Source organism: Aplidium turbinatum, chromosome 1 (assembly GCF_918807975.1).
Source record: "Aplidium turbinatum chromosome 1, kaAplTurb1.1, whole genome shotgun sequence".
Classification (NCBI taxonomy): Eukaryota; Metazoa; Chordata; class Ascidiacea; order Aplousobranchia; family Polyclinidae; genus Aplidium; species Aplidium turbinatum.
In genome coordinates, this window is record NC_137472.1 from 33,866,231 (window position 1) to 34,010,409 (window position 144,179).

At 37.7% G+C, this 144,179-nt stretch overlaps 7 protein-coding genes across 9 annotated transcripts; 3 read left to right on the plus strand and 4 right to left on the minus strand.

Moving 5' to 3' along the window:
• Nucleotides 1–26,700: 26,700 nt before the first annotated feature.
• Nucleotides 26,701–28,999, plus strand: LOC145781077 (coiled-coil domain-containing protein 172-like). The gene has a single exon (XM_082592830.1). The coding sequence runs from the start codon at nt 26,806–26,808 to the stop codon at nt 27,565–27,567; it is 762 nt and encodes a 253-aa protein (XP_082448956.1). The 5' UTR covers nt 26,701–26,805; the 3' UTR covers nt 27,568–28,999.
• LOC145765079 (adhesion G protein-coupled receptor L4-like) lies at nt 28,297–48,895 on the minus strand. The gene is made up of 7 exons (XM_082576824.1): nt 48,718–48,895; nt 46,786–46,983; nt 38,086–38,795; nt 37,727–37,958; nt 35,803–35,978; nt 34,009–34,339; nt 28,297–28,523 (listed from the first exon to the last, which is right to left on the minus strand). Exons 1-7 carry the CDS (start codon nt 48,893–48,895, stop codon nt 28,321–28,323), a joined length of 2,028 nt encoding a protein of 675 aa, XP_082432950.1. The 3' UTR covers nt 28,297–28,320.
• Nucleotides 48,896–56,252: 7,357 nt separating this feature from the next.
• On the plus strand, nt 56,253–59,622 carry LOC145765088 (uncharacterized). The gene is made up of 2 exons (XM_082576836.1): nt 56,253–59,175; nt 59,364–59,622. The coding sequence occupies exons 1-2, from the start codon at nt 56,253–56,255 to the stop codon at nt 59,486–59,488; spliced, it is 3,048 nt and encodes a 1,015-aa protein (XP_082432962.1). The 3' UTR covers nt 59,489–59,622.
• Nucleotides 59,623–60,062: 440 nt separating this feature from the next.
• On the plus strand, nt 60,063–61,850 carry LOC145765095 (uncharacterized). Its single transcript, XM_082576848.1, has one exon. It carries the CDS (start codon nt 60,063–60,065, stop codon nt 61,848–61,850), a length of 1,788 nt encoding a protein of 595 aa, XP_082432974.1.
• A 698-nt stretch (nt 61,851–62,548) lies between these two features.
• LOC145765103 (zinc finger MYM-type protein 1-like) lies at nt 62,549–68,710 on the minus strand. Its single transcript, XM_082576859.1, has 3 exons — nt 68,474–68,710; nt 63,188–64,547; nt 62,549–62,670 (listed from the first exon to the last, which is right to left on the minus strand). Exons 1-3 carry the CDS (start codon nt 68,708–68,710, stop codon nt 62,549–62,551), a joined length of 1,719 nt encoding a protein of 572 aa, XP_082432985.1.
• Nucleotides 63,351–99,342, minus strand: LOC145775758 (lactosylceramide 1,3-N-acetyl-beta-D-glucosaminyltransferase B-like). 3 transcript variants are annotated; one of them, XR_014290175.1, is made up of 6 exons: nt 98,981–99,342; nt 95,957–96,918; nt 79,876–80,069; nt 79,556–79,710; nt 69,516–70,335; nt 63,351–63,535 (listed from the first exon to the last, which is right to left on the minus strand). XR_014290175.1 is itself a non-coding variant. In XM_082587135.1 (5 exons), the coding sequence occupies exons 2-5, from the start codon at nt 96,542–96,544 to the stop codon at nt 70,037–70,039; spliced, it is 1,236 nt and encodes a 411-aa protein (XP_082443261.1). In that variant the 5' UTR covers nt 96,545–96,679; nt 98,981–99,342; the 3' UTR covers nt 69,347–70,036. The 3 variants fall into 3 exon arrangements, 2 of the variants coding, with proteins under 2 accessions (XP_082443261.1, XP_082443250.1); XM_082587135.1 differs by lacking the exon at nt 63,351–63,535 and having other exon boundaries at nt 69,347–70,335; nt 95,957–96,679; XM_082587124.1 differs by lacking the exon at nt 63,351–63,535 and having other exon boundaries at nt 69,347–70,335.
• Nucleotides 99,343–117,251: 17,909 nt separating this feature from the next.
• Nucleotides 117,252–137,324, minus strand: LOC145765114 (beta-1,3-galactosyltransferase 1-like). The gene is made up of 4 exons (XM_082576870.1): nt 137,097–137,324; nt 135,959–136,152; nt 135,601–135,755; nt 117,252–117,601 (listed from the first exon to the last, which is right to left on the minus strand). The coding sequence occupies exons 1-4, from the start codon at nt 137,322–137,324 to the stop codon at nt 117,252–117,254; spliced, it is 927 nt and encodes a 308-aa protein (XP_082432996.1).
• Between the last annotated feature and the right edge of the window lie 6,855 nt (nt 137,325–144,179).

The window sequence follows — 144,179 nt, forward strand, 5'->3', positions numbered from 1 at the left end:
AGAAAGCATGCTCCCTCTTATGTGACGGGTTCAAAGATGTTTTTAAGCCTGAACTCGGGTGCTTACGAGATTATGAACTAGACAGATTTTAAGTCTGATGCTAAACCTGTTTTTCTCAAACCTAGGACTGTATCTTTCGCGATAAAGGAAGACTTAGCACAAGCATATGACTCGGGCATTGCACGTGGTGTATGAACACCAGTTCACTTTTGCGATTGGGGCACACCGGTTGTTCCAGTCCGTAGGCCTTCAAACTTTTCAGAAGCGAAGGCCAAGTTACGCATAGGCCTATGTGGCGATTATTCAGTCACAGTGAACCCTTCCTTGGAGACTCATCGTCACCCGTTACCAGGGCACCGGAAAGATTTTTCACTGGGGGGGGGGCAGGATTATGAAAAAAGGACACTTTTCAGGCGAAAAGGCTAATTTTTTTAAAAGTTTTAGGATAAGATATAGCCTAGCGATAATGTTCATCTATCAGCTCATTATTGAGTAGCCTAATGATATAAGTGTCCTGTATATGAAGAACAATGGCACTAAAAGGCATCATGCTATGATGTACCGTAATCTGTAACCTACTAGTAGCCTACTTAGCCTACCTACTGTGATACAGAATTTTGTGTCGTGAATAGTATTTTGAGGCAAAAATGAAAATTGTAATTAGGCTAAAAGCGAATAGCAGAAATTGTTATATTGCAAAATGTGCAGTAGCTTACATGACCTCAAAAGGGCACCATTGCTTCCCCTGCCCCCCATCCACAGAAAAGTTGAGGGCAGGGGGGCATCCGCCCCCCCCCCCATTCCCCCACGCATCCGGCGCCCCTGCCCGTTACCCTTAGGCTACCAGAAGACTTACAGTAATGCAAAAGTTGGGTGGTGATTATGATTTCAGCAAGATAGACTTGGCTGATGCCTACAATCAGATTCGACTTGGTCCTGACAATCGAAAACGACTCGCATTAAGCACTCACCGTGGCGTACTTTTACAAAATATTTTACCATTTGGCATATCTTTTTTTCCAGGTTATTTTCAGAAGATCATGGACAACCTTACAGCCGACCTTCCAGGGGTCGCAGTCTACTTAGACGACATTCTTGTCAGTGGCACTACTGCTGAAGAGCATCTCCAGAATCTTAGACGGCTCCTCGATCGACTTCACTCAATGGCCCTGAGGTGTAGAAAAGACAAGTGTAAGTTTGAACAACCTCAGGTAGAGTATCTCGGACACATTTTGTTCAGGCAGGGCATCTCCAAAGGTCCGAAGGTAAACGCCATACTGGAGATGTCTGCTCCCACTGACGAATCTTCTCTTCGTTCGTTTTTAGGTTCCTTACAATTTTATTCGAAGTTTCTACCGTTAAACGCTTCCACAGTAGCAGAACTACTATACCATCTCACGAAGAAGGACATTCCTTGGAGATGGGAAAAACAATAGGAAAGCGCTTTTGTTAAGCTTATAAGCATTATCTTTCTACTGATGAAGTTATTCTTACACATTTCAATGCGTCACGTCTAGTAGGTATCGCATGTGATGCTTCTAGTGTGGGCATCGGTGCTCAGGCTCGCAACCAGCAAATATTTTAGGGGAGGGCATTTAATTTTTATCAAAGAACAAACATTAAAATGATGCATTGTGACATTGTTATGTTAATGTCCACGCCCATTGATAGAGTGTGTGGCACTACCATGTTACGGTTCAGTGGTCATAACTTATGTCAATCACGTTTTTGTTTAGTAGGCTACAGCATTAAAGGAAACTAGCCTTTGTAACCCTTTCTCATTTAGCTATGATTACCCAAGGAAGAAAATTAGGATAATACAGTAGGCCTAATGTGTTCAGTCGATTACAAATAAAATACAACATCTGTAGGCTACGAACTGCATTGGCACGACTGGAGTCATAAATTAATCAATAACATATATTTACATCAACATAAACAAACAGATAGGCCTACATATGAATAAACTCAACACGGTAATTACAAATTACAATCCTGAAACATTTTGTTGGCTCAACAAGTTTTTATGTTTGTAGGCCTAAAGAAGTTGACTTTGCAAATGCAAAATGACATTTTAATTTAGAGCATAATGTCTAACTTTCTACTTGATTTGGCAAGTTCGTTTAACACCAATTCCGCGCTTGGAATTTAAGTAGGCTACGATGGATTTGCATGAGAGCTAGTCCAGAAAGCCTGCCCTGCCCCATAGTGCTTCTAAGGTAACTTTTCAAGCGTCGTAGACAGCTAAACGTTCTTTCTGCAGAAGCAGTTGTGACTGGAAGTGTAGCCAAAATTATCAAGAGTTTGTAAATGTTTGGATAAAACTCTTTTTGGGATTCTATTGCTGACACCGCATCAATCGCACTTGCTGGCCTTTCACTTTCAAGAATTCGTTCCCACTTAATTTTCCACCTGGCAAGTTCATCTATCATGGCTTCGCAGTCAATGTCTCCTTTGTAAAATTGTACTGTATTGTCAATGTCACTATAGGCTACCTCGTTGAAGCGACGTTTCTAGGCACAATGAGTTGAATTTGGGCAGTTGTTTTAAAATGCTCATGAAATCTTCCTTGCAATTCTTGTATAAGGCCATCTACATACGGTATGTATACAGAATGACGATAGAAATCTTCGGATCATTTGTCTCGTAGTTTTCTCTCATTGGTTGGCGACCAGCTTTCCTAGGTATTGTTATTGCATCTAGAAGCAGCTCTTGGGCCTTAGAATACATTGTTTTGAAATCAGCAACTGCATTTTCTCTGCAATCAAATACAACTGCTTGAACTCCGCTAATTTCCTTTGCACACTGTGTGAGGTCCATATTTGGAGATTGAAGAATTTTAGAAATCGGCAAAAGTAATCTTGAAAATCTGGCGCACACACAAAGAGATACAACAAATTTTGGAGAGAGCATAGCACATAAATATTGCGGTGCCTTGGGAGCAGCAGTTGTATCTGACCACTCTGTCATTCCTTCAAGTGTGTCAAGCACGACAGGAAACATTTCCACAAATTTTGTGACATTCTTGTGACGATCCACCCACCTGGTTTGGTTTCACACAGGCGTGTGAGTGACTTACTCCTACATGCACCCGAAATGGATTCACTGCTCTGTTGCAATGCTTTCATGCACTTTGCTGAACCTCTAACAAATGTGGTGATGTCCTTAATTGTGCTCACGTAATTAGATATGGCAGCTACACTGGAAGCCTTACAAACAACCAGATTCAATACGTGTGAAGCACAGTGCATATATAGTAGGCTACACAGCAGTAGGGTACTGTCTTTTTACATGTGCCTGCACACCATTAACCCTTTGCTTTTCAACGTTTTTTTGGAAGTTAACTGCTCAAGGGGGGGCCGTTTTTGGATCAAATTCAATCAGCTGTTACGTGTTATCCGCTGATGCTTCTTCAACAGAAGTTGCACTGGTGTGAAAGCAAATCATTTGTCTATAAGTTTGAAAAGTCATTATTTTAAAATTTTATATGTTAAACTTGATATTTCAATTTTTGCAAAGGTACCCAAAAACGACAATTTTGATTTAACTTGCCGCTATTTAATTACCGTGCTAATCCGATTTCATGCAAACTTCTAAATAACAAAGAGCTCGATCGAACGCACGAAGTGTGTGTGCGGTGTGCCGAATCATTGCATTGATTAGAATTTACGACTTGCGACCAAATCTTATTGTAAGCTACTCACTGATTCTAAAATAGTTACAATCAGAGTAACATTGTTACACGAATTTGAAAAAAAATCAAAACTGCGTTTGTTGTCTTACATTTTTATCCTAAACTAATGCATTCCGAAACTCATGGCTAGCTTCTAGTTTTATGGAACCAAATTTTTCATAAGTAACAGCTTAGCCTGCTTGAATAGCTGTTTACATCTTCGTTTGTGTATTTTAGGTCTACAATTGAGTTTGTAGTATGAATATTTTTAGTAGAGAGAAGACAATTGAACATGTTGTTGAAATTATCTGAAATTTCTAAGTTCAAATTAGGTGCTTTTGAAATTGTGGATTTGTGTCAAGTCGCATCACAAATATCATGCAGGCCACATCATAAGTCATTTCGCTTACGGGTGTTTATAAACATGACTCATAAATTACATCAACAAAAAATACAGCATTTACATCAACAAAGCTAAGTTCGAAGCTCACTTTTTATTGAAGATTGTGTCAATCAATTTGAAAATACATTTTTAGTCCGCCAGCGTCGAAATAATGCAACAGCGAATTGAGGAACATGCGTAAACAAAGGAAATGTGAAATTACCCACAGTCAGCAAATCTACATAAATTTAACGTTTACAAATGTTGAATCAATGTAAAAGGACTGGATTGCTGACTGGGTCCTTATTGTTTGAAGCACTAAAAATACGCGTAAAAGCGACAACATCAGCAAGGCAGTGATTATGTTTCTGGCCAAAAAAAAAAAAATAACTTTTGACTTCAAAGATAAAAATGATTATAATGAAGCTTCAAAGTTTGTCGTAAAAAATTTTACAGAGATACAATAAACATAATCATTTTGTGCCAGATTGTGAGAAAATTTCCTAGATTCTTTCCAACCATTTGCAGGATTGCAAATTATTTTCCATAACTTTATATTACTAAAAAATGGCTTCTTTGTTGAAACGACCGGCTACAATTCTATAAAAAATTCTTAGGCCTACTACATTGAAGTAATGAAATTTTTTTTGTGATTTTGCTGATGACGTTTTACAATATCCGAGAAGTAAAAAATAATAATGATGAATTATTTTACAAAACCGTGGTTTGCAAGTGCTTCACAAAAAATTGTTGGGGGAAAATTTACTATTAGACGTAAAACGTTTGTAAAAGAAAATTGTCGATTTACGTATTTATAATGTTTATTGCGCTGTTATCGAATTATAAACTGCCTGTAGGCTATTGTCTACCTTTGTAGTTGCCGGCCAGCTTAGAGCAGCATGCAAACTAAGCGTTTATGGTATTTGCATCGTGTTATGATTCTCGAAAATTTCCCACAAGGTCTTTATTTTTATCGTGATATTTTCTGCCTCTTCTGTCCTAAACTTGAAGTTATTGTGCAGCACAATCCACATCGGTTTTTAGACTCAGTCTTCATTGAAAATCTTTTGTGTGGTGCATCATTTCAAGTAGTGTCTTCCCCTAAACTGTTACACAAATTGCCCAGAACCAGGTTGATTATTATGTATCTTACAGCAGTTGAGAGCCCGTTTATTGTATGTGTGGAATTATTACTGTAGATGTCTGACTAAATTCATGCCAAAGTCGAGCAAATTCTGCTTTCGGGATCCTTGCCGTTATTTACGGTATTTTTTGTTGATAAGTTTAGGCAGCATTTTTCCAAGATAAATGAAGACATCGGTATTGTTCGTCACTTAGATTTAGTTTTCTCAGCATTGTTTATTCATTCTTTGATCCACTAGTTTCTCCCACTTTTGGTATAATTGGATCGTTTATAAATGGCGGGTCTTCACAATAGCCGGCCTCTTATATATTGGCGCAACGTATTCAGATGTTGAATCAATGATGAAAAAAGCTGATTTGTTGTTTGTCTTATGTGACGCCTAACTTTATGCCTCGTCTACAGTACAAAATATTTTGTAATGTACGTTGTGTACATTGTACATTTTGTTTGTAGGCCTACATTACAAAATATTTTGTAATGTAGATGAGGCATTATCATCTTTATTTTGCGCTTTTTGGAACAAAACACAGTGCACTGTGAAACAAAAATACAGGACATAACAACAAGTAGGCGACATAAAGCATTGAAGGGACGCCAACGAGTTAGCTGATATGTGTAAATGGAGCCTATCTCATACTTTTGAGTGTATCTCACAATTACTGTTTGCAAAAACGCCATTTCTCCGGCTTCTCCCAAAAGCATTTGCAGTGATACATTTCCTCAATTGCAAGTTTTGTCAATGAGAGCATTTCCATAGAACGTTTATTTCGAAACCAGGTTTTCGTGTCTTTATCCAAGAGAAGATTTCTTATTGTAACGTTTTTTATTCGTCAATGAATATTATCTGCTTGAAACAACTGTTTTGAATAGTTTGTGGCCTCCATAGCCTACTATTTTGATCGTGGATTGCTATTCTTCTTTGTAGAGCTGATAACGCAAAAAACGTTTGCTATTATTGTTTCTAATTAACAGCTTTGCGATCACTGGCTTTTCTTTGTAGCATAAGAAATAACGCGCTTTGTATTATTGAGGTCAAACCAAACAAAAGAAAGCAAGAGGATGCTTCTCTCTGCTCGCGCATATCGATGCACGAAGCAATTATGAGCTTATGGCTTGTCATCGCAATGTAATCCATTTCACGCTTTGCTGGAAGTGAGCTAGAAATAGCAAAAATTCACCAAAATCTTGAATTTACAAGAAAACTACACAACTTTTAGCATCAAATTTAATATCATCAGATCCGCCTGGCAATTTTAGGAAAAGTCAAGAAAAACCAAGTGCATGGCGTTACTGTGCTTCAAATAATTAAAGGAAATATGAGGGGGGGGGCCAAATCTGGCCTCCCTTTGAGGAGCAAAGTGTTAACGTACCCTTTCATCGATGCAGATAATGAGGATGCCAGCTTAATTTATCGAACAAAGTCGTTAGCATGGCTTCCAACCAGCGTAGCCTACTTTCGGTTTCGATAGTCTACACTCTACACTACAGAATGGCTGTAAGTGTACGACGTACGTCTATTCATAGTACATTTCATACTGCATAGAACGCTTAAAATTTTTTAAAAAAATTTCGGGGGGCAAATGCCTCCAATGCCCCCCCCTGGTTGCGGGCTTGTCGGTGCTACTTTGTTTCACCGTTACCCAGATGGCATAGAACGGCCTATAGCAAACGTTTCAAATATATTAACAGCCTCTCAGAGAAACTATAGTCAAATTCAAAAAAGAGGCTTTGTCGATAATTTTTGCGCTAAAGAAATTCTATCAATATCTTTTTGGTAGATCATTCACTTGGTCACTGATCATAAACCATTGCTTAGTCTTTTTGGCCCGACCAAATCGACACCTTCTTTGGCAGCAAATCGTTTGGCTCGTTGGGCACTCTTTTTGTTGCAATTTATATACAGTACACTATTGAGTACAGGAAGACGGAGGATCGTCAAAACGCTGATGCTTTGAGTCGCTTACCAGCAGGAGGGGATAAAGTCTTCGATGAAGAGGAAAGTGCGGATGGCATTGACATCGTCTGCGCTATCGATGCTTTGGATTTGCAGGTCCAGACCCCAAATGCTGCCTCACTACGTAAAGAATCTTCTAAAGATCCTATCATTTCCACGGTAATGCGTTTCATTCATAAAGGATGGCCGCTGGCCGGTCAAGTCTTCTCCACAAGACCCGGTCGAACCATTTCGTAAGTACGCAGACTCTCTTTCTACTTGTTACGGATGTCTACTTTACGGTTCCAGAGTGGTCATCCCGTCCAAACTTTGTCATTCCTTCCTTCAGTTGCTTCATGAGGGACGTTTAGGCATTGAGAGAATGAAGAAGTTGGCAAGAACGTCCGTTTACTGGCCAAACATCGATCGAGACATAACGGAACTTTGTCACAAGTGTAGTACCTGTGGCGAATACCAACCGCAATATAAAACATGTCCAATCATGAACGGTTCCAGAAGCACCGTGGAGTCGTCTACACATAGATCATGCGGTAGAATTCATGGGTTACCATTGGTTACTCAGCATTGATGCTTTTTCTAAATAGCCTACCCATGTATTCATGCTACTACTTTCTTATGGTACACATCACGAGAGGGGTATGGTACACATCACGGGTGCCCCTTACTATCCGGAAACCAATGGAGCGGCGGAGCGCCTTGTACGTACGTTCAAGCAAGCACTTCGCAAATCTTCCCTACCCCCGAAACAAGCCGTCTTGTAGTTCCTACAGCAGTATCGACGCACGCCCACTCTGAGTGGCTAGGCTACTCTCCAAGCCAATTAGCCTACTCAACAATCGTCAGATTCGAACTAAGATCGACACGCTTCTCCTCACATCGTCTCAAGTGGTACCAAGACAAAACACACGCAACACGGACGCCTCTGAAGGTACAAAATGACATTTTTAGCGACAGGGCAGAATGACATCAAGCGACAGGGCAGCCGGATCTTCCTGGTACGTCTACTACCACACGGTCCGACGTGGAGGCGCCATATGGATCAACTTCAACCTCGCTATGCATCATCGGAAGACCAGGAGCCGGAGAAACTCCTACACCAACGGTTGACTCTTCCGCTGTTTTCTCCTCAGCTCGACCGGATTCGGACGAGACACCTGTAGTACCGGAATTCGGGCCACACAATCCACGAAGGTCGAGCTGTCGCTGCAGACCTCAGGCTCGTTTCCGACTTTGAGTTTTAATTGTTTAATCCGGTGTCTTGTTCATTTTTTATCTTTGTGTATAAAAATTATCGGGAGGTGTTATAGTCGTTATTTTATTTACGTTGATAACTTGATATTATGTAACTTGTGACCTGCCTCACTACATAATTACATTCAGCGTTTTCTGGTACAGACGCTGGAATTGATTATCACCTCATTGCGCGTGTAATCAATCTTAAAAGCGTTCTGTACCACGTTCCTCAGTTGATTGTTTTGCGTTTCTTTCTTACTATATATTGCGTTGCTTTTATACACTGGATCAGTAAGAACAAGAACCAGCTCAGTGGCCGAGTGGTTTCGCCTTCGGCTCTGGTAGATCTGAGATCGATTCCAGGTCGGGTCAAACCGAAGACTTTAAAAACGGTACCGATTGTGTTCTATCCTGCATAGCGCAGTGAGAATGAATCGGGTGATAATGTGATAACATCGTAAACCTGAAATAAATTAAAAATGAGCCCTGTCGCTGAAAGACCTTAGCTGTTGTAGAGCGACAATAAATAAAACCATAACATTATTATTATTAGTAAGAACAAGAACCAGCTCAGTGGCCGAATGGTTTCGCCTTCGCCTCTGGTAGATCTAAGATCGATTCCAGGTCGGGTCAAACCGAAGACTTGAAAAACAGTACCGATTGTATTCTATCTTGCATAACGCAGTGAAAATAAATTGGGTAAATAATAATAATGTCACTTTTTATATAGCGCTGTATCCATCGCAGAATGCGTTGTTCCTCAGCGCTTTACAAAGCAGACAGGGTCAATGCAGCCGTATAGAGGCGCAACTGAGTACATTATCACCCGAATCCACTCCATTGCTCAGTGCCAAGCAGGAATTAGATTCAGCACCATTTTTAAAAAGTCTTTGGTATGACCCGACAAGGTATCGAACCCATGCCTACCGATTCAGAGGCGGGCGCACTAACCACTAAGCTCACCGATTACATCGTAAACCTGATATAAAAAATTAAAACATGAGCCCTGTCGCTAAAAGACCTTAGCTGTTGTAGAGCGACAATAATAAAACCATAACATTATTATTAGTAAGTACAAGAGGTAAATGGATTTTTATGTTGCTTTAACGATTGATGACATGGAATCAGCGCAACAAAGGTGAATTTTTAGCTAAGAATGGATGGGAGTACCTACTTCTACACAAATCAGCGCAATTTACTACAAGTCTTACGTCACAATGTCTGGCTTTGATCTCCGAGTGATATTGATAAGACGAGGTTGATTTACAAAATTAAATTATACGAGTAGGCCAAGTTTTAGTATCAGCCTACAGTAAGAAAGAAAAGGCCCAGGGAAAATTCTGTCAAGTGAGAATGAATATGATGAACCTACTTGCTCTTCATCACTTTCGCTCACATGACACACAAACGCTAAGCCCGAAGGCGTGTTGCCGAATGCAATACTTTCAATGGGGGGTCTGGGGGGCCTCCCCCAGAATTTTTTGAAAAACACTTCCAATTTGGTGCGCTCTGAGAGCATTTCCAAAACAAATCAAAAATAAAAATCTGTCAAATTGTGCTTCGCCTATGTCGTGATCATACATCCATTTAATGTTTAGAAGTCATGAACAATCTTAATTTTAACGTTGCAGGACCAAAATCCTGTGCTAGACATGGAATAATAGTTGTCTAAATATTTAATTCGTCATGAATGTTCATTCTCAGATATTCAGTTAGGCTTACACTACAAAAACTAACACTTAGGCCTAAACATTACAACCGCAAGCAATTTGTACAAAAAGCTGGATAAGTTTGCCTCCTGCGTATAGAAGTTTAACAAACTAAATATTGCATCCGCAGTCTGCACCTGAACGTTCATTGGCGAAATAACGTTATATCAACGTAAAAACTGTAACAACTGTAAAAAGTAAAACGCAACTGTAAAAAGGGCAAATGCATGACTATGAAAGCTAGTAGGCTAAAGTAGGGGAGATTGGGGTTAGGTGGAAAGTTTTTTTTTTAAAGTGGAATTTAAAACAATTGGTACATAACCTGACAACTTGAAGTGGCATAAATTATCACCTATGTTGTCCACCATTAGAGCATTTTCCAACTAGCCCCATTGGCATATGACAAACTATTTTCCTAAAATATTCAAACATGGTTCATTTGACTAAAATTTGTTTATTTCTTGGTGTTGTAGAACACCTACAGCTGACACACACCAAAAAACTTTTGCCTATTTTTAACGACATCGACGCAAAAGATGTTTCTTAAAGCGCCAAAAATTTTACTTCGAAAATAAGAAAATACAAAATTGTCTGCCAAACAGGCATAACTTGACTCAACAAATCGAAACTAACATGGATTATGTGTTTTTATAAACTACATCACATGGTGGCAGTAAATATTTAAAAAATTTATCGAGATTTTAAAAAATGATAATTTTTCAACTAACCCCGCCTTCCAACTAACCCCACTCTCCCCTACATGGCGAGGAGACATCAAAAAACAGCAACAATCTTTCGCCTTTATGATGCTGTGCTGTGTACCGTGACGAGAGGCCATTCTGTGCGTATGACGAGTTAGTCTAGCGGTTGTACGCATTGACGTCACTGGGAAAGCAACTCTAACCATAACACATCTGATTGGCTAAGCAGCTGGTGACGTTTTGTTAAACGAGTGTGGATTGGATAAAACGAAGGCGTTTTTTGACGTTTTTGAACGTGCTGCGTTTTTGAACCTGGAGCCTCAGTGGTTGTTTCTGACAGGAGCGTTTGCGTTAATTGGCATTTATAGGCAAGACATGCGGTTTGGTGAGGACTTAGACTACTCACAAGCGTTACGAGTAATTCTAGTCACGAACACAGTAATTTTCAAGTTAAAATAGACGTGATAAAAATAATAAGAAGTTAAACCTAGAATTCAGTCATTATATTTTGCATAGTTTTCGCTCAGGTAAGCACTGCTTTCCTTGCTTTCCCTCACCGATCGTCACTGCCTATTTCCACAAATGTTTTGAATATTCGTTTTAAACTTATATTATACTAAGATATTGTCATTGAAGATATATTTTGGACTGCTAACTTTAGGCCTACCATATTTTCATCGCTTAAAAAGAGGACTCGTTTCGCCAACGGGTAAAATACAAGTAGAACGTTAAGTATGAAGAATGTTTTACATCCTTTTGGATAATTATAGGCGTATGCAAGAAAAGTTACAGCAAAAAACAGACACAAATAACCCAGACAAATTTGTTTATCGCAAGCCGATTTGTTGCGATAAAATAAAAATGTGATGTGATAATGTATAATAAAAATGTAATAAATTAGGCAGTATCTGCAGGTAGCCATGCCTTAACTTTTTTCAGAAAAAAAGATCAGCTTTAACAAAATCATAAAATTACTTGCTTGAAATATAATTGTAGTTGTACTGTATAGGCCTACAGCTGTTAATGAGATGCTATAAAAGACAGACTCAACTAAAAGGAGCCTACTATTGTGACTGCATCATAGATTAAATTCATTCTACATTTACACCCACATAAGTTGTAAGCATACACGCCACAATTTATTTAAAAAATAATATTTTTGAAATATTTATGTTAGGCTATGCACAGTGCACATTGGATATTTTTTCGATTTGTTTCATTTAACAAATTAGCCAAACTATTAGCCTATATCCGTAATCAGCAACGTCTACAGGCGCTAAACAATACAAAATAGATCTGAGTAAATTAAACAATGATTTATTGTAAAAGTGTGAGAAGCTTAAAATGTAAATATGTCCAACTCTTTTGCAAGTTTTTGCGTTTTTTAATGATTTATTTCTTTGTGATTTAGCCTACTCCATTTTTTTTTAAATCCCAATTTTTTATTTTCATAAAGTTGTTGATCAGATCTCATCAAATGAGGAAATTCTCTCGCAACTGTTGCATTGGATTTGCAGTTTCACTCGCACTCATCGCTGACCACTATTTGGCTACTTAAGACAATCGCAAAGAAATGTAGTAGGCTATATGTTTCAATGAACGTCTAAGATTGTTTAGAAGCGCAGATCAAATAGTAGCCTACGTCAATGTTTTTATGAAAATCTGTTTTAAAAATCAACCATGTTGCATTGGTACAGAAATGGTTGGAAATTGCGAAAAAGTCACATAACAATCAAATCCTGTAGAAAATATGAGCAAGAAAACTGAAAACGTAAAAAAAGAGGACATTTGAGCATTTTTGGCTGTCCTCGAAGGACAATTTATTTTTCTTCAAAAAAGAGAACAAATCCTCTTAAAAGAGGACATATGGTAGAGAGAGAAACCTTGTCTGTTGCGACAATAGTACGGTACAATTATACACAATACGAATAAAATAGTAAGTACCATAGCTATCTAAATACCACAACAGACAGGAAGCAGCGAAAGACTATATCACTATATCAGTCATCGAGTCAGCTGTTTCCCAGTTCTTAATGTGACAAATGTCAAGCATCGGCAAATTACGTTGAAACAAGATAGGCTGATGTTCAGTAATATTAATGAAAGAAAAGAAATCATGTGCTGCTGCGATCCTCAAGTGAAGTCCTGAGGTTTTATTCAAATATAAAACTTTATTCCAAGTGATTAAAAATAGGAAAAACTTTTGAAATCAATAAACTCTTGTAGCAAGGGCGTTTAAACTTCAGTGCAACCAAGAAAAGTTCAAGCCAATAAATAGTACAAGGCTACAAGTAAAAACATTACAATACAAAATAATCACAGTTTAAAAAAAGGTAGGCCGTATAATTTGACAAACAAATTGAATAGAATGTAAATGAGAAATAATTGAGTGTAACCGAATAACACAATAGGTCAATAATGTTTTCTTCAGATGAAATTTAACAAATCAAATCCAGGAGACGTATTATTACAAAGTTTGAGCCGGGACTACAGAGAAGGGGACTTCCGACTGAAAAAATTTTGCTTCTGTCATTGGGCTTTAAGAGGGTCGTTGTGCGCATGCGCGAACCTCTTAGTGGCATGTTCGCTTGTTCAGTATTGGTTTGTCAGTTGAAGACTGGAGGTTAACTTATGAAGTGATGTAGTAGTCTAAGTTTGCTTTGCTTTAAAGTTAAGACAGGTGTGCAGAGTAATGGTGAGAAAGACTTGAACAAAAAGCAATACAGCAAGCAACGTTATAAAATGGTGATTTAGGCTAGGCTAAGCTTTTTGATTTTTTTTAGACAGTTCAACTGCAATTGCTGTGAGGCTATTGACAGAACATGTTTTTAACAATTTTGGCTGATGTATTCTATAAATTACCTGCAAACATATATGTTTTTCAGTGTTTATTGTATATTTGTACATTTTTTGTCACAATTATCAGCAATTTAGTTGGTTACCGTAATACATTTGTGTAGCCTACGGTACCTCAATGCCAGTCAGGTCACAAATCTAACCGACAGATGCCAAAATTTCAATGTTTGTCTTTCCAAAGAATGAAGAGTTGAAAAGAAAATGGTTTATAGCAATTCTGCGTAAAGATTGGACATTAACTAACTCGCACAGAGTGTGCATAGAGCATTTTCGGGAAGAATACATACCGGTAAAGAGAGTCGGCATGAAGGGGTGCAACCTAATTCGTACCATGACCAATTCGTAAAGAGAAAAAAAGCACAAAGCCTTGATCGCTACAAAGCCGAAGTCGCTAATTGGAGTTTCCGCAAACATTTTAAAGTTAGGGTTAAGCGGAAACTCCGATCCGTGTGTTATTTTGGCTTTTTTAATTTTTTTTAATCCTAACCTACCCTAATTTCTTTTAACACTAACTCTAACCCTAACTTTAAAATGTTTGTGGAAACTCCGATTAGCGACTTCGGCTTTGTGCTATTTTTTCTCTTGATCTTTTCATGGTATGAATTAGGTTGCATCCGGCGTGAAGCACTTGGGCGCCAAGGGTATCAACGTTGCGACTAAAGGAAAATGCTGTTCCAGATCTATTTTTCCTCACCTGCCAAGGCATTTGTCAAAAAACACTCTCTATGTCTCGACCAACAACATCTGGTACCGGTACTGCTTCTTGATGTGACAAAGAAAACGAACGAATAGAAAAGCAAAAACTTGCATTGTTTCAACTTGATGCTCTGTGTGATTTTAATTCTTTTTTGCTTTAGCTGCAAGACGCAATCTTGCCTGAAGGATACTTAAAAGTTGTTGAAGATGAAAGTGTTCACTTTCATTACATTCAAAATAGGCTACTGCATGTGAATTTGACAACCATGTATGCAACAGGTAGGCTTTCTTACTCATCCAACTAAGAACCATTACAGTGAAATGACTTTATAAATAGGCTGGGGCTATATTTACACTATATAGTGTAATAATAGCCTCAATAGTGTTGCCAGATAAGGAACTCTGCCCTAATTTGAGAAAAGTTTAAAGCTGTTGAAAACAAAAAGTTGCATTTTGGAAAGCAATGGATATATTTATGAAGTGGAAAAAGTCCAGCAATAATGGACTTACCACTAAAACGGTTACGGCTTGTATTCAGAGCATGTGTGCAGTTCCGAAACTTGCTGAATACCTCCAGGAGAAGCATGGATTTGATTATGTCCTGAGTAGAAAATTTATGTCTGATCCTATTGAATCGCGCTTTGGTTGGTATCGTCAAACCAATGGAGGTATCTTCTTCATGTCAGTAAAGCAGCTGCTCGAGTCAGAAAAAAAGTTCGTTGTTTAAGTTTGTTACAACAGCAAGCTTTGGTATCAGCATCTTGCCTGGTATCCTCTGACCAATCTCCCCCGGAAATTTCAGACGCTTCCTCTTTCAAATGGCTTGATGATTTCTTTGTTGTAGTTAGCATAGATGATTTATCTGATGTTGAATTGTTGATGCTAATGTTACGTGCTTTGTTAGTGGATACATTGGACTTAGTGTATCTCACCGAAGAAAGTGCTCTGCTTGCAAAGAATTGCTTGTGCAAGATTATAAATGTACATAAAATCCAAGACTGTGTACCAGAAGAATATTCCCAGTTGTTTGAGTTAGCTGATCGATCGTGGAGGTTTGTTTGCTCCTACAGATGCTCGACTGCACTACATTATTTTCTATCTGTTTGTGTAGAGCAGTGGTTCTTAACCTATGGGTAATTACCCACATGTGGGTAATTTCAGGATAGCAGGTGGGTAATCAGCTGAACCAGAATATTTAGAATTATAGATGTAACAAACAATGTCACAGCTGTAAGTGGTAAAGTTGCTTTATTACTTATGCTTTTTTTTATGTTTTGAGTCCGTTCAAAACAACCAAACAAGCACAGTGATATATTATCATTTTTAGAATTGTTTCGTCATAGTGATTTATTTTTCGCATCTTTAAGATTTTTCTTGTATAATCAGTTCAGTTACAGTTGTTTCATGAGCAAGCTTGATGGCTGCATTGCTGTTAGCAGTTGTTTGAAGTAGTTTATATAGCTAAGTGTACATTTAGAGTTAGTGTTGAGACGAGCGAGCTATATTCTTTTGCAGATGAAAGCTTCGGAAAATGATGGGGAAAGCATATCCAAAAGTTGTGCAAAACCACTAACATTGTTGACTATGTTCCCTTCCACTTATCTCTGTGAATCAGTATTTTCAAGTGCTGTTGCTTTGAAGTCAAAATTTCGAAACAAACTGTTAGATCTGAAGTCAGATTTGCTTTGTGCAGTATCCAAAATCGCACCCAATATTGCATCGATTGTACACAAAAAAAGCGCAAATGTCTCACTGAAACTATTGATGCCGTTCTTTACGTTAAATGTTGTTTTTGTTGAATAACGCTGTTTTATATTTTTAATATGGTAAAATAGATAAAATTAGATTTTGGGTAATGGGACTTTGATCTGGACAGAAATGGGTAATAACGGAAAAAAGGTTAAGAACCCCTGGTGTAGAGATCCTACCCCAATCAAGGTACTTCAAACATCCTCCGAAACCAGGCAACAATGAGCGACTTGGCAGTCGTGACACCCCCCTTTCAAGGGTTAATATGCTTGCCCGTGGCAGCAGGGGACCTGGAGCCTCCGGAAACACATAGGCCTAACAATGTTGGCGTTGCGGCAGTATTATAATCATCTTTGTTTAATTTTTCAAAAAAATTAATATAGGCTATACGGTATCATAGTATTGGCGATTCCATGTAGCCTTATGATTTTAAATGTTATAGTGAAATATATAATACTAAAGTTACGTTTTATCAGTGTTTGCATATTTTTTCTCACTATATACTCAATTGGAAGTGGCTATTTTTCCACACTTAATGCCGTGGTTACAATCAGGTGTTGCCAGAGTTGGGATTAAAGTTAGGAAGGGTTAAGGTAAGGGTTAGAGTTAAGAATAAGATTAGCGTTTTCATCGTTGCCCAGGACTAAAAAAACTTACAAAATTCAAGTTTTTGTTTTCAACAGCTTTAAACTTTTCTCAAACTAGGGCAGAATTCCTTATCTGGCAACACTATTGAGGTAATTATTATACTATATAGTGTAAATATAGCCACAGCTTACTCAATTTTGTGCTGAGTACCCTTAAAAGTTGTTACATGAAACAGAAAGACGTTTAGATGTTATCTTTTGTCGATTTTCGTTTGAGCGGTAGTAACCCTCTTAAGGCCCATGCCGTTTTTGAGTCGGAAGTCCCCTTCTCTGTAGTCCCGGAGTTTGAGCCCAAAATAACAATTTATGACACTTTTTGTCACTTTTCCACTGACATAAAGCAACAAAATTTAAATTCAAATAAAAAAAATCAAACACTTCGCATTGAAATAAAAGCAAGAAAAAAAAACAATTTTTGTCGATTTAGACTAAGTGCGATTGATCCAAACTTGTCTGGCAGCTCTGCTTAAAAACTGACTAGGCTTGAGTGCTGGCCAACGTTCGATTTTTATGTCAAAAACTAAGTAATTTATCATTAAAAACTCTTGCGCTGGTTTAGTTAAATTGATTTATACCGATACAACACACGCTAATGCAGAAAAGTTAAAAAAACAACTGAATTTAAAACAAAGAATTTTAGGACAAACTTTGAACCGATTTGACAATGGGCAGCAAACAAGATGTTACACAATAGAATGTAAAACAATTAATCCACATGGCTTACTAATCGTTGTTTGATAAATTTTCTACCGTACTGTACTTCAATTGCTTCACTGGATAATCATTTACTTTCCTCATCTCTATTCTTCCAAAGCTGAGGCTGGCGAGTCAATTGCTTGTTTGCTACATGCGGCAACCGCAGACTTGGATTCTTCACATTGGTTTCTTTGAATTGTTCTAGTGATGCAAGCCGCGCCGCGCCGCGTACGCGGCCGCTTTTGACTTTTTCGCCGCGTGCCGCGCCGCGCCGCGTGGAAGGTTGAAATGACAAAGCCGCGCCGCGCCGCTTGCCGCGTAAACTTTCAAGAAATTAATTTTTCGTAAACGTAAACTTTCAAGAAATTAAACTTTCGTAAACGTAAACTTTCAACTTTTCAAGAATCAGCTATGAAACTTCAAATTTAAATTGGAAACACGGATCAGTTATTTTTCCCTTCGGAAACCCTAAGATGGAAAGCTATGCAAATGCAAATTGCAAATGGCTTGCAGTTGACAGGGTTTTAGGGCTTGCTTGTCAGGGAAGCTGTACGAATGTTTTTGGTTAGTAGCCTAGCTGATAAGCTCAGTTACCAGGCTATAGGCCTAGCGCAACTACCGCATTATTTACTATATCAGTTAGCCCAGTGAGTTCAGGCTATAAGTTTTACTCTTGTGTGTGTAGTTCATATAGCCACTGGCATTATAATTGCATTATTGCTTACAAAAAGTGTTCAAAAGTCCTGATACTGGATCCAGGAACATTCTATTTGTCTTAGTTTGTATTATGTCTTAGAACTTAGATGCATTGCTGATAAGAGAATATGATCTGGTTAGCCTGGCCAATTAGTGCACAACTGTATTGGTACTAGGTTACCAGTTATATGCCATGGATGCTTTTTCCTACAATTGACTTTTTAAACAATAACTCGTTAAAATATTTTTTTTTAATTTTGTAATTTGCGGTGTGCGGTGCGGTGCAGTGTCAAAGTTCCAGATAAATTGCGGTGTGCGGTGCGGTGCGCGGATAGATGAGTCAGTTGCGGTGCGGTGTGCGGATAAAAATTTTGGGTTCGCTGCATCTCTAAATTGTTCTGTCTTTGCGAATTCTTTACCAATTTCAAAAATTTTCGGACTGAAATGACCACAATTAAATTTCTTTCTTAATTTATCTAGAATTAGCTATTCTCCAGGCCTAAGTTTTTCTTTAATCCAATTTATATATTTAGACCTGGAGAGCAAAATCTTTTGACTATTCATACTAAGTAGCCAGTGGCGGATTTAGGGCAGCCAGTGGCAGATTTAGGGCAAAATTTTAGGGGGCGCCAAAGAAGTATGGAACAACCTTTCATATAATTTTTGTTCTTTCATAGGTTCTTTCATATAATTTTTGAATTGAGGAACCTATTATTTTAAATCAGGTGATAAAAGGTCATTGTTACGCACACAATAAAAGGTTATTAGCGGTTATTAGGTCTACTTGCCGAGACTAGAGAGAGAGAGAGAGAAACCTTTTATTTTGTCTGTTGCGAGAAAAGTATACGGTACAAAATATAGACAATGCAAATAAAATAGCACCATAACTAGAATCTACAACAGACAGGAAGCAGCGAAAGACTATATTAGTCATCGAGTCAGCTGCTTCCCGTGTTTTTAATGTGACAAATGTCAAACATCGGCATTACGTTGAAACCAAGATATGCGTTAAAATAGGATAAGCTTAAGTTCCGTAAAAAATGAAAACAAAAAGTTGTTTACTGCTGCGACAGTCAAGTGAATTGCTGTGATTTTATTCAAATATCAAAAAATATCATGCCCTACAAAAGTAGTAAGTTATGAGAAAAAAAACAAACAAAAAACTATGCATAAACAACAACTTCTAACTGCTAGCATAAAAGACGAAACAGAAACACTAAAAGTAGGCCTAATCATAGTATATAACTTTAAACCTTAACAAAATCAGTCAGTTTATAGGCCGACTTGAATACAGTTAATAAGATGACAGCCGTTAATAAATAGTACTTAGCATTAGTTCGTGAGTAGTAGACCTAGGTCTACGTAGTATCAACAATGTTCAATCCGAAAAATTTGCGATAACACTCGTCAATGTTGTGGCAATAAAAACAGTCACAGACAAAGTTTTTTCATATAATAAATTTTACATTTTTTTGTGAAAGTTTTTACACTCGTAGCCCCTACTACTTCAGAAGGTAAATCATTCCATATTTTTGGGCCTAAGAATTTCAAACTGCCTTGGCCTTTTCTTGAGCTGACACTACGTAAGTGAAAGTTATTTTTTTGAGAAGCTCTAGTGCCATGCAGGCCCGGATTTAGGGGGGGGCAGAGGGGGCAGTTGCCCCGGGCCCCCCGACTTTTGAAGGGCCCCCCTATGTGGAAAAAATGTGATTTTGTGTTATTTTTTTCCTTTTGGCCTTTAAAGTTTCTTCAAAATGCTGTGCAGTACTGGACTGATGCTACTGTAGACGCAAAGATGGTTTTTCGCGCCGTAGGCGCGAAAAATTTTTTTGCACGGGGGCCCCCCGATCTAAAAGTGCCCCGGGCCCCCCATCAGCTAAATCCGGCCCTGGTGCCATGGCAATGTACTTCAGTAATTTCCTTAAAGTAAGGTTCAAAATAGCTTGGCAATAGCATATTTTTAAATTTAAAGACAAATTTAGAAATTTCTAATTGATGCAAGTTAGTGATGGGAAGTATGTCGAGATCTTGGTACAGTAGTGAAAGTTTTGCTCTTCTGTTGCTAAAGGTTATTGTGCGAATGATTCGATTTTGCATTGTCGAAATTTTCTTGAGCAGTTTTTGTGTGCTTGAACCCCAACATAAAATGCCATATTGTATTATTGATCGTGCAAGAGCATAGTACAGTGTTAACATGCTTTGTTTGTTTGTGTAGTTTCTAATTTTATAAAATATTCCAGATATTTTTGCCAATCTCCCAGATAGATCTTCAATGTGATAATTCCAACTCAGTTTGTCATCAAGAAATATGCCAAGATATTTGATGTTGTTTGTTTTTAATCTAAACATCACGCATTGTTTTACGTTAGTAAAACGGAAATTTACAAGTTAAAGTAGCCTATAGCATAAAAAGAAAATTTGCATGCAGACATAAAAAAATAAATTGGAATTTGAGGGGGCGCCGCGGCGCCATAAGTAAACCCGCCCCTGATGGTAGCCCTAGCTGACTTGGACTTTGGTGAGGTCCAATCGTTGAAAACATCGGTTTTCTCTTTTTTCCTCACAGCTGATAGTACATGCTTCTCTATTAGTGTTGCCACATGAAATGTTATTAAGTTGTTATCGATTGTCTGTCTATGGTTTTTAAAAAGTACCTCTCTACCAAAGCTATACCACATGAAAGAATTTTTCAAATCTAGAGATTTTGTAATCTGATGCGAAGGAGCGATCTTCCTGGTGTTATAGTCCTACCTGATTGTTGAGTAAATAAAATACGGATTGGGGATTTGGCAAAGTTCGAGAAAGTTTGAAAATTTTGTTATATTTTCTTCTCAAGGAAAAAAAAAACGCTGCCTCAAAACGCATTTTTTTAAATAAAAGGATGATCTTAACCAAACACCATCATTGGAAAATAAATCTTAGAGAGTAGTCAAATTTGAGGAAATTTGAAAGGAAGTGCACAAGAGGTTACGGAATCAGGTTTTCTGGACTCCTACTTAAGTCCAGTTCTGAAGTTTGTGACTCCAACTCTACTCCTGGTCCAATTTTTTTTTAGGAATATTGACTCCAATTTCAATCTGAAAGCAAACCATGAACATATATTATATAGTAACTGGTAAAAATAGATTCCGCTTCTGATCCTGTTTTTGTTTTGCCAATACTTTTAGACTTTGGCTCCGTTCCTACTCCAGCAAAAATCCGAGACAACATCTCTGAAGTACACTCAGCCTTTTGGAAAGGAGCTGGAATAATTTGTATATTTTGATGAAACGCTGGCAGCGCTGGTTTTTGTTGAAACCCTCAACTCTAGTCTAAACCAGGGTTGCCAGATTAGCCTTTTTACGGCCAAATGTCAGAAATTTGGCCTTTTTGAAAAGTGTTTGGCTGGACAATTTTTGTTTGGCCGCTTGGCCTTTTTTTGGCCTTTTTTAGTTTCCCGATTGGCATTTGTTTGGCCTTTTTTTCTTTTGGTTTTCATAGTTCTGTTGGTTATCCCTAGCAACAGTGAAAAGTTTTGGTGTAGCGTTTTACATCATGCTCATTTCAAAGACCTTGCTAGCTATGCTTTAACATGTCTCTGCATCTCTGTCAGTAATGCAGTAGTAGAGAAGATTTTTCATTACTTACTGCAGTGAAAAAAAAACACGAAACAAAATGCAGACTGAGCTTTTGGAAACGATTTTGCAAATACAAATGGACATGCTGCTGAATGAAAAATGTTGCACAAACTTTGATGCCAGTGCCATAATGATAAGACGTTTCACATCTGATATTGTTTATGGTAAAACTAGCAGTAACGAAATGGCAGAGGCGCTAGCATTCCTAGAATAGTAAGGAGTGTTCATTGTGGAAGGATGTTGGACATAAATGTAATTGATTTCTCTGATTTTGCAGTGTTGGGTGTTTAATGTAGCCTACAAGTAATTGTATTGGGTATAGATATTGTAATATATATATATACTATTTCATATTGCATTAAGTGATATGCCAATATTAACTCTTTCTCACTAGTCACCAGGGTCTCACTGGTGGACGTTACTGGCTTTTTAGTCTACAGGATGATGCTTAGCCTAATGTTGTATGCATATTTCAGCTGTATTGTAATTGTTTCCATACCTATCTGTTTGTATTTTATGGATTGCATTTTTTCAGAATTTTACTAAGCGATTCTTCTTTAACAGATAACATGTAGAACAATAGAAACTGGGTAAATATTATCTAATTTGTTGTTGAAAGTAAGTGCAAAAACACCACTGATTTCAACAAAAAGAATAAAACCTCAGGTTTGGCCTTTTTTTCTATAATTTGGCCTTTTTTGGGGATGCATTTGGCCTTTTTTGTTTTATCAATCTGGCAACCCTGGTCTAAACATCTGTAAACTGGCCTAGTTCCAAAAATGTTGCTGTCCTTTTGGAGGTAGCCGAGGTTAAAAACATTGCACAGCATAACTATAAAAGATTAAAGATGCATAATTTAATTTTTGCAAGAATTGTTTAAATTTTCTCTCTTATAAACCGTAGGCTATAGCCTAAATAATTTAATTTATAAGCGCTTATCTATAGCCTAGGCTAAGCAGGACCATTGCAAAGCTATTTATAATCAAAGGCAAGCTTAATTTGTTTCTCTCCTTTTCACCACATCTCACCGAAATAACAGCAAAAGATGACGATTTTTCTGATATTTATACCCGAAATTGCTGTTCCTTAAATTATTAGGCTGCAACAGATAAAAGATAATGTTTATCAAAAATGCAGAGATGTACGTATGCGCCGCAAATTATACGCCGCATACATGCGGCGTAGACTTTTTGTTTGCGCTAACGCTTGCGGCCACATTTTTTTAGATAGTTTGCGCTTGAGGATGCGCCGTAAAGTTTTCGCGGTTTTTTAGCGCATAGCGTCAACGCATACTTTTTAATGTCTTAGTTGTTGTTTGCAATTTTTTTTTTGTCAAACTGCGAAATGTTAACGTCTTGCAATTGCCCATTGTTCTAGTGTTGTGTCACAGTGTCATCTATTGTTCAGTCAGCTGGAGTTTGTTTGTAGGCTATATCGCACTACTGCCTTTGACGCTAGAGTCCCACGTGGAGACTGAAGTCTTGCAGAAAAAAAGAAAGAATTAGTTAAAACAACTTAGGCCTACTGAGAAATTACTTAGCAAATTACGGGTCAGAACAGGAATGTAATGTAAGCAAGCAAGTAGGTAGGCTAGGTTGGTAATGTCGCTCCATGTAAAATGTAAACAATGACTTGGCTTCGTAGTGTGAAGTTTTTTTAGTCAAGCAGTGTTGAAGGCGTTTGTAAGCAATTGTGAGCACTTTAATTTATATTAGTTAAGTCTTGCATTTTGGGGCAAATCAGAAACTTCTCAGGCAATGAGCAGTGCAGCCTATGTATCTAAACAAACTCAAATATTTGGTCTCCGACCGTGATTGCTTGCATGATGTTGTACTCTGTATGTTATATGTAGTACATTACTTTGCCGGTTATTCTTGTTGTAGGCTATTATATATGTAGCGTAGTAATGTGTAGGCCTACATACAGTAGGCTATCAAGCTAAGGTAATTTTTACTTGACAATTTATACATTCTGTTGCGTAAGTATGTAATTATATATGTTTTGTAACTTGATGAGCAGTTTAGCAAAACATGCATCCAGGGGCCAATTGTGAGAGGCTTTTGAGTAGCCTACTGCTAATAACACTAGTAATGCTAACTATCCCTGAATGCTAATAACAAAGAGTTGTGCAGTTCAGAATCTAAACTTGCTTGTGTCTGGCAGTTTTGTCTTCCATTAACCCACTTTTTAAAAATCTTATCAGAAAAAAGCATAGAGCTTACTGAGAGAATTATGGCATTAAAAGCAACATTAGTCTTATTCAAACGGCATTATTTTAAAAATAGTGTTTTTTATATTGGATTTTTAGGGAGCGACAGTTAGTAGGCCTATATTACTAGGAGCGACAGTTAGTATAACACTAGAATTTTCTTGATAGGCATATGCTACAGTTCCTTACACTACACTATTGTATTCAGGGAATAACTTACGGTAATACTAATCTCCAAGTGAAATGGAGAATGATAATACAAATCCATGGCATTGCATGGAAAAGTATTTTAAGCTCTTCTTCGAAAGGCAAAAACTCATATTTTCAATGCCAGCTGTGCCTTCCGGCCAAAAAGATAATTTCTTGTAACGAAAAATCGCGAAGTGGCTTGAAAAGTGTGTTGTTTCGAGTGGTTTATACCGTGTGAATGTTTGGCACCTAGCAAACAAAATGAGTTTGCGCTAGAGTATGCGCTAACGCTGACGCCGCCAACTTTTTTTACAAGTTGCGTTGACGCATGCGGCGTATAGTTTTTCGAACGTTTGCGTTGACGGCGTCAATATTTTTTGTATGCGCGTACATCACTGCAAAAATGTCGACAACACTGGACTGGAGGTCAATATTAATGCAGCATAATTCAAAATCTAACTTTTCGTTTGTTTTTTTGTTTACTTTGTTACAAATTTCGAAATATTGATCGCGGAAGCCCAACCAGTCTCAATAGATAGGCTAGTGCAGTGCAGCTACAGCTATCTAGCTTATCCTGAAGTGTTGCGTGTAGCCTAGCTACAGATATTTTTGATAGTTTTCAGCTTTATAGACAATTTTCGCTTTGCCATCATCACGTATCTTAGTTATTTCTGATCATCACAACGAAAAACAATAGCCTATATGCCAAACATAGCAGAGGTCTAGAAAAAGGTGGACACGGCAAAACGCGGACGTTATAACGTGCAGGATACCAAAGCAAGACAATCAGTTTAAAATATGGCACGGTCGCAACATCTCAATAGAATTTTTAAAATTCTAGAAAATAAAAGCTAGTGAATTTTATTTTAACAATTTATGTGAGTAAAAAAAATAAAGACAGTTGCTACTGTAGGCTAGCCCAGGCCCGGATTTAGGGGGGCAGAGGGTGCAGGCGCCCCGGGCTCCCCTTTGAAGGGCCCCCGACGTGGAAAAAATGTGACTTTGTATTATTATTATTTTTTTTTTCTTTAAGCCTTTGAAGTTACTAAAAATGCTGTGCAGTACTGGATAATGCTACTGTAGACGCAGAAGTGGTTTTTTACACGGGGGGCCCCAATCTAAAAGTGCCCCGGGTCCCCAATCAGCTAACTCTGGCCCTGGGCTAGCCTATATAGGCTACTTGAGCATAGGTCGATCTCCTGTACGTAGCCTATAAGTCGAACCCCTACTTTTGAGCTGAAAATCTGTGATATTTCCTTCTCCCGTGTGTAAGTCGAATAGCTTATTCCCGACACTACCATTCGATGGTTCATCGAAGTGTAGCCTAACGTTTCATGTTGAAATGTCGCATTCTAGTTAAGCTGAACTTAAACAGTGGTTGAAGTCAGAAAGTCGATTTGTATTGTTGCCACGTTAGCCTAAACTTATAAACCACTGTGAGGCTGTGAAAACGCAAGATATAAAACTAACCTAATTCTTAGAAGAAAAAAAATGCTGTGCAGCACCAATAGCTAAGATATTACTTGTGAGAAAATTCGGTAAAAAGTAAAAGTAGCCAAGCTTGCTGTAGCCTAATTTCTAATTACAGTTAGACATGTGTCGTTTTAATACAAAATCATTTGTCTTAATTTAAAATCATTTTGTTGCCAGTGTGAATTCGAAATGGGACAAGTTTTCAATAATAATTAATCGATAGGCTACTTCTTTGTGGGCTATAAAGGCTTCCTTTTTGCCAGTCTAACAAGTTTGAGAAACTCCGTTTTTTATGCTGCCACCCTTGAGACAGAGGAGGTGATGTTTTTAGTCGCTAGATGTCAAACTTCCATAAAAAGTGTTTTGTAGGCTATAATAAAAAAAATAAAAATAAACAATATTTTTAATACTACAAAAATTGCTCAATGCAATGTAAAAAACCCAGCAAGCAATCGAATCAATACAATACAGTAGCTAATCTCACAGCTTGTTGCACCCTTATGGGATACCTGGAAGGTTTTTCAAATATAATATTGGAATATTTCTACTTGAATATGAGCCAACATTCTGTTTTATTTCTTTCTCAATGAAAAAACGTTGCCTCAAAACGCTTTTGTTTTAATAAAAAGTTGATCTTAACCAAACACCATTATTGAAAAAACACCTTGCAGAGTGGTCAAATTTGAGGAAATTTGCAAAGAAATAGCCTACACAAGAGGTGTACGGAATTAGGTTTTCTAGACTCCAGGAGTCCAGAAAGGACTTGCTTAAAGTCCGATTCCGAAGTTTGTGTCTCCAACTCCACTCCTGTTCCAATTTTTTTGGGGAATATTGACTCCAAACTCTTATTTCACTCTGACACCAATCTCACTCTGAAAATCTCAATAGCCTAAGGGTAAAACAATCAGTTGAGGTATTTAGGAAAGTAGGAACTAGGCCTATATTTGCGTTAAAAGAGTGTTTTGCGCGAAATGTTTTATTTCTTGTTGATGCAGAATTAAACTAGGCTATATAGTCTTTAACTTATTTAGAATTAAATTTTTGTAAAAAATTATTCCTAAACAGTTTATGTAGGCTAATGACAAAGTCTACTTTTATTATGTTAAGTAGGTAGGTCTTTTATTTTTTAGTAGTACTGTATAGTGGTTTATCACAAACGTAAGCTAAGAATCAAGTGAAGCATGAGTTTGGACACATTGTTTGAACAAATTTTGAAGTCCGAACAAAATGCTGAACATCGTCATGCCAAAATCATTGAAGTTGACAGACAAATTTTGTCTTATGAAAAACAAGCAGAGGATTTAGAAAACTTCATTGCTGAGGCGAAGTTAAAAATGAGACAGGAAAATCTTTGCCTGCTGTATGAAGAACAAGCTGAGCAAGAAGTTCTCACCAAACAGTACGATAGTTTGTTGTTTCAGCGAGATAAATTAAAAAAGAATATCGAGGAAGCTAACATAACTCTTTGCGAGGCAAGCCAAGACAAAGAAAAAAAGCTTGACAAGTTTATAGGCGACCTTGACAACTTTACAAAAAAATTTGATTTTGTTAGTACAGAAGCAAAAAACTGTCAGAAGAGATGCGTGGAGGAACTTCAAGTTTTGCAAAAAGAGGAAGAAACGATTTTGTTGAAATTGAACGATGCAAAACTTAAAAGAAGTGAATTCAGTTCAATGGTTGAGAACAAAGTTTGTTTAGAAGCAGAATTATCTCACCTTCGAGCTAATATTATCGAACTCGATCAGCAATTAGATAAAAAACGACAATCAGCTGAGCTGAAGAAAAAAGAAATCGAGGCAATTGTTCAGTCTCAACAATGCGAACCAGAATATTGTCGGCTACAAAATGAACTTCAGGCTCTTGCTTGTAAATCGGCAAAAGATGAAATTTTTCGTCTTCAAGTTGAGTTGGCACAATTGCAGCAGATGGAAAACAGAAGATAAAGTCCGAAATAGCGTAAAAAGATTGTAACTAAGATATTTTGGATAAAAGTTATTTCAAATCATTTCGTTTCCTTTCGACTAAAAATCCTCGATTTTATTGCGTTACATGACGGAAAAATGGTGATTTTGTTGTAACAAGCTATCGAAACAAGACAATTTACCATTTACTCAGACCTTGTCTATGGATATTTAGAACAAAAATATGTTCTAAAAATCGTTTGAATTGCCTTAGTTGTTGCTATACTAACTTCTGCAAGGTTGATCTACATTTAAATCACATTCCTGTTCTTAGAGTAGCCTATTTGCAGTAGGTCAAGTCGCCTACAGTAGTTCAACTTTTATTTGACTTCTTTATTATTGATTCTCAGTTCAAGTTCTTTATTTTCAATTGTTTGGAAGCCCAATGATTTCCCATCGATAATTATTTTGTGCTGGTGAACATGTGAGCTTTCGATCAGCTTTTCAATGCAATAGCACACTATAAAGTTTGGTTTTCTGGTAGCCTATGCCTAGGCTTATGACAAGAAGCAAAGATTTTAACCAATACTTTATTTCTAAGGGTATGAAATTAGATCACCACACATAAGCCTACGCCGAAGTAGCCTATGTGTGTAGTTGAAAAGCAGAGTTTATTCAACAGAAACTTTCATTCGTTCCATCGTGAGGTCCGTTGATAAAACAACAAGTTTGATGTAGGCTATCAGCCTACACTTTCACCGCGCAGCTTGTGTTTACAGATTCATTTAGTGTCATTTACTCTTCTATTACGGAAACAGACTTAGTTTCTTTTGGTCTTCCATCAGCATGCGAATATGTTCGTGAATGACTCCATGTCCTCACAGCCGCATTTCGAACTTCGCTTCCTCGAATACAATAAATCACAAATAAAAAAAATCCTTGAAGTCCATTCGCAATGCTGGTCATGTACATCCATACCAGTGAGGACTCTTTGACACCTGTTGCAAAAAAATTAGCGTGTTTATTTGATTGTGGGCATTTTTTCTTGGTTATTAAAAAAGTTTGTTTCGATTGGTAGTTAGAAGCATAGCCGTAGGAGAGTAAAACATTTTGGGGGGGCGAACAAAATTTGCCCAAATTTTCCAAATTTTTCCCAAATTGTGTCTTTGCGTAGCCTATATATTTTCAAAAACACAAAATTACTCACAACCTCTGAGATAGTGCAGTCTAAGAACTCCACAGTCATCAACTTGGCGGTGTACAAAAACACAGGCAGCAAAACGTTTAACTTAGCAAAACAAGGCTAAATTAACTTTAAACTAAATAAACCATCAAATTGAAATAATTTTCTTGTGGCACAAAAATATGAATATATATTAGGCCTACCTGGATTCAACAATAGGGTGGGCCGTTTTTGACTTTTTTTCAAAATTCAAAAACGGCTAGTCATAAAAAGTGGCACATGCATGAAAAAATTACGTGTGCAAAATTTCATCAGTTTGAGGGTGCATCTTCTGCCCCCGCAGGGGGGTCAAACTTTCAATTTTTTGAAAAAAAGGGGGAAATTTCACTTTCCGTTTTAACATAATCTTTTTTATAATTTTTCTACTGGCTAGTTATAAATTGTAAGTGGGATGTAGGCTACCCAGAACTTTCCTATGTCAAGGCATGTTCGAAGCTTAAGGTTTACTGCCCCCGCATCGACGACCAAAATGCTGAATTTTCATCAATTTGAAATGCTATTTTGTCATTGCTCAATAAACAAACTTGTCGCAAAAGGGCGAGATGGTGTGAACGCTGTACGCTCATTTATGTTCTGTCCATTAACTTTGCAGGATAATATGATTGAGGTACGAACATCAGTACATATTTATGATAAAGAGTTACAAAAAAATGAATAACCTTTTGAAGTCAAATTGTAGAGGTGGGCCTAAATTTCAGTAAAATTTGGACCAAATGAAAGAATCTGCAAAGTAAAAATATTTGAAATCGGTTGTTGTAGCCTAAGTGTTCCAATTTTCTGCAATGTATTTGCCCGCAAGAAAATCATGTCCCTGTTACAGAACAACAGTTCCTTCTTGATCAAAGAACAACTCGCATAATGGTGATTGATAAACATGATAAATCGGCCACAAAATCTAATTTTAAATGTTTTTCGAGGAGAGTCGCAAGATCAGAACAATTCCGTTCTTTACGTGAAGACCCAGGAGCAGGCACAAGTAGCGCTTTGGTTAAGACACCTTTAACTTATTCAAGCTCAGAAACTTTGTCATCCAAAGAACGCTGCGAAGATTTTGATTATCAACCCAGTTTTGCCTCGGAAAACCCCAGAAAAAGCAAGGTTACTTCCAGTTTAGTAGTATTTGCTGAATCATGCGATCGTACTGGTATATCAGATAGGTCTGCAGCACTTATTGCTTCATCATTTCTACAAGATGCGGGAGTTGTAACGGATAGCGAATCTCAATGAGTCATAGATAAAAGCAAAGTGAAAAGAGCGAGAAAAAAAATGAGGTTTACAACTCAAATGGAAAGTAGGCCTATGATGTGCATAAATTTGCAAAGCATATATTTTGATGGCAAAAAAGATTAAACCATCAAACAAAATGAAATTGCTGGGCTACTTCGAAAACATTTCGCAGTTGAAGAACACATTACTTTACTTGAGGAGCCAAGTTATCATTTCATTGGTCATTTTACTACAGCCAACTGATCTAATGTGTCAATAGCTACCGGGATTCTTGAATATCTTGGATCCAATAAAATTAGCTACGATAATGTAATGGCAATTGGATGCGATGAAACCGCAATAAACACAGGTCAAAAAGGCGTCGTGATAAAGCTCCTGGAAGATCATTTCCAAAAGCCACTTCAATGGTTAATATGCCTACTCCATAGTAATGAATTGCCTCTTAGGCATCTTATAAAAGATATGGCAATACTAGCAGACCTGATAGCTTGACTGGGCCCATTATAAAGCAGCGAGCCACTGTCACACAACTAGATGTTGTAAAATATAAAGCAGTTCCTGCACCAAAGATTGAAATTGATGAAAATGACCTCAGCACTGACCAGAAATATCTTCTACACATGCACAGAGCAGTAAAAATTGGAGATATATCAACTCATTTCGCATATAGGAGTCCAGGTATGATGAACCACTCAAGATGGTTGACCACAGCCAATATAATCCTACGTTTATATGTTGCATCTAACGAACCGTCAGCTGTATTGGTGGAACGTGTGGACTATATTATGAATGTTTATATTCCTGTATGGTTTGCCATGATAAAGGAAAGCAATTTCACTAATGGCCAAAAACATTTCTTTAAAATTCTACACTCTCCTCAGAAGCTATCGAATAAACCCCCAATATCCTCAACAAAGTAATAAAGAGGAATGCGTTTTATGCCCATCCTGAAAACATTTGTAAATGTTTGTAAATGACAAATTTGTGTAAGCAAAATCATGATAACAATTCACGTGGAACTGTACACTACATTCCATTTAAGGAACCGGCAGATCATATTGCTTTTATTCTGAAGTAAATTATAGGTTGCGTTTTATAGCTGCAACTGATCAAACGTATAGGCTACTATTGCTTTTAGTTTAAGTAAGACTACGTCTTATAGTTTGTCAGTTCGTATCATCCTGCAAAGTTAGTGGACAGAACATAAATGAGCGTACAGCGTTAACACCATCTCGCCCTTTTGCGACAAGTTTGTTTATTGAGCAATGACAAAATAGCATTTCAAATTAGTGAAAATTCAGCATTTTGGTCGTCGATGCGGGGGCAGTAAACCTTAAGCTTCGAACATGCCTTTACATAGGAAAGTTCTGGGTACATCCCACTTACAATATAACTAGCCAGCAGAAAAAATTATAAAAAGAATTATGTTAAAACGAAAAATGAAATTTCCCCTTTTTTTTCAAAAAATTGAAAGTTTGACCCCCCTGCGGGGGCAGAAGATGCACCCCCAAACTGATAAAATTTTGCACACGTAATTTTTTCATGCATGTGCCACTTTTTATGACTAGCTGTTTTTGAATTTCGAAAAAAAGTCAAAAACGGCCCACCCTATTCAACAACAATTTAAACTGAGAATTCAACAATAACTGGACAACAGTGGCTAAATATCCATGTCATCAGATCATTTCAAAATCTCTAGCTCAATTGCAATAAAAAGCCAGACCAAAAGTAGCTGAATCTTTTCATTATAAAGATACTGTAGTTCAAAAAATCAAGAGTCAAGATTCGTAAATTTGCATTGAAAAAATCTCAAATGACAACCTAGTTACTTATCGAACTAGTAACATTACTTAATCCATGCTACTTAAAACCTTACAACCTGAAAAGAATTCTACAGTTTATCATACTATGCACATCAAATTTGCACCTTTGAACAAAACTAAATTGCTATTAATTAGTATGAATATTGATCTCATATTACAGTGAAGTTATAGCCAATGTTTTTCATTAACATCATTACTGTACCAAGATATTCTAAGTTCATATTCATGATGAAGCAACTACTGAAATCACAGGCACTGAACCAAAATAACTCATATAGGTAATAACTTCAAACTCAATCCTTGCCAGAAAATACAGACAACATCATCAATACTGTCTACATTGCCTGATATATTAACTGCATGAATTGGATGCCAAAGCAACATAACACTTTCCTATATATTTGATCATTGATTACTATAATATGTACTGTGTCATTATGGTAAATAGCCGAGCATATCAACCCTAGGACTGGCAAAGACAAACAGCAGTTAATACAAAAAATAATTTTTATAGAAATCATTTCAACTGTAGCCCACAAGTTCAGTTCAGTTCACAAAAACATGAAATCAAACACTGGAAAGTTCACAGATATATACTAAACGAAGCTTGGCATTCTCCACAAATTGCAACATACCAAATACAATAGTTTCCAAAATTGAAGATGGCACAGTTTACATTCATGGGAAAATTTTAATGTACCGTATTTCATACAAAATATTACACTATAACAAAATACAAAGTTTTTAAACTGGTAAGATGTTGAAAACTCATAGTAGCCTAAGATTGATTTGCCCAATAACTGAAAATTTTTGCCTAAATATTTTTACAAATAAATACATCAGTAGAATATAGAAAAAGAAGCAAAAAACCTCATAAGATTACCAGTAGACTACCCAGCAGGGTTTCAAAATTCCACCAATGAAGAAATCTAGTGTATATATATATATCCTAATGATTATAATGTATTAATAGTAATAGCTTACCTCTGCTTGCTAATTGCATTATTTTACATTTTGCAGATATATACTGAATCGAAGCTTAACATTCTGCCCAAATTGCAATATACCAAATACAAAAGTTCCAAAACTGATGACACTACATTTAACATTTAAAGAAAAATGTTAATGTATTTCATACAAAATGCAACACTATAAACAAATTCCTAAACTAGAAAGATTTTGAAAACTCATGGTAAGATTGATTTTCCTAATAACTGGACATTTTTGCCCAAATATAATTTTAGAAATAACTACATTAGTAGGACATAAAGTAAAAATCATTTAAGGTTATTAGTAGGCTGCCTAGCAAGCTTACAAATCTCACCTGTGAAGAAATACAGCCTATGTACAATGTATATACATGCTGGTGAATATCAGTACTAATAAGCTTAACTTTGCTTGCCAATTATGTTCTTTTACACTTTACTTTTTGCAGGTGTTGAATTGAAACTTATCATTCTGCCCAAATTGCAATACGTACCACATGCAACAATTTTCAAAATAGATGAAAATGCATTTTACATAATAATTGATTGGAAAATATTAATGTATCTCATAAATTATAACAATTACGTAAACTTTCTAAACTGGTAAAATGTCGAAACATCACGATAAGATTGATTTGCCCAAATAAGCGCAGTTTTTTGCCCAAATTCGCGGTGTTTTTTTTCAGCGGAGGAGCGACCGCCCCCCCTGCCCCCCCATCTCCTACGGCTATGGTTAGAAGTTACAGCAGTCACAAAAACTGATGAAAAAAAATAAACAACAAAGTTGAATATTTAAACGTTTGACTACTGACTAGGCTTCAGTAGGCCTACTTTTTGACACAATGCCTTTTTTTGCAATACAGTAGCCTAGTCCCCGCTATTTGAGCCGATCTCGGGACAGGATAGTTTTGGGTTTATTCACGGATAGGCCCATTAACCGTGGGCTTAATAAGCGAGGTTATTGCACTAGCCTATAATTTTTATACTTGAAAAAGATATAGATCCGATACAAAATACGCCACTCGGTAGCCTAATAGGCCACCATGTTAAATATCTTTTCGTAAGTGAACACAACATTTTAAATGATGGAAGCAACTATCTAGATTCTAGACTACTTTTGGCCAACAACATTAGTTCAACCAGGATAATTTGAACCATTCTCTGCTTCGTCACAGTTGTAGGTGCCTAAGACTACGCAGTTTACCTGCTAAAAGTCCAACAATTAATGGGAAGCCCAAAACAGGAAGCAATAAGGTGACAGACTTTACTGTTGCTTTTAAATGCCGAGAATGGCGAAAAGTCGACGAGCAATTCTTTTTCGATGGCCTGAAATTATCTGCTGTGGTGTTCATTCGAAAGATTGTGAAACTCATTCGAATCAAAATAATAGTGTTGACAGCTAACATAAGGACAACTGGAATAACAACCGATGCAACAAGCAGAGGCTTTGAACCAATCCAGCATTGATTATATTGACGAATGTCACCTTTAATCGACTGTTTATGACTAAGTGTGTAGGTGTAAGCTGGATTCTCCTGCAACAACATATACGTTACATACAGCAAATAAATAAACATCATTTAGATTACGAAGACTGCGGAATTCATTCTGTTATTTTTCAATCATATGTTTTGCAAAAGTGTAGCTGAAGAAAAAACACAAGAAACCGGCTATATGGCGAGTCAAATGTTTCAAAAGTGTCGCCTTACACCTGCGTTTGACCCTCCTGGTACAAACTTAATAAATTAGAGCCTGCCCAACATAAACCAGACTTTCTGTCTTCCACTAATTTAGTTCTTTGTTTATTACAAATATATTAGGCACGGGGCTGTAACTACGGCCAGTGTAATGCACCGGGGCCCCACATTGTTAAATGTTATTAAAAAATATTGAACTCATGTATTGAAAAAATATTGAACTCATAAAAAATATTGAACTCAAGTAAAGTTGCCATTATTTTGTCATAAGTCTGCACGTAGCTTAGGCTATAATATTTTTCGTGCAGGATTTTATATTGCTTGAGGTTTTTGTCGTAGTTTAGCCTACTTAGGGGCCCATACTCTAGTCACTAGATATTTGTATTTGGTTCCGCTGATTTTTTTTATGAAACTTATAGGCTACCGTTTGATACCGAATCAAATATGATTTTCCGCAATTATCACTTTGTAACGCAATAGTTTCAATTCTTAGCTATAACCACTCAGTGACAGTGAAAGTACTTTTTTAGTTCCAGTTTTATTAACTGCCGTCTAACTTTTATTAAACTTTTTAGGCTTAAAGTTGCTATATTATAAAACTCCATAACATGATACGTTCTTGAGGTTTAGATAACCCTTACAAGAATAGGCTCACCGGTTGCAGTTTTGTGTCGGTATCAAGAAAAAAAAATAGTAGACTACAATTATGATTAAAGGTTACTGAAAAAGTAAGCACCAAAAAAATGGTCACGCAACGCCACTAAAAATAATAGCAAGAATTTAGAATTTAAGTTAAAATAAAAGCAAGTAGCCTATATTTATTGAAAATATGTAGACCACAGCAGAAAAATGGGAAGGCCCACATTGGATGTTAGCACCAGGGCCCCAACTGACGAAGTAACGGCCCTGATTGGGCAACTGATATTTGTATGTGTCTGTCTCAACGCAGGTTATAAAATATTTAATTGGCTAGCCTACTACAATATTTTCTGAAAAAATTCATTTATTGTTGCTAAGTTAGGAACGCACTTAACTTTAAAATGAAAAAGAAAACGTAGGCTAAACATTTTTGTTCTTTCCATAACTTATCGATGTGGTACACCCACACCAATGCTTCATGAAAGCAGGCATGAGGAAAGGGGTCAACAATCGAGTTTGGGAACCACAGGTAAGAAAGCCTGTAGAAACAATGCACGAATGCAGCTAACTGCCTAGGTCTACAGTAATTTGTTGAATCTGTCTTACTGTAGGCTACGTAAAGTAGGTATTGTTGGCAACAGATTAGTACAAAAACACTTCACCTTCATGTATGATTGAGTGGCAAAGCCAATTAACGCAGAAATCAAAACTATGCAAGCCGGCAGAAGCCAACCTATTCCATAACGCATAGCTAAAACTGTTCTTTGCTTTTGCTTCACCATAGCACTTTTCAAAGTCTTTGTTACGAGCGTGATTCCTTCTACAAGCATCCAGCATACTGAAAATAGTCAAATGGTGTTGGTGTCATTTGTAATAGGCCTACACTACATTCAAACTTAATTATAGCTAGGCTATAGCCTATAGCAGTGTTTCTCAAACTTTTTTAGTCCATCGCCCCCTTTTCCTTAATAAGATTTCGCCCCCTAATTCTGTCAAGTAAAATAAACATTGATAATAGAGTGATAAACAAATTTGGTTTTGGGAATTTAATCAACGAAATTGACAGTAACATGATAATGTTCAATGGGATAGATGAGCTTGGCGACTTTCACAAATTTTGAAATGTTTGGCGACATCTTCGTAAGATATAGAGTCGAAGATCATTCCATTTATGAACTAGCAAGCAATTTTTTTGCTTTGAAAGCATCCATATCACAGACGAAAACCCCTTTTCAACCATATATGAAGTAGGAAGCAACAAAATCCACATTCTAGCTTCTTTCCAAAGAAGCTAGAAGCGTATTTACCAGCAACCTGGCAAACCAAAACAAATCGTATCGATCATTTACGATCATTAAGTAACCTTCTCGAAGTTACTAGACCAAACAACCTGCTATAAATAGTGGTGTAATTTGCGAAAATGATTTTTATTATGAGTTGTAGATTGTTGTTGTAGTAGTTGGTAATAGGTGCAGAGATTATTGTTGATTAAGAGTTGAAGTAATTGAATACAAGTAGGTGAGAGTTGGTGCTGATATAAATTGTGATCGAAATTAGAGTTACATGAGAAGCTGTGAGTGAACTTCGTTAAAGTCCTTGAAGAATTTTCATGTATCATTTCACTAGTAGAACTATTCGACATTTAATTGACTGCCTTTCGGTAATATCCCATTAAACTACGTCATTAAACCTTTCCGAGTCTCTTTCCTGGTAAGAGATAGAAAGAAATCGTGACAGTTGGCTAGCACTAACAGCATTTGAAGGTAGGTCTAATCAGTAATTTTCAGTGGACTGGAGTGCAATTGTATTGGAACTGTCTAAGTGTGTAATAAAATATCAACAGCAAATTTTGTTTTCACCAAGTTAGCGTATTTAAAATATTGTGGGGAGTTTTATTCCATGGTTAGCCTATAGCTTAAACTTGAATTACGAAAAAACATCAGGAGGCCTAAAACTGACCGAGGGGAGCAACTCCTTGGGGATTCCTGTCAGTAGAAGCTGTAGAGCCAACGCCAAGTCTCAAGAAATAAAGGAACAAAGCGATCATGATGAAAATTTCAAAACTAGTTTTCTCTTTAAGGTTTTTCACACATCATTCGTAGCATTCTCATTTCTGCAAATTTAATTGAACTTAGAGCTATTGCTGTTTTTTTTTGATCAAAGCTGACCTTATGATCATCATATAAAACTTTTTACGACATTTTGAATAGGCTAACACGGTAAAAACAAAACTTGATTTCGTAATGCTGTTGATATTTTATGTCCAGTACAGTTGTACTCTAGGTCACTGCAACTCACCGATTTACATTCACGGCTATCAGGCCCACCCGCTTATTAAGCCCAAAATCGCCCGGTCCCGAGTTGGGCTAAATAAGTGGGGACTACTTTTTCCTTCAAATACTATAGGCCACCTACCAGTGTATAGATCATTTTTCCTGTAGGCTATGGATGATAGCCTATTGTTCATTCGGAATATTTTCTTTCCTGCATATTTTTCATTAAGGGTTTTTTGCATTGAAGATATTTTTTATCTAGATTTTTTCTTTCTGGATTGTTACCTACATTTGTTTTTTCAATCCTTATTACCTGAAGCGAGCAAAGTAAAATGCGTCAAGACAGCAACAATTTCGCACGATCGGTTATGTAACAACGCTATGTCGTGACATATTGAAATGGAATGCAGTAGCAGCAACGCAAAAGTAAGGTTTATTTGCACTGGTGTGCGATCGCTTCTTATCTTTTCTTTCACCTTTGTTAGGACAACTAGCGTCACTATCAAAAATATTATTGATATGGATTGTGTCACAAAGCTGACAATCTGAAAAAGAAAATAATAAATAATTTACAACCTATCGGTTTAAAAAATTTCAAACCGATTAATAATTTATTTTTATCCATTTTTTGACAGAATACACTAAAATCATACTTATTTTTAAATTTCTTACCTTTACTTGAGAAGGTATCTGGTAAGTTGTTACTGATAACAATACTGAAAAAGCAGTTGTATGAGAACATTTGCAGTGTGCAGACTTGGGATCATTTGAAAACTTGCTTTCACATCCTTGGCTAGAAAAAGCTTTCTTTTTTAAATCTATGAATTTACAGACAAATCCAATGCTTTTTGTTAGAGATTGACTCTCAAATAGACTTGCATTTGATCGAGAGCTTACAGACTCAATTGAAGGGACGTTAGGAGGCACAATAGTAAAAGACACAGCGGAGTTCATTACTTTCCTCTTTGCACGATGGATCGCTGATATTGTCATTAGTCCTGTATCGTTTAAAACAAAGTCTCTCGTTTCATCGTTAGCGTTAACTGTCGTTGAATTGTCATTAAACATTTGTATTGTAGATGAGGGAAGGTGAACATGAGCTACCACAGCTGTCAATTCATCACCTTTCTTTGGATCTGAAGAGGAGATTTTGTCAAGACTGCTTGATGTGAAATGCGTTATAGATGTTAGGTTTGAAAAGCTTTTGGAATCTCCAATTAACCTGGTCGTGATGTGAAGCTCTTGAAACTCATCGTGTAAATCAAATTCTTTGTAATTAAGTGCAAGCTGGATGTAATGATTTTCAAGCTGACGAAGTGCTTGTATCGCTTCCTCTGTTTCAGAATATCTTTCAAAAGTCATCTTTGCCAACAAGACTTGAGCTGCAGTATAATAAATGACGTTATATGAAATAAAGTTTACTTATTGATAGTTTTTCAAAATATTTTGCAACAGTATTGTTGTCAAAATAATAATACTGAACAGGTTGCAAAATTTATTTTCGACCTAACATGCAAACATTGAAGTTATCAAGTTGTGAAAATTTTTTCAAGCCTCCCGCTTTATTGTTACGACTTAGGTAAGCTAGCATACTCAACAAATTAAAAACATAATATTTCGGTAACTTTAAGCTACAACAGTTAAAATACTGTTGCAATCATTTTTTTTTCATACATTGGGACAAATATTCTGTTCTACATTGGTATTTTGTTTTAGAATATTAATAAGATTTGTTTTTTCTTTTTGTGCCTTTGTGCTGAAATTAAAGTTATTTTCACTAATATTAAGCCGTGATCCAATGGTTGCCGACTCCTTGGATATCACAAAAAATTGCTTTTCCCTAATGGAAATATGTTCAAAGAGGCCCTAAAATGTGCAATGAGGTTATTCTTCCAGAAGACCGAGGTTCACCTTCAACACCCAGAAGGTCCGGATTCGGACCGCGGTCCGTCGGTTGAGTAACCCTGTTGTAGAGTATTCACTACATTGCCCTTATTAAAATTTTCTACAATTTCCTCATACACTACGGTAATAAGAAAATTACCATATGAGTCTTTTGAAAGCGATGTTGATTTTTCTGAAGAAAACATTGGTACTTCTGATGTAGCATGAGAATCTCCTTCAGAAGGATTTCTTTCACTAAAGGAATCAATGTCGTTAGCATAAAAATTTGTAACATTTTCGGTTTGAATTGACCTTGTCGATAATTCTGCACTGACAAGAGTTTCTTGAATTCTTAATTCAGACGTCGGATTTAATTTAAAATCATATAGTGGAGTTTTCTCTGCTGACGTAGTCGATGAATTGTTTCTGAATGCGTTGAACGGAGGATTCAAGAAAGTTGATGACGTTACACCCTTATTGAACAATTCTTCATCACCACGCGGGATTCGTAAAGTAGAATCATCCTCTTCTAGAACGAAAGTTTTTGACATCGTCTGTCTCTCATCCAATTTCAAAGTAGAAAGTTGATTATTGAAATAGAAAGTGGCGGATTGTGTCGCAGACATGATCTTGCTGGAGTTTTCAGTTACCGGTTTTGAATCATTTGCTTTCGTGGTATGGTGAAGTGTTTTTTGGCTACTGACAGAACTGAAAGGTAGGCCTATGTCAAAAGCAGGCTCTGTTGGAAGCGGGTGCTTTATGTCTTTTCCTTCCGCGCTTCCGGAATGCACTAAAGTCTTGTTTTCATTGCTTTCTGGTGTGACGAAGTAAACGTGAGTAAATTGGTTTGAATGTGTAGGATTTGGAATGTCCAATCTAGGCGAGTCAAGACTATATGTAATCGACTTGTTCACAGCAAGAAAAAACTGGTTTTTCCATGTTAATAATAAATCATTGGGGATGATTCTTGATTTCTTATTAGCAGATGTTTTCTTTTTATTTAGAGATAAATCCGCCGAATCTGTAAAAAAGTTCTTATTCGATTTAATTTAATTTTTCATGCAGATGCGAACATGTAGAGAACGGCAAAATAAACACACGAATTTGACACCAACAATAGGGAATGATGGCAAAACCAAAAGGTTTAGAACAGAGGTGTTCAAATGATTTCTGCCATGATCCACCACAGCCAAACCTGACAACATGACGAACCATTAAATACAAAGAGTAAACATATTGGACATGCTTTAATTTATATGGTACTTTATTTATGTAAATGTACCCTACAACATAGTAATAACTTTGTAAAAGTCAAAAGTGAAGTGTGATACCGCTGCAAGGTTGTTTCAGTGAGAACAATGATGAGTTGGTTTAGATCTCACAATTGCATCGTATCGGGGCTTTCTGTCACTTGCTGATATCCTCAAAAGTTCATGAAGATGAGCATTTTTGAGCAGGGATGGAGGAACCACGTGGGCCTGGGCCCACCTACTTTATTTTATGGGTGGGCCTGGCTCACTCACTTTTGAAAGCCAAATCTTTTTGAAAAGGTAGCGAAAGATTTGACCAAGATAACCTGCAGTTTTTTGTGATATAGAGAAAGTAATTTTAGCTGCAGCAAGGGCAGAGGATGCAGCAAACTTTGTCTCTAAAAGAAGGCACTAAAAACCAGGCAAGATGGGAATATTGATGTTAATTCTCTTGAAAACGAACTCAAGCTGTTAAAATAGAAAAAATATTTACATAAATCTATCAAAACTGATGCAGTTTTACCTGGAAATCTCTATGTTTAATGCTACTGCAAAAAGGTCTTCTTCGTGCCACAGGCTAGTGAAAAATTACTTAAAAAGCAGATAAACCCAAGAGCAGTTGAAACTATTCACAAAAACTTGATCGATCAGGTTGATCTCAAATAAATTTGCCAATAAATTATTGCTTTCAATGATCGTATTATTAACTTTTTTAGGAAAAAATTTCAAGTGTAATACAGTAGCAGTCACTTATAGGTGTAGCAGTCACGGGGAAGATGAAGACAGCCTCTACGTGGCCTTCCCTACAAGTAACTTCGACCAGAGCTAACAAGCACTAGAAGTGAAACCAATGTCTTCACCACGTCACACGACAACCGTGCCTACTCTAACGCCTAGCCAGCCCTTTTTAGGGCTTGCTCTAACGGTGAGCTCGGCCAATATCGAAGGGTTTTCTTCAGCAAAATCAGCCATCCTTGCTGAACTCTGCAAGCAACATCAATGCAATGTCCTCTGCCTACAGGAAACCCACCGAAGTGCTACACACCACAGGCCAAGAATACCCGGAATGGACCTCGTCAACGAAATCCCTCATAGGAAATATGGCAGTGCTATGTACGTAAGATCTGGATCACGCATTAACTCAGTTTCGTTCGATGATAGCAATAACACCGAATGCCTGACTCTCCACCTCGATGGAATAGACATCTGTCTAATATAACATCGAATAAACATCTGTCTATAAGCCCCCAAATGAACCCTTCATAGCAAACGATCTGATGGTGCAAAATAGCAGTACGCCTGGCTTGTTTAGTGGTGATTTCAACAGCCACAGCTCGAGCTGGGGCTATAGAAACACCACTAAGGATGGAGAAGCTGTTGAAAAATGGGCTGACGATAATAACTTGCAGCTCATACATGACCCCAAGTTGTCCCCTTCCTTTAACAGCGAAAGATGGCAACGAGGCTCAAACCCGGACCTCATCTTTGCAAGTCACTCCATCACTATGGGCTGTGTGAAGCACATATTGGATCAATCCCACATACTCAACATCGCCCAATCCGCCTCCGAATCAAGGCAGTTGTTACTCCAAAGGATGTCCCATATCAACGACGATACAACTTTCCAAAAGCTAACTGGAAGGGATTTACTTTAGATCTGGACTTCCACATCGCCAATTTACACACGTCATCACATAAATACCCTGACTTTATAGAAGCTGTACGAAGAGCGTCAAGACAAAACATTCCTAGAGGCTGTAGGACACGTTACATCCCTGGTCTGAATTCAGACTCAGCAGACCTCTATGAAGACTATAAAGAAAAGTTCCAATCAGATCCTTTCTCTCACTCTACAGTTGAAGCAGGAGAAAACGTGATGGCAGCTATCGCCAGCGAAAAGAGAAGAATGTGGCAAGATATGATCGAATCCACAGATCTGTCTCATAGCAGTAGGAAAGCCTGGAAAACAATTAAATTGCTATTGCTGACGGCCGACTACACTAAACCAGACCACCACTACACTGTATCTGCCAATCAAATTGCCCATCAACTCCTTCTAAATGGCAAAAGCAAGAATAACATAAAAAAGCAGTCTAAACCCCGGCTAATAAGACCTCAAAATGAACGCAACCCTCGTCTAACATCTCCTTTCTCAATTGAAGAACTGAAGGAGGGCATTGAATTTCTGAAACAAGGTAAATCTGCTGGATTAGATGGAATTCGAACTGAACAAATTAAACATTTCGGTTCAATCGCTCTCGGATGGCTGCTAAAGTTTTACAACTGCCTCAGCTCTTACCAAATTCCTAAGCTATGGAGAAAAGCCAAAATTATTGCATTGTTGAAACCAGGAAAAGACCCAACTGACCCTAAAAGCTTTTGTCCTATATCTTTGCTGTGTCATTTGTTCAAGTTGTTTGAAAGGCTGATATTAAACCGATTGCAACCTCTCATAGAAGACCAACTCATTAATGAACAAGCAGGTTTCCGACCTGGTAAATCCTGCACAGGACAACTCTTGAATCTAACACAGCACATAGAGAATGGGTTTGAAGAGGGTTTCGTCACTGGAGCTGTCTTTGTAGATCTATCTGCAGCGTATGACACTGTCAACCATCGTCTCCTTATATCAAAGATCCTCAATATCACCGAGAACTTTCGATTCACTAAGCTGATACAATCATTGCTTAGCAATTGCCGTTTCTATGTTTATTTTTGTGGCAAAAATAGCAGATGGAGACAGCAGAAAAATGGTCTACCACAAGGGAGTGTTTTAGCCTCCATCTTGTACAACATTTATACAAACGACCAACCAATCCATCCTGGTACAAGAAGCTTCATATACGCTGACGATTTGTGTATAACAAAACAACACAAACACTTCACTTCCGCGGAAAGAGTACTCAGCGATGCTCTGGATGGGCTGGCAACATACTACACGGACCACCACCTGCGTGCCAACCCCAATAATACCCAAGTCTGCGCATTCCATCTTAGATCCCGGGATGCATCACGCCAACTAAACATTTCCTGGAATGGAACCAAACTGGCACACTGTATCAATCCCACATACCTCGGTGTCAAATTAGATAGGTCCCTCACATACAAATCCCATATCGAAAAAGTAAGAGCTAAGGTGGCTTCTAGAAATAATATTTTGCAGAAACTCGGAAACTCTGATTGGGATGCCCTCCCTGACATAATACGGTCAACTGCTTTAGCCTTATGCTATTCGGTTGCAGAATATGCTTGCCCAGTGTGGGAAAGCTCAGCACATGCCAAGAAAATTGACCCCATATTGAACCAAAGCTGCCGTCTGATTACAGGTTGTCTCAAACCAACCAAAATCACGTCGCTGCACATTCTGTCTGGAATTGCTCCCCCCAACATCAGAAGAAGCGTGACCAGCAGAAAGGAAAGATCTTGTCAGGACATAGATTTGAGACACCCACTGTATGGCCAAACTCCAGCACACAGGCGTCTGAGGTCAAGAAAAAGTTTCCTTACTTCAGTTGTCCCATTAGGTCAAGACGATGTCGCCGCCAATGTGCGGGTTCAACTATGGCAGGAGGGACTGGCAGCCGGACCGACACTGGCCAATAAGGAGCTCACACCCATGGAGAGCCTTCTTCCCGGAAAACGTGAACCGTGGAAGTATTGGCGATGCCTCAACCGCTTACGAACTGGTATTGGCAGGTGTAAAACCTTGATGAGACACTGGGGGTATTCCATGGGGAGCACAAGTTCCAATTGCGGACAGGAGCAAACGATGCAACATCTACTCGAATGCCCTGACCTAAAAGCAAGGTGCTCTGCACAGGATTTGGCCGAGTTTAACGATAGAGCAAGAGCCTGCGTGATGCTCTGGGCTACGGCCGTGTGACACACGATGAAGAAGACCTATAGGTGACAGTTGAAGGAACCTTGTTGTTGTTTGATACTAGTAGGCCTATTATATTTGTATATTGGTGGTGCAGCTGTTGTGTATGCACACGATATTGCAGGCTGTGACTCCCGGATAACTTTGCTAACTGTTAAATATGTGTATATACCAGTAGCCTACCGGTACTCCTGGTATTGAAACTTTGTGGTAATTAGCTGTGCATTGTTGATGCCAGTATTATATTTGCATATTGGTGCTGCGGCTGTTACATATGCGCACAGCCTACTGTATAATGCTGCAGATTACTTATCCCAGGTGGTATTATAACTGCGTGTGTATTGTTTCTTTTTTATTTGTGTGTTCATCGCCATTTTGTACAGCACTATAAAGCATAGAGAAATAAAACGTAGTAACCTTAGCGGGTTTAACATACTTTATTACACACAAATATATATTATAATTAAAATAAACTCAAACGTTTTCGACACGTAGCCTACGTGTATACATCAGGAATTAAATCTGCAATATACATAAAATGAAAAATCGAAAGATAAATTTGACTTTGCACTGTTACTGCAACGACACTTTGGACTGAAAAGCACAAACTGAACAAATGATACGAGAATGATTACGAGTAAATTATGTGGTGGGAAACAGATCACATGAGGTGTAGACTACAGGCATTGGACAAACAATTAGAACACACACAAGAGGAACGATGAGCCACAGGCGAATAACTGCCGGTTGAGAGATGAATTGTTACGCTTGATTCTTAAGGCTTCCATGATCTTAGTCTGAAAATCAGACCTGCCTAGAAAGATGATTTTAAATTGGCTGATCGAGACATTGTCAGTGCACGTTTCACAAAAGGCGATGTGCTCTTTAATTGCACTTTTAGTTGTTAGATTTAAGTACTCCCCGGCCCTTGTCAACAAATGTCTGGTTGACATACCAATGTATGTGTTGTTTTCTGATGAGGACACACGTACGTGTCGAAAACGTCTGAGTTTATTTTAATTATGTTACGGTATATTTTTTGTGTGTAATAAAGTATGTTAAACGCGCTAAGGTTGCTACGTTTTATTTCTGTATGGTTCAACAAAGCAAACTCTCTACCAAAGCTTTATCACTATAAAGCGATTTAACAATTTTGTAAATGTTTTGGCCAAATTGGGCCCAAAAATGGAAACTTTTCGCTTGCTAGTATGAAAGGCAATCATGAAAAGTCAATGTATAAATGATATGAAGTATTTGTAATCCAGCAATGCCAAAGGGGGTCTGGGGGCTTCGCCCACCGGAAGTTAGATTGATTTTGACTGCTGCGCCTCTGGGCCCACTTACTTTTAAAATGGTTCCTCCATCCCTGTTTGTGAGTCTCGTTCTAGGTTGTCTTTTTTTACAAAATTCATTAATGAAAACAACGACTCACAAATTGCCGAATCGTTTGTCAAAAATGCCAAATAAAATTTTGCTCACAACTTTTCAATTAGCTGGCTTATAAGGTTTTTGTTGTTGAAAGTAAAGAAAATAATTCCCTTTTCACAACCCCATTACCAACCGGTGGCAATAAACATGTAAGGGTATAAATCGACAAGTCTTGTCGATTTCAAAGTCTTTGAATGCATGATGCTGAAGCACACCAAACCAAAATGCTTCACTGTCATCCACTCGCATCCCATATTTTCCGTTGACATTGGAAAAGATCTGGAACCGGATCGAGATCCGCCATTTGAACACCACCGGATTAGAATATGCATCGATAAAAGTTAAAACAATGTTTGTAAAACAATATTTTAAATTTTCACAGCCACCAAACCTAGAAAAGAGCGATAAAACAGCAAAAATTTATGTCGTGGGTTGTAAAAAAATAGTCTTACAGTTAAACTTGCAAGTGCAACAAGGGCGATTTAAACTTTACAATCCACAAAAGAAATTAAAAAGTGCAAACTTTCCCGAATGTTTTACTTTGATGGTCTTGAATTCAAAAATTTGTGGAATCCTACAAAAATAGCATAACAATATCTAATACTGTAAAGACGAGATCTAACGTTGATCGTCATAAACCTTTATTAGTTGTTCCATTACTGTAGCTAGAGCTTCGGTAGAGAGTTTGTCTTGTTGAATCATAGGCATACGAAGCCGAGTAACGTGATCAAGTTTAACATCTTCAAGTTTATTACATATAGAAACACAAAACTACGCAACAAATTAAGTATCGAAAGTTTTCGACATCACGAGATGTCCTCTTCAGGAATAATATACATACAACTTAACTACATCTGAACAAAATACTGTAGCTACCTCACCAAAATCTTTCAAATAACATTGCAATTGTACGTTAATTCATAAAAATACCTATGAAAGATTGACATAGACAAGCATCTATTTTCTTGCTGCAGACAGCTTTCAGGATCCTTCCTGAAGGGACTTCAAGTACCGCGCAATCACCAAACGTGTCATCATGGTAAAGCAAATCGGATTTCTTTTTAATGTATTTTGATGAAGATCCATCCATCCATACAATCATTCCAATCTCTTTGATTCTGAACAGTCCTGTAATATTAAAGTAAAAACCGTTAAAACTTTCTTGGCACCAAAATGTTTCTTGACCAGTGTAGCCTAATCAATAGCTGATTAGACTACATTATGCAAGGCCGTATTTACTATTTTTCAAACCCCGACTGAGGGCTTACCTCTCATTAGGGGCCCATTCATATTTAGTTCTTAGAGAATTTTTTGGCCTTTAATTTTACTTTTTTTTCCATTTTTGTAAAAAATTTCGCAACCTGGCCTCTATCTCGGAAATGCGTAAAGATTTTTTTCTGAAATTTTCTCTACGCAATTTAACTAAAAAAGATAGAGATGTCAGGAAATTTCAGATTGATACGATTTCCAGTAAAACAGTTATCACTAATTAAAAACGTAAAAGTTAGATTTGTATCTATGCGACTGGACAAAGGGTAAGCAGTGTTATTTCCATTCCGTGAAAAATAAAGACAATCGGAATTTTCATTGTGACCGGTTTATGAGCCATAATCCACCTACTTTTAGAATTGTTTACGTTTCAGAAAAATTGAACTATTACCAGATGAAGATTTCCACAACATGTTTTTTAAATATAGTCTACTTGGCACATTTGAAATCTTGAAGCCCCAGGCTTCAGCCTTTCCAGTTTAGTGGTAAACCCGGCACTGTCTGCCTCTATACACACCTATGCGCATTATTGTGTAAATTCGATTTATTGTTATGGAGTGGTGACTGACTAATAGATGACCGCTTATAATTTTTCGCTGCCATCCAGATTGGACCTTATATTAACCTCCAGTTACGCTGTACAACGAATAGTTTTAAGAATTTTATTCACTCTGTTTATTATTTAGCGCTATTGATACAAATAAATTGACTTAACTTCCCCGAACAGGGCACAATGCCAATACTTTGAATCTCCTGTCGCATTCCGCGCTCTTCATCCTGAGCTTAACTCTTTTGGTGTCAAGCCAAAATAAATCATAATGTGAAGAATAATGTTGAACTTCAAAACCGAACGAAAAAAAAGTCACTGATAAAATATTTCTAAACCAAGGAAAGACAATTTAAAAGTTTTTCTTCTACCTTGAAAAATTTTGCGTTGAAAGAATTTTGTTTCTAATAGGTTTGGAAGTAGGTTACATAATACGTTGAATATAGGATGTTTTAATAAAGTTTTTTTTTCTTCACACTTTGCACTCACACTCGATAAATTTGATAAAAAAATTGTTGTTATTCTGATGAAAATGAAACAACATAAGTTTCATGGAGGCTGTGCAAACTTACCGGGATGCTGATATAGTCAACATTTTTGTTTGAGCTTTGGGAGCCGACTGTCTATCAGTTTACTAGCTTACCGAATAAATTGTCGATATTTCCTCGGATTCAACATAGGCTACACGCAGATACAATAATTACGCAATATTATATGATACTGTACTACATGGCTCCCATTGTGACCACAGGCTTAGATGGTCAGGATTGTGGAAAGAATAAGTTATCAAGGTAATATAGTGGTACAACGTCGGCATAAAATTATAGGCCTACCCCAAATCCTGACCCTTGATCTTATATACTAAACATTTAACAAATCACGCTGTCATACCAGTGTATTTTATACAGTTTTGTTTAAGCTTCTTTGATAATGATTATGAGGCTGCAGTCCGTTAGGTCTCAATTGCTATTATGAGAATTAAAGATTAGGCTACGTTTATTCATTATGATAGCAAGCTGCATTTATTAGAGGAAACCTTAGTTTACCTATCCATGCTATGCTGACATTTTTCTTTTTCTGAAAAGTTTCAATGATTGTTTTTTCTTCTTTTGCGTTCTGAATTGAAGCAAGCGTCTTGTTTTTATTCAAGCAGTGCTTCCAGGCCTCAAATGCATTCACTTTTTCTTGTGTGGTGACAAGTTCGTATTCAAGACGAGACTCCATTCCTAAAGTTACAATAGTTCTCTACTAGTAAGATACCACATCAAAGGTCGCTATATTCGAAACACAAACAAACTTGAAACTAAAAACAATGAAATTCTCCCAGCGCTTGGATATGAAAACAGCCTACTTTTCTTCATCCAAAAATTATTTCAAAGATGTACTGTATTTCCTAATAAGCTTGATTATCATAACCAGTAGCGTTGACGGAAGAGTTCAGGGGGTACTTTTAGACTCGGACCCGAGATGATTGTAGTAGGCCTGGATGGGATTGGCAGCCGTCAATCTTCTAAGGGGCCCGGGAACTTGAAGAAACCACCGCGTATTTTTTGATACAACGCGTTTTTTTGGAGAGTTGTGATTTGGGGCCCAAGGATTTCATTGGTACCGGACCAAAATTGTCCTCTCAACGATCCGCGTATTTGTAATCTGCAGGTCGCTGCAGCAGCTTAAGTTTACTTGCCTTTTAAAAGGCAAGATTTAAATCGTCTGAATTGTTGATATAGATAGAAACTAAATCAAGTGAATGTTTCGCCGTCGACAGCGTGGCCAAGCGGTTTAAGGGTTAGGAAAATAGTCAATTGGATGATGTGGGTTTGATTTCTATCTCTGCCATTACTTTTTTTTCTTCTATAATTTCCAAACAAAGTTCAAAGCAAGAATCAACTCTCTGGCTGAGTGTTAAAAGAATCACAATGACTGCAGTCAGCTGATTCTCGGAAAAATTGTCTTATGTTAAAAAGTGTCTATAATAGGCTACCGGTCAAAACACCCTATCTGTTGCAGCGATGTACAGATTACATATACACCAACCCCAACGGTCCTCGTCATAACATGTAGTAGGCCTACTTTAGTATTAGCCTAAAGCTATTACTTACCTGAAACAAAATAGTCCAATAAAGTCACAAACATTAAAGCTTGTAATTTCATTTTCATTTTCTTACTCTGTTAAGTTTATTAAACGTGGTTGCGGAGGCAAACAAGCAAGTTAATCTAAAAATTCCATTTTTATTAAACTCTCCAGACTAGTCTTTGTTAAACTCTCCTGACTAGTCTTAGTTAAACTCGTTTAAAATCACCAGAAAAACTCAAGAATATTTAAATTTATAGACTATAAATTAACAAAGCAAAGTTTTAAACAAGGAAATCAACTATCTGGAAAAAGATCCACAAAGTGTTTTAAGCCACGTTTTGCATCGTGTAGAATGTAAATCTAAGGTGCGATATAGCCTATATTTTAATTCCTAACATTTTGGAGTAGGCTATCTTCCACAGATAAAAATTGGAAAAGCTTACTGTTGCCTACATCCCGCAAAGTTCAGTGGATTTCTATCAAAAAAATGATGGGAAATGCCATTTGTGCGATGTTTGACACGCATGCTATTGGCCTAGCAATCGAAAGAAGAATGGAAAACTAAAAACAAGGAAGTCTCAAACACAGTCAGTAAGATTAGCATCTTCTGCTTGAACATTTCTGAATAAGGAATTTCATCAAGCTTACGATCAGTAGCCTACATTTAACTTTATAAAAATGTTATCATCTTCTTCCTGTCACGCTGAACCTTGGTTTAGTAAAGTGATTATAAATTTGACAGGCAAAGTTGTGCCTGCAAATACCCATCATCGCGTTTGACAACTTCCTCCACGTCACTGCGTAAGTGAAACTGCGAATTGTGATAGAATAAACAATATATTTTATTAATTCAGACCTCTCGTCTTGAAAATATGAACTCTAAGTATGTGACAGTGACGTCATAACTTTGATGAAGCAGCTAATGTTTTCAAACGAAAAGCATAATTATGCTCAATAGCCTACTCTCTGGACACTATGCTTATAAATTGAACACGAAAAACTATATAGCCTATGCTTCTGTGTTTATTATTAAACGTTTTAGTCAAGTCTGCATAATATACAAAGAAAATGAAGGGGTGTACCAGCAAACATCTATAGGATTGGCCCATGATACAAGAGAAGGATCCCCAGAGGATACAAACTGATATGAATTAATCAACAAGTGAATAAAAAAATAACAGTTAACCTCTCGAGTACATGTAGCTTCACACAGAGTGAAATTTACATGCCTTTTGACTCTTTTTTATTTCTTTTAAAGTATTATTGACTCAAAAAGAATGTCTAAAAAGACATTACGAAAAGTAACTACGGACAAAGGCCAGTGTTTCGATCTTCCGATCTCTTCAGCGTAGTAAAGTGAAAGTAGAAAGTTGTCTTGAAGCGTTGGTTGAGATGATGATTTGAAACTTGAGTGATTGTTGTGAGACAATGAGACTGGATTTAAGTTTTAACTTTGGACCTCAGCGAAACGTAGTTTTACAGCCTAACGTAGTTTTACTTCTATTAGGCTGTAAAACTACGTTTCGCTGAGGTCCAAAGTTAAAACTTAAATCCAGTCTCATTGTCTCACAACAATCACTCAAGTTTCAAATCATCATCTCAACCAACGCTTCAAGACAACTTTCTATTTTCACTTTACTACGCTGAAGAGATCGGAAGATCGAAACACTGGCCTTTGTCCGTAGTTACTTTTCGTAATGTCTTTTTAGACATTCTTTTTGAGTCAATAATACTTTAAAAGAAATAAAAAAGAGTCAAAAGGCATGTAAATTTCACTCTGTGTGAAGCTACATGTACTTGAGAGGTTAACTGTTATTTTTTTATTCACCTGCATAATATAGTATGAAAATTCCTTTACTGAAATTAGTATGGTCATAACATAAATTCTGATCAAGATTTCAAGAAAAAAAATACCACTATACTTTAATTCTTTTATGGGATAGAGGAACATGATGCCAATGGTTGAGGTCGTGGTCGTATGAGCCTCTGGGGCCAAGGGTCTATCCTTTCACTTCACAATGTTTTTGGGCTACATCGGGGGGCTACTAGAGGCGCACTCGTGTGAGAGGCGTATCTCAGTAGTGTCAGGGCGAATGAACGGGTGTCGGCGGAGGAGATAAATGAATGGAATCTAGGAGTAGGCCTACTTGGCTTCCAGTCAGATTTTCATTCATGGTTCGCCAGATTAGCCGCAGAGATGTTTTGTTTGTCAGCTTTTTTGAGCAGAAATTAAGCGGCTGGCACGAATGGATGTCTTGATTTCACAGTCGAGGGGTACAGCCTCCGCTGACCAAACCAAGCATGATGTCTTTTTCCATTGATTTGTTTCTCATTATGTGGCCAAAATATGAAAGTTTCTGCCTGATGATTCTAGCTTCTAGGGATATGTCCGGTTTAATTTGTTCGAGAATTTTCTCATTTGTTACTTTGGCTGTCCAAGGAACACGCAGTAACCTTTTCCAACATCACAATTCAAATGCGCCAATCTTTCTTCTGTCTGTTTTGTTCATTGTCCATTAGGGTGGCTCGTTTTTGAACTTTTTTTTAAATTCTCTCGGGGTAGTGGGGAAATGGTGCCAATGAGTTAGAAAACAATCATGACAAAATTTGAGATTCGTAACAAATTGTCTTCAGCCTCCTCATGGGGCCCAAAAATCGAAAAATGGGGTCAAAAACGCAATTTTTTTAAAAATATTTTTAGTTTGGGTAGATACAATATTGTTTAGATATATCTAAATAACCTAAAAAAAAAAAATTGAAGTCATTTGAACTATTCCTTCAGCTTCCTCACAGCTTCTAAAAATTTTCATTTTGCTGAAAATTTTGCATTTTTGTTTGTGGTTACATAACTACAAACTTCGTCAGTGACGTAAATTCAAATAAAAGACGTCACTTTTTCCTACCAAATTAACCCATTTTCCTTAAAAAATGACGCAACAGCTCAGGGCAGGTCTATAAAGAGAAATACAATGACGTTTCATAGCTGGCAAAATGTCTAACGCAATTATGTATCATGTAACCACCCACAAAATGCGAAAATTTCAGCAAAATCGAAATTTTCATAAGCTGTGAGGAAGCTGAAAAAATAGTTGAAATGACTTCAATTTTTTTTCTTAGGCTAATTAGATATATCTAAACAATATTTTATCTACCCAAACTAAAAATATTTTTAAAAAAAATGCGTTTTTGACCCCATTTGTCGATTTTTGGGCCCCATGAGGAGGCTGAAGACAATTTTTTACAAATCTCAAATTTTGTCATGAGCGTTTTCTCACTTATTGGCACCATTTTCACTCTACCCCGAGAGAATTTAAAAAAAAAGTTCAAAAACGAGCCACCCTATTGTCCATGCTTCGCATCCGTAAGTTGCAATTGGGAATATAATAGTTTTGATCAGCTTCTTTTTTGTTTCTAATTTTATATCCTTACTCTTCCAACAAATGCATTTCTTTCCAGCGCTATTCTTCTCCTTATCTCTGGTGAGTTATTAGAGTCCCACATTATTTTTGAGCCTAGAAATATGAATTCCTTCACTGTTTCAATTTTTTGATTATCGATCTTGATATTTAGCCTATGTTATCTACTTTACCAGTTGTTATAATTTTTGTTTTTCAATCCAGCCCTTTCACTTTCCTTTTTCACTTTGATGATTAAGTCTTCAAGATCTTGTGCGTTCTCGGCCAAAAGGGTATCCTACCGTAGTGTCATCTGCATATCTCAAGTTGTTTATAATTCTGCCACCGATTTTTATTCCTATATTGGAATTATTCAACCCTGCTCTCCTCATGACCATTTCTGTGTACATGTTAAATAGAAGGAGATTAAATGCACCCTTGGCGTGTTCCTTTTTTAATTTTAAACCAGGCTGTATTTCCGTATGCTGTTCGAACTGTAGCTTCTTGATTTTCATACAATGACCTTATGAGTTCCAGCAAGTGCATTGGCGTTCCCATGTCTCTCAGACAACTCCAAAGAATGTTATGTTGGATAACATCAAAAGCTTTTGAATAATCAATAAAACACCAGTAGCCCACAGATCTTTTTTGTACTCCCTGCTGGTTTGCATAATCCTAAGGCTACCAGCAACTGATTTTAAATCGGCGATAGCCTCTGATCTAGCAGGCTTCTGTGATATCAGCAACGTTATCTACAGATTGCAGTGACAAAATGAAACACAGTTCTGGGAGAAATCCAGAGACTTACCGGTAGGCCTACTTTAGGTTTGATTTAGGCTTACAAAGTCAACATAGTGCACATGGTCATTGGTCAAAGCCAGTGACGTTCGGTGGCTTAAACCGTTGGGAAAGCAACTTGGAAATATTCTGCAGCAAGGTTAGTAGGCACGAAGGGCGTAACCGTCGGGCGAAGCCCGAAGGCGTGTTGCCGAAGGCAGCACTTCCAGCGGGGGGTCTGGGGGGCCTCCCCCAGAAATTTTTGAAAAACACTTCCAATTTGGTGCGCTCTGAGAGCATTTCCAAAACAAATCAAAAATAAAAATCTGTCAAATTGTGCTTCGCCTATGTGGTGATCATACATCCATTTAATGTTTAGAAGTAATGAACAATCTTAATTTTAACGTTGCAGGACCAAAATCCAGTGTTAGACATGGAATAATAGTTGTCTAAATATTTAATTCGTCATGAATGTTCATTCTCAGATATTCAATTAGGCCTATACTACAAAAACTAACACTTAGGCCTAACATGGCCATCTCCATGGGCCTAAATATTACAACCGCAAGCAATTTGTACAAAAAGCTGGATAAGTTTGCCTCCTGCGTATAGAAGCTTAACGAACTAAATATTGCATCCGCACCTGAACGCTCATTGGCGAAGTAACATTATATCAACGCTGCAAAAAGGGCAAAAGCATGACTATGAAAGCTAGTAGGCTAAAGTACATGGCGAGGAGACATAAAAAAACAGCAAGAAATATAAACTAAACAAACAAAAGTACATAATATAACAGTGAAGCTACCTTTCACACCGCATGAATAGGCACGGGTTTGATATAAAAAGTAGTAATGCGGCGATTTAAACACAGTTTCAATACATCATTCACTTAAAACAGATTTTCTGCAATATTTCAGACTAAAGAAGTTTACTGGCTCATAAAAGTTACCCTTGCTTAAGATCTGCTGCTCATCAACTTGCTTTTTGAAACACACATCTTGAAGGGCACCAAATTGAAAATTTTTACCTGAAAGTAAAATTCATACGTCTTTCTGCTCTGGCGAAATGTGCGATGACTGAATCCTGGAATGATTTTTTTTCTATTACTGAGGTGAGAAGCTCTGATTCTATAGATATAAGAGCCAGATCGGACAGCCTACTCTGACCCATCTTATTGCGAGCGTAGGACTTAATTCGTTTAAGAGAAGAAAACGATCTTTCTACACTTGATGTTGAAGCAGGTATAACGTTTACCAAGCAGCAAAGCAAATACAATTGAGACAAAGCAGATTTTGCTGAGAAACTATTGTTAGAAACGATTCCCCGCCCATTTAATATTATTGTTGTATCTCTGCTCCATTCTATTTTCATGCTTGAGTGACCCGGCCATGCATTAACAATTTTTGCTAGTTGATCTTTCTTTTTACGTTTTGGCATGGACTGGAGTGGTCATTGTTTTATAAATCTGGAGAACTGGAGATTTGGAGTGACTAGGGAATATGTAAGAATTCGGTAAGCAACTGTTTGTTTCGTTTTATTATTGTCGTTTTCAATACACCATTTCTTCTAATAAGTAAGGCCTGCACTTTATCCAGTCTAGGCAAAAAACGTTTTAGACATCATTTATAAAACATACCTTTGCTTGGTGCAAGGTTATGCCTGTCTAGTTAACTCTAGCTAGTTGTGTAATTTGTTTGTTATCCTAGGGTAGTCTTTTCAGGTCTGCCAAGGATTCATTTATGGTATGTGCCTTTGTCTAGCTCACTTTAGCTAGTTGTGTAATTTGTTTTGTTATCCTAGGGTAGTCTTGTCAGGTCTGCCAAGGATTCACTATTGGTTTGTGCCTTTGAGCCTGCCATGCTGTAAAGTTTGTTTGAATTTTGTAATTTGTTTGTTATCCTAGGGTAGTCTTTTCAGGTCTGCCTAGGATTCATTTTGTTGGTGTGTGCCTTTGAGCCTGCCATGCTGTAAAGTTTCTTTGAACTTTGTAACTAGTTGTTTGTTATCCTAGGGTAGTCTTTTCAGGTCTGCCAAGGATTCATTTTTTGGTTTGTGCCTTTGAGCCCGCCACGTTGTAAACTTTGTTTAAATTTTGTAAATAGATCTTCACTTTGGGCAGTCTTGTCAGGTCTGCCAAAGATTGAAGCTTCTAAGCCTGTACTCTGTCAGGCCATTGTTCTAGTCAGGTAGAACTGGTTACCGTTAAACCCTGTAATTTTAGTAGGTTGCTTACTGACATTCTCCGTAATATCGTGAAGGTCAATTGTCACCTCACCTAAGGTAAGTACCATACAGATTTTGTTTTTTGTAGCTGGTATATTGCTGTGTGTTAATTATGGCTCGTAAAAGGCCCAAGCAAACCCCAAGACGGGGTAAGCCAAATGGTTATGCTAGTGGCTCAACAGAGCAGCATGAGGCCGCCTCTAATATTAGTGGTCAACATGACAGTAGCGAAGAGCTGCCAGGTCTCGTTGTGTTAGAACAAGAGCTGGTTGAAATCGAGCTTGGCATAACTTCCATCGACATGGAGCTATGCTCAAGTGATGATTTCCTGAGTTCTTCTGAAGTTTTGGAGGTAAAGAAAAGATGCCTTGAACTTCAAAGGAAGCTCTCCCTTAAACGTTTAGATTTACTCAAATGCAAACCACAGCAATCAGGCTCAATAGAATCTAGGATGAACCGTATGGGGGAAAGCATTTATGGTTTGCTTGAAGCATGCTCTACCCTCATTCGAAGCTGTCGAGAGCAATCCAAGCAAGTGTCACATCAAACATCATCGGTAGTTATGGATGCAGGCAGTGACACAGGCAAAGCTGCTGAGTCTAGCAGTCACGTGACACCCCGTGAGAGTGGTGTAAAGATACCACCTGTAAAAGCAGAACAGGGTATCCTTCAGGGCAGCAGTAGTGCTAGTAATATTCTTAATCCTTACACATCTCCCTTTCGCACTGAAGCTAATAATAGTAGTGAATTTCCCATCGTCGTGCCTCAACCCCAGCTCAGTGCAGGGTTTCAAAATGTTCATGGTCCTCGGTTGTCGCTGGAGAAGTTTGACGGCAATGTGTTAAAGTTCTTTAACTTTAAAAGGCGTTTTGAACGATACATTGAGTCAAACTATCTAAGCTTTGAAGATCGCATCGCCTTTTTGGAGGACAATTGTGTAGGCCAGGCCTTGGAAGTAATTTCTGGCCTGAGTTGCTTGCAAAATAGTGAAAGAGCATATGGAATGGCATGGGATAGATTGAGAAAAAGGTTTGGCAACCCTGGAAAACTCATGGCCAAAGTGAAGGAAGATTTGCTGCAAGGACCCCCTATTTCAGAGTGGGATGCGCCGGGCCTCACAAAGCTTTGCGACAAGATGTATAAGTGTGAAGTCAGTTTCGATGGCTGGGGTAAGTCCCATCTTTTAAACAGTGATGAGGTGCTTCAACGGCTGTTCCTGCGACTTCCTTATAAGTTAAAGGAGCAGTTTGTTAATGTTAATCACTTGGGATCGGACTGTGCCACGTTTGGCGATTTAAGAGTCTTGGTCGAGGATGCAGCCTCTCGAGCCGACAGCCAATATGGCCATCTTATGCAACCAGGCAAAGATGTTAAGAGAGCTCTACAACCAACGATGGCTCGATCTAATCCGCAAGGTGGCTACAAGCGTGCTTCGGTTTGCACAACCCAAGAGCAGATTTCCCAATCTGCTAACCATAAGCAAGAGTCCTGTTGTTTGTGTGCAGAGTCGCATGCCCTATGGAAGTGTGAGATGTTTAAACAAAAGCCTGTTGCAGAAAGAAGAACCCTGGTGCAAAAGCATAGACTGTGTTTTTGTTGCTTGAGAGCAGGCCACAGAGTGGTTGATTGCAGATTTAAGAAATCTTGTGCAACGTGTGGATCGAGGCATAATTCACTTCTGCATGTAAACCGTGTGGAAGAGGAAAGCCCCTCTGCTCTGAAGAAGGGCATCTCAGCAACAACGTCCGCAACTGTGCCAGCAACATCTGGGACAACAATTTTTAAGGTTTTGCCAGTTAAGGTATGGGCTGGGGACCCCTCCAACTATACCTATACTTATGCTTTTATCGATGAAGGTTCTAGCGTCAGTCTATGCTCCTCAAGCCTCGTATCTCGCTTAGGGGTTGCTGCGACAAAAAGCAATGTGGAGTTGCTGACCACCAATGCTGTCTCCTTTCATGACAAGAAAATTGATTTTTTGGCTGTGCAGGGAATGGAAGAGCAGGCTGTGTTTTCCGTTGCAGATGCTCTGGTGATGGACCAGATTGTGGATGTCAGCCACAGTATTCCCACCGAAGCACTTAGTAGTGCATATAGTCATTTGGAGGACTTAAAGTTCCCTGAACTAAAAGATAGGAAGGTTGAGTTGTTATTGGGCAGCGATCTTCACCAGGCTTATCTTTTGCAGGAAGTTCGTACTGGCGCACCAGGAGAACCATGTGGACTGCACACTCTTCTGGGTTGGACCATTTATGGGAAAGATGGTGGCGATAGGCAACTCAACTCACCAGTAATGGTAAACTTTCTTAGCGTAAAGGAGTCTTGCGATAGAATGTTAAATGTATTGTTGCAGGATTTTAATGACATCGATGAGCCACAGGCCCCCTGTCCTTCAATTGAGGATAAACGTGCGCTGCAGATCATGCAGGACACGGTGAAGAAGGTGGATGGACACTATTCTGTAGGGCTGTTGTGGAAGGATGAAGACCCGGACTTGTGCAATAATCGCTCTATGGCACTCAAGCGCCTAGAGGGAATGAAGCGCCGATTTATTACTGACCCGGTGTTATTCAATAAGTATCGTGATAAAATGCAGGAATATGTTAAATGTGGCTATGCTGTGCCACTTGAAACTGGTGTGGTAGACACACCAGGGAAGACGTGCTATGTGCCCCATCACTGCACGACCAATGCGGCCAAGTTTAGAGTCGTTTTCGACTGCAGCGCGAAGTTTAAAGGCGTGTCATTAAATGACAAGCTGCTTCATGGCCCAGATCTCACCAATAACCTTGTAGGAACATTGTTTCGCTTCAGGCAACATCCGATCGCTGTTGTGGGCGATATTAAGGCCATGTTTTCCCAAGTACGCGTAGACGAAGGGGACAGGGATGCCTTTCGATTCTTATGGTATCCGGACGACGATCTCAAGCGGGAACCTATCGACTACCGCATGCAAACACATGTGTTTGGAGCAAAGTCGTCGCCATGCTGTGCTGCCTTCGCGCTTCGGATGACTGCCAAAGACAATGAAACAGGTGCCGATCAAAACACTGTTAACTCAGTTTTAAAAAATGTTTATGTTGACGATATTTGTCATTCATGTGAATCGCCGGATCAGGCTATCGAACTAATACAACAACTGCGTGAACTATTACAAAGTGGCGGCTTCCATTTAACTAAATTCCTGTCTAACAGTGCAGAGGTCTTGAGTTCTGTGTTGCAGGAAGACTTGGCGTCGAAGGTCGATTTGCCTCAGTGCCAGCTTCCAACGCAGAAAACCCTTGGTGTTGTGTGGAATGCTGCGAGCGATTGCATGGAGGTGAGGGTGAGTATCCAACAAAAGCCTAACACCCGGAGAGGCGTTCTCTCCATGATTTCGCAAACATACGACCCACTAGGTCTAATACAACCCTTCATTTTACCTGCTAGGCAACTCCTGCAGCAGGCATGTGACGCTCAACTTGATTGGGATGAACCCCTTAATGGCCTTGGGCCAGTAAACATTAATTGGGAAGCTTGGTTAAAGGCCCTTCCAGAGCTTGAATGTGTTTCCATCGCTAGAAGCCTGACTCTTTTTGGTAAATGTGCTATCCGCTTTGAATTGCATGGTTTTTGTGATGCCAGTACCAGTGGCTATGGGGTCGTGTTTTATGTTAAAGTGTTTTATGATGATTCTGTAGTAATTTGTAATTTTCTATTTGGCAAGGCTCGAGTGGCTCCATTAAAGCCTGTTAGCGTACCTCGCCTGGAGCTCACTGCTGCTGTGCTCGCTGCCAAAGTCTGCAATTTTATCCTGACGGAGTGTGATTTTAAATTCAATTGTGTTGTCTTATGGACAGACTCAACTGTTGTGCTGCGTTACATTAATAATACTTCGACTCGTTTCCACACCTTTGTGGCTAATAGGCTGAGCACTATTCACATGCTTACCAGTGTCAATCAATGGCATTATGTACCGACTACTTTAAACCCCGCTGACCTCGCGTCTCGGGGAGTTTGGCCTGATAAAGTTAATACCGCTAAGCTTTGGTTTAATGGTCCTAAGTTTTTGCATGATGTCACGAGCAATTGGCCAAACCAGCCCGACTTTGTTGGCGGAATTTCGTCAGACGATCCAGAGGTTAAAAGCATTGAACATTGCTCAGCTCAGCAACACGCGATTACGGACTCAGACTCTCTCTGTCGGTTGTTTACCCGCTACTCGCATTTCCACGATCTGCAAAGAACGGTTGCATGGTTGCTTCGCTTCAAATTGTACCTGAAAAGGAAATGCCGAGATGACTCCTTGACTGTTAAGACAGATTCGCTCAGTGTCGAGGAGATGGACGAAGCTGAACTTGCCATTGTCACAGCCGCCCAGCATCAAGCATACCCGACGGTGTTCGCAGTTCTCCATAACCACCCAGGATTTGACGCCCCGGTGGAACTCGTGTCCGACCTGCAGTTGAAGAAGCATGTGGCTTTGAAGGAGCTACAGTCCCTAAACCCCTATGTTGTTAACGAAACGTTAAGAGTTGGTGGGCGATTGCAACAATCTTCTCTGTCAAGCGGAAGAAGGCATCCGATCATTCTCCCATATCAGCACCCAATCACCGATCTAGTGATCATGAGGTATCACGAACGAGAAGGACACATGGGATGCTCACAAGTCCTTACTGCCATTGCTTCCCGTTATTGGATTGTCAAAGGGCGATCAGCTGTCAAAAGGGTCTTGCATTCCTGTATGAACTGTCGTTTTTGGAAAGCTACCGCCGGAAAACAGCAGATGGGCAACTTACCTGCTCCACGCGTAAACAAATCCATTCCTTTTCAAGCTGCTGGCACTGACCTTCTTGGTCCATTGATGGTAAAGAGCGGCCGCAGCAGTGTTAAGCGATATGTTTGTATTTTTAATTGTTTGGCGACCCGTGCTGTGCACTTTGAGGTCGTGCAATCCCTGGAGGCAAGTGCATTCATTCAAGCCTACCGAAGATTCTGCAGCCGTAGAAACGTTTGTCCTACTGATCTGTACAGTGACAACGGAGGAAACTTTGTTGCTGCAGACCGCGAACTTCGGCAAGGACTCAAGAACCTCCATCAAAAGAAAGTCACCGATGCCTTACTTCGGCATGAAACGAACTGGCACTTCAACCCTCCGCGTGCTTCACATCAAGGCGGCTTCTACGAAATATTTTTTCGTTTATTAAGAAAATTGATGCGGTCGCTGGTAGGAAACGCTACGTTGGATGAGTTCGACCTTCTAACGCTGGTAGCAGAGATTGAAAGAATTTTAAACGATCGTCCCATCACTTCGCTCCCATCGTCACCAGATGATCTGCAAGCCCTGACTCCAAGTATGATACTCACCGGATCAGCTTGTGACACCCTACCGCCAGATGTTTTTATGAAGGCTGACGGTTATCGACGCTCTTGGAGAAAGACCCAATACCTCACAAACAAGTTTTGGGAACAATGGCTGTTGCAATATCTCCCTCTGTTGCAGCCCCGACAAAAGTGGTTTGGCACATCTCCAAGCTTGAAACCAGGCGATTTGGTACTGGTAGCGGACGAGGCAACTAAACGTGGGCACTGGCCCAAGGCTATTGTAAAAGAAGTTATGCCGGACACTAATAAACTTGTCAGACGCGTGCGAGTAAAGGTTGCTGACGGTACAGAGTTTGTTCGCGACATCAGAAAGATCTGCCTGCTAGAGGGCAGTATGGACTTTTAAAATGACAATTTTGTTTTCTAGGCTGGCTGGTTGGCACGATTGCACAACTGACATTGCTCATGCTGCTTAGGTTTCATATTTGAATTGTATTGCGTGTTTGTGTTTATTTTACTATTATTATTCTTGTGCTCCTCACTACCGCAGCTAGCGCGGCGTCGTCGATGCATTTGCATCCAGCAGTTCTGCCATAACTGTTATTGACTCCCATTAATAGTGTTGTTTCTATTTGCATCCTGCAGTTATTTACACTGTAGCAGTCTAGCTCTGTTTTTGGTCTGACTATTTCACACACCTGTCTCACTACTAATGCTTTTGCTATGTGCGATATTATTTTTTGTGTTTTGTCAATTCATTGCTTAATTATCACGACTCGACTTAACAGTCGCGTGTTTTTTCTGGTAGCCTACTTTTGCTCTGACGTTAATGTCACTTGCGCTGGTCATAGCATTGTGCAGTATTAGGTTGTACGAATGTACGTGTGCTTTTGTTTATGCCATATCCCCACTTCTGCCACTGGTACCATGTATGCTATCATTTGTTTTTCGTGTATCCGTTTATGCTGACTTCCAGTTGTCGGTAGACTTATGTTTTTGTGCTTAATTTTAGCAATCGCTAAGCATGTTGGTCAAAAGGGTTTTTTAACTCCTCTTGGGCGTGTCTTCGATGTCCTTCTGTAGGCTACTGTTATGCATGTTCTATTAAGTTTGTGTGTAATGCAAGCCAGCCTTTGTGTTGCAATTGTGATCCTTGCTAACCGCGAATATTTTTGATTCTGGTCGATATTTGCATAATTCATGTTCATTGTCGTTTATTTGGCCACCTTGTGGCAATTAGTTGGTTTGTATTTTGCTTCGTTGTAATCGTTTTACAGTGGTAAAACCCTCATTTGTTAAACTCTGGTTTTGGGGGTGGGTATGTTAGAAACGATTCCCCGCCCATTTAATATTATTGTTGTATCTCTGCTCCATTCTATTTTCATGCTTGAGTGACCCGGCCATGCATTAACAATTTTTGCTAGTTGATCTTTCTTTTTACGTTTTGGCATGGACTGGAGTGGTCATTGTTTTATAAATCTGGAGAACTGGAGATTTGGAGTGACTAGGGAATATGTAAGAATTCGGTAAGCAACTGTTTGTTTCGTTTTATTATTGTCGTTTTCAATACACCATTTCTTCTAATAAGTAAGGCCTGCACTTTATCCAGTCTAGGCAAAAAACGTTTTAGACAACTATCATTCAAAAACTTTAACATTTCTGCTGGTGATTTTCTTCGAAACTCCTGTGTCGAATAAAGCATTTTTAGTTGATTTTTTAACGAAACTTTGTCAAAAGCAAAACCGTAGTTGTCCCAAAGAACTTCAAAAGATTCAGCCGGAAAGTCTCGGCAGTAATCATTAAACTTCGAACTGTCCAACAAATCAAGAAACCGAATTTTTGAATAGTCAGCAAAACGGGTGCGCATATGTTGGGTAATATTATCTATGATTTCATAGAATGCAGCACGAAAATTTGATTGAGCATCATTGGTGGGACTTGAGCTTCTCAGTCGTTTCGTTGGAGGGCCCACATCATTGACAGTTGCAGCGTAAATCTCGTCAAAGAAATTGCGAGTTGATTGAATTGTTTGAAGGGTAGCATCGATTTTTTGCCTGCAATCCAGTATATCGAACGAAGACTTTTGTAGAACTGAAAATAAAACGTCCGTGTGAGAAAAAATTCTGTTGAAAACAGACAAATAGAAACAAAACGAAAAGTCTTCCAAGTTAGCCAGATGACCAGAAACTGACTCCAACACAGCAGAAGGCACATCGCCAGCATTATCCAGCAAGGTAGTAAAAACAAGACGTAACTCCGACAGATTTTCGTACACAGTGTTTACGAGACGAGATGCATAATTCCAACGTGTTACGCACACATGTGGAAGACGACGGCGTAAAACATCGACAAGAAGCTTGGTACGCTTTGCAGAATGCGAAAAGAAGGCAGCCAAACCATTCAGAGAAGCGAAAAACACTTTGCAAGAGGGAATTGCTTGGACACTTTGAGACAATACTAAATTTAATACATGTGCGTAGCAGTAAATAAACAAAGCAGTAGGATAAACACATTTAATTTTAGCCTGTACTCCGTTAAGAGAGGATGACATCACAACTGCGCCATCATAAGTTTGTGAGACAAGTTTATTACCACAATCCGCAAAATCTTTGATGTTACTTAATATCAGAGAAGACACTGCACTGGCTGACTTATCTTCACTCACGTCATTCATACAAATGAATCTTTCCACGGGACTTCCGTCACACACGTAGCGATAAACCAAAGAAAACTGACTTTTACAAGAAATATCTGTTGTTTCGTCAGCTAAAATTGACACAAATGGTGATTCTGCAATTTCTTTTTTGATTACTTGCCTTAAGGCGTGGGCAACAGCGTGTATCATGTCATTTTGAACATGATTAGATATCCCTTTAAAAACACTAGAAGAATTCAAGTGTTCTTGTAAATCTGGATCTAATTGGGCAGTGTAAATTAGTAATTCCCGGTAATTACCAGCATTTCGAGACCCGGCACTTTCGTCATTGCCGCGAAATGCGAGTTCCTGCTTTCCAAGCCAACAGACAATTTTGATTAACTTCCAGAGAATGGCTCTGTTTTTCTCCACCATGCGGTTGTGTGCAGAGATATTCACCCGGCACTCCTAGTTGCATGTCAACACGCTGGCTTCCAAAGATTGATCCACTCAGCGTAGCCTTGATATGTAACGTAGATTTTTTATGCTTGTGAGCTTTAACGGCAAGATTGCGCAGACTCCGGATACCTTTTTTTACCCAAGGTCCGTTCCGATCTTCAGAGAATAAAAGACAGGTCCAGCAGAATAAACAATTTTTTTGGTCACTTCCTGTAAGCCATTCAATTTTTTGGTAAGTCGAGACGTGAAAACGACGAACGCATTTTCTGTCTTGTTTACTTAGCTCAGTAAGTTCAGGCAGAGGTCTACCAGCATCTACTATGTTACGCTTTTCTTCAAACGTTCTTGAGGAAAAAGACCTATCAAAAAGTTGATCCACAGTATTCATTTTACTTTTAATTTATGCAGTTCTTGAAACAATTAATTCTTGCACTCATCAGTTATTAACAAATCCCCTAAAATATTTTCTTACTTCAGAAATATACAAGCGCACTTGGAATTTCCGTAGGCCTACAAGCAAGTGAAATTTATATTTACGCTGAAGTTTAGATAGTTGTGTATTTGCAATAGCACTCAGTAGCAATAACAACCAAAGGCATAGCATAACCCATTACAACCAAATCATTCAAGTTTCAGCGTACAATCTATGCTGTTTTCCACCAACTCGAATAAGCTACAATGTGACTAAATTTGGAGCTACCCAGTACTTTTGACAGTCAAGTTTCTTGCCCAAGGAACAACAGGCGGTGGCTGGAGTCGAACCCTCAAGCTCTCAACTGCGAACCCCACGCACTAACAATTACGCCACGACTGTTAGTTCAATGGTATAAGCACTTTCTTTGCATAATATTAATTAGGCTAATTGCTTCTGTTGCATTTTCCGACTTCCAACTGGTTAACACATTATTAGCTACTAACTAGGGCTAGGCTAATTCTACTGCAATAATTAAAAGCAGCTGCTTTACAGCTTTATCCTGTGTAGGCTACCTATTGCACTGAGGAGTTTGGAAGGCCGAAACGGTGTGCCACTGTCTGCACTTACGAATAATAAGCTTATGTAGGCTGATTCTTTCTGTTGATTCTATTACCAACTGCAACACAGTCGGCTACCATCAGGGGTAACTGTTACGGAGACTGACATGAGAATCTATACAAGAAATGCAGTGTCTCTGCGGTCTGAAATATTTCTATGACGAGATAGTCTAGCCATTGTACGCATTGACCTGACGTCACTGGGAAAGCAAAACTACCCATGCCATAACCATAACACATCTGATTGGCTAAGCAGCTGGTGACGTTTTGCAAAACGACTGATGATTGGATAAAACGAAGGCGTTTTTTGACATTTTTGAACTTGGGAAAGCAAGTTTGATAGTTGCTTACCTGGAGCTTCAGTGGTTATTTCTGACAGAAGCGTTTGCGTTAATTGGCATTTATAGGCAAGACATGCGGTTTGGTGAGGACTTAGACTACTCACAAGCGTTACGAGTAATTCTAGTCACGAATACAGTAATTTTCAAGTTAAAATAGACGTGATAAAAATAATAAGAAGTTAAACCAAGAATTCAGTCTTTATATTTTGCATAGTTTTCGCTCAGGTAAGCACTGCTTTCCTTGCTTTCCCTCACCGATCGTCACTGGTCAAAGCCAACATTTACTGTAGCTTAATATAGGCTTTATCATACAAAAGCATAACATTAAATAAGTCCATAAGGCGGTTAAAGTCAACATCGTGAGTATATATTAGGTTTTATCGTATAAACCTAATACATTTTTTATGACTAGTTATCTGGAAAAACCAAATATACGCCATGTTTTAATAAACAAACAAAAACCAGGCTCAAATTTCATTCTTAAAAATTTTGTTTAGTTGTCCGTTCCAGTCTTACAAAAGTCAACTTCGAGTGTTTTACCTTAGTAATTTTACAACTATAAACACAAAAAGTCGTTTATGTAGAAAACTTGAAACTGGCGGATATTAGGTTCTGCCAAATCACGGCAGAGCTGGGCTAGGGGAAAGTAGGGTAATATGGGAAAGTTCGTAATATGGTCCGCCCTTGTTTGGCGTACTTGAAAAGGGCTTGTGGTCACTGTTCCTGAACAATTCGAAAGAAAACTTGACCACAAAGAAACGCAAAGTTTGATGAAACTTTTTTTGTGTGAATGAAGCAACGTGATTATTGGGTTTTGGTGGGAGTTGTTATAATTCTGCTTGAACGCAATAAATGGCAAGATTGGATTCAAAGAGGAAGAAGCGCTGGACAGAAGCCATAGACTCAATCGACTTCACGCACTCCAGCCGCACAGCATGGAGAACACTCAACAACCTCACTAGCAGATCACGTGCCTCTCGTCGCCAATGCCCCATTTCAGCAAATGGCATCGCCTCACAACTTGTGAAAAATGGAGTGCACAGAACGAGAGACCGTGAATCAGACAAGTCCGTCCTCAAGGAAATGACGAACCTCTGGAAGGTCCCAACACCTGTCGAGGGCAACATCTCTGGTGAGTTTACCCCAGAAGAATTTGCCTCCGCCCTCCAGCACCTAAAGCCAGGCAAATCCCCGGGCCTTGACCACCTATGCCCGGAACTAATACTCCAAGCTGCCCCCTCTATGAGGTTGTGGTTAAAAGAATTCCTTTCCTGCTGCTTGCGTCACCTGCGCATCCCAAGAATCTGGAGAAGAGCCCTAGTGGTTGCAGTCCCAAAGCCGAAGAAGCCCCCAGGGGATCCGAAGAGCTACCGCCCCATCTCTCTGCTCTGTATCCCCTTCAAGATACTCGAAAGACTTATCTACGCCCGTGTCGAACCGATAATAGACCCTCAGCTCCCTCGGGAACAAGCCGGCTTTCGCCACGGAAGATCAACTGTAGACCAGGTCACTCTGATGACCCAAGACATCGAGGACAGCTTCTCGGCAAAAAAGAAGGCTGGCGCCGTGTTTGTCGATCTCACGGCTGCCTACGACACTGTATGGCACAGCGGCCTTACCTGCAAACTACTCCGTCTCCTTCCTGACAGGCACATGGTCCATATGATTATGGAACTTGTGCAAAACCGCAGCTTTACCCTTTCCACCGGTAGCGGCCGACGAAGTAGACTACGTCGACTCAGGAACGGCGTCCCACAGGGCTCTGTCCTGGCCCCCCTCCTCTTTAACACTTACATCTATGACCTGCCTGACACCATCTCCAGGAAGTATGCTTACGCAGACGATCTGGCTCTCCTGCATCCAGCCGGAGATTGGCAGTCAATGGAGAGGAACCTAAGCCAGGACATGTCAACTATATCAACATATCTCCAGAAATGGAAGCTACAGCTCAGCAAGGCAAAGACAGTGTCGGCGGCCTTCCACCTAAACAACAAGGAAGCAAAACGTGAGATCAACATTACCACCGATGACGAACACCTCCCCTACTGCGCCGAACCCACCTACCTCGGCGTAACCCTGGACAGGTCACTCACGTACCGACGACACCTGGAGTCACTGCGCAAAAAACTATCTGCGCGCGTTGCACTTTTGAGGCGGCTGGCGGGTTCCGGCTGGGGAGCTGATGCGAAAACCCTTCGCACAGCTACCTTGGCCCTCGTCCATTCTACCGCCGAGTACTGCGCACCAGTGTGGTGCCGCAGCTCTCACACCCGCCACATTGACACCGCCATCAATGACGCACTACGCACTGTGACTGGATGCCTGCGTCCCACTCCAACGGACTGCCTTCCCATCCTTGCAGGCATCCAACCTGCTGAGCTTCGCCGTAAAGGAGCCATGATTTCCCTTGCTCGTCGCGCACTGGACCCCGACCACCTCCTCCACAGTACATTCCAGCGCCTACCTGGAGGACAGCAGCGACTGAAATCAAGACGCCCATTTGTGCCCGCCGCACGACAGCTTCTGAACAACGTTGAAGATCTTGTAATAAGTGCGGCACACTGGACGAACTACAGTTCCATGTTCCATGACTCCATGTTCCATGTTCCATGACTCCATGTTCCATGACTCCAGGTTCCATGACTCCATGTTCCATGACTCCATGTTCCATGACTCCATGTTCCATGACTCCATGTTCCATGACTCCATGTTCCATGACTCCATGTTCCATGACTCCATGTTCCATGACTCCATGTTCCATGACTCCATGTTCCATGACTCCATGTTCCATGACTCCATGTCATGGAACATGGAGTGGCAAAACAACACCTCCCGACTCCGTGATTTCCTACCCGACGTCGATCCCCACCCTCCGGGAATGTCCCTCGCAAGACTTGCGTGGGTCCGGCTTAACCGCCTACGAACCGGCGTCGGTCGCTTTCGTTCAGACATGTGCAAATGGGGCCTGGCTCCCTCACCGGGATGCGAGTGTGGCGCCACAGACCAGACAGTAGCTCATGTCGTCCATGACTGCCCAATCCATCAACCACCACATGGAACGCTTGGACTGAAGGCCCTGGATGACGAGACTGTCGAGTGGCTGATGACATCATGCCCAAACATATAGTCCAGAAGAACAGCTCATACGACGAAGAAGAACGCAATAAGTATAAACGTTCAATTGAAGACAATGACGTATGATCGTAGCCTATTGTAAAACAAAACTTGAATAAATCTTTTGCCGCCAATGCCAACACTTTGAAAGTTTCAATATCACTGTCCGAATCAGAATCGTAATCAATTGGGTCTGAAAGTGATTGTCTGTCATTTGTATAGACGTCGATACGACCACGCTTTGGCATTTGAAAAATTAAATCATAAGTAGGGCGATTTTTTTGTAAGCTGAAAAACTCAAAAAGGTGACTTTAATTTGTGAAAAAAGTAACTTTATTCAACGAAAACAAGAAAGCGAAAGAGCAATTCAACATAAAAAAGCATCTAAATTAGTTTCAATTTGTATTCAGCGAGCTAGCAGCATTAGACTAAAACAGGTCGTTTTTATCTACATTTGTGATCTTAACAATATTCTGACGCAACCACTTACCTTTATTATTGTTGCGAAATAAAATTGCAGCTCCCCAATAAGAGAGAGCTATCGCACCGAGTCTACACTTTGTTATCCAAATGTTTTTTCTCTCATCCCAATCGCTTTCTCATTGCGAAGAAATTAATTCTCTAGATTTACCATTTAATCATTCAACATTTTACAACAACGCTCTGGTCGATGCTGGGTTCGGAAAAAAATTGCCTGCATCGAAAGGAGGTTCACAATAATATTGCTCCCATTTATATCAAATCAGGAGAACTTCGGCTGCATAGTCGAGTGGTGAGAGCCTTGGAACGGCAATCGAAAGGGCGCCAGTTAGACACCGCTCAAAAGCATGCGGCTGTGTCTTTGGCAGGACACTTAAAGGCATGCCTGAAGGTGGACACGAAGATTGGCTTCCTTGCCTTCCCGTCCACTTAATCTAAATCTTCGACCACCGGGTGTAAGCCTGGATACGACAAACAAACAACAGGACGACTTTATAGCTGTCGGAAGGAACAATTTGTTATCGTTTCGGTTTACATTTTCTCTGCGTGTGCAACCTGTTTTTGTTCGAGGTGGATCCATTTTTTAAGTAAAGAATTTGTGTGAAATCCATTTTGTTTTGGGAAGATTGTCATTATCGGTAAGCCTGCAACTGTTGCTTTACTTCCCCATGGCAAAGTATGATTCCACTGATTCCACTGAACCGCCATGTTGACATGAACATTATTGCTTTCATCCCATGGATAATACATGACTTCAATTTCTTTTCCGTTTTGGTCGACGACAGGTTTGATATTTTCATCTTGATTTTCAAGTTTTCGTCTAAGGATACCTACAAAAGAATGCATTGTTTAAAATCAGAAATGCGTCTAAATTGAGTATCAAAACTTACATGTGATAATTCGATATCTGAGTCGCAGAATATACGCTACCATAAGCTTTAGTTGTCTACCTGCATTCAAAACACTACTAAAAAATAGAACAGATCAAGGAACTGCTTTAGGCTACAATTTGTAATTTCTTATCACGAATAACTTTACCCGGGCATACCAGGACTTCTGCAGTGCTATAATATCTGCGCAAAAGCCACAATGCCTCGTGGCCGTCGAGCCAGCTACATACAATGCTGGGACTCTGAGTGCGAGACTCTCTATTGCTCCTACCTAACCGCCACACGTGGTACTGCTTCTAACACCGCTGCCACCAGATTACTTGAGCGGCTGAGCGCCTGGATACAGAGAAGCTTGAGCGATGGAACGAAGCCATTCAACTATCGACTTCTCATATTCAAGCCACAAAGCAGGAAGCATCATCAACAACCTCACTGGGCACTCAGAAAATTCTCTTCCGCCAATGCCCCGTTTAGAACTGTAAATGCCATCGCTTGCCAGCTAGTGCAGAACGGGATCTACAAGATAAAAGACCACAAGGCATCCCGCCTTGCCGCAAAGGAAGGGTCTGCCTAGTGAAACCTCACAAGTCTCCAGGGCCGGATAAGATCTGCCCTGAGCTCGCACTTTATGCCGGCCATGAACTCAAGTCCTACCTACGTAGATTCCTTTCTTCTTGCTAGATCCACCTCACAAGTCCAAACATTTGGAGAATATTTTTAGTAGTTGCAATCCCTCAGCTTTGTAAGTCACCAGAAGAGCCACGGAGATCGTTTAATTCGAATATTGAATCACCCTGTGGGGCGCCATTTTTCTGGCATCTACTTCGCCGTTAGTCGCCAGTGGTGAGGCTGAAGCTTCGATTTCTGACAAGTTCTGTGATCATATGGACCATTTGTCGGTCTGGAATCAGGCGAAGCAGCTTGCAAGTAAGGCCGCGGTGCCACACGGTGTCGCAGGCAGCTGTAGGATCTAAAAAAACAGCACCGGCCTTCTTTTTTGCCTCAAAGCAATCCTCGATATTTTCGGTCAAGAGTGTGACCTGATCTACGGGGGAAGTATCGCGACAGAACCCAGCTTGCTCCTTTGAGAGGAGTGGGTCGATGATTCGATTGATCAGCCTTTCGAGGATTTTGAAAGGAACATAAAGGAATCAAACGATCTACGTGAAACACCACGGGTTGACATTAGACAGATTGCTCACATATCGCCACCATTTGATATCACTGCGCAAGAAACTTTCATCGCGCGCTGTGCCGCGCTCGAAACAGTTGTACGTACATCACGGTTTATCACGAAGCTAAAGAGAAACCCCTCAGAAAATAGACAAACGAAGACCTCGCAAGAGAAATGGCCAAAAAGTGGTTGGCGTCAGTTATGAATGCTTCCCAACTGTTATCGAAACTTGTCAGTCGCAATACCGATGCTAATGGACTGGTGCATTCTGTTAAAACATTTTTCGGTATAAGCGATAGGCAGCAGAAGCATCCGGCAACCACTGTGAAGTTCTGATTACGTGTGACTTCAAGTTTTAAAAATGTAATGACTGTCACTCACAATGTGTTCTGTAAACTGTTGATGCGCCTACACAGCGTTTTTCTAGAGCATTCGAATTAAAAATATCAGCTAGATTTGACGTTCAGTAGTAGAGGACACAGCTTGTTATACTAACCACACGCAAATCAGTAGCTATTACTGCAGTAAATGATTTTATTTTAACTGACCCTTGAGTTAAAATTAAAATTATGACTTATGCCTGTTTAGAAGTCCCACATAGTCTGTGGTGGATCCATTGCCAATAAATCGGTTAACGAGACGCATAATGCGGTTATAGGGTCAGGCCTCGAAATTCACGGCGGACATGTCCACCGTCACAGCATGTGATGTCTGCGGGAAGTACCATCTAGATCGGTCATATTTGTCCGCCGAAAAATAACACAAGAACTAGTGATACAAATCGTCATTGCACCGCACAAACAATTGAAGAGCCCAGTTCCAAAACCGCTTAGGCGCCACTTTTACCAAAATTGAGTTTAGAGTGTCATTAGGTAGAGTATTACCATAGGTACCTACTATCCATTCCTTTTTTTCCAAAACCTTCTCTTTCTGCTTCAAATTCGACACTAAATATTGCGTTTTCTTCCAAAACCGCTTACGCGCCATCACACTTTGTTTCCAAAACCACTTGTATCCACAATTAACCAATCATATTAAGCCATTGTATCACGTGACATATCGCTGATTGTTAAACCGTTTTCGTCATCGTTTCGTGATAAGCAGCAGTGTTACCATTTGGTAAATTTCACTACCAAATTCGAGATTTGGCAGAATTTTACGTTGTTTGGCAGTAAAATTTTGAGTTGGCAGAATTTTGGAAAACATTTTTGGTGAGTTGACAGTCAGTCTCTGGTCAGTTTGGAAAAATTTGAAATGTGTTTGGTAGTTTGAAGCATCTACTATCTGGCAACACTGATAAGCAGTGTTGTAGGCTTGCAGCCTATTGTTGCAGTTACCAACGGTGCTTAGTAGCCTACTTGAGCTTTATAACTGTGTTTTTTTGCTTTGTTTAAAGTGGATTTGGGTTGTGGTGATGAATTAGTGGTGGTCAGCTTGGAAAAATGGTTTCAAAAATTGGTTTCTTTCATTCTGGCAAATTTTATTCTCCAGTTTATTTCCAAAACCGCTTATATCCACATTTCTAATTTTATAAAAAGGCGATTCTAAGCATTCTAATATTCCTTAGATCTGGACAAACGTCATGGCTCAATTCAGTAGGTAGTTATACATCGTCAGAAATCAAAAGCGCATTACATTTACCAAGCGAAACTGTCATAAACGTTTTTCGTGGTTTTCTCGAAATCACCGAAAGTGGATGTAAGCGGTTTTGGAAACAAGCTCTTCAATTGTTGTGAGAATACAATTTCCCGCGCATTCTAGTGCGCATCTAGAAAATGTGACTACTGTATCCCTTAGCCTCCACTCAAGCAGGAAAACTTTTGATTTTTACGTTGCTTCAACGATTGATGACATTAAATCTTCGCAACAAATATCTGGCTTTGATCTCCGCGTAATATTGACAAGGAAAGGTTGGTTACAAAATTAGAAATACGAGTAGGCTATTACAGCAAGATGCAGCAAAATTTGTTAAGTTTTGATATTGCAATAAAAAAGGCAAAGGGAAAATTCACTTTCGCTCACATGACACGCAAAAATAAACCTAAAAAAAGCCTAGTGATGCTTTGCAGAGCAGAAAATAGTAGCGTTAGTGCAGAAGTTTTCCGACTCTTGCCCAGAGCATTGTGACGCAAGAAGCCACACGACCTCGTTTGGTGAAAGTTAATCAGTTATGCGGCATAGCAGCTACACGGCGCTCTGACTCTTCAAGCGCACGTCGTTGGTCTGATGAAAGCTTTTCATAGTGACTTTGCTGAAATTTTAAAAAGCCTGCTAAACCATAGCTATACTTCTCAAATGGCAAAGAATTATCAAGATAAAGTGATTAAGCATGACGATCGACGCTAAAACTGGTGTGTCCGCCGTGAGACTTAATTCGTCCACCGAGATAGCTGCTCAGACCGGACACGTTTTATCCGTCGTCAACAAAAACGAATTTCGAGGCCTGTAGGCTTCTATATGTATTTTCTTCGTTTTGCTGGCGGTTTGTATACAGCAATCATTTGTTCGTAATCCGCATCACAAAACTTCCAGTACAAGCGGCATAGCAATTGCATTTCTTCCAAGACTTCGAATTGTTGAAGAACTTTTGCTATACCGTCGCCCACATGGTCTCGCCCAAGAGGGTTTTTCCCAGATGGGCTCGCCCAGATGTCGTGTACCAAGCAGGAGCTGACAATGTTTGGAATTAAGAAAAAAATCTCAACCCGTTTTTACTAAATCACTGGTTTCCAAATTTTTGATGCATTACTCCCTTTGCTGATTTTGCAAATTTTTATCCCTTTCCTTATTTTATGAATTTGGCAGCAACATATGATTGAAAGTTGAAACATCGTTTCTACGATTACTTAGACGTGTGTTTAAGTGGAACTACGACCCTAGATGTATTGCTGAATTTTTGAGAAAACCATTATAAACATAAACTACAGTGCAAAAGTTTCCTGAACTGCATGCCACAACACACTTGTATAAGGTGGAAGGATGCTCAAAAGCATAATTTGAGGTGGAGCCGTGAGCAGCTTATGAAAAATGTGGTTATGGTTTTCCAAAATACAGTATAATGCAATAAATTTGTTGTACTTTAATGTTGATTAACTAAATTCGGTTGTGCATTTAGTTAATCTGAACAAAAAGGAAAAACAAGCCAACTGAACTAAACAGCAAAGTTAGTGCAGATGGTCAAAAAGTTTTCAATTTGATTTGAGAAAGGTTTCTGGGCCAAGGTCAAACATTTGCTGATTGTTGAAATCTGAAAAGCGGTTTTGGTCTAATATTTAGAGCAGAAATAGGGCATAGCATTACAATTTCTTCTTCTCTGTGCCATTTCAGTTTTTGAGTTTAAACAAACAGTAGTTTGTTTATTTTGAAATTCAAAACAATAATTGACAAATTTTCAAAATAACGGTTTAACCCTATTTCCTGTGGGGGGGGGGGTCGGAGGGGACTTCGTACTTTTCAAAGCAATATCATTAAAGAACTACGCGATCCACAGCTTTGAAATTCTTGACTTTTCCTAAAAATTATTCAAGTATTTATTCGAATTTAAATGACGTTGCTATTGTCTATAGTTTTAAAGGTATATTACATGATTTTCATAGCATACTCTGATATTTTATCTAGCTACTAGCTAGCCCTTTTGTTTTCAAATTATACGGATTAATAGGATTACTGAGCGCCGCCGTGCGTGGTCTGCGACGCAGATATCTCATGAGTTGGCTTTGTTGTAAAGCATTCAACCGTAATGATTCCGCCTTTTGTTTGCAAACTCGAGTTTTGAGTTGCTTTGATTAATCTTTTAATTACATCTGAGTTGCTTTGAAATTATCAGAGAGCATCCGATAAGCTATGCTGAAAAAAATGTAATTTTACGTTGTTTTCTATGGCCAATATATTTTGTTTCTAACTTATTCTTGATTTCTTGTCCGAAAGCAAGGAGTGCGTTCTTGAGCCGCCAATAAACTTTTGCATGTACCTGTACACTTATATTCACATGAATATTTATGGATGTTGTGAAAATGTTTTATGAAAACGAGAGATTGATGGATACTGAAAAAAACTTGACAAAGACTATCTAAACTGCTTGGCTTTTGTGGAAAAACACGCGCAGCTAAATTATTGTGCTTTGACAAATATTGTGCATATTGTATCAGCACTGAATCTTTACCTAAATGGTAATTTTTGCAGTTGCTTGAGAGATTACAAAATTATTTTTTCTCTACGAAGATTTAAAAGTTTTGATATATCTCAGCAGAAACACTATTAGGACCAACTCAATAAATTCATACTTTACATTCAAATGTTGATCTTCAAAAGCTTATTTTCACAAAACGGTGTAGGCCTATATCTTTTTCTCCATAAATTTGGACGTTTGTGTCATTTGGAGCAAAGTTCTCGTTTTTGTAACGTATTGTAACCCAATCTATCAGTCAGCCGCTTTTGTGACTTTTTGTTTTCGAATACATTTCCGTGACAAATAATTGGCTTTTGTAATAACGCCTTCAACCATAAAGTTGCATTCTCTGACTGCATGTCAAACGCTATACCATACTCAGCAATTTTTCTTACACTTTTTCCGTTGGAAAATTCACGACTTAATTTTTTAACACTAATACATAAAACATCACAATCCACTTTTGAACAGACAGTTGTATGCTTGCGGCTCGTCTTTCTTGCTCTCTGTAGTTTAAAATTAGTTTTTTCGCACCTTGTCTTTCTACCACATCATGTGATCTGTTTAAACACTTTTTGATGCAGTTACCTTTGATTCTCGTGGAGCCTATCGTTGAGTTTGAGCTAGTCAGAAGTACTGTGCAGTTTTTTTTTTTTTGTCTTTTCCTGTTTATAGATTTAGTTAACCATTGTATTTTATTCAGATGTAGTTAAGTTGTATGTATATTATTCCTGAAGAGGACATCTTGTGATGTCGAAAACGTTCGATATTTAATTGTTGCGTAGTTTTGTGTTTTTTGTAAATATAATAATCTTTAATATGTTAAACTTGATCACGTTGCTCGGCTTCGTATGCCTATGGTTCAACAAGACAAACTCTCTACCGAAGCTGTATAACACTAATATCTTGTCAAAGCATTGGCTTTAGTTTTGAAATCCACGTTTACAAAGCAGAAAAGAGGATATTAAACTCCTATTCCATATTTCAATAGGCTATATAAATTTAAAAAATACGGGTAGCCTATTGAGTGCACAACTCTTAATAGTTAATAACTTTCACAGCATTTTGCATATAAGTGATAATATGCAGTGCTTTGTGTTAAATTTGTATACTTTCTGCGACCCCCGAAGTTCGTTACGCGACCCCTCTGGGGGTCGCGACCCCCACTTTGGGAAGCCCTGGGCTATCTGACAAAAAAAAGGGAAATATGTTGAATTGAATTATTTTTTATACGGATCGTTTTCCTTGTCTCATAAAACTAATTAGAAAAAACGAAACAAGAACGATTTTTATCGTTTGGTGTAAAAATATGTATATTGAGGTTCACCTTGGTTTGCATAATGAAAATCACCACAAAGAATTGCTCGAAGTGATTTTCGCAGCTATTTGATCCTGCGCGATGATATCAATTATATTTTTTATGAGATGAAACCTGTTCAAACTATTTTTTTTTTAAACTATGGTTCATTCAAGAATATAATACTAGAAATAATATCAAGAATACATTCAAGAATATAATACTTTGTAAATATAACTTACTTCATTTTTGTGTTTTTACTTTGATTTTTTCACAAGCAAGACTTTACACAAAACAACTTCAGTGTGAGCCTACCTAGGAATGTCGACTCGATAAGTTATTTGCAACGTGAGTTGATTGACCAAAGTAGCCTAAATGGACCAAAAAGCCGCGTGGCTAAAACTTAATTACTTTTTATCAAAATGTTTGCACATTGGGAACAGCAATCACTTTGTTTCAAATCAGCAAATCACTTTTTGACATTGGTTCAACCTCTGCAAACGTCAAAACTAATATACAACAAAATTGGTTTTCTGGATCTTTGGTTCGAAAAAACATCGCTATGATGTATTGTGACGTGGTCTATCAGCCAGCAGTAGTTTATGCGCCTTTTGTTTTTGGGTGTGTGTCAATTACAAAAGATGGCTTTTGCAGTAACGCCATCAACCCCAAACTGCATCTAAAATGCTATTTCAAAATTTGAAAGGAAAGAAATCTTCTAATGCGTAATAAATAACGACACTAAATGCATGCCCAACAAATTAAAAAAAAAATGAAGAAAACGTTATCTTGCAAATCTAGTTAACAACATGAAAAAAAAAACATTTCAATCATTTAGACACAAACGTGCATTTTTAAAATATCAATAACCTTCAATTTTGCCCAAGGAAAATGTCAAAACTTTAGTGATTTTTTGTTTTGGTACGACAATAGCACTCAGCCTGAAAAAGTTTTTTTGCAAGATTTGATATCTTGCTAAATGTATTTATTTTTCGTATCGTTATGCCACGACTTTGAGTTTGTCACGCAGAACAGGAGTTCCATTTGGCAATGTGCAAACGACCTCTTCTATAGCGTACCAACACGATTTGACTAAACGATTATTATCACTACATTTTGTCACAACTGTTTGCAAAATTGTTTCATTCAAAGTGATCATTGTTGGTAAGTATTGAAAGATATCACTTTTGTAATGCATCGTGACATAGTTCATCAGTCAGGAGTTTTAGACGCTCTTTGTTTTTGGAGTGCATGATGGTCAAAAATGGCACAAGCTCCTATCGAAGCAAGTCACTACCTTTGGATAGGTTGTTGTTCAAATATCACGTGACACCATTAGGCTACCTTACTTTTCTGTATTCAGCCGCTACCCAGACAGCAAATCAGACACTTTTTACATCGATTCAACGTCTTTAGACGTTGAAACAATGTTAAAAACAAATAACTAGCTCCCTGAGATGTGCTGTGAAATACAAAGTGTGTTTCTTTATCATGCATAACCAAATTCGACAGTGTAAATGTGAAAAAAAATTGCTTGATTTAGTTCTAATATCAAGTAATGACAGTACGTTTGAAAAAGTGTAGACTATAACGTATGGCTCAAAAAGAACTTGAAATAGTTTTTTTTTTGTGATGATTTTGTCTTATTTTCTGCAAATGTTGAAACAAAGCAAAATTTTTTACAATGCCTCCGGCAAAACAACAAGCAAACGTTAGTCGGACGCCAATTACGATTTCATTGAAGCGTGGGCGACGTCTCCGCGTAAAAGATTAAAATCGTACACAATGGAATTAACCCGTCACACTCAATTATAGGTTAATTAAGAAGCGATTTCTCAAGTCAAATAAAAAAATATGACCAACCATCAAATTATTTGATTTCTCAACTTGTGCTGTTGAACAAATTGCGAAGAGTTTCGATGCTGTGTTGTCAGATAAATTATCTGCATCATGTGAAAATTTGATTGATCAATCTTGCGTAGTTTTTGAGTTACACGAGCTCAAAGTGCTAGTGTCGAACCGACCCCCCGTCCGCAAGTCAACTGGCCAAAAAACGTCACAGGAAAAAGGGTTAAAATACTTGTTTGACCACCTGGGTATATATGTTTGACATTACAAATTTTAACTTATGTTTTCATGATTTTCTTAGTATAGATATCTTTTTTAGATGAGGCTTGGGTCCCAATGGTGACGGGAGGCATGATAGGGTAGAAACAACACAAGTAGAAAGAAAGGCTTATGATGATTTCGATAGCAGTTTGTAAAACTAAATCTCTGTTTATGTCATTACTTTGAATGTCAGTGACATGTAGAAAACGCCTGAAGTAGAAAGAATCAAGTTTAAATAAGACAATTGATGTTGCAAAGCAGTCTAAAAGCAAATCAAATCGGCTCTATATTATACCGTATGATACTAATTAATTTCTTGCTGTTATGAAGATATGTTTGTTCAATTTGAGCGAATAATAGTTCAATAATAATAGACTTCAACCACGCTCGCATTATTCAAAAAACAGCTCACCAGTGATATAAACATCTTCTAAATGAAATGATCTTCTTTCAGTAACTTCTGACATGCAATATAAGTGATGCATCATAGCTTTGGATATAGTCCACATCCCACCACGGCAAAATGTCGGAAAATCACTGCTTGAGTATAATTGAGGGCTGATATACCTAGAAAGGTTATTTTTTAAACAACGCTTTGTTTAATTTGAGAGTCAAGTAAAGCAATTTAACCTCAATAACTTCTATCCACACTAAAGGCCACAGTGTTCGGCCACAATATAGGCTATATGGTTTGCAGGAAAGGTTTGTACCAACATTGTTGCAGGTAGCTACCATTTGCTTTCTGGATTTCGATGTGGCTTCCCGCCTTCGTGGTACATGAAACCGCAAAACATAGAATTGTCACTTCCTGTCTCTTGAAAATAGGTGTTCATTTTCAAAAGATTTATGACGCAATCATCGTCTATGACAGTATAATGGGTTGATGTCACGTGATCTTCCAGCAGCCAACGAAATGATGACAAGACCTAAATATAAACTACCTATGTTGTGTTTCGATGTCATGTTTAATATTCAGCATAACTTAAAAACTCAAACAAAATAACTTCTCTAAAAAGAAAGTAAAGCACTCAGCTGCTTACCAGTGGTGGTAGGTAGGCTATATTTACATTCTACCATTATACATTCTTGAGGATAGTCAGTGATGTGCGCGCATACAAAAAATATTGACGCCGTCAGCGTAAACGCAAACGTTCGAAAAAACATACGCCGTATGCGTCAACGCAACTTGTAAAAAAAGTTGGCGGCGTCAACGTCAGTGCATACACTAGCGTCAACTAATTTTGTTTGCTAGGTGCCAAACATTCACACGGCATAAACCACTCGAAGCAAACAAGTTTTATTTTGAATTTCAACGAAGAAACACAAGCATCTGAAAGTGTTCATCTGACATTTTGCTGTGTTTTGGTTCCAATATGTCTTTGCCCATTGAAAACATTCTTTCAACTGCAGCGCTGGAAGGTATTGGCGTGTTGTAGAAAAAAAAATACATTAAAAAGTATGCGTTGACGCTATGCGCTAAAAAACCGCGAAAACTTTACGGCGTAGCCTCAAGCACAAACTATCCAAAAAAATGTGGCCGCAAGCGTTAGCGTAAACAAAAAGTTTACGCCGCAAGTCGGCGGCGTAGAATTTGCTGCGTATACGTACATCACTGAGGATACTATGCAAACATAAAACAATTAGACGTGTCATGCTTTGAATCTGGTACGTGGTAAAACAATTACGAAACAACATCTGAGATAAATAGTAGCGTTATATATTCACTGTGTCATCAAGAAAGCATTTCAGTATCTTTTCATGAGACAAAATGCTTCAATAACTAGCACTATCCTTATAAAAACAGCTTTTGAATATAAAGAGCATTCATTGCGACAAAGGTTTCAATTTCGAGCTATTGTTTTGCAAAAACGCAACTGCTTTTGGATTTTCAATCCAAAACTTCAATATAAAAGAAAAAAGAAAAATCATCATTACTGCTGCAAAGAGACTCACAACAATACTTGTATTTGCCTAATGGAAAAAGTTAAGGGACTGATATTTGCTTAAGGAATTAGGTTATGGGAAAAGCGAAGCAAAACGGACATGTGAGGCAAAACAAACGTGCAAAGCAAAATAGACATTAGCTATTTTAAAAAACTACAAACGAAAATAAAATATTTGTTTATCCTGTAAAACTACTTGAATTTATACATCACAAAAAAAAATTGGAAACCCATGTGCCACACTTGGCACCAAGAGGTTGAAATGGTTTTCTCGACTCTTTGTTATAAAAAATGCTCTACTTAAATGTGATAATAGTGTTTTTTTTTTTAATTTTAGCTTTCTTTTAGTTTGGAACATTGATAGACAGTGGACCACTATTCACTATTCTTCAAAAAATTAGCTTTCTGCATATTTCATTTTTGCTTATAATTAAAGATTTTGTTAGCTAGTTTCTTTGGAACAAAGCAGACAATGTATGATTGGAGTAAAACGAGCATATCGATAACACTTGCAACACAGCCTAAAGGAAACGACATGTTTTAACACTTTGATCCTCAAAGGGAGGCCAGATCTGGCCCCCCCCTCACATTTCTTTTAATTACTTGAAGCACAGTAATGTTATGCACTTGGTTTTTCTTGACTTTTCCCAAAATTGCAAGGCGGATCTGATGATGTAAAGTTTGATAGCAAAAGTTGTGTAGTTTGTTTGTAAATTCAAGATTTTGGTGAATTTTTGCTGTTTTTGGCCAACGTTTGGCAAAGCATGAAATCGATTACTTTCCGCTTACAAGGGATAAGCTCATAATTGCTCCGTGAATCAACATGCGCGAGGAGAGAGACTATCGCGGAGTTTTCCATTGTTTTGTTTGACCTAAATTTGTCCCGAGCGGATGGCTAGAGCAATCCAGTTAGAAAATCACTTCTTTTTTATATTGATTCAACGTCTCAAGACGTGAAACCAAAATAAAACAGAAAAGATTTTCCTATTGAGTGGACAATAGAACATGTTATTCCTTTTTCATAGCATTGCATTGAAAAATCGCACAATGCCCAAACATTTCTTGTGCTATAATATACCAGCCAGTGAGACTGCAGTTGTTCATGAAAAAGAATACGTTCTATCTTGTCTTTTTAGCGACTCGGGAAATAGTTACCCACCACCAAATGCTCACATACAATTTATTGAAAACAGTAGAAGTTCGATCCAACAAATATCCATTGCCGTATACAATACGTCACTGTACGAAAGACATATAAAACCAATACAAATCAAAATTCTATGGAATGAGCAAAAATTGCCGTAAATGTGCTTGATTAGATTTGAAGGCTTGATGTAGCTATAAAAATTACCAGAAACGTGTTCTTTATTCAAGTATTGGTAGATCTATTACGCAGATTGTTGCCATTGATAAAGTTTTTTGTGCTGTCGTTACAGAGAGCCTTGTATCATAATCATATCATTTTATTCGAAATTGCATGCTCATATCAGCAGTGTTGGAAAACTTGTGTTCATGTTTGCGTAAAAAAAGCATTTAGAACATGAGAAAATCCATCATGAAACTTCAATTAGTGTAGCCTAATTAGCGGTATATAGTAAGGGTTTTCAGAAATTCAAGGTTGATGATTTGGACCGTGTTTTTTTAGGTGGTGGACAGATACTAAACTCGATGATCATTTACTTTTTGTCATTGTGACATCACATTTTTACCACTGGATACAGCTATGAATGGATTTTGATATAAAATTATATAAGTTATTTTTGATCAACCTTTGTTTTATGTTTATTTTTTATAGTTTTATGATTTCATGGCATTGATTTTCCTACAGAATTCAATTATTAAAAAATATATATTGCCTAAATGATGTATACACAATGGGATAGCTTTTTTTACTCCACATGTCAGATTGCCAGTAGGCTATTGCCATAAACATTCAACTACGTTTTATTTGTGCAGGATCTATGTTTGAATAATAGAAAACTCGCTCTTTTCGTTTCCATAATCTTGAAATTTTTGTTGATTTGCTAAATCGCGTTAGAGGTTTCAAATTATTACGTGACTTACTGCACAAGTTTCGTTTTCTACATAGCTAATATTATGGACAACGGATCGACAACTCGACAACAAAGTAGGCTATTAGTTTGGACAACTATTAGAGTAGATAGACAACAATATGGGATTGATTAGTGTTTTTCGATCCAATTACTTTGTTGTCTATCAATTGTTTATGGTACAACAAAATAACTTCTCTTCCAAGTAACTAACAAAACGTAATTTTCAGCTTTGTAATAACAGGAGACTACCATAGACAGACATAGATTACACCACACACAGATGATAGACCGAAGGGTAATTGGGTTTCAATAGGGTCATTCAAACCCAATTGATTTGTTTTGCTTCTGTCTAATGTACAGAAAAATTACTTCTTTACAAAATAACTAATAAACGGTGACAATTTTATTTTATCAAAGCCGGATTTATTCCATTCTAAAAAAAATCAGACAACACGTAAGCTTATTAGGTCGATGCAGCAAATGGTGATAATTAATTAGTCGTTCGACTATCCAATGAAAAAAATTCCACATATACGAATCAAAGTAGAAGTAAAAAAGCAACAGAGTCGGAAAGGGTGTGTAGAACAAAGGGTAGCTTAGTACCACAGCAACGTTACTTTAGCTAGCAAATGAATATACGCCATATCTAGCAATCAATATTATTTTGCAATAATGAAAGGAGAATAAAGATCTGATCTACAAAACGGCACCTCATCTAGATAGTGAATAGATTATGCTATTGGTGTATATTACTATGCTGCTACTTATTTAACCAACTGCTACTAATCGGGGTAGCCTACGGTAAAAATGAAAATTTGTTTTGTTTTACGCAGGAGGGGTACGACAAAACAAGAAAAGATTGACGCATAAATTCAATTTGTAATAGAGCTTCGGAAAACTGTTGCATACCGTTAGGATATTTTTTATGTGCTTTATTTAGTTTATTACTGAAAGTGTAGAACGTGTAACATTCATAGAATGGCAAGACAATGCTTCACGGCCGAGGAAGCGATAGAGCAGTTGATTTCTGGCGCAGAAGAAGAAGAATCAATCAACCAATTGTACGCAGACGATGATTTTTCATCAATGGATTCATTGTCAGCATCCGATTTGACTTCTGAAAGTGAAAATGAAGAAGATGGAGTTTCTACAACTCATTGCCCCAGGAAAGCCACATCTCTTCCCTCAAGGCCAGTGCATGACCTTGACTCTGCTCTGAATATTAACAATTATTCTATCCTTCCACTTGCGTCAGAACCGAAATGTTACAGTGCCATTCTGGATAGACCCGCAAGTAAACGTGCTGCACCTACTTTCATAACGTGGAAAAGTGAAAGGCCTCTCAGCAGTGGTCGCCAACCACTGCATAACGTAATCCTTGGCAATCCTGGTCCATCACAAGAATCGCAGCTGAAAACTGATTCCCGTGGTGTATGGGAACTGTTCTTTACTTCGGTAATGCTGGAAATGGTAGTAACCGCAACAAACAATCGTATACGAAATGCTCGTAAGTCTTTCGATGCTTCCACAAGTCGCAGTACATTCACCTTCACGAACGATACTGACAACACTGAAACATCCGCATTTTTGGGGCTAATGTACGTGAGGGGGCTTACAGGAATGAATGATAAAAACGTGCAGGTACTTTATGATCCCATAGTTGGTCCACCAGTGTTTGGTGCCACTATGAGTAAGAACCGGTTTCAATTTCTTAATTCTTGCATTTCTTTTGATAATCAGGAAACAAGAAACGAAAGATGGAAGTCAGATAGGTTTGCTGCAATACGGGAACTCTTTGAAAAGTTCAACTATAATTGCTCCAAGCATGTTGTGCCTGACGATTACCTATCAATTGATGAGACTCTCTATCCGATGCGCACCAAAATAGGATTTAAACAGTTCAACCCGAGCAAGCCGGCGAAATATGGACTTTTATTCAAATCGGTAAATGCTGTTAGATACAGCTATACCTTCATTGCAGCACCTTATTGCGGAAAACCAGTTGAAGATCCAATGCCTTACTATGTTTCAGGCACAGAAAATATTGTGAAATACCTCATCGAAAAGTTGCAAGGCCAAGTCGATCTCCAAGGAAGAAATATTTCTTTTGATAGACTCTACACCAGCATTTCTCTTGCAAACTGGTTGCTATCCCACAACATCACGTGCGTGGGAACTTTGCAAGCTAACAGGAGAGGGTTACCTGTTGAACTGAAAACCTGTGGAAATCGGGAAGTTTACTCCTACGAATGTTTTTGGGAAGAACAAGAAAAAAAAATTGTTTTGCATTCTTACATTGTAAAAACAAAAAGCAAAGGTATGAGAAACGTCCTGCTTCTGTCAACGGTCCAGCCACTGCTAGGAGTCACAAAAGACGATAAGAAAAAACCCGCCATTTACAAGCTTTATGACTTTACGAAAGGTGGTACAGACGTGATGGACCAACGAATGGGAAACAACACAGTAAAAACCAAATCAAAGCGATGGACAATCCCGGCCTTTTCATATATTTTAGATACTTGCCGCATAAATGCATCCACTGTGTTTGCAATGAACAATGGCAAAGATCCTCGAAAACAAAATTCTTTTGAGTTTGGCATGGATTTAGCTATGAGCCTAATTAAGCCCCAGATACAACGGCGGTCACTCAATGGCTTACAAATGGCCGTACGACACAAGATCAACCTGGTTATGGGCATTACATGCGGCATTCAAGCAGATAGTAGTGCCTCCAACGATACACTACTGAAACGATTTCCACTAAAGGCTGAGTCGCGAAAGCGATGTGGAATGTGCTGCACAGAAGCTGCAGGTCCAGGGCAGAAGAAGCGGAAAAACAGCATGTCAAAAATAAAAACTTCATGTGAAAACTGCGGAAAACCGTCTTGTAATAGACATGCCATAAATGCGTGTATTGCATGCTGCTCCAAGCTGGCCGAAAATCAACAGGATAGACAATAAAGGTAATTTGCAACTCGATAATTGCATGATAACCATTATAATTGTGTAGATCAGATAGTGTTCTTTTGCAGATGCTTCATGTCTTGTGATGAATTTGCTGCAACAAATCTTAGAGGAAGAATTATAAAACACGTGTTTTGTTGAATCATTCACCATCATCATTTTTTACGTTTCAGATGCAACTAAACATAGTCAGAACTTATCCCAAGAAGATTTCTTTCATATTTCAAGGTTTCAAACTGTATTTATTTGTATAATAGCAGCCAAATTGTTTCAACAACGCTGTGTTGTTTAGACAATGTGAGGTCATAAAGAAGATTCTCAATCCTGTGGGGTATCTATAGGTTTGGAAAAGTTGAAAAAGTGTTGGAGCAATCGGGTAGCCTACAAATTAACTGTTTTTTATTGTAGCTCTATGTCAACTTTTATCATAAACTTTGAAACTACGTTGAAATCACATCTGTTGTTGAAACCATATGGTAATATTTTTGTTCTTGTTAAAAACTATTCCTAGAAAGAAAATTCTGTCATTTTTACATTGCTTTAACGTCTGAAGACGTTACATCAATGTAGAGAAAGGACAGATTTTGCTGTCTGGGATAATCTCTGCTTAGCTTGTACTCATTGTTTGACCACCTCTTTCACGTATAAATTTCTGTCCAACCATATTTTCTTTTTGTTTTGTCTTTGTTGCTTACCACGACGGCGCAAGTAAACTGTCTGATAAAAATCTACAATAAAAGAGGTACTCAAACCTAGCGTGATTTGTATTTGTGTTTAGTGAGTATCCTACATGATTAGTAATAAACGTGCTAAAGTGAAAATGGAATGGCTTTTGGTTGTTTGTTAGACGCTGTCGTGAAAATCAATAATTTAAAAATCAACAAGTTTACAAGTTAGAAATTTCAGATAATTTCAACAGTAGGTCTATTGCAAGCTGCTCTTCTCAAATCGAAATGTCTACATGCGATTGTTAGCCAAAACCACACAAACAAAAAATTCAATATTTTAGGTACTATTGCTGAGGGATGCTTGGTTCCATAAAAACTAAACATTATGTGTTTCGGAAAGCAATGGCTTATGAAAAACTAATGGAATTTTTGTTTCAATTTGATATCGAAAACGATATAAACCATTGATATTAGGCGGATATAATTAGTCATTCTTGCATTGCACAACAATGCAAACCGTCATTATTTACTAAAAATTTCAGTCATTGTTTACATTGTAACAAAATGTAAACTATGCCAGATTTTCCAACTAGTAAAATATCTATGGGCTTCTTGCATCAAAGATTTCTGAAGTAAAGCACGATGTAAGATTCGCTCGCAAAGCTATCTAATATAATACACTGGCACACACACTCCGCATTGCGTTGGAGCGAGCTCATTGTTTTGCAGCGCTTTGCGTAAAATTGGATTAGCACAGTAATTATAAGGCGGCAAGATGAAGTAAAATAAGCGTTTTTGGGTATCTTTGCAAAAACTGAGATATCAAGTTAAGCATACAAAATGTCAGAATATTAATATTTCAAACTTATAGACAAGTGATTTTGCTATACATCAGTACAAATTCTGTTCAAAAAGAACCAGCAGATCAGACGTAACAGCTGGTTGAAATTGGTCCAACAACGGCCCCCCCTTGAGCAGTCAACTTGCGAAAAAAGGTTGAAAAGCAAAGGGTTAATATAGAACTTGCTTTTAAACAGATAGCTGGTCTATTTTAAAGACCTGTAAACAGCAAAAATGCAACAAACACAGTTGAAGAAACGGGTAGTTTGATTCTATTCAAATATGACTACTGGAAAAGGTGCCTTTAAAGCGGCAAAAGTTTTCTTTATAATAAATGTTTATTTACGGATATGCATTCTAAAACATTCACAAAGATTTGCTTGATTTTGACAACTAATTAACCAAACTATCAGTGACGCGGTGAGGGAAAGCAAGGAAAGCAGTGCTTACCTGAGCAAAAACTATGCAAAATATAATGACTGAATTCTAGGTTTAACTTCAATTATTTTTATCACGTCTATTTTAACTTGAAAATTACTGTATTCGTGACTAGAATTACTCGTAACGCTTGTGAGTAGTCTAAGTCCTCACCAAACCGCATGTCTTGCCTATAAATGCCAATTAACGCAAACGCTTCTGTCAGAAACAACCACTGAAGCTCCAGGTAAACAACTATCAAAGTTGCTTTCCCAGGTTCAAAAAATGTCAAAAAACGCCTTCGTTTTATCCAATCCTCACTCGTTTTGCAAAACGTCACCAGCTGCTTAGCCAATCAGATGTGTTACGGTTAGAGTTGCTTACCCAGTGATGTCAATGCGTACATTCGCTAGAGCGACTAGACTAACTCGTCAGAATGGTCTCTCGTCACGGTCCACAGCACAGCATCATAATGCCAAAAAGCTTGTAGCTGTTTTTTGATGTCTCCTCCAGTGCTTCCACTTTGAAGAATTTTATACCAAAATCGGGATTTTTCAACGCTTCGAAGGATAAAAAAAGTATATGAAGATAGGAAGGATTTTTTAAGGATTTTTAACAATTTTACAAGGAAATTTTGTCTTAAAAAGGGAATTGTTGTTTTTAGTAATTTTAAAGAAAATTTTATTAATATTCCCCTTCAAAATTCTAAAAACGATTGGAATAACGATGATCAGCTGGTTTCCGTCGTCACTGGACATTCGGAACCCCTCTTACTCTCTTTCGCATCTTCGCCTTTCTGTCGCTTGATTTCTTTTCTCGCCATTTTGGGAATTGGACGTGATTGCAGTCTGCAGTGAGAGAGTTAGTTCTCAATTCTTTGATTTAAAATTAGGTAATCCGTTGATTTACAGTTGAAGTTGAGTAGCAATGACAAAGTTTACTGAGGTTCGACGTACAGTTAGGTATGATAAGCTTAGGCTGGTGATATCATAGATATCTTATATAGATATCTTATGTAAGATATCTATGGTGATATCCTTCCGGTTTAGAAAAGTTAGTTTTTGCCTATGCTAACTGATTATGGTGTCATAATAAAAGAGGCTATGTAGTATGTATACAACATGTATAGTGTTGTTCCCGACAATAGTTCACCAAATCAAACGTCATATAAAAACCGTTATGGTCTACTTAACCTAGCTGGCATCTTACGTCATGGAAATTGCTAGAAAATGTCCAAATATTGCACCATCGTTCGTAAGCAGGGGCGTTGACAGGGGGGTCTAGGTGGTACTTTTGGACCCGGGCCCGGAATATTTAGGGGCCTGGATTTAAAAGATTCCCCGCGACTTCCAACATTATCAATATCTTAATATAATCAGATCTAAAGGAATTGCCATCAGAGGTTAAAACAGCCACTTCAGCTGTCAGATGGTAAGTACGGTGCCCCCTTCCGGGTATGATTTCCCTAACCACGATTTTTTTTTTCATAAACACGAAAACATTTTCTCAAAAACACGAAATTTTTTTATTCACCCACTCTTAATTCTGAATATACATATTTTTTGGTGGTAATCACTTTTAGCTACTTGCGTCTACTTTATAAAGACAACTTTAAACATACTGACGACGATCGTGATTGAGAGCAAAGATTTCGCGGTTTACGGAGAAATCCCTAATGCGCAGTTGGAGAAATTCGTGGATACAACAAATCTTTGAGAATATAATAATACATGTATTTTTGAATAAGACCCTTCTGATGATCCGTTAAAGGTGAAACAGGCTGTTAAAGGTTTCAGATGGTAATAGCTATATTTGATTTAATAATACAATGTATATATAAATGATTTTATACGAATGGCAAATGACAGAGAAGTTTGGAAGACCATGATCGCCAACTGTATCAGATCAGGCACATAATCATCCTCATAATCATATATAAATTACAATTTTGGTAAAGAGGTGACTTTTTTCAACCATAAACAGATGAAACCAAGCAACCACACGGCATTTAACATAATATATTAAACTGAACATAAACTACAAACGTTTTCGGCCATACACATGTTAGCCCTTGTTAAGTATCGAAAAAATAACTGATTTTACACCTACATTGAATTCACATCTACATTTTCAATGTAGATTTAAAATCAGTTATTTTTTCGTTACTTGAAAAAGGCTAACATGTGTAGTGTGATCGAAAACGTTCGTAGTTTATAGTTTATGTTCAGTTTAATATATTATGTTAAATGCCGTGTGGTTGCTTGGTTTTATCTGTTTATATATAAATTATACAAATGATATTCCTTTTAATTTTCTACTTTGAACGGCATGTGTCATCCTCATTTTAACAGCACATCAATAAAAGTTTGTACACAAATCAATCATTTTATTTTTTGTCATTAACGCGTCCGGGACGAAAAAGATACTAACTACAAAAATCGATATAGACCTACCAGCACGTTAATGAACGGGAAAAGGTGGCAAAACCTTTAAAGGTTTAAAACGTGCCTGAATGAAAAATTATGTAGTAGGCTATGTATCAGTAGTTAGCACGGCTACAAAACCCAAAAAACAAATAGCAAAAAATAAAACAAAAACAGAAAGAAGCACACATGTAGTAATGAATGACAGCCTAATGAAAAGTGTTGTGGATTGAATTTGCCAGTTCTAATATTGATGTGGATGAGCAGTCATAACCTTTGTATTCATAACATTGTCGATAAAGGGGCCCGAAAATGAATTGGTACCGGGCCCGAGAAATCCTGTCAACGGCCCTGCTCGTAAGACCTGATGAAACATTGCATCATCACCTTTGAACACCTGTTTGAATTGCTTGACAATGTTTCACTATTACGTCACAGTAACTGTTTACGTGAGTTTGAGATATTGAAATGTATTCTGACCATTTGTAAAATTGTTACTTGGAAGTTGGTCGCAAATTTAACTGTTTCGCTTAGTGCTTGCTAGCTGGACAAAGTTTCCGTTTTTTTATCTAAGGGAACGTTCAAATATTACGTAACGTTTTTTTTCCGAATTTTTGACCTCCCCTCCCCCATGTAACGCCAACGTAACGCTTTTTTCAATCCCCCCCACTCCCCCATGTAACGCTTTTTCACTACGAATTCAGCACAAAAAACTACCATTCCGTACTCCAAAGCGTTACGTAACGTTTTGCTTGAACCCCCTCCCCCCCGATGTGACGCTAACGTAACGCTTTGCATAAACCCCCCCCCGTCCCCCTCGAAGGCGTTACGTAATATTTGAACGTTCCCTAAGTAGTTTGTTGTAGTGACAAGTTTTTTAGTGGTGTATTGCGTTGCACCCCATTTTCGATAGCTGCGGGCTAATTTTACAGAAATACACTTTTTGAATAGACGTTTCAAAGGAGTGTTTCTTTTTCGGTCATTACATACAGACAAACAGATCCGAGAATCTTATGTTACAATTTTCCCACGAAGAGATTATGGTTTACCGCTGTGACCAAGTGTATATAGTCAGACTGAGTCAGTATCATAAATAGGCCTAGTATCCTGGAGTTTTTTGTCAGTCTCAGATGATTGTGAAGACGTTACTGACAAGGAGAAAAAAGAGATAACCTAGCCAATAGTGTTAAGTTAGCGGCTTAGCGCATCTAGGATAACTACAATATAGAATAACTACAATATAACTAGGATCTAGGATAACTAGGATAACTACAAACACAAAAATAAATTAATTGTTAATGGATCGATAATTCGTTGAAACTGAACATTTACCACCTGTATATTGTCGCTGTTAGGGATAGGTTAGGAGTCCGGGTAGGAAAGATGAGAGTGGTAATTGGTAAATGATGTCCAGGACTCCAGGTGGTAAATGTCCCAGAACCGACTAACTGACAAGCAGTTTTTGGCTGGACAGTGAACAAAAGAAGTAAACCATGTTATTGTAAAATATGAGCTGCTTTTGTGCAGCCTACTGTTCTAATAAAACAACGTTGCTTCGACATACCGGTGCTACTGAATAAAATCGAGATTAAAATAGCTTTAACTGAGATTATAAGTACTTTAAAGTTGTATTTGCACCTTTTTTAACCTAAATAACGTCAAAAATAACCTCGCTTATGAAGGAAATTTTGAAAGATTTCCGACTGAGAAAAAAGGGATTTTTCAGGACAAAAAAGGAAATTGAAGAGGATTTATCAATTGTCAGAAGTGGAAGCACTGGTCTCCTCGCCATGTACTTTAGCCTACTAGCTTTCATAGTCATGCCTTTGCCCTTTTTACAGCGTTGATATAACATTATTTCGCCAATGAACGTTTAGGTGCGGATGCAATATTTAGTTCGTTAAGCTTCTATACGCAGGAGGCAAACTTATCCAGCTTTTTGTACAAATTGCTTGCGGTTGTAATGTTTAGGCCTAAGTGTTAGTTTTTGTAGTGTAGGCCTAACTGAATATCTGAGAATGAACATTCATGACGACTTAAACATTTAGACAACTATTATTCCATGTCTAACACAGGATTTTGGTCCTGCAACGTTAAAATTAAGATTGTTCATGACTTCTAAACATTAAATGGATGTATGGTCACGACATAGGCGAAGCACAATTTGACAGATTTTTATTTTTGATTTGTTTTGGAAATGCTCTCAGAGCGCACCAAATTGGAAGTGTTTTTCAAAAATTTCTGGGGGAGACCCCCAGACCCCCCGCTGGAAGCAAAAATTAAAGATTATAATTAGGCTAAAAGCGAATAGCAGAAATTATTATAATGCAAAATGTGCAGTAGCTTACATGACTTTAAAAGGGCACCATTGCCCCCCCTGCCCTCAGTTTTTCTGCAGATGGAGGGGCAGGGGGGGCAATGGTGCCCTTTTAAAGTCATGTAAGCTACTGCACATTTTGCATTATAACAATTTCTGCTATTCGCTTTTAGCCTAATTATAATCTTTAATTTTTGCCTCAAAATAATATTTACGGCACAAAATTTTGCAACACAGTAGGCTACAGGCCTTAAAACTCGTTTTTTTCCGGCAGTTATCGTGGCTTACCGGGTGCTCCTTCTCGGCGGCCAAATCTGCGTGCTTGGAGACCAAAATACAAAAAAAAATAACGATAGCACAAGTAAATAGAATTAAACTTGCAACAGTGCTAAAATGATCACTTAGCGTTGTTGAAGTCTGGGCCTGGGCGACGTCCTACAATAGAATCGTTGCACCACGCAATAGATTGTAATCCAGTACTGCGGGACTATCTAACGACACTCGCACGAGTGTTTCCAATGTGGCTGATTTTAAAGTTTGCTACTCCCCTAGAATTCTTTTTAGCAACGAAAAACAACTTTCGACATGTGTTGACGATGACGGCAAGGTAATAAAATAAGTATTTCAATGATGTGAAGGACATTACTAAAAGAAGCATAATTTTTGCAAAATATGATCAAAAAATGTTTTCCCCTCGGATGTCCACTAACCTAGTTCTCCTTTTTAACAACGCTTCAATGTCCAACAACATCGAATCGACATAAAAACGACATTATTGCCAGCCTATGTAAATTAGCACTTCGGATTAAGACTTTGTTAAAATAAACGTCGGGAATTACAAACAAGACTTATAGCTGGTGATCGCAGATGGATATATTCCATCAATATTCCCGCACAATGCAATAGTGGCGATTATGACGCGCTGACCTAATTTTGCGCCACTCTTTGATACTACATATTTTCCACAGTTAATCCACGATCATTCTATTGCGAAATTAAATAATTGGCTAGGAGAGACCGGCGGCCAAACTTGGCCGATTGAGGAGGTAGCACCGGCGGTCATTCAAGCACTACTTAGCGGCCATGGCTGCAGGCTGCTTTAACCCTTTGAGGACCGTTGGTACATATGTGTACCATGAACTTTTTCCACGATGTCTAATCATTTTCTTGTAGTTATCAAAAAGTATTTGTCTCTAAACGTTTCTTAAATTGATAATCTATTTATAAATAAAAAAAAATTGGAAATTGTATTTTGTTTAAGTTTTGTTTTAACTGGTTCTGTTTGGTGAATTGGTCAGGGTTTGAAGTGGTAAACTTTGAAAGATCAACAAGACAAGAAAAAAATAAAAAAAAAATATAATTTTTATTCTACATCAATGTTTAGTGATTAATCTGACTTATCCCATCAGTAAAACCATAAAAAATTTTTTTAAAAATGTTGCTAGACAATGCTAAACTTTTGTGGTACACATATGTACCAAAGGTCCTGAAGGGTAAATTCTACTAGTCTAATGGAGGGATATGGTGATGTGGGAAAAACATAAAAATTAAGACTGTTGTTGTGAAACTTTAATGTAAATAACACGTAATATTTTAGGAATGTATTTTAGACCTACATGCAAAGGTAAATTTAACTGATAGCATTACTTTCGGTTGAAAAATTTTCAATAATTTGGCGCGAATTATGTCAATAGGCCTACTGTACAAGCAATTATGATTTTCGTCGTCGTCGCCGTGTGAGCCTCTGAAAACAGTCCCACCTAACCAAATAACTTTACAGACTTTTTAAAGTTTGTTTTTATTTCGCAGAGTAGCGATGAGCCATGAATGTAGAAGTGTTAGCTGTAGAGTTAGGGTATTCAACAGGTTATAGGAAGTGCTAGTCCAGCCTAGGGCATCTCAAAATCACTTGAACCTTGTATGCAACGGCTAGGCTAGTCAAGACTAAGCTCAATACTAGTAAAGTTTGTCACCAAAGCAATACTGTTAGGTTTTCTAAAATACAGCTTAGGAATATCAACTTTTCAACAAAGTTTGAAAGCATTTTTTCAAAACTTGGGGTAAAAACATGCTTAGAACGCACCAAATTTAATGCAATTTTTCAAAATTTTCTGGGAGGAGACCCCCCAGACCCCCTGCGAAGTCGTTCGCCTTCGGCGAACTCAGTGGCAGGCTTCGCCCCCCTCCACTATTCATTGCAGCCCCACTGCTCACAAACAGCACCAGCCGCCACTGTGTAAAACCATAGCAGCAATGATGCTAAACACATTACCCTTAAGGACCAATGGAACACATATGTACCACAGCGTAACTTCTATTTGAAATAAAAAAAAAATAATTTTTTTTCAAATACCTCTTTAAAGTGATAAACTTGTAGTAAAAATCATCAATATTTCAATAAAACATGTCTCAAAAGTTTATGGTCCTCAAAGGGTTAAGGCTTGACAGTAGGTTACATCATGATAACATAGCATAATGCCCTTCTTTGTATACCGGACACGAGTAGGCTATCATTACTCAATATATAGTGAGCTAATAGATTAGCATTATCGCTATGTCTTATCTTAAAACTTGAAAAAAAATTGGCCTTTTACTAAACAAAAGTGCCCTTTTTTCGTAATCTTGCCCCCCCAGTCAAAAATCGTTCCGGTGCCCCTGCCTAGCGTGGTCAACTGTTTCGACAACTCCAGCTTTGGCACTCCAAACAGCGACTTCGACGATTCTGTAGTTTTTCTCTTGATGTTTTCACAAGAAAAATTTTGAAATGTTTGCGGCAACTCCGATCAGCGACTTTAGTTCTGTTGTATTTTTTTTCTTGATTTTTTGAGTTAACAAAATATGGGGATGAAGTGTTCAGGGGACAGAATAGGTTGCACCCATTCCTGTCTATGATGTTATGGTATTTTTACCAGGGCGGACACTTGTTCACCAGCTCGCTGATTTGTTTGCTTATAAAGAGCACTTTTAAAGTTAGCATGTGCATTTTTCTCCGGTTATCTTATCAACACTTTCATTAAGAATAAATCAAATATAGGCTATTGGTACCGGTATACAAAAAAAAGTTTTAAATTATCTCTTGATAGCCTAAATAAACAATAGCGCACATCAAAAAGAAGCCTCACGATTCCTTCACAGTTTAAATGTTATCTTACAGTATATTTATCACGTCATAAATATATCATGTCACCTTTACAGGAAGAGCTTTGTATTCATCGGTAAAGTTGCATTGCAACATATCGCCAAACAATCTGTTTTCTTCCAACAGCAATTCTTGCATTTCATGATTATTTGTAGTCCCCAGTAGAAAAATAGTTGCAAATCTCATACCACGTAACGATTGAATAGAAGCATAAGTCTCTCTTACTGTTATTCTTCTTCTAATGTGCTTTGGAGCAGTTTTGATAAGAAATAGCATGTCCACCACTTGATTGTTCTCGTAAAGCCAAGGTTTCAATAAATGACTTTTTCCACATTGAGGTTGAGGTATTGGCCAGGTCAAAAACTGTCGATATGACAGCGGCAGAATGTGAATTTTTTTGTCGTCGTTTTCGATACTAATGTTTTTGAGATCACAAGCAAAATTTGAACTGCTGCCTTTTTTTATCAAATTGGTGCCATTTAGCAGCATTGAAATGTCAGTGTCATTTGGTTGCCGAATCCAATTTAGAGTCTTCGGCAAGCAGAAAGTAATGTTTTCATAAGATTCTGTACTTAGATTGAAGTTAGCTCTTGTTTTGAACTCATCAACATTTTTTTGAGGAGAGAAATCTTTCATTGTTAAGTTTCTTGCATCATTGTATACAGGAAAAATTGCTTTATTGTTTGGACTGTTTGTAACAGCATCATTAAGGTAAAACTTTGTTGGCACAGTTAGCTCGCTGCTGGTACTTGTACTCAATCCGATATAGTGCTGAGGAAAATGAAGGTGAAGTGGTTGCTTTGTTTTTAATAGAAAGACTTTTTCACGAACGTGCCAAGTATGTTTTGAAAGAAAACCATTTTTCTCAAAAATGCATATAATTAGAACAGACCAAACAACTAACAATAAAAGTATCAAAATTCCTCTCTTCCTCAAACGCATGCCATAGGTCAGTAGTTCCCAAACTGAGCTAGGCGCTTCACAGTAAGCAGAAGCCTTCCAGATGGTACCTGAAAAATTACTTTGTTGGTTGTAGCCTACTTAGTAGCAGTGGCTCCGAGAGGGGGGGGAAGTCGGGCCAATTTCCCCCCTAGCAAAACATTGTAAAGGAAATACGAGTAGTTTTTTGTTTTTGCACTTTTGAGGGGGGCCCATTTTTAGTACTAAAGTAAAAATGTACCAACTAAATAATCAACAAATTCTTAAATGAAGTGCGTAGTTCCAAGTATTTCTCAATCATTGTAAATGTCACTCTCGATGCTTCTCATCAAGAACAAATCATTTTCGTGTTAAGGTAGGCGATGTTGAACAGCTTCAAGACGTAAAATCTGAAGCTAAAATGATTTCTGTATCACTGAACGGTTTCGATTGTATTGATAGTTTCAACTTGAAAACTGGTGCTGTTTTAGCTAAGCGAGGACTATTTTTGCTTGACAACTGAACCTTAACTTCAAAATCTGCGTTGGCCAGGCATAGGATATTGTATCCAACATAAGTTATCTGGGAAAGTTAAAGGTATCAGTTCAAGCACGATTAAATAAAGTAAATCCTGTATATTTTTTGTTTATGGATCATCATCATCATCAGTCATCATCTCTGCCTGCAGCAGATTGCGCATCAACATGAGTTATTTGCTTCCAAGGGTGGCGATTTTGAGCCAGATCGCCCATTGTCGCCAAGTTGAGTCCGGTCCATGATTGGATGTTGTCTTGCCATCGTTTTGGTTGTCTATGCCACGTTTTCTTTTTTCTTCTACTTTTCCTTCTGTGCAAACTTTGCTGATTCCGAATTGTGATCTTTTAGTGTGACCGAACAGATTTAAAACTTTTGATTTTATTATTGCTGCAATTGGATGTCATTTTGTCATAGTTAAAAGATCTTCTGTTTTTGTGTGGTCAAGTAGCCTTTTGGTGGTCATGCTTTTCATGATGTGATTTTGGAAGGTGAGTTTTTTCTTTATTTGAGTTTTTTGTTTATGGATGTTATTGTTTAGGCTAAATCTAGTTGGAATTCATAATGTTGCCTACAGACAGCGTTGTTCAAATGTCTTATCATTTTTGGAGTAATTGATTATCTGTAAGCTTGTGGCATCTAGTTATAGCCCAGTCAGAGGAAAAATTCTGAAAAATCTAAGGAAACTGTCCTATCATCTTGCAAAGAAAATTTACTTCGAGGGGGTAATCAAGGCGTGGTGCAGTCAAACCTAACTATACATGCAATTGATTGAGTTTCGATTTTAGCAGCATGATCGTTGCTTACTTCACAGTGTAGATTCTAACGATCTGTTTAAGCCTAAGATGTGTTCAGGCTTAAACAGATCGTTAGAATTTACACTGTAAAGTAAGCAACGATCATGCTGCTAAAAGAAACTCAATCAATTGCATAACCTCCGACTAAGCCACGACATCAGGCTTAAACAGATCGTTAGAATCTAACTATACATGTTGTGCATCAATTCAGACGTCCCAAAATTTTATCATTTGATGCTGTGATCCGTAACTTTGCATTGCAAAAAGTCCAGAAAGGGTTGAATTAAATCAGGGATGTCCAAAGTCCGGCCCGCGCCAACTCCGACCCACGAGAAGTTTTTGTATGGCCGCGCCTGTTGTTATACAATGTGTTATTTTTGGCCTGCAGACACACAAAAATTATATAAATGCAACTGGTACCTTTCAGAAAAATTATTTTGGCTGTTGACCCGCGAACACATATTATCAAATCTGGCTCGCGTGGGAAAAATTTTGGACACTCCTAAATTAAATGCTTGGTTGAACTATTTTCGTTGCCTGTATTGTGTGTTTACGAAGGTTTCTAAACAAAATAGTTTGCCTCAATGGCATTTTTGCTGCAAGTGTAATCCAGTGATTATTGATAATAATTTTTACATTGAACTAAGTTCTTTTCATGCTGAGGAAAGTAGGCTAATTTCAGCTTAACACGAACATGCAACGCAAGATACAAATTAGTTGCATATTGGCTAAAAAATATTATGGGGCCCATTTTTCGTATTGTTTCCCGACCAGTGCTGACTTCTCTCGGAGGCCCTGCTTAGTAGTAGTGGTTAGTACTTACGGTATGCTTTAGAAACTTTCAAAAGCTTAGCTAACTGCTCTAAGCTGCTGCTGAGCTGAGTCGGAGTCTGCCTCGCTTTCTGACCTAGTCTTGATCTGAAACAATCCCTGGTCCATACCTAGAAAGCTGAAACCTCATTTGCTAAGGCAACAGGGATCAATTGTCAGTAGATGTAACAGAAAATATATTTCGCTAGTGCATCGTCAGCTCTGATAAAGGGCAGTTAAAGCCTACAAGTAATGTTTTAAATAACAATACAGTGACGCAATAATGTCAAAACATGAGCGTAAATATTGAAAAAAGCTTTTTGAAAAAAGGTAGCCTACTGTAGTAGCCTTGAAAAAAGCTTTTTCCATATTTACGCTCATGTTTTGACAGTATTGCGTCACTGTATTGTTATTTAATACATTACTTGTAGGCTTTAACTGTCCTTTATCAGAACTGACGATGCACTAGCAAGTGCGAAATATATTTTCTGTTACATCTACTTACAAGTTGACAACTGATCTCTGTTGCCTTAGCAATTGAGGTTTTAGCTTTCAAAAGCTTCAGTTGAAAGATAAGACAACACCACTTGAGAAAACCATCGGATTGCGTATTGTTGTGCCATAATCACTTTTATTCGGTTTCCATGTGTTTACAATACTACTATCGGATATTTACATATATTGATTTCCATTAAGGATAGGCTATGGGATCTCCTGACTAAGAAGCAGCAGGCAGGGGCGCCGGAACGATTTTTGACTGGGGGGGCAAGATTACGAAAAAAGGGCACTTTTGTTTACTAAAAGGCCAATTTTTTTTCAAGTTTTAAGATAAGATATAGCGATAATGCTAATCTATCAGCTCACTATGTATTGAGTAATGATAGCCTACAAGTGTCCGGTATACAAAGAAGGGCATCATGCTATTTTATAATGATGTAACCTACTGTCAAGCCTTAAAGCAGCCTGCGGCCATGGCCGCTAAGTAGTGCTTGAATGAACCGCCGGTGCTACCTCCTCAATCGGCCAAGTTTGGCCGCCGGTCTCTCCTAGCCAATTATTTAATTTCGCAATACAATGATCGTGGATTAACTGTCGAAAACATGCAGTATCAAAGAGTGACGCAAAGTTAGGTCAGCGCGTCTTAATTGCCACTGTTGCATTGTGTGGGGAATATTTGTTATTGATAGAATATCCATCTGCGATCGCCAGCGCTGTAAGTCTCGTTTGTAATTCCCGACGTTTATTTTAACAAAGTCTTAATCCGAATTGCTAATTTACATCGGCTGGCAATATTGTCGTTTTTATGTCGATTCGATGTTGTCGGACATTGAACCGTTGTTAAAAAGGAGAACAAAGTTACTTGACATCAATGGGGAAAACATTTTTTGATCATATTTTGCAAAAATTATGCTTCTTTTAGTAATGTCTTTTAGTAATGTACATCATTGAAATAGCTAAAACCTCAATTGCTAAGGCAACAGGATCAGATGTCAGTAGATGTAACAGAAAAAATATTTCGCACTTGCTAGTGCATCGTCAGTTCTGATAAAGGGCAGTTAAAGCCTACAAGTAATGTTTTAATCATTGAAATACTTATTTTATTACCTTGCCGTCATCGTCAACACATGTCGAACGTTGTTTTTCGTTGCTAAAAAGAATTCTAGGGGAGTAGCGAACTTTTATAAAATCAGCCACATTGGAGACACTCGTGCGAGTGTCGTTTGAATAGTAGGCCTACTGGATTACAATCCCGATAAAGCAGTTATTGCGTGGTGCAGCGATTCTATTGTAGGACGTCGCCCAGGCCCAGACTTCAACAACGCTAAGTGATCATTTTAGCATTGTTGCAAGTTTAATTTTATTTAGGCCTACTTGTGCTATCGTTATTTTTATTTTGTATTTTGGCCTCCAAGCACGCAGATTTGGCCGCCGAGAAGGAGCTCCCGGTAGGCCACGATGGCAGTCAAAAAAAAAACGAGTTTTGAGGCCTGTACTGTGTTGCAAAATTTTGTGCCGTAAATATTATTTTGAGGCAAAAATGAAAGATTATAATTAGGCTAAAAGCGAATAGCAGAAATTGTTATATTGCAAAATGTGCAGTAGCTTACATGACTTTAAAAGGGCACCATTGCCCCCCCTGCCCCTCCATCTGCAGAAAATTTGAGGGCAGGGGGGGCATTTGCCCCCCCTGCCCCCCCGATTCCGGCGCCCCTGGCAGCAGGCCAGCGATTCTCCATCAAGTATCAATTAATCATTCTTTATTACAAAAATACATGGAAAATCAGCAGAGCCCTATTGGCATATGCATTTCGCATATGCATCATTAGGGCCTAAAAAGCAAACATAAGAAAGCATTACCTAAAAACTGTCACTATATAAATAAATGAATCTGTAGTAGCCTAAGATATCCTACTGGCCAAGACTAACTGGTAAAATACTGCGTAAATAATTACAGGCTGCGTAAAATATTTATAGGAAAATTTAAACTAAATTTAAACTAAACTACTGTATAGGCTACCGGATATTTTGTTGAACAGAGTTTTCTAGAAATGCCAAGCAATGTTGCATGTAAGGATTTATTCCTACGATAGGGATTTCGGGACATCTGCTGGGAAGTGGAGAATCTTTCCAGGATTTTACAAAATTGTTGCGCTTTTCATCGTGACACTCACAATTAGCAAAACAAACGTTAACATTTAAAAAATTATCACAGTTAATCACCGTCATCGTTATCATAATAAGTCACCAAGGGGACAATTGTCTCGCCTTCACCAGAAATAGTTTGATTCAAAATTTTACGCTCTGTTAAAGCATGTTTTAACAAAGTTTTAGCCTACTATTGATTTAGGCTAAAAATACTCTAAGAAAGCGAAATTTCAAAATATTCTTTTCAAAATCTTATGGAGAAGGCCAGAACTCCCTGTGGCCGCTTCGTTTTTGGTGACTCGCTTGATGCAGGCTGCAACTTTACAAAAGTTACCATAATAAATCTCCTATGCTAAAGCTTTATCAATAATTTGACCAATCAGAGCGGCGTTGGTTAGTGGAGCATAACATGTTGTCTGCAACTTAAAGCAATGAAGCGTGATGCTGTTTTTCACAAATTGTATCTGCTGTTCATTACGATATGCGAGGCTGTTTTGTTTTACATATTTTTTTTTGTAATTCAATTCAATTTTATTTTTTACTGCTGCTTACTGCAATTTTATTTTTTATTTTTTACATGTAGAGAACGGCGAAGTAGAATTTGGCACCAAGAAAAGGGAAAGATGGCAAAACCAAAAGGTTTAAAATATCCAAAAACAGTGTTTACATGTCACTGTTTTTAACTTTTAACAGCCACCAAACCTAGAAAACAGATGAAAAAGATAAAAAAATTTATGTGAATATACTATAAAAATAGGCTACAATTACAATCAACACTTGCCAGTGCAACAAGGGCGATTTTAACCACCAGCAATTTTTAGACAGAATTTTTTTTTTTTAAGTTAAGTGAGGCTTCCCGTGACGCACCGAGTATTGAACGCGGGCCGGTAGAGTGAGACACCACTCCACTGACCGCTACGCCACTCAATACGCCAATTTTAGCCAGTGTTGTCATTTGACGGCGTCAACTTTTTGTTGACGCTGAGGCTAGCGCCGTCATTTTATTTTTTAGTTGACGGAAGTGATAACCAAGGGTGTATTCCTAGCATTTTATTTGGGGGGGGGGCTCTATTAGCACCAACTGTGTTGTTATAGACAAAGTAGCCTATGCATAAGTAATCGGTGTAGGTTGGCCAACAATCTTTACTATTTTTAAAATGAAATACTGTTTAGTTTGTTTTTATTTCTGAATATCATATCGAAAAACAACCTGTGCTAACACATTGCTTGAAGTTCAGAAAAGGGTAGAAGCAACAAAACGTGAAAACGTGGTTGAATTCGAAATAAAATTATAAGTTTGAAATTTGGCCTGGTTGCTACACTGCAATCTGCTTTGCTTTTTCTTTACTGCGCAGGCCTACAGTTGAAATCGATTTGCATGAGCTAATTCCAATCTCTTAACTCGGGGGCGTCCAACCTGTGGCCCGCGGGCCACATGTGGCCCACGAGAAGGTTCTGAGTGGCCCGCGTGATATTTTTCGAAATGACATATATTATATAATCAACTCAATCGCCAACGTAATTTATGGCGAACTTACATTCCTATAAATTGCCATTTGTTGTTTGCTTTCTTTCTCTATTATAGCAATCATGTTTAGTACTAGCCTACATTCTTGAGCAACTTTACCGTATCTGGTATATGGCAAGGATTGTCAACGTACAATCGGAAGTAGGAGTGATGACATGAAATCTCTCCTCTATTTCTCGTAATCTCTGCTCCTCTTCTTGCCATGGAGCTTCGATTGCAGCAGGCCATAACTCTGGTAGGCTACAATAATTTCCAAGCTCTTTACATAATTTTCATTGTTGATGTCCAGCATCATCAGAGATGTACGTATACGCAGCAAATTCTACGCCGTAGACTTGCGGCGTAGACTTTTTGTTTACGCTAACGCTTACGGCCACATTTTTTTGGATAGTTGTCGCTTAAGGCTACTCCGTAAAGTTTTCGCGGTTTTTTAGCGTATAACGTCAACGTATACTTTTTAATGTCTTTTTTTCGCTACAACACGCCAATACCTTCCAGCGCTGCAGTAGAAAGAATGTTTTCAATGGGCAAAGACATATTGAAACCAAAACACAGCAAAATGTCAGATGAACACTTTCAGATGCTTGTGTTTCTTCGTTGAAAATCAAAATAAAACTTGTCTGTTTCGAGTGGTTTATACCGTGTGAATGTTTGTCACTTAGCAAACAAAATGAGTTTACGCCAGTGTAGCCTATACGCTGACGCCGCCAACTTTTTTTAAAAGTTACGTTGACGCATACGGCGTATGGTTTTTCGAACGTTTGCGTTTACGCTGACGGCGTCAATATTTTTTGTATGCGCGTAGGCTACATCACTGATCATCATGCTTCCAATGTTGTCAACCAAAGCTTGAATAAGCCGATTACGATCAAAAGAAGGGTAGTCTCTACGTCGAGCTTTGAATTGATCCAACGTTAGGTCTTTAACCGTATCTGTCACTGCTTCCTTTTGGCGTCAAGAGTTACTGGCCGAGACCATCAGGTCTACGTCTCTCTTATTGCTAATTACTCTGTCGGCTTATATCAAATAACAACGGGAAAAAGTATGCCGTTGGTCAAAATCTTATCTATCACTTCAATCAATTTATTTCGCAAAATATATTCGTGATTGTGTATTTTAGGTAGAAAAGGTGATAAAGACTCGGTTTTTGAACTATTTTCGCCATTTCTTGGTCAAATTTCTCAGGTTACATTTTATTTTGAAAGTCCTCTTGCATAGAACACAGAATTTTATCAATTTTGTTTTTCCGTTTCTGTGCAAACAGTATTCCATGCACTTTTTGCACTACAAAGCAATTTACGACAATAATAAATTACCTACCTAATCATTGTCTGCCAGCAAAGAATGACTCATATCGCGTCAAAGACCAACTCCCTACCCAGACAGCCACATCGACGTTGAATCAATGTAAAAATGACGGATTTTGCTGCCTGAGTACACAATGGAATTTTAGCGCCGCCGACAAACACAAAATGAAACCGCACGCTAATAGTAAACTGTCAATCAAGCTATTGAATATCAGGAAATTTCTTGCATTTTATAACTGGCTGTGACGAAAGGTTTATTGTGAACTTCACAATTATCCGATACCAACATAATCGGGATTAAAAGTTGGGGCAAGAAAAAAAAGTAAAAGTCAAGAAATCTCAGGTCTTTAGCGTCACTGCTTCTATGTGAAATTGCTGAATTAGCAGAGGGCGAGACCATAAGGTCTACGCCAGTAACAGATACGGTTAAAGGAGTTTTTAGTACTACAAGGACTCAATTTCTCAAGGACACAACTTTATCAAACGAATACTTTCCTTCTTGTACAGCTTTTGTTTTTTTGAAATAGAGAATTAACAGTCCATTTAACGGGAAGATTAGCTACTACGAAGTTATTATTCCCAGTCTGGAGAGTTTCTGACAAAAGCGATAATTGCCGAAGACAATCTTTAAAAGGGCCAGATCTTCTACAAATTCTTTGGCGGCCATTTTAATGCAGAGACCACTGTATAAAATGTACATGTTGGATCTGTTGATCTAATATTTTTCCTTTTTGCGAGAGTTATAAAGTGTTTATACAATGCTGGGAAACCATTTCACAGAGCATTGATAGTACAATTTGAGGACGCAACCCAACGAACACTGAAAATGTTACCCACTTTCCTCAACTCGACATCGAACTCTGTTCAGGGCCTCTGAGAGAAATTTTCATTAGGGGTACGAAGAGTCATTCCGGGCCCCCCTCTCACTCCGGACTTCCTTTGTCTTGGGCAAACCGCGTGATGTTTGCTTAGGCGTATTGCACAACATACAACATTTTATTGCAGAATTGGACATCTGTGCGCAATAATAGTATCAGCCTGCAATAAAATTATTATTTAGTGTTTTGTGTTGTGCATATCATGTGATCTGTCCCTTGCCAATTTGTGTAGGCTATCCTACATTGAATTCGTGTGTCAGTTGTTGATGGTGCTGTTGAGAGGTGTCGCTTGTACAGCTTTAATGTAAAATTTTCAAATTCATTTATTTATTTCTCTTAGATGTAGGCACTAGTTATTCCTGATGAGGGCACTATGTGATGTCGAAAACGTTGGATTTGGTTGTTTTTTCTTTTTGGTGTGTGTTTAATAAAAAATGTTAAATCTGTTAACGTTACTGAATGTTATATGCACGGTATGTGGTACAAGTCAAGCTCTCTACCAAGGCTCAAGCATAACATCTTGTTAAAACATAATCAAGTTAATCATCTGACCAATCCTAACCTTTCTTCATTAACTTTTACAATCACTACATGCCCAGCAGAGGTGAATGAAGTCACTTTTTTACTCCGGCTGCGCTCCTGCTCCGAAATTCATTTTGAAGTGAAATAAGCGTGAAACTACCTTTTTCAAATAGTGTTCAAATAAAACACAAAAGTCCCAAAAATACCCGAGCTTTAAAAAAAAAATGCGCGTAAACTATAAAATCCCAATTTCGGAGCCCCCCAACAATCACAGTCCTGGGCCCTCAAGGGTACGCCGTACCCTCCGTACCCCCCTCTCATAGGCCTTGACTCTGTTGCAATCTACTAAGTAAGTTTCAGTCTCGGATGCAACTTCGCAGATCTCGAATAGCTACAGTACTGTAAATTTTGTCAAAACATTTCTGTAAGTGATTGTAATATCATACATTTAGTCACACAAACAAAGTTGGTTTAAATTAACTAAGAAGTTGCATAACCTAAAACACAATAAGGTTAACTCACAAAACTCAGCAAACAACACTTCTACTAAAGTTTAAACTAAACAAAGCAACTGCAGCTCAGTATGCAAGACAGAACTCAACTGTGGCAAACAAAGTATGCGTACAAAGTAATTAGCGTCAGCGCAAATCGCTTCAGGAGAGAAACGTCCGAAATCGAGTACCACATTCTGTAGCCTACTTTAATTTTCAAATATACTTTAGTTGCTAGAAATATAAATTAGACTGCAAGACCATGTAAATAGTAATAAAAATAAATAAGCAAATAATGCAGATAAAAATTGCATTTGTATTGGACGGTGCTTGATTACTTCTTCAACAAGATGTTGTGAACATATGATCTTCAACCCTTGAACGAACCAATAGTCCCCATGGGTGGGGACCAATGGTTCACTTGAGTTGCATTTTTTGCAAGAAAAATAAACAACTTTTCTCTTCATACATTTTGAGTTAATGTTGAAGGATAGATTAAAGTTCATGTTAAAAACTGCTAAATCCCATTTTACGAGGCAAATGAAACCTGCACATTAGGCTGTGCCAAAAAATGGCGAGGTTCATTGGTTTTTCCTTAACTTTCTGAAAATTTGTAGTGGACTTTTACAAACACAAACGTGACAAAAAATTTTGAAAATAATGACGTCACACGGTCGCGCTGGGCGTTTCTATGGTTACTAGTACCATTTTCATAAAAATTGTCATATTTGGTAAACCACTGGAGATAAAATGATGAACGTTACATCAAAAGCTGCAGAAGTGGCATGTTTATATCTGCTCTAAGAACACTTTTTATTCTAGGGCTACTTGAAAAATATTTATAAGCAAAAAATCAATTTTGCTATTTTTTTGTAGTAGGAGAGATCTTCTTCTTCAATTGCCTTGCCTGAACCAGGCATCGACGGCCTCAGATGAATAGTTAGACCAAATGTTCCTATTATATGTTGCATGGATAATTGTTTCTGTTTTGTCGTTAAATTGTTCCAGATGTGTTTGTCTTTGTCTGCCAGGTGCCCGCTTTCCAAAAATTTTACCAGTTAAAGAGAGATGCTCCAGTTTTTGCTTTCTTATTACATGGCCGAGAAATTTATATTGTCTGGTTTTCATACTCTTTAACAGAGTTCTGGTTTGGTTCACTTGGTGTAAAATTTCTTTATTTGTTTTCTTTGCCAGCCATGAAATGCGTTGCATTCTACGGAAGCACCACATTTTAAAAGCATTAATCTTTTCTGCCATTTTTGTTGAAATATTCCAGGTTTCAGAGTTGTAATGAAAAACAGGATAAATATAGCATTTTAAAACTCTAGATCTTGTTTTGAAAGAGATATTTTTATTGCAAAGAATTGGTTTCATTTGTTGAAAGCTTGCTTTTGCTTGGGCTGTTCTTATGTTGAGCTCTGTTTCGTCTCTTGCATCCCAATTCACCATAGTACCGAGATATTTGAATTTTTGGACCTGTTTAAGAATTGTTCCATTAACTGATAAATTACAAATAGGAGTTTCGGTTGCTTTTTTCTTTGTTATGACCATTGTTTCTGTTTTCTTTTTATTTAATTCCATGCCAAATATCTTGCTTTTCGTACACACAATATCTAATATGTTCTGCAGTTTTACGTCCGAGTCGGCTATCAAAACAGTGTCGTCAGCATATCGTATGTGGTTAATGTTGTTTCCTCCAATACTAATACCTCTTTCATCTTCAATATGTCTTAAAATTATTTCGCTGTATAGTGAGAAAAGGTCAGGTGATAGCACACAACCTTGTCTTACTCCTTTCTGAATGGGCGTGTAGTCACTGCAGTCATCATTTATCCTGATAGCAGCTGATTGTTCGTAATATAAATTTTGAATGATTCTTAGATCTTTGTCGTCTATTCCAATTCTGTCGAGCATGCATAACATTTCATTATGTTGAACTCTATCAAAAGCTTTTTTATAGTCGATGAAGCACAAGTACAGGTCTTTTTGCATTTCGATTGATCTTTGAGCGAGGTTTTTCAGAATGAAGGGGTGTAATTTGTTTCTAACTCTGTTCATGATGACTCTCAGCAGTAGTTTAATAATATGGGACATCAGACTAATTGTGCGATGTTCTTCGCATTCTCTTGTGCCTGGTTTCTTCGGGATTGTAATGAAAATAGATTTTGTCATATCAGTTGGAATTTCACCGGTGTCATATATTTTGTTGAAGAGTGCGTGGAGTACGTCAATGCCAATGTCATCTAGTACTTTTATCATTTCTGTGCTTATTTCATCTGGGCTTAATGCTTTGTTTGTTTTTGTTTTACTTAAAGCAAATGTTATTTCACTTTTTAAGATGGTTGGTCCTGAAAGTGGCTCAGAAAATTTAAACGGTTTTGTTGTTCTTTCTGGGTCCCCATATAACTCTTCAATGTATTCTTTCCATCTGTTAAAAATCTTGTCTTCTTCCAAAAGTATTTCACCTGATTTAGACTTTAAACACCCAGATTTGTGTATTGATTGGAATTTTCTTGTTATTGCTTTAATCTTTTGGTGTGCTTAACCTGGTGTGAAATTGTAGATTTTTTCAATAGTAGCACATTCGTTATTGAGAAAGTCTTCTTTTGATTCGTTGCAAGCCTTCTTTATTTTGTTGTTTAAGCGTTTATATTCTAAGTCATTCTTGTTCTTATATTTTCTTCTCTCTTTGATCATATCTAAAATTTCGGGTTTCATCCAGTTCTTATGCTTTGAGGCTTCAACCGTAGGAAAAACTTCAGCTGCTTTGATTAGAGAATGTTTAATCACGTTGAAGTCTTCCTCTGTTGATGTTGCGTTTTTGTTGTTGATTTTTGAGCTGATCATTTCATTTTCGAATTTTTGTTGATATTCATTTCTTAGGCTAATATCCTTGCAGAAGTTCCAATCAATTTTTTGTTTCTTTTTAAGTTTCTTAACTTTTTGTAGTCTGAGTCTAAACTTAGCAACCAATAGGTTGTGATCGCTGTCGCAGTCGGCTGTAGGAATTGTGGAAACATCTGTGATAGTATTTCGAAATTTTTGAAATGTCAGAATATAGTCAATTTGATTTCTCGTGTGATTATCAGGACTCTTCCAAGTCCAAAGTTTTTCAGGGTTTTTCATAAACCAGGTGTTGGCAATGTACAAGTTTTGTTCGTGACACCATTCAATCAATGTTGTGCCTCTTTCATTCATGGAGTAGATGTAGGAGAGATGCAGGACCTATTAGACATTTTTTTCTTTTTTGCTCTCATTTCGTCAGCTTATATCAAAATAAGACAAAAGTTTTAGAGAATACGGCCAAGGTCAATGTTTATTGACTGTGTAAATATCTTGACAATCGAATTTATTTTTGTGAAGTTAAAGCTTATACAAACTTTTTTGAAGAGTGTATAATCGGTCCTGCCCTGAAGGACTTAATATACACAAGCAAACATTGAAAACAAAACATGTTTTTTTTCACTTTTATTGCAAAAACAAGCACTTAAAAATGTGAAATAATAATACTCAGTGTCCATAAACATTTTAATCGCCAAAGTAAGATTAATTAGCGTTATATCAATAGCTCTTAACTGCGGGTAAGAGGCGTCTTCATAAAAGAGGTGTTAAACTCTTTTATGTCACGGCCAAAATTCACTATTTTTGTTGAAATGACTTTTGGAGCGTACATGTAATAGGCTATAATGTTGCTGGAATAGTAAGCTTTATTTTTAAAACGTACAAAAGTTAATTCTTCAAGTGCCTTCACTCATTGTATAAAAGGTCTTGGACGTTACTATTTAATAGGTCCTTCAAGGATTCATTTCAAAGGTGTGAAAGAAAATCTTGGAAGTTTGGCGACATCATCAGAGCAGGTTACTCTACTAAAAAAGCCATTGCCATTGTTGATTATAACTGGAATTGAGGTGTCAAATACCAAAGACACATTTTCGAAGTATTGCTTCATGTAGACTCTTTATGGACAGACATAAAACGAAAAACATTGTTGTCAGTGCTAAAATCTTGCAATTTCAAGAAATTGCAATATGTGGGTGGGCCAGGCCCACCCAGAAAATAAAGTAGGTGGGCCCAGGTCCACGAGGCCCACGTGGTTCCTCAATCCCTTGCCACGGTCGCAACACCTAATGTAAGTTATAATTTGAAAGCTTTAGTTTTTCCATTTGTTTGTTTTATTGCTGTCGCCTTCATATGTTTATTATCTTGCTTATGCGTGCGCGACTTGATGTTTCGCCAAAAAATACGGAGCTGAGGTACAGGCTTACAGCACGTCTGAGCGCATATTGAGGTCAAACGTCATGCTCGACTAAAAGTGTGCTGTACATATAGCCTCAGATGCTATATTCACAATATATTTTAAATATAGCCTCTGCTATTTTTTAATTGATTCAATATCTGCAGATGTTAAATAAATGCGATGTAGGCTAACATAAACTAGCCTAATTTTTCTAGCTGCTGTGATCAGATGCAAAGCAAAACTTTTAGCCTATTGTTGTAGAATGTAGATGATAGAAGCGGAAATCTTCAGCGAAGATAAGTTGATCACCGTTGGTTAAAGAACCGGAAATGTATGAAAGAGATGCTTTCACAGCAAGACTTAGGCCTACAATATGATGAGATATTGGCATCCAGGAACATATCGAGCAAAGATCACAGTCAATGTACTTGTTCTAACACTTCTTTAGTCTCTGTCCTTTTTTTCATTTTTACTGAACATCAGAGTATCTTGTTTCAACGTAATTTGTCGATGATTGATTGATTGATTGGCATTTATTTTGTTGCGAGTAGGACTATAAATACACACATTCATTAAGCAAAGTAAAATAATACAAACGATCACGTAGTTAGTAGATCAGGTATGACATAGCCTATTGTCTTTCGCTGCTTCCTGTCTGTTATGGTAAGCCTATATAGATTGCTATGGTGCTATTTTATTCGTATTGTGTATCATTGTACCGTAGCCTACTATTCTCGCAACAAACGAAATAAAAGTTCTCTCTCTGAAATCAAAAGCTTGTCTGAATTACTGTAGTACGGTACGTCTGAATTACAAAACCAAGATGTTGCGCTCAAGCAAAGAGAAGATTGCAATCAGGTCAAAAGCATGTTCCACACTTGGACGCTCACCCAAACCACATCCTGGAGGAGCGTCGACCAGATTTCTTGGAGAAAATCAATTACTTCTGTGACTTCAATTACTTCTGTGATTCAATTAGATTTATGTAAAATCTTGGATGGATACTCTTCCTCTGGGATTGGACTTCAAAAGTGAAGTAGCCTAGATGATTAAATTGGAATGCTTGTGTTTGCTCCACTTTAGACTGCAAGTCTAACCGCTCTAGCTGAAACTTATGAACGGAGGCTGGGTCTATTGGCATAGATGTTGGAAATATTTCCATCAGTGGCAGAGACTTTCAAACCATTAGCATATCCAGGGCCGGATTTAGAAGTGGTGGAGAATGCTTTTGAAGAATGCGGGCCGGATTTAGAAGTGGTGTAGAAGTGGAATGCGGGCCGGATTTAGAAGTGGTGTAAAAGTGGTGGAAAATGTCTCTTTAAACCAAGTACAAGCTGCGTCTTTCAAAGACGAAGCTTTTAAAGCAATAAAAGTAGATACTGAACTCCAAAAATCGTGACGGCACTTCCCATGCTTTATAAGAAACGGTTCAAAGATGAAAAGTATGTGGTGATATTTGACATCAACTTTAAAAGCCAAATCAGCAAACCGTCCTTCCTTGCCCAGGTAAGAGGTGACTTTCTTACCTTAACAATCGCCTTGATCTTCGGAAAAAGCACGTAGCCTAGAACGTTTTAAATGCAGCACGGTTTAATTACAGAACAGAAGTGAACATGAGCACGTGTGAATAGTCAGCATTTAATATCTTCCAGAATTGCCTAAATTTTAGTCTCACTGATTTTATGTCACGTTTTCTGTTAACAAATGCTACTCTCAAGTGAATTGCATTGCAACTGTATAAATTCAAAAATCTAAATTCTACTCTCACGGAATTTAGCCCACCAGCAGGTCTCTTTATCAAGCAGATATCCTAAAACAGAGCATTTCAACGAGAAAAAAGCCTCTTTATTCATCTGCTTCTACTCCAAGAGATGTCGTTATGAATATGACAACCGAGTCTTACGACATTTGGATAGATTTTGCATTGAAAACAAAAAAAATGTTGTTATAACACCCTTGATGTCGCATAATGTTTTACGTAGACAACGTAGCTATAGCTTGCTCACCCCAATGAATCAGGCAGATTGAGGACACGTTCAGTAGTGAATACAGGATTTTCTTGCTGAAAAAGGGGAGCGTTTGATGCAATTTGACATCTTTTTATCAAAAGTAGACTCATTCCATAGTCTGACTAAGGTTTAAGGCAGCCAAAGCTATCTGTTGGTGGAATATAGGCTAAACTTTCACGGTGTTTGCGTATGTCACTGTACTTTTGGATTGAATAATTCATTCATTCATTTTATTTTTCGTCATTATTAGATATGTGAATACGAAAAGCACATTAGTAAGCCTAAACAGATAAGTAAAAACTGTAATAGTTCGATTAACAGGCAATGGTTTCAGATTAAAGCATTAATCGAAACTCTCTGTAAAAGTTTAAATATCGAATGCAATTTATTACGGTACTAAACAAAAATCGTCGCTTCCTGAGCATACATAGCGAAAAAGAAGGCCTACCCTACAGGGCCGCATGAGCATTGTTTCGTTCCCTCCTCTACGAAATGCAATAGTTGGCTTCTACTTTTTAGTAGATCAAAAATATCAAGCAATCTGTTGGGACTTCATCTTTAACTAGATAACAATGCAAAGAGCTATGGAGTTTAACTAAAAGACTGTCATCATCATCATCATTTTCAGCCTGTGGTAACCCACTGCTAAGTGAAGGCCTTCCCCTTTTCTTACCAATCCGTAACCCATCCTGTGTTTCTTCATACCAGTTTGTTGTTCCACATTTCACAAAAACTTAAAAAAACTAATTTAGGGAAAAGCATGACGCAGCGTGTTTGTCTTCAAAAAGACAAACAAGACGCTGGGTTGAATTCAAAACAGTCTACTTCAGCAAACTAGGTAGTTACTACAAATTTGGCGACGTGGAGTTTTCTTCCGCGTGCAAGCCCTCCCTTTCTTAAAATTTGTTAAATTAAAAAATCATCTCGAATGCAAAAGTATACGCTGGATAAGTTTGGACAAGGGTTATGCTATCAACCGTTGAGACACATTTTCCAAGAAAGCAAGCGAGCGAGCGTAGTATTTTTTCTGTAAGCTCTAACTAACAGATTAGCTTAGATTTACTGGTTTCGCTGATTTAAAACAGTCATTCCAAAATAATGATGATCAACAATACAAAATCTATCGATGCAGCCTCAGCTATAAAATGTCGAGTTTTTGTAGCAGTATTATCATATTTTATGATTTAAAATAGCCGAAAACGCTGCACCAACTAAATATGAATATGGGTGAGCCCCAAACCAGAGACGTGGGCCTACTAACCGGGGTTTTCGAAGCAGTAAATAGAGCCTTTCGTGATTTAAGATTATATAAGGTTTAACAAACTGAAATTAGTGGGCCCCTAAACAGCAGTGCCCGCCCCCGGGGGTACGAGGGTCGGTTAATACGGTCGTGCTACCCAAGACCACTCTTGAACAATGACATGTTTGCACTAGACAATCACAACAACGCTAAAAAACTCAACATTTTTTAAGGGATAGGGGACAATTCCTTCCCCTGCATACGCCACTGTGTATCTATATTGTGGAATAGCCTTACACAAACGAATTTTTTGCCGGCAACACTTTGAAACTTCCAATATCACTTTTGTCCAAATCAAAATGGTAATCAATTGAATCTGAAAGTGATTGTCTCATATTAAAAACAACCTGATCATGATGAAAAACACTTTCCGATCAAAATAATACTCAATAATTAATTTTCAAACTAATTGCGAACCGGCACCGGTAGGCTACGCGTATCACAGTTTGAATAGCACTGATCTAGTCGGTAGCCACTTTAACAAGTCGAAATTCTGCCACTGCGAATGACTACAATGCAACCGTCAACCAATCAGAACATGTTATAAGAGGCTACCGTCCAATTGTGATCCTTCTAGCACTCATCCAGAGAGTTAATGCTTGTTTTGAACTTTATTTGGTAATTGAAGTTATTAATACAGAAGAAAAAGAGCAATAGTAGTAGTGGGAATCGAACCCGCGTCAATGAAATGACTACTTTCTAGCCCTAACCCTTAAGCTAACCAGCTGACAAAAATTCCATCACTTAATTTGCTTTCTATTATCTTCTTTTCGCCATTTTTTATGTCACTTAAACCGTAGCTTATGATTGGTTGGCGGTTTCATTCTAGTCAATTTCAGTGGCCGAATTTCGACTTGTTAAAGTGGCTACCGATCTAGTCAGTCACCACCCCACAACAATAAAATTTATATTCATCCACACAGATATGCAAACACGGACCCCGATAGCTCAATTGGTTAGCGCGTGACGTTTGGAACGAAGAAGCTTCAGGATCAAGCCGCGCTAGTTCGATTCTCGGGGTGTGCGCTTGATCAACGCATTCTAAGGACTGCTCTTCATTCAGCGGCATCTAATGGATGGAATAATTCCCCGACAACAAAACTTCAACAATCGGAAACTTCACTCTGTCAATCTCGGTGACCGGGTTTGCGTCAGTGATTCAAAGCCTCTACAAGTATGCGAAACTGCCAGGATTAAGCTCTGCAAGAAGCTTTTCCAGTCCGAGGATAAAGATTCAATCAATCAATAAAACAATAAAATTAATCAATGAAATTGTGAATAAGCCGTTGTATTTTTGACTAGAATAGATCTACAGTGGTTGCAGAAGTTGTTTGTTGCCTATCTTTGGTCACAGCGGTAAACCATAATCTCTTCGTGGGAAAATTGTAACGTAAGATTCCCAAATCCGTTCGTCTGCATGCAATGACCCAAAAATAAACACACTTTCGAAACGTCTATTCAAAAGTGTATTCCAGTAAAATTAGCCCGAGGCTATCGAAAATAGGTGCAACGCCTACACCTCTAAAAAACTGTCACTACAATACAGATTAATTGGATAAAAGACGGAACTTTTGTCCAGCTAGCAAGCACTAAGCCAACAGTTAAATGTGCGGCCAACTTTCAAACAATCATTTTACGAATGACCAGAATAGATATCAATATCTCAAATTCACGTAGAAAGTAACTCTGACGCAATAAATGAATCAATTGTCACGCAATTCAAAACAGGTGTCCAAAGCTAGTGAACCAATGCATTCATGTTTAATCAGGCCCAAACAGGTTTGAAACAAGTCTATGAACAATGGTGCAATTTCGGCACACTTTCCAGCAACTTCCATGACGTAATATTCAGTAGACTTGAACGGTTTTATATGACGTTTGATTTGTACAGAGATTGGCCGTAACAATCTTTACTGTACGCAATAGACTGAGTTTCGCTTTTAGCAGCATGATCGTTGTTTACTTCACAAATGTAGATACAAACGACCTGTTTTAGCCTGATGCTGAGGGTTCGCTGTGGTAATAGCGGTTTGCACAAGCTTTCGGAAGACAGTTCCAAAAGCAAAATAAAAATTTATAAGCATCCTCATCGAGAGAAGAAAGTGGACAAGCCATATATTTGAATTGTTTAAAACTTTGTAAAGACGATAAACCTTGTTCATCGTGTTGGCTTATTTAACCCTGAAAAGGTTGGGCTCCTGGAGTCTTGCTCAGTTTGGGGGGCTGTCGATTCTTCTTATGCTTTAGGAGTGATATCTCTGTTATTTTCTAAGGCACGGTTTCAAAATTTGGGATTCACTTTGTAAAATTATTCACGTTGAGCATATCCAAAAATTAAAACTATGTGAATTTTAGAACTACTCATATACGTTGAAATGTTGAGGTAACTTATGACTTTTGGATTATTTTGCGATTGCGTGAGTTTACACATTATCTTTTGGTAGAGTAATGAAGAACATGCATTGCAATGTTGTGATTATATTTTTTTTTTACATAATCTCAATTTGAATCTATGTTTTTCATGCAAAATAATATAATAATGCAAAGTAACATATAAATAGAATATGAAATATTTCAGAGGATGTGCTGAGAAATGCCTTACATCTCTCGATTTATAATCTTTATTCGCTCAAAATTTTAGCTCAATAGAGGTGAATAAAAGTTAGGAAAAGTTAAGAAGTCTCGTAGTCGCAGCCTCAGTGGTTTTAAAGATACCACTGTTGATACAAAAAAGTTGAATTGATAGCCCCCAACTTTCAAAGGGTTAAGACTTGTCGTAGGCCTTAGTTAGATTTACTCCAAGGGTCTCAAACTCAAATTGCTCTGGCCCAATGAACACTTGCAAATTAGACCTAGCGCCGCAATACACAGTAAACTGTTTTTGTTACAATTTTTGCGTTTTTTTTCTTTTTTTTGGGGGGGGGGGGGTTTGTGGCCGTGCTAGTTACAGTCACAAATGTAGATACAGCCAAAAATGTAATTTGCTTCACAAATGTAGGCTAGATACAAATGACATGTGTTAGCCTGATGCTGCGGGTTTTTTGTGGTAGCAGCGGTTTGCACTTGTATCGTCGTAATTTGTAGCCTATCTACATTTGTGACAGTAACGATATTTTGAGGTATCCTCTTACCTTTGTGAAAAAATTGCATCTATTCAATAAGAGCAGAGTTACCACACCGAGTCTACATTTTGTCATCCAAATGTTTTTTCTCCCATCCCAATCGCTTTCTCATTGCGAAGAAATTAATTCTCTAGATTTATCATTCAATCATTCAACATTTTACAACAACGCTTTGGTCAATGCTGGGTTTGAAAGAATTGCCTACATCGAAAGTAGGTTCATCATTGCTCCTGTTCATTGTGAATCAGGACAAATTTATAGCTGTCGGAAGGAACAATTTGTTATCGTTTTGTTTTACTTTTTCTTCTACGTGTGCAACCTGTTTTTGTTTGAGGTGATTCCATTTTTTAAGTAAAGAACTTGTGTTAAATCCATCTTGTTTTGGGAAGATTGTCATTATCGGTAAGCCTGCAACTGTTGTTGTACTTCCCCATGGCAAAGTATGATTCCACTGCTTCCACCGAACCGCCATCTTGACATGAACATGTTTGCTTTCATCCCATGGATAATACATAACTTCAAATTTTTTTCCGCTTCGTGTGACGACAGGTTTGATATTTTCATCTTGATTTCCAAGTTTTTGTCTAAGGATACCTGCAAAAAGATGTATTGTTTAAAATCAGGAATGCGTCCTAACTAAGTAGCGAAACTTGTATGTGGTGCCTCAGTGTCTGAGTCGCGGAATTATTATAAGTTTCAGTTGTCTACCTGTCTTCATATCATCAATTAGAATTGATCATGAAACTGCTTTAGGCTGCCAATTGCTGTCTAAACTGCTGAAACTGACAATTTGTTATTTCTTTTTAGGGATAACTTCCCAAAGTTGTAAAATCTACTGAGCCTGCACTGGGCTAATGGTTTATTTGTTCGCACATTTCAATTTTCAGCACCACAGCACTTTGTTGTGGTGCGAATTTGTTAGCGTTTCTAAGCAGAGTCTAGCCTAATTGTAAAAGGGCCTTTGTTTGGTGGCCTTCGTCCAAAAACAAATTGCAAACAACAGCCTTCTTTTTCCAGGTGTAGAATGAATTTCGTTTGCTATATATTATTGCTGTTTCATCAGGAGAAAAAAATGCTGCGATAGGAATTGTGTTGTTTTATAAATATCATCAGAACCTACTCCATGTTTTAATGTTATTAAATCAAAAAATCAGTGATGAAGAATTAGAGCTCGTTTAAGAGAAATTTCAAGTCAAGCTTTTACGCGTTTCTAATTGCTAATGTTGTCACTTTTTCAACTATTTTTTACTAACTTGGAACTTTTTTTGTTTTGGATGTCTTTGGAGCTCACTATGATGTCTACCCACAACCTCCTATGACCTATGACGTATAGTGTGCGGGGTTGTGTCAGAAAAATAGGTATCGTGATTTTTTCGTGGTAAATGTAATTTTTTTTAAATGGTTGCAAAACGGCATACAGAAACAAAAAAAATAGGGTTTCAGATTTTTAATTTCCCCGTAGGTGGGGAGAGAGAGGTCCAATTGCGGGGTACTCCATTTTGCTAATAAAAATACTATTGCACGTTTTGGTAAAAAAGTTTATTACGGATACGATAAATACACAGTTGTTTCTGTAGTTCATTTTTCCTAATAATAAGTTACATTAAAGGTAATATATTATAATAAACAAACAAAGAATTTCTCATGTATCTATTCAATTATCTCACTAATTACTAAAGCGAACAAACACAAAGAGTAGGCTGAAAGGTTTTTTATAAAGTAGTTTTCAAAGATACTCTTAATTTTTTTTTCTGAGGTTGCCCACAAAATGCATTGCAAAATTTTTATAAAGGTTGCATTTGTTAAAATTATTCACCATTAAACTAACCATGTTACAAAACAAAATCAAGGTTATCATAAGGGAAAAATTTTGTCAGGGCCGTGTCAACCGCCCCTCCTGTACCCCCCGTCCGGGGGGTGGCTCGGCTGATTAGGAGCCAACTCCTTTTAATTTGTTTAATGTTATTTGGTTGTTTGAAAAACAGAAATGCTGCTACAGAAGCTACCGTAGATATTCAATAGGTTAAATCATGACAGGCGTATTTACTGTTTTCCGAACTCTCGACTGGGGGCCCACGTCTGTCTAGGGTCTCCCTCATATTTAGTTTGTGCAACGTTTTTCGGGGAGTCATTTTACATTGTACAGGTAACGTTAGATACGTAATTTTTTTCATTTTTGTAAAATTATCTCGTTTGCTTCACTCGCTCAACCACATTTTATTCACCCAGCCGGCCAATTTGGGCATGCATAGTTTCAACAGTAGATTAAGGGAGTAAAATTTTTTTTTGTTTTCCGCAAAAACTAACAAAACGTTGTAATATTCCGAACTAAACACTGCGCATTCAAATAGCCTAGTTAATCGAGAGAGGTTAAGAAGATGAGCTGTGAAAATGCTATCGGTAAAACGAAGATCAGGACACCTCAGATAAATTTTCGAAGTTCTAAACTGCGGAAAGGCTATACTACACTCGGCTACAGCCTTTAAACTTTCAAGGAATAAATTATTAAAATCCTGTTATGATCGTGAATGATTTTTTTTTTTGAAATGATAAGCTACCTTAAATTTTAAAATAAGCCTTCTACTCCAATCCAATTTTTATTTGATAAATTTGGTTACATACCAAGGGTAATCGGTCTAAAACATTGTTGTTCCTAAAAATGCCTAAAACATGATCAAAACAAAGATTTTATTTGCCAAAAATATCTGGAGAGCAAGCCTCCCCGACCCCTTTATTGTTTTGTATTTTAGCCAACTTTTTTCGGCATCTGCTACTGCATTGTCGGCATAGCCTATACTGTATTAGGCCTAACTATTTTTTTTTCTAAAAAATCTTAACAGTTGTTTACTTTTTGCTAAAATGATGAATGTAAATTTTTCCCAACATTGAAAGAGTTTACGACCCTAAACGCTTTCTTATCATACTTTTAAGCGCCTACATCAGGGCCAACATAGAAGCCCAACATAGGGGCCAAAATAGCGCCATAGGGACTCAGTAGTAGATTTTCGTGGAGGGAGAGATGGTCTTCACAGGGCCCTGTATATTGTTTCCTTGTAGCAATATAGTTACCAAAAGATAACCATAAGAAATACTTTAACCAGGGCCGTGTGAGAATGATCTCTCCCACACCGAAATCCACTATACTGAGTCTCTTTTTGGTTTAAAAAGTTTGCATCAGAACATCGAAACGAGACATAGCTGGATGTCGCCGTGAATCAAATTTGGTTAAATTTTGCATTAAATATGCTTTTGTTGAATATTTTTATTGGGGGTGACGAGACTACATTGGTTTCTCTGAGGGGGTCGCGGTGCAAAAGAGGTTGAAAACCTCTGGTGTAAACTGACAGTGTAAAAATGAGATCCCAACCATGCTGATACTGATTGGAGTGTAGTTTTTAGGTCAATTTGATAATAAATAATGTAGCTAATTACACTAGGCGACATTTTAGAACTTTTTTTATTATTTTTTTCAAACAATTAGTTGTGTTTACCTAATTTGACTACGCTGATTACAAATTTCTTTTTTCGACTTTTTGTGAAATATCAGTATTTGTGAAGTTGCCTTTCATGCACCAACAGTGGTCTGCCATTAATAATGGCCCATTATGGCTCCATCCCACCACCAGGGCCGGATTTAGCTGATGGGGGGCCCGGGGCACTTTTAGATCGGGGGGCCCCCCTGCAAAAAAAATTTTTCGCGCCTACGGCGCGAAAAACCACTTCTGCGTCTACAGTAGCATCAATCCAGCACTGCATACCATTTTTCAGAAACTTCAAGGGCTGAAAGGCAGAAAAATAACACAAAATCACATTTTTTCCACGTAGGGGGGCCCTTCAAAAGTCGGGGGGCCCGGGGCAACTGCCCCCTCTGCCCCCCCCTAAATCCGGGCCTGCCCACCACCCTTAGTACAGTGTTTCCTCGATTTTAATGTTCCGGTGAAAGCGTTCACCGTGTCCTTTACTGTCCAAGTGTGGGTGTAAAAAATGAACTTACATACTCATGCGAAATCCAAGTTTATGAAAATGAATGGCCATGTTCTCCATTATGTTTTGATAGTCAGAAATTTTAGTATTGCCAAGAAACTTTGATACGACTTCTGCAAAACAAAGCTATGCACTTTTTTCCACATTTATCATGAACAAAAACTCACTGTTTTTGATAAGTTCTCTGATTTGAGGTTCAACAAATGCACTCTCTTTAGAACTTTTGTGGCATTTAAATTAGAAAATTCCTCTAGAGTGTAACTAAAGCAAGCACTTTGTTTGTTGAAACCTTTCACAAATTGTTTCATTAAATGAAAAAAAGAGAATTTGGACACTTTAAACCCTGATTAACGTAAAATCAATAGAGGGTCCGCGTAAAGCAGATACAAAAGCATCTAATTTAGTGAAAAAAATTAAACAAAGTGCTTGCTTTAGTTACACTCGAGAGGAATTTTCTAATTTGAATGCCACAAAAGTTCTAAAGAGAGTGCATTTGTTGAACCTCAAATCAGAGAACTTATCAAAAACAGTGAATTTTTGCTCATAGTCATTTTTCTAAAGTGAACTGCTGTAAATTTTACTGATACTATGAGCTAATAAGTTGTAGCCTACTGAAGATGGTTCAATACCCGAAATCGCGATCTGCAACAAAATAATTTCAATTTGGACTTCGTCATGAACATTGAATTTCCACCCAACGTTTTCTATTTCTATTTGAACTACATGTACTTTAAAAGGTTGTCAATATTACTGCATTCAATTTGTTTCATTAAATCTGGTTTAAAATTAAGGTTAATGATGGAAGATTGCTCCGAGAAAAAAAAAGCGAATAAATTCACTTTTACCATGTTTATGTAGCAGAAGTACTAACATAAAATTTATCAACGTTGAGTACATGTTTTATCTTCAGTCTAGATCCTAGAATAAGAGCAGACACCTTTGATAAATTTAAATTTTTGACAAGTTCATTCAGCTCTGCTCGGCTGGAATGTTGCTGATGCTGATCATCATTTCATGCTCATTGTCTGAACATTCTGTTGACTGGCTGTCAGATGAAGACTTAGCCTATCACTTACAGAATGTTGAGACTATTGCAATACTATTCTTACAATACTATACTTATTGTATTACTATAGTACAATAACTGCATATTCTGATGTCATATTCGTAATCATTAATAGAAACTTACCCCTAAAGTGAAAGTGATAGGGTAGTGCGGGGCAAGACTAGTCACATTTTGGTATTATCGTGAATATCTTCACATAAAGTTAAAAATGTTTTAATTTTTAGTGTTAAACAGTTGTACTAAGGCTTCCTTAAACAAGATAGCAAAAAAAAGTGAAATTTATTTTTAAGTAATGTTAATAAAACATCATTTTTACGACCGAGTCAAATGACTGGTTTTGCCCCTAAGTAAGGGTAAAACAGATCAGTGTTTTTTGATGAGAGAAAGAGTATTGGTCACAGCGGTAAACCATAATCTCTTCGTGGGAAAATTTTAACATAAAGTTCCCGAATCCGTTCGTCTGTATATAATGACCGAAGAAACACACACTTGAACTTCTTTTCAAACAGTGTATTTCTGTAAAATTAGCCCGCGGCTATCGAAATGACTGGTGCAACGCCTTACACCTCAAAACTGTCACTACGATACAGATTACTTGGATAAAAGACGGAGAATTTGTCCAGCTAGCAAGCACCAAATAAACCAGTTAAATGTGCGACCGACTTCCAACAAACAACTTCGAGAATGAATCAGAAAAATTTGTGATAACTCAAAGGCACAATGTTTAAACCGGTTTCAACAGGTTTGACACGAGTCTCACGGACGATGGTGCAATTTTGGCTCATGTTTTAGGAATTTCCATGACGTAATATTCAGTAGACCCGAACGGTTTCTACATGACGTTTGACCAGGCGAACAACCGTCTGGAACAAGTATATTTACACATACAAAGTGCAGTTTCACATACAAAGTACACCACTGCAGCACATTCGTTCAGAACAGACATCAGCAAACATGCTGGATTCCATTTTATGACATTATTTGTTCAATTACTGTGCCAAATATCCATGGTTCTTCTGGACGACAAAACAAACTGAGCAAGGAAGATTACGACAAAATTTGCCATTTTGTTCACTAACAATGAGGTATACATGGTACATTACAGTTGCCAAATGTTAGAAGAATTGCTTTTGTGAACAATCGATAGAAACACAATCAAAAATACACTTCAAACGTTTTCTAGTAGGCTATAGTTCAATATTGTTACATTTTTTTTAAATCTTTCATTTGTGATTTTTTGCGTTTTTGTCCAAACTTTGACGCACACTTTCTATAAGAAAACATTGAGAACCATAAATGAATTTGGCGTGGTAAACTTATCATATCTTAGTGAATAAGTGGACAACATTTCAGTGCAAATTTTCACTGGGGTCAGGGGTAACCAAGATATTAAAAGGACCCCACCTTTTTGCTTTTTTTCATTTCGACCCACGTTTCACATTAAATAACTCCCAAATCCTTTAATATTTTGTACGGATATTTTTTCAGTACATAGAGAATCTTATAAACAACATTTCTACCAAATTTCAACCAAAACCAAGCACAAATGGGGTCTTGGCGAGGTTTTAAAATTTTGGAAAATCTTAGCTGAGAGCTGGAAACGGCCATCTTTGGATGTCTATGACCTTTGACCTTTTAGAGTGACAATGTGAACGATGTTGTTTTTTTAATATTTGGCAGAAGTACTATCACCTGTAAAAATTTTGAGTTGTTACCTAATTTGGTTTAGCAGTGATAGGGCCTCAAACATGGCCAAAAATCAAAAAAAATCGTGCCCCCTTGGTAGACCCCCCCAAACTAAATGCTTCGCTCACACTAGGATAAGCTGATTTTTGATGTAATAGGCAACTAATACCCTATGAACCAGGTAGCTTAAGCCTACATGACAGTTTGGTTAAAGAATTTAGCATTTTCACCAAAAGTTTGGCACAGCACTTCATGACTAACTTGTGTTGCCCCAACCAAAATAGCCATGACTGAACAAAAATAAATACCCAATAAAACTAATTTCCAAGGAAGAACTACAAGATGAGTTGTTTTGAGACAAATTACAATAATTGTAATTTCGTTTAAACTAGAAAGTCTTGGTTTAAATAACAATTTTCATAGTGTAATGCTCTGTTTAGTCTAAACCACAAAAAAAAAGTTAGTCCAAAATATGAAGGTAAAATTTTACACCAACTTACGTTTCGCAGCCTAGACAAAGATAGCAAGCAAAAACTGCATAGCAGTTGCTGTTGTGGCATCACAAAAGAACCACTAACTGCGCTAAAGCATTTTTTTGAGTGTATTATTTCCAAAAAAAAAGTTATGCTTGATTAAAATCAAACTGACCGGTTTTACCCGACGACTTGTTTTGCCCTGAACTACCCTATTTTTATCCAAAAAATACAAATCATGTCGACCAGTGTTACTATTTTACGATTACCACTTAGCCAAATCCAAAACCTGGACTTTTATCAGCATCAGTATGCTTGGAATGTTTCTTTTTTGCGCCTTCAATTTAAACTGACCTAGGAGGATATGTGTTAATTCGTCAGAAATGCTTTGAAATATTAATCGGATTTGATGAGCAATTGAGCATTTATTCACACTTGCAGGTAGCACTCTATATAGCCTTTGCCAAATCCCACCACAATACTGTATTTTAAACCAAAGCAACCAATTCCATTTCACATCCGTGCTTAACATGAAGAAAAAAAGGAAAGAACCAGACCTAATTTATATTCAGATGAAAAGCAATATGATTCGAACAAAAGAACATGTGCATTGTGCAACCTTGATATGTGTTACAACTCGCATCACCACTGTTTGCTTGGTCATTAATCAGCGGCGAACACTAATTTTAATGTGACACTTGGACTTCCGATGTTGATCCAACTAGACAAAATCATTTTTTATTAATTTTATGTACAGTGGGCCTCGCCTGACCCACAAGTACAAACGTTTCTGACCCGTATGTAACTACGTGGTAGGCGGTTTTGCTGTAAAAAGGAAGTTGCGGGAGAGTGCAATGATTGTCAAATGCCTACGCGTTTGATAATGATTTAAATCAACGCACCAACGTTAGACTAACAATATTAGCCCAACGAATCATATGCAGAGTATGTTGAAAACACACAGCGCGAATAAGGTTGCCACAAATATTTTAAAATTAGAACAAAAAAATCTAAGGAAGGGTCAAAATGTTTTAATGAATTTAAAATGGTCCGCAATAAAAGAAGAAAATTTCTAGGTTACCGATCCTTCGAATTTTACCTTTACTTCTACACCAAAAGACTGTTTCTCTAAAATTGCTTTTCAACCATTGCACGCAATTTTAAGTAAGTTGATAATTCACTTATAAACAAAATAAAAACGTTTACTTTTATAGTGCAGTTTAATCAGAACTTCTGCAACCATACTATACATAATTTATTTGCAAACGCTGTTGCCAATGTAAAAAAGCTATCACATTTTGTACGCTTTTAAACTGGTATATTATCATTTAATAGGCTGTACTATTTTACTGTCATAGTGCATAAACAAATTAAAGTAGTTAAAGATAAAATAAATTGAATCTTAAAATGTGATAAGGTTTTCTAATAAGCCTTTTATTGCTCAATGCAACAAACAGGCTCTTGACATGATCATACTGAGGATGCTGTTATAGCGAAATCGAATTATGATTAAAACATGAGGCTGGTACACTGTTGCATTGAGTAACAAGGCTTATAGTAATACGAGACAGTCAACCGCTTCAAGTGGACAGTTTGCTGGGCTGGTTCACAAAAACAGAAACGTTTTATTAGTCAAAGTTTTATAAAGCTTTTTAGGAATTTGTTTAGACTAAATCTTCACATTGGCTTTGTAGCTTGTTTTCCCCGTATAATTTGTTTGTTTTAGAATAGCTAATGGTATCTGTCTTTGTCTTAAGTTTTCAATATGTTCAGGGCCGGATTTAGCCTAAGTGCTGCCCTAGGCAGATGAGAAAAGTGCCGCCCCCCCAAAAAAATTTTTGATCGTAATTTTCGATTTTTCGATACAACACAAGCACTGGTTCTCATTTGTCCTCAATGCCGCCATTTTTCTAAAACTTCATAAAACTAAAGTTCTTTCGTATACTAGTTTTACTTTTTGGGTTGTTTACATACTTTAAGCATCAAGGCAAGTACACAAAATAGCCTGCAACTTTTCCATCAACATAACATTGACTAAAAACATTTTTTCTAGGCTCCTTCAAATTTACTAACAGTGAAACAAACCGAACAAAGATTAATAAAATTTGCACAGACAAAGCCTAGTCCTTCATACTAAGCGAGACAGATAACTAAAAGAAGCGCTAAGCAGCATGTATTGTTGAAAACCAATCAAGCATGAAGTACTCTAGGGGCGATGACTTACCGCACTGTTTATAAATGTGTGTGATGTGATAACATATTTATTAATTGCTACAGTATATATCTGAATATCATAGCCGTACGAGACCAAACCATTTTGGGGGGGCAGAACGTAAACTTGCTCAAATCTCCACGCTTTCATAGAAATTGCCGAAATATAATGTATGCGGTGCATGATAACAGTGAAAAACTAACATAACAAGATCACCAGATAGATGGAATTTCTTACCAAAGTAATCAAGATAGAACAACTGAATTCATCTTTGAATATACCTTGCTTGTGCATTGCTCGATGCTTCTGCACTTTGGCATGGTAGGTAGGAATAACATTTAGGAGTATTATATATTTCAGCAGCAGCATTTTAAATGTTGGTAAAATTAACAAAACTAAATATTTATTTTTTTATTTTGGGGCGCAACTGCATCATTTTAATTTGGGTAGTTTTATAAAAGTAACCAAACAAAGCTAAGCAACACCACAACATTAACATTTCATTAACAGGTACAGTATAACATTTTTTTGTTAAATGTTGTGGTGTTGCTTAGCTATGTCCGTTTATGGTTGAAAAAGTACTGTAACCTCTCCACCCGAATTGTTTTATAAAAGTATTCACCAGATTTATATAAATTCATATTTTGTAGTTGCCCAAATCAAGATGATGCATTTATGGATATTATGAAAAAAATTAAAGACTTTGTAAATTTTGATGCCGAGACAACTGCATCATGCCAATTTGGGAAGTTTTATAAATAGACTAAGTTATGATCAGATAATTTCATATTTTTTTGTTGCCCAAATCTAAACGATACAGTTATGTAAATGGGAAAAATTAATGAATTTGTTCATTTTGGGGAAACTGCCTCACGCTAATTTGTGCAGTTGCATAAACAGACTAATCAGTTTCATCAGATAATGTTATGTTTTCAGCTGCCCGAATCAACACGATGCATTTGTGAAAATTAATAAAACTGGCTATAGACCTATAGCAAATTTTGTGTTTTGATTTGGGCAGTTTCACAAAAGTATTAGAGACATATTTTGGTGGCTGCCCAAATTGGCATGATGCAGTTGGTTAAATGCATTTCGTACTACAGTTTGATCACCATACAATAAATCAATACGGGTGTGCCAAATGAAAATTTTGCGGCACATTTCTTGTGCAAATAATAGGCTGTACCGTACTTAGTTTGATAGGTAAAAGATATTAATTTGTAGTTTTTCTTAATTTATGCAATTTTGAAGCTTTTCATATAGCAATTTTTGCCCTAATAATTGCAAGATTTTGCCCGAATTTGCGACGTTTTGAAACAACAGGGGGAGCATCTGCCCCCCTGCCCCCCTGGCTCGTACGGTTATGCTGAATATATCTGTTGTGAATTATTATATTTACGTACAGTATTATCAATGTACTATATTCGTATATTTTGCCGCCCCCAATAATTTTCCGCCCTAGGCAACTGCCTACTCTGCCTACTGGTAAATCCGGCCCTGAACATGTTGCTGCAAATTTTCCTGAAAGCTGCTTTTCAAGCATACAAAACACTCCAAATTAAAAGCTTCTGACATCTTAAGTAAAGCTGAACGTGTGCATATGGTTTATTAATAACCTTAATATTTTTACAAATCACTGCTGATATGCTTTTCCTTTTGAATCTATTTGTTGCTAATCTCCATCCAAATGGTATAGGCTACAGTATTTCAAGAGTCTCAAACACGCGTCCTGCTGTGGGCCGCATGTAGCCCGCGGGAGCTTTTAGTGATGCCCGCGATGCATTTTTAAATTTGAAATAATTAATAATTGACTACATATTTTTGCTATAGATTTAAAAAGATAAAATGCACTCCAAAATTGCTCAAAAAATTTGAATATGCCCATCAAACTTCACATGACTTTTTAGCACTACCGTACTGTCGCATCATTTTGTTGCATCACAATTCACAATCACATTGTTTTTTCACTTGTTGTGTCGTTCCGCAATAGCATTTGCTAGAGTCAGTTCTTCAACGATTTAGTTTTTTCCGCGCTTTTAAATGCTGATTGCTAGATTTTTTATTCTCCAAAGTCCGTCGTTGTGTTTGCGTTCTTGTCTGTTTTTCTTTTTCGTTTGCGTTTTTTTTGCGTTCGTACAGTGTTATTCCATCTCTTTGTTTTTACTACTGTACTTTTTCTTGCAATCTAACGTTTTTGGTGCGTTCTTACTACTTTTCTTATTCATTTATTTTCATTTATTTTAGTTTTTGTCATTAACGTGTCCCGAACAAAACAAGATACTAACTAGGTACAATATTCGATAGATAGCCTATATGTCTATGGCTAGCACGGCCACAAAACCCCTCCAAAAAAAAAAACAGCAAAAAATACAACCAAAACAATTTATTGTGCATTGCGGCCTTCGGGTTAATTTACAACTGTTTATTTGGCCCTCAGAGCAATTACAGTTTGAGAACCTTGGTATAGTTCAGAGGTTCTTAATCTGAGGTCGATGAACCCCCAAAAGGTCCGAGAAGATGCAGTATGGGGTCTAGGAAACAATTCCGAAAATCCACATATTTTCCTTTGTCCATAACGTTTTGCTGTCCACCAAGTTTTCTCTGTCCAAAATTCCACTAGATCGGGCCACAACAGTAGCCAAACATGCACCTCGAATTGGCGAAAATGTAAATTACTAATTGGTCTATTGAATAACACTTAACAATGCGTAATTTCACAATATAAAGGCGGATTCACACTGGCGTCGCTATTGCGCCGTGCGCTGCTTTTGACGTTACCACGACACTCATCAACTTTTCTCACTGTATTTTTTCCTGAACACTCGCCGTTCTGCTCATGTGCTGGTTTAAAACAGCAAATCGTTTTGCTATTCGTTTGTATTGGCAATTCAAGATAACCGGAGGCTCTACGACGTCACAATCGAATGTCTCTTTAGTTTTAATAACCTTGTGGATGCATACAAACAAATAACTGGATGCATACAAACAAGTTAACAATTAATGTAAGCAAAACCAAATACATGTTGTTTGGGTCAAAGTTTGTCCGAGAAAATTCAAATCTGGAAATAACTTTTCAAAATACCAGTTTGCAACGCACAAACACCTACAAATACTTAGGAATAACATTTGATGAGTCGTTATCATGGAAACAGCACATCAATATAATCTCAACAAAACTTTCTCAAAGCTGTGGTGCTCTATATCGATTAAGAAAGTGCGTAAATTCCCAGACATTAAAGGGGTAGTACAGGAAAAACCTGACTTGGCGATTTTCCACGTTCTTTGTGTTTAACATGCTACCATAAAACAATTTTCAATAAAATTTTGCTCCATTGCGGTCTGACCACCATTGCGCGCGTGCTTTTGTCAGAGCTTTCAAAACGAAATTGGCCTGAGCAGCGAAGCGTGCGACTGTACAGTTACGTCACTACAGACTATAAGCAATCAGCCAACCGCGCAATAATTGTTACCGCGGACGATTTGACTGTAGGCTATGTATGTATGTACATCAAAACAATACATTTCAACATCAAAACATCAGACAGTTTGCTCAAAACATCAGATGTGGTAACGTGGCTTTTGTTGTTGCTGTCTTTAGTGACGTATTCTCGAGCAGTGTTTGCACTTTTTGGTCATTTTGAAAAAAATGAAAATAAATGAAACATTGGACTTTGGGCCTTACCAGCGCCATTGAAAACAATTTTTTTTCGGTAATTTTTTTTGAAATGTATTCTTGAATGTTCAGTTTACTCATTTTAATGCTTAATTCCTGTTTGAAAATTTCATGTAGTAGGCCTTTAAGAGCAGTTTACTATGCTCTAGTTCACTCCCACCTAATGTATGGTATCATCTGTTGGGGTCGTGCTTCTTAAACGGAACTGTATCCTTTACATCTGGTACACAATCGCATCATTCGCTGTTTAAACTTCACCAAGATTAAGGACAGAATTCCCACCAAATATCTGTTCAATAAAAGCAACTTGCTACAAATCGAAGACATGTTTTTCATAGAATTATGTAAGTTTGTTTATAAAAGCAATAAAGGAAATCTACCTGCAATTTTTTCTGAGTACTTTCGTCCTAGTAATGAAACTCATAATTATAATACCAGAGGTGCTATGAAAGATATACTTTTTAAACCAAGAATGCATACAAAGCTTGGCCAACGCTCAATTAAATTTCTTGGAACAAACACTTGGAACAAATTACCGAAACAGCTAAGAAAAATTCAAACAATTAGTATGTTTTCTAAAAAATTAAAACTGCACTTAATGTCTGGGTATAAGTAACTGATATAGTGCCATCAAACTGTTTTTACTTATTCTCACCGTATCTCGCTAATTACTATATATTCGCTTTTGTCTTACCAGTATGCTGTGTTGTATGTATTGTATAGCCTATGCCATTTTGTATTTCTGCATCACTTCTTCTATTCCTGTTTTATATTGTACTGTTAAATTTCGTGAGTGTATTGTTTTTTATGTTGTAATGTATACAATATATATTTGCGTTCAACTCCGACACCGTTCCATGTCAAATAAGTTATGACACCACACGGGTGTGGCAGACTTGGTGACCAATTCGGTCCTTCTGCCACTCCCATCATCATCAGCAAACATTAAAACAACCTAGTTCACATTGTAATCTTGTATTGTTTTTTCCACATGTGCTGTTGATGCAAATAAAAGAACTTCTCTCTCTCTCTTTCTCTCTCTCTCTCTCTTCCTTTCTCTCTTTCTCTCTCTTTCTCTCTCTTTCTCTCTTTCTCTCTCTCTCTTGTGCAAAATATTTCCCAGCACGCAAAGTTTCCAAATATAATTTACACTTATAACAGTCAGCACTTTTGTGAATAGAGAACATAAAATACATTTTTGGCCAAAGAAACGCTAAGATATTGGAGAAACTTTTAATGAAAACTGTTTGGGAGTGCCGCAGCACCGCAGCACACACTAGCGGGCCGCGCCTGAGTAAAGTCTACAACTTGTGGTGGTGGTCACAGCGGTAAACCATAATCTCTTCGTGGGAAAATTGTAACGTAAGATTCCCAAATCCGTTCGTCTGCATGCAATGACCCAAAAATAAACACACTTTCGAAACGTCTATTCAAACAGTGTATTCCAGTAAAATTAGCCCGAGGCTATCGAAAATAGGTGTAACGCCTACACCTCTAAAAAAAAACTGTCCCTACAATACAGATTAATTGGATAAAAGACGGAACCTTTGTCCAGCTAGCAAGCACTAAGCCAACAGTTAAATGTGCGGCCAACTTTCAAACAATCATTTTACGAATGACCAGAATAGATATCAATATCTCAAATTCACGTAGAAAGTAACTGTGACGCAATAAATGAAAGACAATTATGAAGTCATTCCAACAGGTGTTTAAGCTGATGTAATATTTCCTGTTTAAACAGGCCCAAACAGGTCTTATGAACGATGGTGCAATTTTGGCACATGCTTTAGGAATTTCCATGACGTAATATTCAGTAGACTTGAACGGTTTTATATGACGTTTGATTTGTACAGAGATTGGCCGTAACAGGTGGTGATTCAAAAGAGTGGGTGTGGTTTATCCATTTGTGAGCAACAATTGACAAGTTCGGTTGTCGCAAGCGAATAGGTTGTTAGAAAAAAAACCTAATATTTTTACAGTACATAAATCCCTGCTCCCTCGTCACACGTGCCTAATCTTTCAAAAACAACTATTTAAAAAAAATTAGGAGAAACGGAAAATTAAGACTTAGCCTAAGCACTTCACACAGCGTTGTTTTGATAGAATTTTTATTTAGTGTAGGGCAGGGGCCACCAACTGGTGGCCCGCCACGCTGTTATGTGCGGCCCGCGGAAGGTATCAGCGTACAAGTATAAAAAATACTTTTCTTGAGGAGTTAAAGAGCATGAAGGCAAAAAGTACTTTCCTGGAAGCAACTTTGTAAAAGGTACCATAAAAAAATCCCCTTTGAGCAATGGTTTGACCAATCAGAGCAGTGCTGATCAGTGGAGCATGATGATATCGTCACAAACAGTCATTGTTACTGAACAATGGACTAAACAACAATTTTTTTTATGGTCCCTTTTACAAAGTTACTTCCGGGAAGCATATTTTTGCTTTGAATACGATTCCACCAATCTGATTGTCGAAATTGTCTGTGAGCATAAGGTTGCTTATTTCAAGTTTGTAAATGTCATGTAAACTCTAGTGTGCGTTTCATCGTTATTGTGTTTCACGAGCAGTGTTCTCTTTATGCAAGTTTTTGTTGGCAAAATAGGTCGGTGCAGGTTTTTTTTAAGGTTTGGTTTGGGTAAGTAGTTTTAAGAGAGTCAAGAGACCGCAAGTGTTTTATGTAAATACCAAAAAATAGCCGTAACTACATGCAATCAACGCAACATAAAATGAATTAAAAACAGAGTGAGGTGAGACTGTTCACCAGACACCAGTTATCATCTTTAACATCAGGAGGTAACCTAGTAAATAGTCACCAGAAGAACGCAAGTTACTTTAATTATAAAATTAATTATTTGACAAGGCACAGCTTAAATGATTGTGACAGCGACCAAACAGCCTGCCCAACATTGACGAGTATCGAAGGTGCACTTCTTTTGTGAATAACTCTTTGATTCAGCTGTTAGCTGTACCTCCACATATTCTTTTTTTCCGGACGTGAACTATTGATCGTAGGCTATATCCGTATTATCGACAAGACATAGCGAGAAACAACCATTACTTTTCTACTGTAGTTGCAAGTCCAAATTTTGGGAAACCGCTGGAGAAATTTTGGGGACCGTTTCGGTCCTCCAAAACACCTGAAAAAAAACACTGGGTCGGTGTGCCAACTCAATTTATAATAAATGGGCAAAATATTATATATAAATTTAAAGAGTTTTTCTGGTTGTATTGTGAAAATATTTTAGCTTATTACTGCAGAATGTTGTTAATCAACAATACTTGCCATGCTGATAAGCACGGCAAGTGACAGTTGTCTAATAATCAAAGAAAGACTGTTTTATAGACTCTCACAAAATGGATGAAGCACCAAATTGCTGTTTTAGAGGGTACACTGTTCATGAGTTACAATGGAAACGTTTTTTCGATGATTTCCACAAGCGTTTGTTTCATGGTGCCTGGTTTCTTTCTCTCTGTTATTGGAGCCTATTTTTCGCTGATATGTTTGCAGGCACTATTGTTGCCTGTATTGCGATGTGCTAAAAATTTCCTTGTTTACTGAAACTGTTAATTGCAAGATATCTTTTGTGAAGCGAAGTGACAACACCACTCTTACTTGGCGATGAATATTTTGATGAAACCGCTCGCCTCGCTATAGGCCTATGTGCTCTAAACAAGTGGCCTCGTTTATTAAGCATTGTTAAAGAAATCAAAAGTGTTGTTAGAGGACCTTGGCCTGGCAGTAGCGTTGTTCGACTAATTTTGTTGCTGCGGTATTCAAAGATAAATATTAACAACATGTAACGGTGGATACTGGGTACGAAATGCGTTCTTTTCTAGCATAAGAGGCAACCTACCTAAAATTGTATTAGTGCGGCCCGCCACAGCTCTCCTTACTGCCAAAGTGGCCAGCATGCGAAAAAGGTTGGTGACCCCTGGTGTAGGGTATATAGGCTATCACATTCTTTGCGCAGATCAACGAGCGAGGGGACAAATCTCGCAGGCCAGGGTTTTGTGACCCCAGCGCTAGGCCAATAAAATGGTGGTATTAAGTTACTGCTTCCTTAACGTTTACAATTTAGAACAATGCAGTTTCTTTGTGATTTATCGTGCGGTAGTCTACACCCATTTATGAGCTGATCATTCACCATTTTTCTCGAACAGTAGCGCGCAGAGGCTGCGGTGATAAAGAGGGTAGGCTATAGCAAGAGATCGATTATCTTTGGAATTAGAAGCAAAACCTCAAACCGTTTTCACTAAATCAGTGGTTTCCAATTTTTTGATGCAGTCCTCCCTTTGCTCTTTTTGCAAGTTTTCATTCTTATCCTTATTTTATGAATTAGGCAGCAACACATGGTTGTGTTAAAACATCGTTTTTTTACGATGACTCAAACCGTATGTTCAAGGTTGAAGTACGACCCTAGACGTGTTGTTGAATCTTTAGGAAGGACATTATTTGCATACAGTGTAAGGGTTTGCTGAATTGCATTCTGCAACACGTAGCCTAAGTTGGAAGGGTAAAGGGTGTCCGAAAGCATAATTTGAGATGAAGAAGCTCATGAAAAATTGGTTATGGTTTTTCAAAACAAAGTAGCTATAATGCAATACAGTAGGTCCAATTCGGTTGTCTTCTTAGTATATCTGAACAAAAAACACACACACACACTAAGAAGCAATGGCGGCTGGTGCTGTTTGTGAGCAGTGGGGCTGCAAACAACTTCGGGAGGAGGTCTGGGGGGTCTCTTCCAGAAAGGTTTGACAAATCGCATTAAATTTGGTGCTTTCTGAGCATGTTTTTACCCCAAATTTTAAAAAAATACATTCAAGCTTTGTTGAAAAGTTGATGTATTCCTAAGCTGTATTTAAAAAAACTAACAGTACCGTATTGCTTTGGAGACAAACTTTATTAGTATTGAGCTTAGTCTTGACTAGCCTAGCCGTTGCATAAAAGGTTCAAGTGATTTTGAGATGCCCTAGCACTTCCTATAACCTGTTGAATATCCTAACTTTACAGCTAATACTTCTACATTCATGGCTTGTCGCTACTCTGCAAAATAAAAACTAACCTTAAAAAGTCTGTAAAGTTATTCGGTTAGGTGGGGCTGTTTTCCATGCAGCCCTAACAGATTCAAAATTGCTGTAAAATACCAAAAGAGGTGGAGCTTCAAGGATAATTTTTAACCAATTAGAGCGCTTAAAATCCAGAATCTCGGGCTGCAAAGAAGTCTGCCCAAAATCGGTGTTGCCAAACAAAACTTTTAATGTCATAATTTTCGATCCGCAAATCTTAAGTGAAAAAAGTAATCGGGTCGGACAAACACAGAGGACAACATATTTTCCCTCTTTTTTTTCTTTCAGGTGGAGCTGCAGCCAGAGATGAGCAAGCACTAAAAACGCAGACAACTAAACTTATGAGAGACTTAATTAACTGGCATAATTATAAGATCTCTTAGCCTACAACCTCTTTAGGCACAATGTTTTGTATTTATACGCTTAAAATCTGCTTACCAGTGATATAAACATCTTCCAGGTGAAATGATTTTCTTTCAGTAACTTCCGACATGCAATATAAGTCATGCATCAAAGATTTGGATACAGTCCACATCCCACCATGGCAAAATGTCGGAAAATCACTGCTCGAATATAATTGAGGGCTGATATGCCTATAAAGTTTATTTTATAAATGATGCTTTGTTTGATTTGAAAGAAAGTCAATACAGCAGTCAGGTAAGGCACTTTAACCTAGAGATGGTAGAAGTAATATTCCACTGTCCCTAGTTTAACCTTAGTAACTTCTATCCACACTAAAGATCACAGCGATTGGCTACAATAGGCTACGCGATTTGTAGGAAAAATTTGTAGCTACCATTTGCTTTTTGGATTTCGATGTGGCTTCCCACCTTCGTGGTACATGAAACCGCAGAACATGGAATCGTCACTTCCTGTCTCTTGAAAAAAGGTGTTCACTTTCAAAGGATTTATGACGCAATCATCGTCTGTAACAGTGTAGTGGGTTGATGTCACGTGATCTTCCAGCAGCCAACGAAATGATGACAAGATCTAAATATAAGCTTCCAATGATGTCTTTTGATGTCAAAATTGCAAGTAAGAAATAAAATGAAGCGCCCGACTGCTTACCAGTGCTGGGTAGCTATATTTTTTTCACAAAAAATGCTGATTGGTTTGCTTAAGTATTCCTCATACCGTACTCAAACGTGCGTCATTTCGTCCATATATCAAATGCACTTGTCTCATGCATTATTTATGAATGTAAAAAGAGAGAGTGCATTATATATTTTAGTCACAATTATCTCTTTCAATAGCATTGATGTCATGATATATCAGGTTTAAAAATATGTCCAATTACACTTGGGCTTGGTGTGATGTAATGTCAGCTATGATAAAAAAAATGTATTATTGCTACCCAACACTGTAGCCTGCACTTTTGTGTTTTTAAAATAAATGTTTCATAAGATATAGTCCATTATACATTATTGAGGTACAAAAACAATTAAAAATGTCATGCTTTGGGTACATGACAAACAATTGCGAAGCAAAAAACTGAAATAGTAGCTTTATGCAGTGTGAAATCAGGAAAGCATTTTGGCATCTCCTTATGAGACAAAATGCTTCAATAATTCATCCACTAGCCTTACAATAAACAGCTTTTAAATACGAAGAGCATTCATTGCAATCATACCACTAAAGGTTTCGGTTTCACGCTATTGTTTACGTCTTCTAATGATTTTAAATATAAAACTTTACGATCAAAGAAAAACTATCATCGCTGCTGCGAAGAGGCTCACAACGATACTTGTATTTGATTTTTCAAGTATACCAATATTTTCATTACAAATAATTCAAAAACCAGATATAAGCTACTTCTATATGAAAATAATTTAAATTATCCTTTGATAGCTTAAGCAAAAGCGCACTTTACAGATATGCCCCACATAATTTATTTACTACTTAAATGTTATCTTATGTTATAGGCTATATGTTACCTTTACAGGAAGAGCTTTGTATTCATCAACAAAGTTGCATTGCAGCATATCGCCAAACAATCTGTTTTCTTCCAACAGCAATTCTTGCATTTCATGATCATTTGTAGTCCCCAGTAGAAAAATAGTTGCAAATCTCATACCACGTAACGATTGGATAGAGGCCCAAGTCTCTCTTACTGTTATTCTTCTTCTAATGTGCTTTGGAGCAGTTTTGATAAGAAATAACATGTCCACTACTTGATTGTTCACGTAAAGCCAAGGTTTCAACAAATGACCGTTTCCACATTGAGGTTGAGGTATTGGCCAGGTTAAAAACTGTCGATATGACAGCGGCAGAATGTGAAATTTTTTGTCGTCGTTTTCGATACTAATGTTTTTGAGATCACAAGCAAAATTTGAACTGCTGTTATTTTTTATCAAATTGGTGCCATTTAGCAGCATTGAAATGTCAGTGTCATGTGGTTGCCGAATCCAATTTAGAGTCTTCGGCAAGCAGAAAGTAATGTTTTCGTAAGGTTCTGTACTTAGATTGAAGCTTGCTCTTGTTTTGAATTCATCAACGTTTCTTTGAGGACTACAATCTTTCCTTTTTATGCTTATTGCATCAGTGTATACAGGAAGAATTACTTTATTGTTTGGATTGTTTGTAACAGCTTCTTTAACGTCAAAGTTTCTTGCAGTTAGCTTGCTGCTGGTACTTGTACTCAATCTTATATAGTGCTGAGGAAAACGGGGGTGAAATGGTTGCTTTGTTTTTAATAAAAAAGCTTTTTCCAGAAGCTGCCAAGTTTGTTTTGAAAGAAAACCATTTTTCTCAAAAATGCATATAATTAGAACAGACCAAACAATTAACAATAAAACTATCAAAAATCTTCTCTTCCTCAAACGCATGCCATAGGTGATCATGTTTTCTTGATAATATCAAACCTTTTAATTCTTGTTCTTTTGTAGGCTTTCATAGAGCTAAAGAAACAAGTAATTATAGTTTTTAACTTCTTTAGCACTGATTTCTTGGACCTGTTCTTCAAAAATCCCAGCAAATAACTTTTGTGTTATTTAATCCAACAATAGGCTAGTCTGTGATACTGCAAAAGAAGACTTGGATTGTTTTGTACTAAATTCTAGAATATATTTATCATCTGCCTTAATGAAGCCATTCTCGGTTCTCTTTTATCGATTTCAGGGACATGTTTCATTACACACTTGTCGCCTCTAGAGAGCACTGCCTTTCAATGCTGTACGTCACAAAACTGTGATAGACGTATCGATGCAGCATCTTCTTTTACAGCGCATTAAATATGTAGGCTATCAACGCTTTGTAACACAATTTTGAAAAACACAAAAAGGAATTCTGTACTCTATGCAGAAAGACCATAGTTTCTGTAAAGTTTCATGTCAATGCTGTTTCATCATTGATTTGAAAATAATGTACCACCCAGTAACCACTGCAATTTTTTAAGTCAGGTGATAACAGATAAAAGCTCGCAACCAACAGATAAATGCAGCCTATACAAGGAAACAAGATTTTGTGAAATTGTATTCTTGTTTAGACGAATTGCATGTCGCTTATTCGTCATCATAAGTTTAACTTTAATTCTTTTTATCGAAGATGTAATCTATATTGTTTATCTTATAATTTCCATTGAATGCTGCCAATCAGTGAAATTAAACGGATAGGCCTTGTGCAATCGCTTTCACGTAAATGGGAAAGTCATAAATAAATAAATCCCTCTTTGTTATTATCATGGATTTTCATGAACACGCAGAAACATAAAAATTAAAATAGACTAGTTTCATCTGAGTAGTAAAGTATTACACTGTAATGTAGCAATGTCAAACGGTAAAATACAGGCCTAAGGATCTACAGAACAAACTTTCGAAATGAAGCTGGCTCGATTTAAATCAGATGTAAATTTTGAATGAGACTGTTCACCAGGCACCCACAGTAATTATAAGATATTTTCTTGCGTTCTTTTGATGACTACAGGGCTTAGACTATCTGCTGTATATAGCAGAGAAGGGCACAACACAGAAAAATATTGCAAGGTATAAAGTTTAAAAGCACACAAGATTGTCAGAATTAAATTTGACAACACAAATGATGCATAAATACAATATTTTCCAGCCAATAATTTTGCCAATAATTTCTTTACAATGGCTCAGCGTAAACAGACGTTGAATCCGTGTGACGAGAAGTAGGCTATATCCAGGAGAATAATGCAAAGTCCGAGTTTTGACAACAGAGGCTTCATGGCACAGGTCGACCTTAGCAGTCATTTTCACACCTATATGTAGGCAGGGGCGTAGCCAACACAAAATTTTGAGGGAGGAGGGCAAATAAGTATTATTTGCACATGTTTGTGAGTTTGGTGGCGTGTCGCCAAAGACGACACAACCTGGGTTTAAAGAGCTTTCCCCCAAAGTAACTTAAAAACCCTGTCAAATGATGCTGCAACAGAGGGTTTAAAGTTCGTGTGAGTTACATAAAAATAGAAAAACTGTAAGAATAAATAGTTGGTTGGTTCAATGGTAGACTTTTATTTGTAAATAAATACCTTTCCCACAAAATACAGCAGGTTACTTGTTTAATGTTTACCTTGGGTCTGAGGTGTAGACTACTTCTTCATTTTGGATCGCTTTGCTGTATATTTGCATCATTGCGAGACTTCACACTGACAGTCCGTCAATATCTATTGCCCAATTATGGTTTAAAAGTCTGTTAGGAAGGTGCCGTGGTGCATATATAAAACATTTCAAGGGAAGAAATTTCCCTCTTTGCCGTCCCCTACCACACCTCTGCATGTAGGCTACGCCACCAACCATATAACAAATCCTGATTTCAGATTCGTCGGCCTTCTTCGAACACGGACAACAATTTCCATTATTTGTAATGATCATGACGTCACACACGACTAAAAGAGGGGCAACGTTCTAAAGCCCAATCTATGGCTGCCCTACGGCGTGAAGAAATGGAAAAACCTTTGTGAAAGCGTTTTGATTGAGATGCAAAATGCGACAGACGTTATTAGTTCTAAACAACTGTTGGCCCTATCATTGATTAATAAACAACGTTTTAGCTGCATTACGCTCACTCAATTTGTATGCAGATGGATAAGCAAGAATTCTATTAAGTGATACTGCGCAACTGCGTATACTACAATAGTTGACAATTGATATACATTTTTTTTTTAGATTTCTTGAGTTGATAAAATTGATGTAGTACCGCAGGCATATGGTACAACAACCTTACGCCCTACACTATACAGCATACATGTTCAATTAAACTTTTTATTTCATGGACACAAAGTAGGCGACGCTTATTTATAGTGATCAAGTTTTTTATATGTTAAATGGTTCTCCTTGAGTTCATAAAAAGACATATTAGTGTCATTTGAAAATGGCGACAACAATCTATCGCAAAATTGCCTCCACTCTTCTGAGTCTACAGCTAAGCAAGGTCAAATTTGCACTTCCCGGGCAATTAAAGGCTGTAAAACTCAAAAAACGTTTGTTTTCGCCTGAAAAGGCTTGTTTACTGTTTTGTGGTCAAAAAAATCTGTTGAGGTTAAATAAAGATAGACTTCAAATATATTTTTCAAATATATTCAAACACTTCAAATATATTTTTCTCAAACTTCTTTTTTTTTTACGCACTTATCACTCAGCCTATGAATCGTCACGTATAAATAATATTCTTTCCTCATATTTATTCCCTTTCATCTCAAGAGTACAAACTGTTACGATAAACTACATCAGTCGTAATGTTACCATCCGTTATCGTTTCAACAAGACGGTACAGTACACAAGAACAACAAAGCTGACTCACATGAAAGTAGCTTGTAACAACAACTCACAGCATAATCATGGTTTTATTTAGATTTAGTCCTTCAGCCCATCTTGGCCAGTTATTGATTATGTTTCAACACATTTTACGTCTTGAAATTTTAAATTGAAGTAGGAAAGGCGCACTTGAATTTACTTAATAGTTCGCTTGCTTTTAGTTAGGAGTACAGCACTTCAAAAGTCACTTTTGTTCAAGTTTCTTTTGGCAATGTATGACAAGAAATTTGATTAGTTTACTTGATAATGATAAACTAGGAAGTGGGTAAATAAGATCTTTGATGCAGCCAAATGATATCCTTGAAGGCATCTAGCAAAAAACCCATATCATTCTCTTTGTAATACTTAAATCAACAGATTCTGCAAACTTAAATATTGTAGCTCAAAAACTTTTAAATCTTTTTTTCATGCGATATTGATTGTTACTTATGATGTATTGTTATAATGAGCCTATATACGTGAAAGGTTACCTTAAAATCCACAAATTAAGAAAAGTCGAACAACAATAGACTAAACCGCTTAGAGATTGCACTTTTTATAATAACGTATTAAGGCAATAAGCTTAATATCAATTCGTCCAATTTTCTCGTAGACTATAAATTAGGCAAAAAAAACATGAATAATGAAAAGCTTGGGTGTTCATCAGGACAATTATCGTTTTTAGCACTAGTTGCAACGTTCAGTTGATGAAAGTGAAAGTAAAATTAACAATAAACAGGTTGGTTTATTGCTTGACTGGCGTTTCGCGCACCATGACGATACGCATCCTCAGAGCGAATAACATACAAAATAAAATTTAGAAAGTTATATATTGCAGTGCGGTTGAAGGCAAGAAAAAATGAAACACACATTCTTTTGAAAAATAGCAAAGGATGTGTGAGCGGTTACTTTCCACGTTAAATTACGTAAAAACTTCCAACATTAAACATAAATTCAAAGCAGTGGTGACCAACAGAAGTTCCAGACGAAATTAAATTACAATAACGTTTTCAATTGCGTTCAAATAGTCATGAAGCCTGCGTGTCAAGACAATAACGATTCATAAGTTTTCGGTAATAGATTTCCATTGTTCCTGTTAAGTACAGTATATTGCACTCTTTTAACGTAATGTTGATGAAGCAACTTTCTGTCGTTGTGCGTTAAAAATAATTTGTTTTATTTTTCAAAGTTTTTGTTTCTAACCAGTTAGTTCTGTGATCTTCTTTCAGCATGTGTGAAGAAAGGGCTGACTTTTCATCTTCCATGTTTTTGACAGCTCTGCGATGTTCTGTGACCCGGGAATTTATGCTGCGTTCAGTTTGGTCAGTATAAACTGCGCCACAATCATTGCACGAAATTTCATAAACAACATCACATTTATTATGAAAAGGAGTTGGGTCTTTTGGTAGTAAGAAATGTTTAATGCTGGAAGTTTTTACGTAATTTAATTTGGAAAGTAACCGCTCACACATTTTTAGCCGTAACAATGTGGGTTTCATTTTTATTTGCCTTCAGTCGCACTGCAATACATAACTTTCTAAATTTTATTTTGGAGATGCGCATTGTCATGGTGCGCGAAACGTCAGTCAAGAAATAAATCAACCTGTTTATTGTTGCTTTTACGTTTGCTTTCATCAGATGAACGTTGTAACTAATACTAGAAACAAAAACAAAAAACATGTTAGTTTGTTATAGGGGTGGGCATCCTTTTTGCATGCACGGCCAAATGAAGTAGTGATAATGCGGAGGCGGGGGCAATGATGCTCATTCAATAACAAAGAGTAGGCAAACTTAACATCAAGTAGGCTAATTTAACTCGTACTTGTTCAATATGAAACCTATTCTCGTATTGCCTTTTTGTTTTTCGTTCGTTTGAGTTTGTCCTTTTAGCTTCCTTTAAGCTCCCTCACATTAACAGAGACATCTTTAATTAGTCTTGTAACTGTCATTGGGAAATCTGATGGTTGAAAATAACGGCTTTTTCTCTGGACCAACAATCTCTGCAACAGCCATCGAACATTTTTTTATAAATTCTCCTTCCACATATATATGCTTTCTGCTGTCAGCTTTGACACTGCATAACTCATTTAAACATATCTTTCACTTTCTATGCCCAGTTGCTGCAAAGATTTTGCGAGTTTACAAATTTTATCTTTTCTCATCTTCTGCCCACTCAGCACAACTCTATCACACAGTTCTAATACACACACACACAATAATTTTACAATATGAATTTTGATAATATACTCATAGAACTAACCATATGTTTGTATCAATGGTTAATTTGACAAGGCTTTTGGTAGCCCAAAAAACACATTGGTAGCCTACATATAAGCATAAATTACATCTGGCCGACCAGGAACAGCACTAATTTTTGATGCGGTCACGGGCCCAGTTATAATTGTAGTCGCAGGCAGAACAAAAGCTGCACGAGGGTCATTATAAGTAGCCCAATGCCCACCCTGGTGTATAAAATAGCCTAAAACTCTTACTGTTATTTGGTGAGTAGATTAAAACATTTATTCCTAAATGTTATAGTTGCTGTACATAGTTGAAATCGAAAAATCCGAAACTGACCCTATGAAACGTTCAAACATTCAAATTGGTTTGTCACAGAGTCAGAACGCCATCTACAGATTCGCAACATGTTATTTGGAACACGAGGTTTTGTATAAAAGTTTCTTTCATGATGAAAGAAGAATATCGATTGGTTTCGTTATTACATGTCATGAGCACACAAAAGATTGCTATCGTCACTAAAGGAACTTATCCTCAGAGGGATTTCGTTGTGGCCTTTGATTTTTATTGTGATGTGTTAGAAACAAAAATTTGAATCTTTGTAAAAACAATTTTATGGCCTTGTCTTATACATTAGTCTAGTTACCAACATTATAACGTTGCTTGTGAAATAATGTGTTGTTTTAAACGTACAGCATATGATAGAAAAAGGCATTGATGTACGAACCAGGGGGCAACTGTGTTCTCTTTTTGTCAAAAAGTCAGAAGTTCGAGCAAAATCTACAATTATTTGGGGAAATTTGTAAACAAAAAAATCGTAAAATGACATCACTTCAAAAAATTGCTTTTGTGCTGTAGAATTTTCGTTTGACACATTCATATGCAATGTGTCATTGGTTTTGTTTTGTGACAAATCTAACAACATTTTTTGCAAGCTTAATTCTTGTATTTACAACTGTATCATTGATACTAGTGGGCTGTGGCTTACATGATCGTTGCTTTGGACACTTATAAAACATCAAACAG

Excerpts from the sequence above, each read along its gene's own strand:
- LOC145765079 (XM_082576824.1), bottom strand. The coding sequence starts at position 48,895 with ATGGAGTCTCGTCTTGAATACGAACTTGTCACCACACAAGAAAAAGTG. Across the intron at positions 34,340-35,802 it reads CCACTCAATCATACATGAAG|GAGAATCCAGCTTACACCTA; the intron begins GTGAAGTGTTTT and ends ATGTTGTTGCAG. Across the intron at positions 28,524-34,008 it reads AATTGTTGGACTTTTAGCAG|GTGTCAAAGAGTCCTCACTG; the intron begins GTAAACTGCGTA and ends TTTTTGCAACAG.
- LOC145775758 (XM_082587124.1), bottom strand. The coding sequence starts at position 96,850 with ATGCGTTTGAGGAAGAGAGGAATTTTGATACTTTTATTGTTAGTTGTT. Across the intron at positions 80,070-95,956 it reads ACAAAGCTCTTCCTGTAAAG|GTCTTGTCATCATTTCGTTG; the intron begins GTGACATGATAT and ends GTTTATATTTAG. Across the intron at positions 70,336-79,555 it reads AGAAGATGTTTATATCACTG|GTATCCTTAGACGAAAACTT; the intron begins GTGAGCTGTTTT and ends ATTCTTTTGTAG.
- LOC145765103 (XM_082576859.1), bottom strand. The coding sequence starts at position 68,710 with ATGGAGTCATGGAACATGGAGTCATGGAACATGGAGTCATGGAACATG. Across the intron at positions 64,548-68,473 it reads ATGGAACTGTAGTTCGTCCA|GAGTGCCGGGTGAATATCTC; the intron begins GTGTGCCGCACT and ends ACATGCAACTAG. Across the intron at positions 62,671-63,187 it reads AGTTCTTTGGGACAACTACG|GTGGCCAAATAAACGACAAT; the intron begins GTTTTGCTTTTG and ends AATTGCCACAAG.
- LOC145765095 (XM_082576848.1), top strand. The coding sequence starts at position 60,063 with ATGCTTACCAGTGTCAATCAATGGCATTATGTACCGACTACTTTAAAC.
- LOC145781077 (XM_082592830.1), top strand. The coding sequence starts at position 26,806 with ATGAGTTTGGACACATTGTTTGAACAAATTTTGAAGTCCGAACAAAAT.
- LOC145765088 (XM_082576836.1), top strand. The coding sequence starts at position 56,253 with ATGGCTCGTAAAAGGCCCAAGCAAACCCCAAGACGGGGTAAGCCAAAT. Across the intron at positions 59,176-59,363 it reads TGCCAAAGACAATGAAACAG|GAAGACTTGGCGTCGAAGGT; the intron begins GTGCCGATCAAA and ends TCTGTGTTGCAG.
- LOC145765114 (XM_082576870.1), bottom strand. The coding sequence starts at position 137,324 with ATGTTATTTCTTATCAAAACTGCTCCAAAGCACATTAGAAGAAGAATA. Across the intron at positions 136,153-137,096 it reads ACAAAGCTCTTCCTGTAAAG|ATCTTGTCATCATTTCGTTG; the intron begins GTAACATATAGC and ends GCTTATATTTAG. Across the intron at positions 135,756-135,958 it reads CGAAATCCAAAAAGCAAATG|GCATATCAGCCCTCAATTAT; the intron begins GTAGCTACAAAT and ends TAAACTTTATAG.